The sequence below is a fragment of the Nothoprocta perdicaria genome, unplaced genomic scaffold (genome assembly GCF_003342845.1).
Source record: "Nothoprocta perdicaria isolate Ctin4 unplaced genomic scaffold, notPer1 scaffold_433, whole genome shotgun sequence".
NCBI lineage: Eukaryota > Metazoa > Chordata > Aves > Tinamiformes > Tinamidae > Nothoprocta > Nothoprocta perdicaria.
The window spans coordinates 172056-297407 of NW_020455681.1; the positions used below are offsets into that span (position 1 = coordinate 172056).

The 125352-nt window shown below is 40.1% G+C and overlaps 1 protein-coding gene across 1 annotated transcript; it reads right to left on the reverse strand.

Moving 5' to 3' along the window:
• Window positions 1-46271: 46271 nt before the first annotated feature.
• On the reverse strand, window positions 46272-119791 carry LOC112953303 (protein cordon-bleu-like). Its single transcript, XM_026046330.1, has 9 exons — window positions 119642-119791; window positions 117135-117329; window positions 95797-95935; window positions 70238-70547; window positions 59779-59876; window positions 56338-58385; window positions 55507-55626; window positions 52152-52400; window positions 46272-47004 (listed from the first exon to the last, which is right to left on the reverse strand). Exons 1-9 carry the CDS (start codon window positions 119789-119791, stop codon window positions 46987-46989), a joined length of 3327 nt encoding a protein of 1108 aa, XP_025902115.1. The 3' UTR covers window positions 46272-46986.
• Window positions 119792-125352: the final 5561 nt, after the last annotated feature.

Sequence of the window (125352 nt, forward strand, 5' to 3'; positions counted from 1 at the left end):
ATACGCCGCCCGGATCCCAATCAGTGTTAGCACTCCTAATTACTGCCCTGCACAACCGACTGCTGTGTTACAAGTGCTGGGGACTACCCTGGGAACACAGTCGTGTTTCAAGTAGTCATCTTGGTCTTTTTAAATCACCTTAACAAACTAAAGAGCAAGGCTTCAGTACTTCCTGATTCACCTTGCAATTTCCTCTATTAAGACAGACTATAGGTGTTGCAGAGATAATATCTAGTTCTTTAAAACAAGGCTATTACTTATTTCAACTGTCATATAATTTTAAAATGTTAGTACAGATTTGGACATTCATTTTAAAAAGTCGATGATGAAAACATAAAAAAAATCTATCAAGGTAATACTTTATACTAATGATACATTTAGAATTTCTTTTTTATATTGGGTTAAAAGAATACTGGCGTGATGTGATGGTTCTATAAATGATAGTGCTAGGTAGAATAAGTACATCATGAGAAGAGGTTTAAATGATCATGAACCATAAGTATAAGCAACATACTGACTTGCTGAACTTTGTAACATAATTTAATAAATCTTTATAAATAACAATAAAATACAATTTACATTAAAATACAATAATATTAAAATACAATTTATATTAGAAAAAAACTATGAGCAACTCAATCCCACTGACCACAATTTTAGATGAGCACCTGTGAATATGAGTACCCTTTAAGGAACACAAAAAGCCTGGTCTTCGTGAATATTCAGTTTCATAGTTTCATGTTCATTTTTTCAAGTGCTGAAACCCATTCACTGTGTCTCTCCCAGACAATTGCATATCTAATGGACACAAACCTCTGATCTTGGAGATAACTTGTACCATGTATTTCACATCTAATCCAAGCCCTTTTCATTGATGGGCTTCCATGGGGCTTACTCTTTGCTATAGTTCTGTAGTGAAAAATATCATTTTCTTTCTGATTTATTGTTCATCAAAAATCTAAGCAAATCCCTAAAGCACAAAAATTTACAACAAAGCTAAATTTGGGGTGGGGGTGAGGGTGGTGGGGGGGTGCCAATTCTGTTCACCTATTCACTTAGCAGTGAAGCAGTATTTTTGCTTTGTTGTCCCTATACAATCAGTTGTTACTTGCCAAATGAACTCTAGGTTTAAGTTGATGGCATGTATAAATGACAAATGTCTTCTGGGAAACAGAGAACAGACGAGCAGTAAATAGGAAGCCGCTGCTGAGTATTTTGCTGAGGTATGGTCTGCTCATGGGCAGAAAAGAGGAGATTACAAGAAATGCTCGTTTCACCTCATAGCGTAGATGATCCTTAGCATAATGCAGATACTTGATTTCAGTATGCAGTCACTGACTGGGTCCACTGAAAATCCAGTCTAGGGACAGACAGATATCTACCTTGCCTTCATTTAACTGCTTCTAACTTGGTAAAAACAAAACCAAACTCCAGAAGCTGGATGAAGGGCTGGAGTGCTCCCTCAGCAAGTTTGCTGATGATACCAAACTGGGTGGAGTAGCTGATAGCCCTGAGGGTTGCGCTGCCATCCAGAGGGACCTGGACAGACTGGACGACTGGGCGGTGAGAAATCTCATGAAGTTCAACAAGGGCAAGTGCAGGGTCCTGCACTTGGGGAGGAATAACCCCGGACAGCAGTACAGATTAGGGGTTGACCTGCTGGACAGACAACCCCTCAGAGAGGGACCTGGGTGTCGTGGTGGATGACAAGATGACCATGAGGCAGCAGGGTGCCCTGGAGGCCAAGAAGGCCAATGGGATCCTGGGGTGCATTAAGAAGAGCGTCTCCAGCAGCTCGAGAGAGGTGATTGTCCCCTTATACACAGCCCTGGTGAGGCCACATCTGGAGACTGTGTCCAGTTCTGGGCTCCCCAGTACAAGAGGGATGTGGAGCTGCTGGAGAGAGTCCAGCGCAGGGCTACGAGGATGATCAGGGGCCTGGAACATCTGCCCTATGAGCAAAGGCTGAGAGAGCTGGGCCTGTTCAGCCTGAAGAAGAGAAGGCTGAGGGGTGTCTATATAGATCAGTGTCTATAAATACCTCAAGGGAGGCAGTGAGGAGAAGGGGGCCGGCCTCTTTTCAGTGGTGGCCAGCGACAGCACCAGAGGAAACGGCCACAAGCTGAGGCACCAAAAGTTCCACAGGAACTTAAGGAAACACTTCTTGACAGTGAGGGTGACAGAGCCGTGGAACAGGTTGCCCAGAGAGGTTGTGGAGTCTCCTTCTTTGGAGATCTTTAAAACCTGCTTGGATGCAGCCCTGTGCCATGTGCTCTAGGTGACCCTGCGTGAGCAGGAGGGTTGGACGAGATGACCTCTAGAGGTCCCTTCCAACCTTAAGCATTCTATGATTCTATGAACAGACTGTCTGAAGTACAGGTACAAGTAAAGGTGACTTTTCTATGCTGCCCTTGTAGGAGCTTGGAAGAGTTCTCCTACTGGCTTTTTCCTTTCCCACATCTTTCATTGTCTTTTTCTCCCAAATTATTTCTGTGTCATGATTTAGCTCTGCTTCCTCACATCTAAGCTCTCATCCTAATAATTCCTGTAATGGGCAGAGCAGAAATAGTGCAGGAAAAAAAGAAACAGATGGGAAGTGACTGGGAAGTGACCCAAACCCCTGAAGTTGGGCAACTCTTCCCTCTTTTCTGAGACCCATTATTTTTTTCTGTCCGCTACTTTCATTGCCGTGGGGTTTAGGAATTTCAGTCATGGATTCCATAATAAGCTATGCCTGCAAATTCTTATATAAAGGCGGAAGAAAGAAGTGGTCCGTTCTTTAAGATCTTACCATGCAAGACAACAGACGTTGATGGACAGACAGAGGGGGAGTGCAGGAAAACAACAAGACAACTGTGAAACTAATTAAGACGGTAAAACTTAGGACAAGTCTGGTCAACATGGACATATTAGTAGTTTTGAAGGGATGTTATTTCAGCTTCACAGTCAGAATAAATTCACAATGTTTTATTTGTGTTTACTTTTGAGGGAGGAAATGTCATTAATACAGTTGAGAACCAAAGCCTAAAATTATTTTAATTCAAAAATTCCACTTCTCTGCACCGATTTCTTTCCCCCCAAGATATAGTCATGTTGCCATTCTACCTGTATGAGTCACATCTCAGAGATGACAGAATCAGCTGACAATTTCTTCATTATTTTTTATACCTTTGCCTATCTGGTCTTCAGACTTGTTCCTGCTTCTCATACTTGTTATGCTCTGCTTTCACCATCTAGAATTTATACTCCTTGCTGTCATCTTCGGCAGATATAATCCTCTTGACAGTTTTCTTTGCATTCCATGCACCACTTGTTTCAAGTTATTAGTCTATATAAAGTAATGTGGTTATTCTTTCTGATTTATCTCAGTAGGCCTTGGGAACTGTGCTAATCTCCAAGTCATGACTGTCTGTGTATCAGGCCAAAGAGCATGTGTGCAACAGTTGTCTAGGGAAAGAGGGAGTCCAAGAGGCAAGTGTCAGCTTTAACGATATTGTTAAAATAGTCTCCCATATTAAAATACTAGCATGTGTCTTCAATGCACTGAAAAAAAAAGTGCCTGCATATTTTACCTAGTAGGAAAAAAAAAAAAGCTTCAGCAACCCCAACTCCAGCTTGATTCCATAATTTCCAATACCATCACTGGTGTGCCAAAATAGCCATGAAGTGAAAATGTGCCTCTGATGTAAAACATTTCTAGGATATGTCCTGACAAGTGTATTTCCCTATAGATACTCCTCCTGTTTGGCTGATATCCTGTGTGTGGCAGAAAGCAAGTCGAGGTAAAACAGCTGTGAAAGCAAAGAAAACAGCACAAGTATAGCCTCCTTCCCTGCATGGAGGCAGAAAGAAGAAAAGAAAGAGAAAAGAGAGACAGACAGTCAATATAGTAATAAACTTGTCTGCATTGCTTATGGTTTACATCTTTGCAGACTTTTCCAAAGCCATTCAGGACTAGTTCTTTCCAATTTATTTTACTTTCTTTTACTTTATCCTTTTTGTTCCTTTTTGTTTTTATTAAAAAATAGTTAGAAAAAATATGGAATGTCATTAAAAAGTCTTACAAGGTTCATCAGGTACATCTGTATTTACAGTGGTATACTACATCAGAAATAGTTTGATCTATGAGTTTCAGGTATGTACATGTTGAAATGTCACTCTCTATTTTTCATATTACACACAGGCAGCGATTTATCTTGTGTATCTTTGGCCCCCTCAATACCATTGTCTAATCCTGAATAATTGTCTAAATTGCCTCTGTAGTCAACAGACCTTACAATGGGACGAACAACGTTACAGAGGCACTCATCTCCCTCCACTACATATACAGAGCACCCATACAACCACAGAGGACTAAATTTCTCACTTCTTTTATACAGCGTAACTTAGATTCAACTAATGTCTGCTAACGCACATGAATATGATGTGTAAAACTCTTTCAAAAGAATCCATATACTAATATAACCCTTTACATAGAATCCTAGTATTTTTATACAGGACCAGATATGTCAGAGCAGGTTAATATATAGAGCTGGTTAATACTGAACCTGGAACATCCTCACCAAATTAGAGGACCTATAAATAGGACAAGAAGCTAACTAGTATTCGGGTCCATAGCGTTCACACAGAGCAAGGGGTCATACAGAAACTTTATGTACATGTTCGGACTTACCAAATATATATGCTGTTCCTTGTGTCCTCTAGTTTAACAACACCTTCTTATAAAAACAGTTACTGGTCAACATGAGAATGTCTGGCAGAGCAAGTTTCAGATATCTTTGTTTTATGGCAGAGCTGTAAAGACCTTTCTTGAAGTGAAAAGATGTCCCGAAACATGCTTTGACTTATGGTCTGTCATTGTGGTAGAAAGGGAAAATGCTCAAGGAAGGGAGTCAGAGGCCTTTCATTGGACCCCAATATTAGCCCTTCAGTGGAGTAAAGAAGGTAGAAATTCATAGGCCCCCAATTCTATCAGTTCTAGGTACTTCAGAAGCCACTCAGTAATTCCATCAAAACAAGAAGACATAATAAACAGTGAAAACAAGTTTTAAAGGAAAATCATCTTTATGCCATTTTCTTCCATGTTCTCAATTTCCAGGTGAATGCTTCAGCTCAAGTTCATTTTGGTTTAGCTAGTTTTTTTTGCAAGCATGCCTCCTGCTCTTCTCCTGCTTGGTTTCAGCAGGGGTTTGATCCATTCGATCATGAGTGAGAGTACACAAATCCATGGCTTTTCTCCCACCTGCCTGTGGAAATGTATTATTGTGCAGTCAAAGAAGAGCAGAACAAAAAGTCTTTCACAACAGGGCTTATGGGAAGCTATGGGGAGCATAAACCCTTATTGTCTTTTAAATTAATTTTAGATACACCAGAGCATACAGTAAATAGAGGACTGTGTAATGATCCTTTTTTTTCTTTAATGGATATTTTTGTTATGTTTGTAACAGTCCATGTTTACAGAATCTGTAGCAATATTTCTGCAGATTATTTTCTCAATAGTTTTGCTAGGTAATTTTCCAGCCTTGCAGGTCCTTAGAGGGGAATTATTAAGGATGGCTAAAAGGAACTACCTTACATTTTTCTCCAATGGAGTTGGATTTTCCACTCCCTTTTTACAATATACCATTTTTATTGGCAATTACTTGCTTTAATGCTGCCTATAACACTAAGGATAGTGTATCCTATTGTATACAGAGCATTACCTCCTCGTTAATTATGCTAAGCAGTACAGCTTCTTTCCACTGACAAAATAGCTTGCTTGCCTGAGGGCATTGGCTCTCAGAATCAAAAACAGGCAGAAACAAAGTTTGACCTTTAATCTAGTCTAAAGTTTATATCCGCATGGGGTGTTGTTCAAGACACAGCTTTGATTCTGCTGACTCTGGCCTCTGCATGGATGAAATATTTCCTTCTTCCAAACTCTCTCTCTCTCTACATATGTATATATTTTTATACATACACACACACACATATATATATAACCAAACTATAATGTAGGTATATGTGACATAAGGAAGCAAGAATATAGTTTGAACATTAATGGCAGTTCTGGGGAAGATTGATAAGCTGTTCTCTTCTCAGTACCTCTTCCCAGTCATTTGAGGAATTCAAGAAGGGAATCTACATTTATCAATGATATGTTTGCCCTACTAAAAGAATTTTACCACAGACTGAAATAAGTTTTTTTTTTTTTTTTTTTTTTGAGAATGGTTAAGGAAATCTAAGAAAGCCACTGCTATTGATGTTATCTAGTGCTGCTCATTAATCGCAAAACAGTTATTTTTCAACCAGAGACTAACACTGGCACCTCTTGTTATACAGGGAATTTGTTCTATTCTTAATATCTCCTTTGGCCTCTACTGCCTGATAATTTCGAAGGATGTCAGTGTCTCATGGGGACGTTGTTAAGAGATTTCAAAGCTTTTGTGGATCCTTACTTTTCAGATGGGTTTCAATAAAATCCTGACAGAACTGGACACTACAGCTACAAGGACATTGCAAGCCAGTGGCAGCGTATGCTTTCCACATTTCCACGTGAGAAACCTGAGACATGGAGGAATTGTGTTATCTAAATTCACAACAAATGGAAACAACATGCCCTAACTTCTGCTTTTTGACTTCCCCGAGTGTGTTGCTAAGAAATATCCCAGTGGAAAATGGGAACGAGTCTTCTTTTCCCTGTACAACTTAAAAAAAAAAAAAAAAAAAAAAACTCGTGCTCATCATGACTAAACAGAAGCATCCCATCTCCTAGAAACAACTGCACTATTATTTTAGGGCTTTACTTTGTCATTGTCACTCATGAAGTCAGAACAACCTTTGACTGCTCCCCACATCAGCTACTACAGAAGCTAAATAAAGAGCCACAACTGATTTCTCAAACATCACAATGGTGCTTTTAAAAACAATTAAACCTCAGACACAATCTTCTATTGAAAATATTCACCACAGAGAAAGGCACTGTTGGGAGGAGACCATGTGGATGTATATGTGGTGTTAGAGGTCTTTAAGAAGAGTGAAAAAAGGAATCTTTCTGGGACTGTTCTTATATGCCTATAAGATGAAGGGGACAGTTTTCATTCTTGGCTTTCTGCCATTCCCTTAGCCAGGCTGCAGTGAGCTGTGTTTATAGTTCACATTGCTGGAGATAATCCTGACAATACATACAGTATAAGGAGCATACAGCTGGTGTGCTGAGAAAAAAAAAAAAACATTGGGAGATCAAAGAGCAGGAGAGACTGAGGTTTGGGAGCTCCAGGCTTTTTCCCTGTTCCATCAGAGTAATCAACAAAGTCACAAATTAATTATTTCAAGAAATCACCTAAGTAACTCAGAAGTCATTCTCATCTCAGCATTCTTATTCACAGAGACCACACTTGGCTCAAGAGGAATAAAACAAGTATGCGATGGGAATTATATTTGTATCAGCAGCTAGTCATTATTTGTGGTCTTTCCAGATAAGAATGCAGAACATATTACAGTACATATCACAAACATTATCTGCCATTAGACACAACTGAATTGGATTATTGCTTCTATTTTTATTTGTTTCTATTCTGCAGTAAACAGATCCAAAGGGCAGTTATGTAAAACTTGGGCCCATATTCTCCCTCCTTTTCTTTCTAACTCTACATAGATAAATTATTAAGCCTCAGCACTGTCAAAAATTAAAGAAGTTCTTTTTGATGTGTATGTGAAGTCTTTTTGGTGTTAAATATGACAGTGATCATTTGCAGAAATATGATTCTAAGCTGTCCATTCTCATATAATAAAAGTTTGATGCATGTTCTTGTTTAATCCAGAATTGAACTTTATGATCTCAGACAGTATAGTATCCATTAATGCTATGAATTCTTTAAGGTACACAAGGTGCTTGTTGGGTTCTCATTCTACCTTAAGGCCAAGTTCAATAAATAGGATATAAATACCATGCACAGGAATAAGTTACTATGAGCACTGAAGCCTGCATTATGTGACATTCTGCGACATTCCATCTTTTCTCTGTGTTGCACATCATTCATTAAATGTTTCCTGCTTTTGCCTCTAAGCATCATTTGTTGTAAAAATTTGCTAGCTAGTTTGAGTGAGTTGTACGCTGCAAGTCCTTTGCTCTGATTATTTTCTGGCTTTATCTTGCTGGGTTATATAGTGTATTGTGGCAGTCTGACAAGCTGACTGAAAAAGTTCATCAGTATAATGCTCAAGAGCAATTATCAACAAGAACAACACACACATACGCACACCAACCATCCCTTAAAATCTTTCATCATACAAATACTCCAAAAATACAAATATAGCTTCCAAACATCTTTAAGTTTATTTATTCTCAATATTTAAGGCTTCTCTTCATCATTCAGCTTACTCTTCTCTTGGGACAGCTGTAAAGAGCATGTATTGGGCACCTATGACTGGAAAAATCTGTGTGTGTCAGTCCTGGAACTTACTCTAACAAGCTGCTCATCAGCTCCAAGCATCCAATGTTGTTCCTGACCCCCTGCCCCAAGCACACAAAAATCTCTACAAAAGGTTTCCTGCCAGAACTGTGGCATTACTTGTTTCCCACGAGTTCCCACATGCTGTTTAGTTGGGGACTGTACACAGGTACAAAGTTTACCAAGGCAGGAAATAGAGACTAGACATTTTCTTTCTCATAGTCCTTCAGTTCAAGGAGTTTCATTGCATACGAAAAACGTACTGCAGGCAGTTTTTGATTTTCCAGAATTTACTCAGTCTAATTTTTCTTTTTTCCCTTAAGGTCTCTATAGCAGATACAGAGCAAGACAGAAGTCTGACTTGAAAATATTATAGGTTGAGTCATATGAGAAATACTATTAATAAAGCCTTCTTTGATTTATTTCTAAAATCAATGGCTTTTCTTTTAGGAAATTTTCTTTTAAGAAAAAATCAGTATATAGTGAGTATATGAAGGTACTGTGAAGATAAGATTGCATTGCCAATTATTTTCAGGTAATTGCTCACTTATCAATTTGTCATTTATTGTCTGACTTACGAACTTGCAAATTCCAATTAAAGTGGTCCAGTGACCCAGTGGTTCTCAGTTATACAAGTTCATTTTTTTTCCCATATCCCAGGCTGCACCATTTGTGTCTCACTGGAGTGACCAAAACACCTTAAGAACAGTTTTACCAGGCCCAGGATATCTCCCTCTACTGTACTATCATAGCTTTCCTTGTTGGAAGTCTTTGATAAATATGAAGAAATCCCCAAAACGATTCATCAGGGATTTTCTGTGTTGCATATCCATGGGATTATTTACTGATTTATGTCTAATAAAGTAACATAAATGATTTTCTAGAACAAATCACTGTATAACAGACTAAAATTGGGCAAAAATTGATAGCTTTTGAGTATGAAGAAAATGCACCTACACAGGAGTCCCAAGCTAGAAATGCACAGGAGCTGTAAAGGGAACAGAATGTGATCTCTTTTTCTTTCTTTTCTTCTTTTTCTTTTTTTTTTTTTTTTTTTAAGTTCCAGGAAAATCTTATTCATCCAACATCCCCAAACTGCTGCCCACACCTCTTTGTTTCAGTAAGGCTGGGAAACAGGAATAAAGGAACTGTCTGACAAAAGCTATTCTTATGGATTTCCCAGCTCCACTAAATCCAGGAAAGCCTGTGCAGCCCCCAAGAAGAAAGCCTGGACTCTCAAAACTCCCAGCCTGATCTGCAGGCTCCTGTAGCCTTATCCACAAGGACCAGAAATGTTGCAAGAAAAGCTGGCAAAGCTGCAAGAATAGCTTTTGTCCTGGTATTTCTGCACTGCCGCTTCCGGTCCCGCTCCCGGCTGAAAGAAGGAAGCAGAAAGTACAGGCGCTTGCTTTGCCACGGGATCTTCCAAAGGACAGTTTTGCCTGCTCTGCTGCGAAAGGTCAAGCAGCAGGCAGCGGCACTAATGAGATTGAGGGGGATATAAGTCACCAGTAGGTGCGATGCGGGGGCCCTAATATAGCAAGTGCACTTAAGTGGATAAAGCCCAGGCTGGGAACTAGCCATCGGGCTGCGAGCCCCATTCCCGCGCTGAAGCCACATGCCTCAGGTGCTGTCTGTACCTGGCCTCCTTCCATTCCACTTTGCAGAGGGCAAATACTTGGACATCTCCTGATAAGAAGATTCCTCAGATATGATAACAGTTGTGGTGTTGGTGTCATTAAAGGTCCTGCTACCTGTGCTGAAGGAAGCAGCTGTGTCTAAATCAAATCAGCCTCCAATTTTTCATAAAAAAAAGCATGTTTTCATTCTTTTTTTTTTTTCATTTGCTGACATCCACATCTCACAGTAATAAAATTTACCCAGCACATTACTATAATAAAACTGTTACCGTTGATTTCTGTGTAGCTGCTGTTAATATTTAATGGGCAATGAGACAGGTGTCCTGTTTTATGAGGCAATAATATGTTTCCTGACTGAAGTGACTATGAATGCTGAAGGGTTGAATAGTTGTGTTCCCACACGGGAACGAGATTATTGCTAAGGGAAATAGGACATCTATTGTATTGTTCAATGTTGTCCCAATTTAGGAAAGGACAAAACCTCCCAAGCTGCCTGCCAATCCAGTTTGCTGTGCTCAGCTCCCAGCTTGTGTCTCAAAATTCACCTCATGAGATTTTGGCTACCTAGAGCAGAAGCAAAGAGGGTCTCCCCTATCTGGAAGAAGAACAAAAAGTCACTATTTACTCTAGTCCTCTTCAAAATATATCCTACTTAAACCACAGCCAAAAGAATGAGCAAAATGAGATGCTTTGGTGTTATTAAACTACAGCCAAAAGAATGAGCAAAATGAGATGCTTTGGTGTTATTCAATTCAGAAGAGGCAGTAGGGCTGCAGGGTCAGGGCACCATCTAAGCTTGACACAAGTCAGTAGAGTCTGTGCTGGGATGTGATGGGTAAGAGATTGCCTAATTGCATGGTAGGCTCGGAGGCTCCTGAAATGAAGCCAAAATGGGCATCTGTGCTAGAAATTCATCCCCATGATCAGGGTGCTCTTTGTTCTGTCCATTGCAGAATCTGAGCTTTCATTTTAGATTTTTACTGAAAGGCTTTTATGTTTGTTCTAGGATGTTGTACGTTGTCAAACAGGAAAGGGCTGATCTTTGGATGCTTCTGAGCTGAATGTCCACATCATGCAAATGCAAAGGGTAAAGCCAGCGACCCTTGTTATCCTGTGTGCTCATTCCTACACCTATCAGAATTATAAATAAGAAAGTAATAATAATTTACAGTGCCTTTTTCTTTGTGTGCGTGTGTGGTCATCCTTTCTTTCACCAAATTGATTCCTATGTGCTTCCTGTTATGATGCTGGTCATGATGAGTCCAAGACTCTTGGCATTTTCCGAGAAAAATAAAGACGAGAAGGTAAGCCTTGGCAAGCTTGTGCGGTCCTAGCTATAACAAGGCCCACAGAAAGAGGCAAAACTAGGTAATGGGGACTGGCCTTGTCATATTAGCAAGGCGTTTTGTGGTTAAGCACAGAATAGCCCTTTTACTGGGGGATAATAAAATGGTAGGAGCTCCGCTGGAATTTTCATTCTTCATGTAATTATCTTATTATTTTGAGGGAATCATTGTGGGTGGTCTCGGCAGGAAAGAAGAGAGCCAGATCTCAGCACCTCGATGGGTGGCTGCTCTCCATGCAGAGGAATACAGGAAAGGCAGGAGCTAAGCAAATGAGACAGAAGGTAGACGGAGGGAATGCCAACAGGGAAGTCAGATCTCTTCCAAAGTACTGGCATGGCAGAAGCCCAGGGTGTTTTATTAGAGCCTTTTCTTTTGAAATTATTAAGTATTGCAACCTACCATTTACTTGAACCTATGCAATGACTGTCTATAATCATATCAGAACTTCTAGCAGGTAAACTGAGGTACAGAAAAGATAAACACAAATCTACTGACAATACCAACCATGAGACATACAAGATGTCATAGTCTATGAGCAGCAGGTTTTTTTTCCTAGAAAATGTCAGCCAAATAATTTATTTGCAGCACACCATGCTAACATAGTCTCTCACATCAGTGACTAAATAGGCAGATGTTGCTATTAAACTGAATGCCTTCATTTTTCCTGTTCTATATCTGTTTTGCAAAAATTAGAGACTCTATCCATGGCAGCAAGTGCCATAGCATTCTGAAACATATAATACTAGGACATAGGGCTTCCCACTTAAAAAAAAAATATACTTTTTTGTTGTGGTCAAAAGTCATGCTAGATTTAAACATACATACTGAAATTAAATTCTTCTCTTATGACCCTCAGCTATGCTCAAAGGTTTTTTATGCCGTCTGGAAATGGAAACCAGGTTTTGTTTCTCAGGAAATTTTTGTTGGATGCCAATTCTACAGTCTAGGTGTGGGGGAAAAAATCCCACTTGATGTGGTTAGACAAGGGGTCTAGGAGATGCCAGACAGTCGGGTACGTGTGAAAGGGGGCACCTCATCAAACACGGTCTTTTGATTTCACCCAGTTCATAAGCTGACTAATCATCCCTTTGATTATCTTTATCCAGCACATTTCAACCATAGCCTCTTTTTTTTTTTTTTTTTCTGAACAGCTAGTTACTGCCTGCATCAGCAATTTATAACCTGCCCTGTCACTTTATTTTATGGAGCGACAGCTGCCTGTGGTCTTGTCCAGGTAACTCTCATCCTAAGCTAGTGCCGAAAGGTGAAGACTAAGTTTAGAGGAGCTGCTACTTAATTTATTTTGTGATTGTGGGGAGGTGGGAAGTGGCCATGTAAGGTTTCCTCTTAAATTCCCTTCCTTCTGTTTCCACTCCAAATACATATCTCCCAACCCCTCCCCCTATCCACCCCCCCAAAAATTAAGAAGATCAACCACAAACCCTCAGCTCCTAGAATTACAATACTAGAGATAGGAAAATGCACTCTGAGCAACATCAGTTTGTAATTAAACTTTTTTTCATTAATAAAGGTGTCTGTGCTTTCTTCACTGGATTTTGTAAGCCAGATTCTGTGCAGATGTTGCTACAGATTTCCTTCCTATTATAGAACTAAGTATTTAAATACAGTAAACCCCAACAAATCTTTCTGTTTTGCTACCATTTTATCTGATGCATTCAAGACTATGGCAGCACCAATCTTCTTGTAAGTGAACAATATTGACAATGCAAATATTCCCCATAAACAGCCACTGGATCTGCCACTGCAAGATGCTGAGCAGCTTTACTCCTCAGAGGAGTGACAACCTGACAACCATCCCCTTTTCTTTTGCCTGGAATTTAAATGTCCTTCAAGATGCAAGGCAGTTCTTAACACAGGCATGATTTGAGCCTTGTCCATTTGACATCAGTTATTCATCAGGTTTTTATTTCCCCCAGTTCCAATGACTAGACAAACTGCCACAGACCATTCACCACATTAGACACGATGGGACACTCCAATGGACATGTTGAATTGTCTGGCATTTTGCCCCTGTATAGCAGGACGTTACTCTTTTATTTCTTCTCTCTGCTGCCATAGGGACTATGAGGTTATCACACAAACCTTCTTGGCCAACCTGACACAATGAGTCAGAGACTCAGGTAGTGTCACTCAGTGTAGGCCCATCAAAGCCACCAACCTAAGACGCAGATGAGGGGTTGGAGGTAGTTCAACGCATGACTGCTTTCTGCCCTTTGAAAGCACTTTATTCTGTCCACCTCAGCTCTTTCCCTGTCTTAACTCATTTCTATTGTCTCCCTGGCTTTACAGCCCACAAGATATGAAAAATATTTTCCCATATTCTCTTCACTTCTGTAGGCAGCATTTCCTAATTGTCCAAGTGCTTCAAATTGTCCACAGCTGGCCACTAGGACAGTTGCAGCCAAGGGTGCATGGACGGGTATTTAGACTGTAGTCGTGATTTATTTTAGGGTTACAGGAGTATGCCCACATTTTAGCAGCTGCGAATGTTGGCATGTGCTGGGGACAGAAAAGGTTTACATTGCCTAGATTCCAGTGGACTGATTTAGAGCAACTGATTTTGAGGCAGTTGGCCAGATAAAACCCGTGTTGGCTCCCTGAGGCAAACAACCATTTAAAAGCAATAGGGTTAGATCTTCAGAGTTTGGGCTGTGCTCTCAAATCTAACTTGCTCTGCATATCCTCTTTCTGTTGCACTCCCACTTTCTGGTGGGAAGTGGGCAAGTGCAGATGTCGTGGCTGCATATTTGTTGTCCTTCCCAACACAGAGGACTCCTTCAGTAATGCCAGTGGTGTCAGGCCCACTTCTGCAAGGACATGGGGAATCAGAGCAGTACAGCTCAGCAGTCTTGCACATGGACACAGAGATGATTCATAGTTTGTTTTCCTTAAGGTCAGTGTCCCCAGACCACAGCGAGACAGTAGATGATTAATTTCTGACCCTTTTTGGAATGGTGTTCAGCCCATAAAGCATTTTGCCAGTATCCCTAATGCAAACAGAGATATGACGCAATGATTAGGGGAACAATTAAAAGTCTGATCATCTTACTTAAGGACTGCAGTAATGACAGCCACAGCAGGGGAGCAGGGATCTCACCCTCTCCAAACATGCATTGCTCAGTGACATAATACACTGCAGGCTTTAAAGCACCCTTGTGACTGCAATAAATGAAACAATCCAATAAATTAAACATTACTCAAAGAGAAATAGCTGGTGAGTGCTGACTGACACTTGGTTTGGGCAGGAATGAAACCGAAAGCCTGAGGTTTCATGAAAAGTTCTGCTTTTCATGACATTTTATTGTGGTGCAGGTTGTGGTATCGTGACCTGATCATTCTGCCATCGGGGAAGCACCTTCACCTCCCCTGCTTTTCACTCCCCTCAACAGAAATGCTATCAGCACTGCTCAACAGAGACATGTCCTGAGATGATTGCACATTATGAAAAATCTGGACAGGACAACATACATTTTAAAAATGCACGATGAAAATAAATTGCTGAAAAAAATCCTTTTTGCATAATGGTTTAGTTAATGACTGACATTATAATATATATTTATATGCACTTCTTTATATGCATATATGTATATATGCACTATGCACTATTATGCACTTCTATTAGCCTGTGGTATGAAAGAGCATTTTAGGAGTGGACAAGGTCACTTGCCTCAGTAGGCAACTGGTTCTTAGTGATTTTTACATGACAGAATGCAAGAACTGGACAGAGGGGGCTTAATGGCAGCCTAAAATCCATATTTTTTCTTTCTTAATTTTTCACTGATTTGGATTATAACCAAAATCATCTTTGCCAAGTTCTTGTACCTTTTAGGAAAGAAACTCTGAGTGCCAGAGCAGATGAGACACACTGGAAAATAACCCTCATGTAAAATACATCTAAAGTCATGGGATCAGCTTACTAGCACTAAGTGAAATTTCTTTAAAAGGGTTCTGATCTTCAGCATTTTTAAAGGTTGTATCTTGAGCTTTTAAGCTGCGAGGGAATGGGTTGGGTGTCTATCTAGACTGTAAATAATTTGAGGCAAGAGTTGTGCTTATCACTGTGCTTCAAACATCACTCAGCATATTGCTGAAACCAATTATATAAATAAATTATATAATATGCCTTTGGGTAGCTCAAATATCATGCTGAACAGTCGGTAGTTGAATGATGTCTGAGCCAAATTTGAAAACAGGAGGTAAAACATTAGATAATTGAGTCATATTTATTCTAGTTTTTTATTTTGTTGCAGCAGGCTGGTAATATAGAAAGATACTTGTGTTAAAACATCACTGGTCTACAGAACAGATGTTATTATATTACTTTCTCTGTTATGTCATATATCATACTGCATGTCATTCTGCAGTCATAACACATTGTTTAAAAAGTTCTGCAGATACAACATTTACTTTTGATTAAACAAGCGTGCTGGGAGTTGATTATATCCCAGTCTAGTTAAATGTTATTATTTTGCTATTTTGGGGCAGTTACATGGATTGCACAATGGGCTACTTTAAGAAAATAGGAAGAATAACTTTGTTTCTGAAATTAAACATACTCACTTTTAAACAGCTTAATACCTTCGTCTCAATATTCCACACTGTTGATGTTCAAAGCAAACCATACCTCCCCATGTAAGCATAGTTTTTTGATAGTGGCCGAGTACAAGTTCCCAAAACACAATTCAAAAGTGAGGTCTGAGACAAGCAGAGTCTTTGCGCTGGATTCTGTCTTTGCATTATGTGCTAGGGCGTCCACTGATACATGTGGAGCTAGGTAAACTGAAGGCCAGCCTTTTTAGTCCTTTCCCACTCAAGGATTCTCTCCTAAGCATAAAACAGAAGGGAAATGCCCTCTACTATAAAACTATACGTACAAGGAAAAAACAAATAAAAGTATAACAGCAAGATCAGTTGGTTTTGAAGGAAAGACACTAGTGAGAAAGAGAGAGAGAGAAATGGCCATGAGATTATGGATAACAAAGGGAAGGAAGCAGCTGTCTAGACAGCTTCAGTTCATAAGTAGATGGGAAAAGCACCACTTCTTTCTTGCCATTAATTTTCAGAGAGATCTATGCAAATATCTCTAGGCGGAAGGGGTTAGGAAAATAAGTGCGGCATTTTAGCAGGGTATGACTATTGATGAGCTTCCTGCACATTCTGATTCTTGATATGCAGAAGGCATATGACTAAGTAGAGTGGTAGCTAATGACCTATATCCTACCTGAGTAACACCAAGGACAGGTACCAAGGGTGGAGAAAGACTTGCTTTAAGACTACTAGAACTGACACATGAATATATACATCTGTCTCACTCGTGATAAAAGGTTAGCTGTTTTTATTAGGGTTACCAGGTCATGGTGTCCTTGATGTGTGTTAACTTGAACATTAACTCCTTAGCCCCAAGTTTGAACTTTAATGTGTATCCTTCAAGTACATATCGTGTGCCTTCAGTGCAGACATGTGGCAGAGTTATTCCTTATCAGAATTAATAACATTACATTATGAATGTCTGCTTAAAAAAGATGCAGAAAAGATAAAAAGCATTGCCCTAATTAAGAAGCATCCCTCAAACAAAATTCACAGGTTCAAAGTGACTCTGCAATCCTCCCTCTTCAGCTCAGCAAGAGCATTGTTTGTCAAAGCTCAGTGAAGAGCAATTGAAAGACAAAGATCCTTTAAAAGACTGATACCTGGAACGGGAAGAGACAAATACCACTTTTTGAGGGTGACAATTTAAGAGCCTGAGCCCAAAGCCTAATTGGGTTCTCAAAAGAGCGGGAATATTTCAGTTATGTCTGCTGAGGCATTTGAGATGAATTCCATGTCTAGGTCATATGGTGCATGAATGGCAAGTGGCAAGTGGAAGATATGACCAGTAGACGGAAGTAAGGAGACCGTTAGCTCATAACCAAAAAAAGAAGTAAAGAGACCTACCTCTTGCTGGGAAAGGGTGCCCATGGGGAGCTGGAAGAGGTCTAAGGAGAGGGAAGAAGCGTGACAGATGCGGACGGGAAAACATGAACGGTGGGCCCAGCTCATTCAAAGAACATAAGGTCACATTTATAGTACATGCTGATGAATGGCTAGATTTTACTGCACATCCTAGCAGTCTATCCCTGTCCTATTAGAAATCATAAAGTAATTCAGTGCATGATAAGGGTGAAACCTGACACTCATCAAGTCTGCAATCTTGGTGTCTGCAAGAGCGTCACACCCTCCTGCCCAGACGAACCGGTGAATAACAAGAGCCTTTGGACCTGGCATTCCACGAAATGTGAAATGAAGGTTAAATGCCACCTCTGCCGAAAAAGACTGGTTCAGGCGAGGCCCTGGAGGGGGAGGGCACATCTCACATGGCGAGCTGCTTGCTCCTTGCTTCCTGAACTGACTTCAGGGGCTAGCAAGCTGATCGAAAGCTAAAAACACTTCTCAGCGTATGAACTTCTCCTGCTTTGCATCTCTCATTCAAAAACCTAGAATTACACTTCAAAATAGTTGACAACATGTAACCTTAGGAAACCACACTGCCAGTGTTCAAACATATTTTGGAGCTTTGCTAATATGATATTAAAGTGTATGAGACACACTGGCTACCATTTGGTCTGAAGGAAACAACAGATGCCAGGTAAAATAAGAATCCAGTGCTGCCAGTTGCAGGGCCTGGAGGAAATACCAGAGATGTCAATGGAGTAGAGGACAGTGATAATTCTAGGCTATGTCTAAGCAGCTTGTCAAGCAAAAATAGGGAATGTCTGGTGTGGCCCCTGGACCTCAATGTCTGCATTTGTGCCACCAACTCTACAATATTTCTGGGTCATGCTGTTGGTATCCGGATTGCATAAGAAATTCTGAGCTCAGGATGCCTGTAAATCATCTTTACTTTTTGGTCAAGCAGCACCAGGACCTATACAAGAAGGATTGCTTAGACATGATTTGTAACCACAAGGGCAGCTGGGATGGATGGTGGTTGCCAAGTCAGTTAAATTACATCCATCCCATCTGCATGATAGTCACAAAACACATGTTTTGCCTTCCCTCATCTGCCAGCCTGTATGTGTGCTCCAGCCTCCATCAGATTCACAACTGAGAAACAGACGTCAGAGGATTGCTGGTGACTTTGGTCTGGAGCACAAGCCAGAACCAGGCTTGATTAGTGGTATTAAATATACCTGTGGTAGTCCAAAAGTACTTTCAGGAGGTTCTTTTTGATGATGCTTTGTATAGACAGACTGACCTGGAGTCAGGTTTCTCCCTGGTCTTGGTGGTGAGGAAGTTCCAGTAATGTCCTTCATCGGCATGAGAGCAAACATGGAAAATACTGAATATCTCCCATTACCTCTAGGGTTTCATGGAATTACAGAATGGTTGAGGTTGGAAGGACCTCTAGAGAGCCAACCCCCCTGCTCAAGCAGGGACACCTAGAGCATGTGGCACAGGGTGGCATCTGGCAGGTTTTGAAGATCTCCAGAGAAGGATACTCCATAACTTCTCTGAACAGCCTGTTCCAGGGTTCTAGTATTCTCACAGTAAATAAGTTTTTCCTCATATGGAGATAGAACCTGCATTTCAATCTGGTGGCCTTGTTCTGTCACTGGCTACCACTGAGAACAGTTTGGGCCCATTCTCTTTCCATTCTCCCCTCAAGTGCTTACACATATTAATCAGATCTCCTCTTAATCTTCTCTTATCTAGGCTAAACAGACCCAGCTCGCTTAGTGTTTCCTCATATAATAGATAGCCCAGTCCTTTAATCATCATTGCCGCTCTGCACTGGACACTCTCTAGAAGCTCCACGTCCCTCTTGTACTGGGGAGCCCAGAACTGCACACAGTACTCCAGGTGCGGCCTCACCAGAGCTGAGTAGAGGGGCAGAATCACCTCTGTTGACCTGCTGCCAACACTCCTCCTGATACAGGCCAGGATCTCATTGACCTTCCTGGCCACGAGGGCACACTGCTGACTCATGGTTAACTTGGTGTCAACCAGGACTCCCAGGTTCTTCTCCGTGGAGGTGCTTTCCAGCAGGTCGACCCCTAATCTGTACTGGTGCCTGGGGTTATTCCTCCCCAAGTGCAGGACCCTGTACTTGTCCTTATTGAACCTCATGAGCTTCCTCTCTGCCCAACTCTCCAGCCTGTCCAGGTCCCTCTGAATGGCAGCACAGCCCTCCGGAGTGTCGGCCACTCCACCCAGTTGGTATGATCTGCAAGCTTGCTTAGGGTGCCCCCCGTGCCCTTGTCCAAGTCATGAAAAAGTTGATGAACAAGTTGATGAACAAGTTGAACAGCACTGGGCCCAGTACCGATCCCTGGGGGACACCACTGGCCACAGGCTCCAACTGGCCCCATTTATAACCACCCTCTGAGCTCTGCCGTCAGCCAGTTCTCAATCCACCTCACTGTCCACTCATCTAACCTGCACTTCCTGAGCTTTCCCTTGAGAATGTTATGGGAGACAGTGTTGAAAGTCTTGCTGAAGTCAAGGTAGACAACATCCACTGCTCTCCCATCATCCATCCAGCCAGTTATCCCATTGTAGAAGGCTATCAGGTTTATGAAACACGATTTCCCCTTGGCAAATCCATGCTAACTACTCCTGAACACCTTCTTGTCCTTCACATGCCTAGAGATGGTCTCTAGGATGAGCTGCTCCATCACCTTTTCAGGGATGGAGATGAGGCTCTGACCAGCCTGTAGCTTCCTATGTCCTCCTCTTGCCCTTTTTGAAGACTAGAGTGATGTTGGCTTTCTTCCAATCCTCCAGCACCCTTCTCCATGACCTCTAGAAGATGATGAAGAGCGGCTGAGCAATAACATCTGCCAGATTCCTCAGCACTCTTGGGTGCATCCCATCCAGGCTCATAGATTTATGGATGTCCAGTTTGCCTAAATAATCTTCCTCAACCATCAGAAAGTCTTCTTCTCTCCGTTTTTTTTCTCTTGTCTCCAGGTTCTGTAGTTCATGGGAGCTAGCCTTAGCAGTAAAGACTGAAGCAAAGAAGGCATTTAGTAACTCTGCCTTCTCTCTATCTTTCACCACCAAGGCACTCAGTCCATACAGCAGTGCGCCCACGTTTTCCCTAGTCCTCCTCCTCCTACTGATGGTTTCCTAGTAGACTGCACCTTTCAGTTAACTGACCTGTTGCTGAGCTTTTAAGTCTTAGCTTTTGGATTTCCCTCTATAATTTTCTTATAGTTTTAGTCTATAGTCTATAATTTTCTTATAGTCCTCTATAATTTTCTTGTATTTTATTTTCTTTCAGAAGAGGGCTTTCACTTCTTCCCCATGGCTTTCCCAATGCTGCTTCTGGGCATTCTTAATTTTGAGCTCTTTGAAGCATCTTTTGTCCTTTCCTGTACCTAAGTAAAGTTCAAATGCCCTCAGGTATCATCCCTTATTGCCTCTCTAGAGACAAGTGACACACAGACTCCTGAAGTCTGGTTTACTTAAATGCAAGATACGTGTGAGTACAAAAATTATGGACAAATCATTTCAGACATTGGAACAAAAAGGCTGTTCAGAACTCCTGCTTTATGGAATAAAGAGCCAGAACCAGAGTAACTATAGCAACGTGTGTATCACCACATATGAGGCAAATCTAGTCTTCATAATGGATAATCCAATATAGCAAACAAAACAGATACCTAAGTAAATCTAGTAATATTATTAAAATTAAGATTAGTATAATGATATAAAAATACTTTGCACATCATGCAATAGTTTTAACCCTTTGCACTCAGCAAGTAGTCAGGCTTTTTACAGTAGCTACAACAGTTGTCTGGTGTTAGAAACAAACTTTAATTATCAGTCTTGTACTGTACATGGACATGCTCACAAATATAATCCACACATCCTATATAGTACATATACACATTATACTCCTGTGTGTGTTCATAGTCTGTAACACTTTTAAAAAGTCATAGTTTTTCCTTTATCATAATTTTGCCACCAAAATCTTCTCAGACAACACTGGTGCAGAAGAGAGAGCTTTCTGCTCTAGGACTTATATCCTTATATCTGAACTCCTTATGTCTATTCCTTCATCGGTTTGCAGCACAGAGCTTCAGACTCATGCCTGCACAGTTTGATTCCACCGGATGCAAGGCAGTAGGAGGCACAGATACTAGCTTTTTCTTTCCCCATACAATATCGATCATCTTCCTATCAAACTCAAAAAATGCCATTCTCCAAGAACCAGAGGGAACCATTTCCCAATGGGCGGAGGAGAAACGATTTCTTTTGTCTGCGAAGTAGTGAACAATTCCTAAAAGCACAAATTTACTTTTTATGATTTTGGCCCTTTTTCCACAGTCTTTCTCATTCTTGGAACTACCTCCCTCTTTTATGATCCAAGCAACCACCCATTTTCATTTAAATCATTCCTTGAAACAGTTTCTCTGTGAAGCCTCCGGCTACAGATGACTGGATATGGCAGAAACAGTGTTTGAATTCAGAACAAGGGTTTTGTTAGAGCAAATTGTTTGGGGAATATCCACTTTTTATACCACACCTGATATTCAACAGAACATTAGCATGCAAACAAGGATTTATTATTCAAGAGTCATTATTTCATTATTCTCCTGTTTAAAAGAGATCAGTCAGCTAATCACAGTACCAAGGGAATAGAAACACATCACGTCATTTAGTGTATCAATTGCAAACCCTAAAAGAGGATGAGCAAATAGTCCTTGTGAACAGTTTACCTATTCTCTAGGGTAGAACTAGGCTCTATTCACAAACAACAACAACAACAACAAACAACAAAAACAACAACAAAGCTTTTTTGCTAATTTGCCTGCAAACAATAGCTGAACCAATTCCTTTTCCTCCTTAACTCTGTTAAGGAGACAAAATAGTTTTTAAAACCATATATTTTAATCTTATCATTTTTAGCCATTTTCTGAATTTGTGAGTGGTGTTTTGTGATTGTAAGACTACTGTATAGATCCATATGGATAGGGCTACTTTTCAGAGTGCTTATCAAGTGCTACAATCATCCTAATTCCAAACTAAGCTTCAATTAAGAGTGAAATTGTGATTTTTCTTGAACTATGATAAAATGCAGCAAAAGAAGACAGAATAGATTAAAGCAGGAGTTTGGACTAGATCCTCTGGATCCTCTGGAGCCTCCAAATACACAGTTTCTAATATACATATGCATCTACATACACACACACACACACACACATATACTTACACATGCGTGCACACCACAACTCTACATGTGCTATACCGAACTACACTAAGAGAAAGTTGAGAAACTTGGAAAAGCAGCCAGCCAGTAAAACTGCCACCACAAGCCTTTACTCTCCTGTGTGGAATTCCTTCCACAGAAAAATAGCACTGGATTTATGGAGTACATACAGCAGGCCAAATAATATAGTCTTGGGAGGAATGCCCAGTTGTCTGTGTGGGCGCAGAGTCTCATTGTCAAGTACTATAAATTCTTACTGTGATCCTCCGAAATTGCATAGATTTAATCCAAGACATCATTAACCTCAGTAATTGTATTGTCCCTTTGGTCTCAAGGCTCTATTATTTTTCATCTACTTTCTCACTATCTGGAGGCTCAGAAAAAAAGTCTGGGTCATGCTGATTTAACCACCCTGCCAAGGACTATGTGAATGGGAACAGCCGTGAGTCCCTGAGAAGAGCCCAGCTGAGTAAAGTTAACAGTGCTGTTTGACATCATTTGTGCCACAGTCATTAGGAAAAGGCTGATAAGTGTGCATATGGAGAGACAGAAATGTTATGTAAAACAAACCAAAGCCTCTTGCTTAACAGTTTGGACTGTAGTTAAGTCCTACATGGTCACATGCCTCCAGAGCCTGCCCATTCATAACTTAGCACCTGGAGGTGCTAGGATCCAAGGATATCCTATCTACTTTCATTACTAACTGAATCTAGAAACATAAAGCTCTTCACTTCCTTTTCCCCTTCTTAGAAGAATGCTGCTTCCCATTATGCACATGCAAGATAAGCGATAGACGTGCAATAGGGCATCGCCTTATTAGCACATCCTGCAAAATGATAACTGGTGTTGTAAAGCCCTTACCTAACATTTATAAGTATTTCCTCAGAAGAAACGCTAGGCACTCCCATGTATTTAATTTTAGGGAAGCAGCTGGTCCAAAACAGCGGGGACTGTATTATTAGTCTCTCTCTGGGGCAGGATTGATCATGCTCCTTTCCCTTGACAGAGCTGTCATAAATGGTTTAGGAATATCTTTGGTGTCAGGCAAGAAGGACTGGGGAATGGGTGCAGGATTTGTCCCTCTCTTAAGTGGAACAAACCTGCCGCTCTGTTGAAGCATCCCCAGGTATACAAATAGGTGAAGTGCTGCACATCAGGGAGGACAGAGAGGGAGTAAAATAATGCAAGTGCTGCTGCATCAATCTTTTCCTCAAAACATTATGAGGGCAATAATGAGCTATTACAGGAAAGACCCTGCTAATGCAAAGGAGTGCAGCCTGTGTATGCAGAAAGGCTAGAACAAAAGGAAACAACAACAACAAAAAAACCCACCACCACAACAACAAAAAAACATATCCCAGGGACAAGCCCTGCAGCACTAAGTAGCACCAGAATATTCCTTGTTGCAGTTCAACCCATTATACAGATAGATCTCGGCCACCTGGTTCTACTGTGGGCTCACATCCATTGTCACAGGTCACCTACACATCACACCTGAGCCTTATTTTGTTATCAGGTAAGGAGAGCACACATGGAAAACCTCGGCATGGGAAAGCAGCACAAAATGTTTTTGTAGAGCTCCAGAGCCAGGAAGGGTGCCCTGCATCCCACTAGGAAGCAAGCCAGGGAGGCATGGCAGAAAATGCTTTAGCGAGTGCAGGTCTGAAAGCCTTGATTGAATTTATACCCAGCTTGCTCCACGACTGTCTCTTAGCTCCTTCAAATTATTTTATTTTTGGCAGCCCAGAAATTAAATGTTAACTCAGAGAACTGTATTCGTCTCTATTAGCAATGAGCTGGAATCTAAATTGCTTAAACCTAGTCTTTCTTCTTTGTCAAACAAAGCATTGTGCATTTATCCCATCTATAAATCAGTTTGTGAGACACAAGCTATCAAAAGTAGGTGCCACACAAATGGAATAATCTGAGCACAGTGTTTAGCATGAAATTCTTTTATGACTTACTTAAGAATGCCTCAAACAAACAAATACAATTATGACAAAGATAAGATGAGGAACTGACCTAAGAAGATATTTAAATGTGACAATACGACAATAATCTAAAATTTATTATTTTAAAATATTTTTTAACATTACAGATCACAATACTTTCAGCTGTTACTGTAGTGTTTGTATAAGGGAAATTGCCTCTTAAAGTGTTCTTATCAAAGAGAAGAAGCCAAATTTCTTCAGTATAATGAACTGTGCATAGAAAATTTGTGATTGACTCCTAGCGCAACTAAATTCATTTTTCTTGTTCAGACAGTGGCCAACACCACACACTCAAAGCAAAAAACTACAAGAAAAGCCAAAATGAGCAATTACTAAGGAACTAGCCACTTGCAAAAGCTGCCTTCTAATCACTGGACGATTCATTGTTATTTATGATCTAAAGCATGATGATTTATATCCCTTGCAATTTGTTATCCTACTCAGTGCAACATTTGGTGTTTGTATTATTCATGGGCCTTTTAAAATCTTATTTCTTTGCAGACCTCAGTAATAGTAGCGGGGGCAGTGAGTTCCACAAGTTAATTATTGGCTAGGTGTAAATCACCCTTCTTGAAGAACTGCATTTTATTTACATTTACCACTTAATTTGTTAGAGTCTCTTTCGCTCTCATTCTGAGCATAGCTTCTTTTTCCATATAATTTATTATTATATTTTAAATACATCTTCCAGAATGGTTGCTTACTTGTTTCCTTTGAACTTGAGTATTTCTTTGTGCATAAGCAGAGACTTCCTAATCATTTGTACTGTGAGTACCTTCTTCATCATCCTTTTTCTGCCTTTTTTGTTTGTTTGTTTGCTTGTTTTTAGCAAAGGTCTCTTTATTACAGAATTACTTTGTCCTAGCAAGGTAATCATTAGAGTGAACACCAGGGTATTGATAAACACCAAAAACTAGGGAATTCTTTCTAAATTCTCTTCCTAATCAGAAGGCGAGCTCTGGAGCTCAGGACCAGCTATGCTTGCACTGTCTGCTGGAGCTGTCATGCTGGGGAAATATATTGTCCCCTCATGGATGCTGCCTGACAGCAGTGCCTGAAATAGTGCTTCCCTGCAGATTGCTTTCTCCTTCCCTCCCACACCAGCTGCATGAGCCCTCTCCTCCCTCCCGGCTTCCTCCTTTTCTGCCCACTTGTCCCACTGCAGGCCAGGGCAGCTCTGCTGCCCCTGAAGAAGTAAACTCACCTGAGAAGGATGCTTCCTGTCAGACCCAATGTCATAACCCCTCACCACAGCCCTGGTCTCTCCCAGGCTGGTGTTGCTCCACTCTTCTTTGGACTTTGCAGGGACTGAGTTTCCCATTTAAACTTGTGCAGGGATTTAATTTCTCATTTAACTATCCTGGAGATGGAAAATCTTCTTTCTACTTCTCTTCTGACTCTCAGTCAAACTCAGTAGGCCCAGTCTTGACCTGACCTGACTCAGAGATAGATCACCTCTCCCAGCACAGCACCCTTCTCCTGCACTACAATGGAGGAAATGCCAGTGGGGCAGAAGTGGAATTAAAACTAAGTCTTGCCTGCAAACAGGGCTATGAAGAGTAACTTTGGGTAGCTGAAGTACTGCAGACCCTGAAGAAAGAAGCTCTAGTGTGAACACTGTTCCTTGTCCCAACACACATCTTACGCCCACCATGAAGGCTCCCCCTCAATGCTTTGGCACTTCTTTCGCTTAGGTGCCTAAAGTAAGGCACTGAGGTTTGTGAAGATGCAATCAAAGGTGCAGGTAGTACCAGTGAAAGAGGAGGGGAATGAGAGCTCCTGACTACTGCCACACATCTTGGTGGCTTTCCTATTGAAAACCATATTCAACGAGGAGAATGGCTCCCTTCCCAACATATCACATGTCTGTCCGTAGTTACTGTTCTCTCTCCTTTGCTTCAGAAGCAATGATTAAACAACCCATAATTACATGCTTGTGGTGGTATGCAGTATGTTGAACATAAATTTGGGCTGGATGTGTCTGGTTTTCTAATTAGTTTGAAATATTTAAGACTGATAATTTAGGAGTGCATTGTGAACTTTGTATGCATTTCTTTTTATTTTCCTTTTTTTTTTTTTCTTTTCTCTCTTTTTTCACTGTATCTCTTGGATATAGTGACAACATTTGAACGCCAATTTTCATGTTAAAGTAGTTCTGAGTCTTCCTGACTACACAAAAAAGAGTTCAAAACTAGAAAACAGAGAACATAAAATACATCCTTTTAAAATCCCAGAGCTTTAAATTAAGCTCCCTAATCTGGGAGAATAACATATTCTTTTGTTACTTGAGCTGCTAAGATGAAGTGCAACTCTAAATCACGTTTCAGAATCTCAAGTATTTCCTCGACATGACTGAATCATGCAAGAAACAGCAGAGAGTCACTCTTCTGGTATTTATTCAGATTCACTGGAAATGCTGTTCCAAAAATCCAGAATCCAACATCTTTCCAACCATGCGCTCTTGCATGGGCAACACAGCTCCCTGGAGCAGGCCGAGCATCCTGCAGGACCCCAGCCTAGGCAGAAGTGAGAAGAGCAGGGCTCACAAGCCGCTTGTAGACTCAGGTTCCTCTTGTTGCCTCCCTTGCAGAAGCAGATTATTACATTGTGCTCATGATTGGATCTCCCTTTAAAGCAGGCAAGTGCTTTCCTGAGGATGTAGGTAGGCAGGGTGCCCCCATGGGAGCTGAGACTCTTTGGGTCTGCTCTCCAATTAAAATACATAGGCCATGAAACATTCTTAAGATGGAACTGGCTTTTAGGAGACATTTATGCCAGAAGCCTTGAGATGCGAGAGCAGCTTTTTGTTGACAAGGTAGAAAAACCTTCTCTTTTTGTCAGCCTCAAGTATTTGAAGTGTTTTTTTCCACTTAACAGCATGTTCTTTCGACTCGCTGCCCTTTGCAAAAACCACTCTTTCTATCACTTGCTCTTTCCTCCCACGTCCTAGCTCCTTGCTGAGGGGATCTCAGCTTGTTCTCTGAAAGGCTAGGAGGTAACTTTCCCCTGCAGAGAGAAAGCACCTTGAAATTACGTCTGTGTGGAGGCAGGGAGGGAGGGGACAGGGCACATCGGGAGATGTGATCCGAAAGTCAGGGCAGCCAAAGGTAGGAGGAATGCTGTGGGTGGACTGGAGAACATACTTCTGCAGCAAGTTTTGAGGTGCAGAGAGAATGACAAGGAGCAAGGAAAGGGGCACAGCACATGCCTTTGCATGTATATGGGCACATATGCGTGCCAGGAGTGGTGGATCTGCAAGCAACCATGTCCCTGGGTGTAAGAGGTCACACAACAGGAAGCGTTTTTTCAGGAATATAAATAGGAAAGAAAGCAGCAACAGCCCCTAGTATGGGATAAGCCTGCCTCTCATGACAGCTAAATGGCAGAAATTCCAGGAACACACCAGTGGGTTTTGTTGTGCTTCTTTATTTAAAGCGGTTTAATTGATGCACAGGGCAGGTTTGGCTGGTGGAGATGGACCTTGCCCAGGCTTAGAGGAGCAGTGGGTGTAGGAGCTAGGAGGAGGGCAAGGGAGTATTGTTGAAAGGAAGTGGGAGGAAGAGTCAGGAGACTCCAGATCAAGCAATGGCAGGGATATAAATAGTGATGTGGTAGCTGGAGGTAACACTGAGGAAAAGAAGGAGAAAAGGCACAGAGTGATCCAGTTCCTCTCTCACAGCATTAAATCTACTAGGCTCAATTTGTGATGGAAACTGGTGTCAGCTTGGGCAAGGGCATTCTGGACTATGTGGTCTTCCCAGAGCAATGGGATTGAAAGATCATCCCACAGTCCTGACCCAGGCTGGAAAGTGCAAAGCAAGGCACAAAAATCCTGGTAGCACTCACCTGCTAGCTTACCTTGTAGGCAGCATCAGCTGGCCTTCAGCTCTCTTGAACAAACACCTGGATGGGCACGGGAAGTACACCTGAACTGCTGTTGAGGTAGACACTGCAGTGCCTGGTATACATGAGTGGCCATCAATGATGTGTGAGACTGTGGGGTGCACAGGTGATGTCCATCCAAGCACAGCCATTGCATGTCCTGGGGATATGTTGATTGGAAACCCATGTTGCATGTCCTGTGTACAGCTGGGCATGCCACACTTCCCACATGCAGTGCTGCCAGCTGGGATGTCATAAATAGTGAGCCATGAAGGATGACTTTGGAGCTATAAAGTTTCAGGATTATTTCCTATGTGGTTTGACCAATATTACAACTTGCTCTCACAGATCTAGTCAAAGTCTAGTGGTCTAGACTTTGGGGTCAAAGTGCCTTTCCTCTTCTGGACCAGGATGTACTTCTCTCCAGAGCTGGGTATCTGCTGCTGAAAAGGTCCTTAAGGGCACATAGATGGAGTAGTAGTTCATGTCTCAGCCTGTTCTTCAAGCTCTCTTAATAATTCTGCTCTGCCTCTCCTGGACTTTCTAAACTTTGTAGACAACAGTAAATCACTGCACAGTGTTTCAGCAAGATCACTATGAATATTGAGAGTCCACAGGAGATGGCACCTCTCATTCAGAACTATTTCATGGAGTTGTGAGGTGTTGCTTTATGCAGGCAATTTGAGGGTGACACCAAGGTGTAGTGCCTTGGCTGGGTGTGCTGCAAGAGCTCATATTGCTGTCATCTAAAGTCTCATGCTGTAACCAGTGTGGCAGAGGATGGGCCATGCTGAAGATGCCTTAAAAGGAGATAATACTGTTTTCCTTATCCTGTTGCTTTTTTTTTTCTTCAGTGTTAGAAGGAAAGGAGACTAGTTATCATATGGCAACTTCCACCAAGAGATGGAGGTTAGCTCACCTTTTACCTCAGCTAATATATAAATATTATATAAAATAAGCAGTAGAAGTATACTAGAGAAAGAAGTTCAGGTCCTGCTGTTTTCAACCCAGGGTGGGAAGGCAAGGAATGCAACTAAACACTGGACCATGCTTATTCTAGATTTCTCTTCATCCACCAATTAAAATGTCAGCTCTGTTTCAAACAGCAGTCCCCCTTTGCCTTTACGAATGGACTTCTGTCATATTAACTGATACAACTACAGAAAGTTTCTCCAATGTTCAGTGTTAAAGAAAGACTGTACAGAATAGGGAGCACAATTTCCTGATCTAGGAGCATACCCAGAAATCTAAAATAAAATGCTGTACAATGCATGCAAGACCGATCTTTCTCTAGACCATAGCAACAGATTACCAGGCTAAGAAAAGAAAATGCAATTCTTCTGAGAAGCAAAGCAAGCTCTGGAAACTGAGTAATTTAAACTGAGTAAAAATTAACACCTCCAAACCTCTTTAAATCCCATCTAGAGGTTACAGTTTATATCATATCCAAAGGCTTATAACCTATACTAGGGCTACAAAAACCAGCACAAGACATTTTCTCAGATATAGATATATCTTCTCCCGTTCTGTCAGGATTTTTCTTCTTTTACTCAGATAAAACCCACTTATTTAATTCAATATGCATAGAAAAGAAAGAATATGAGATTGTGTGTTTTAATTGACTTCTTTGAGGCCTCAAAATAAAACTCAAAATCAAGTTTGACCATTTCTTTCAGCCCATAAAAATTAAGGAAAACTGTTCATATATTTTGTTTAACTTCTAGTTCAATAAATTCAGATTCTCTCTACTTTGTTTCTATTCCAGCTCAGACCTACAGACATGGTTCTTACTGGTTTAACTGATGTGAACACTGCATACTCCTGGAAACCCAGACACTGCACCAGTGCCCCACAGAAGAAAGGTCTATTAAATGCCACCAGCAAAGCATACAAGTAAATCCCATCTCACTCATCTCTTCGCTGATAAACATTGAACGGTGTTTGAGAGATAAGTTCTCCCCAAAATGTATGACCTTCCTTCTTCAGTGAATAGTGGAGAAAGCTCCCCATCAACTTCATGGGGAGCCCAGCAGGCTTCTACCATGAACAAAGCTACCATAAGGCTACCTTTCAGGTCAAAAATAAAAAAAGAACAAAAAACAAAACAAAACAAAACAAAAAAACCCTAAGCCTCTTAGGACTTCTTTACTCACCTTTAAAACAATAAGGGAGAAGAAAAAACATGCCTTGAACAATGCCTGTGTTTCTATCACAGAGACATCAAAGCTTATAAGCCTGGACTATTGTAATACAGGATGATCCTAAAAATTGCTCCAAAACACCAGCTTGTTAAGCAGGCAGGTACTTACCTGTAAGGATGAGTAGACTACTGAGCCCATTTATACCACAATAGCTACTGGCTATTCTGCTGCAGAAATGTGCTCTCCAGCTACATGACTGCAAGGGAGCTCAGATCTCCGAGAAAGAGAGAACTCCTTCCCAGTCCTCCTACAGCAGCTGCCTCTGATAGGGATAAGGTTTGTACTTGCAGTGGAAAGGCAGGGTCATACCTGGGGAGCTTGTGCTGGTTGAAGAGGAAATGAATGTCAATATCTTTCTTTTTCTTTTTCTTTTTCTTTTTCTTTTTCTTTTTCTTTTTCTTTTTCTTTTTCTTTTTCTTTTTCTTTTTCTTTTTCTTTTTCTTTTTCTNTTTCTTTTTCTTTTTCTTTTTCTTTTTCTTTTTCTTTTTCTTTTTCTTTTTCTTTTTCTTTTTCTTTTTCTTTTTCTTTTTCTTTTTCTTTTTCTCTTTCTCTTTCTCTTTCTCTTTCTCTTTCTCTTTCTCTTTCTCTTTCTCTTTCTTCTCTTTCTCTTTCTCTTTCTCTTTCTCTTTCTCTTTCTCTTTCTCTTTCTCTTTCTTTTTCTCTTTCTTTTTCTTTTTCTTTTTCTTTTTCTTTTTCTTTTTCTTTTTCTTTTTCTTTTTCTTTCCCAACTCTCTTTTTCAATTGCAGCACTTTTCCAACATTCTAGTGGTGGAAAAGACACAGACTGCCTATGAACACATGCTGACTGGACTTAAATGAGGGAAAAAAGATGAGAATAGCCTTTCAGCTACTGTAAGGCCCCAAACCTTAGAGTAGTTTATGTGCTAAACCTGTGAATGGGATAACAGTAAGCACTGCTTAGAGCAGCAGAGCCAAAAAGCTCTTTCTAGCTCCATATCCCCATGGGAATTTTTGCCTTAGGAAACTCATAAGCTAACGACAAACACACAGGCAAGACTTGACAGAAAGGTTTGACAGCTCATAAACCAGCTAGATACAGCAGGAGCAAAATGCAAGACATGTCACCGACAAACCTCTGTGTATGATCTAAGGGCAAGATTTGCACTCAAGGGCACTGCTTTGCAAGGCAAACCAGTCATGATGGGGTTTTAATTAATCAGCCTACATTAGGGTAGGAGAAGGGAATCTCTCAGTCACGGAGTGCTCTTGTGGCTGTTCTTTCACTAGCCCTTGGCTACTTGGACTGTGTTCAGCTGAGGAGAAGTAGGTCCAGGTCACTGCTATGCCCACTTGCACCCCAAGAAGCATTGCTACCTTGGCTTTCTAAAAAATGGCTCTCCTCCCCTGCTCTTTTTGTGACTTAGGCCAGAATCAAATTTACAGAAGGTAAAACTTACTTTTTAGCTAGAAAATTTGCTCTGACTGGGGGAAAAAAAAAGAAAGAAAAAAGAAGAATTTCTATTAGTTTTGCTCACTACCTGATGTACCAACCCCTTTCCTAAGAGGAATCATGTCATTGCTCCTCCTCCCCTTCTAAGGTTTGCTCGAGCATCAGAAAAATGTCCTCCATGAGGTCTGGAAGGATCTGCCATGTTTAAGAGAGAGAAAGTCAGGCTCACTCAGGTCCTTGTCATGAGGGGTCAAGGAAGCAAGGTTATCCTCACAGCTGATCCAGTCGCTTGCCAGAAAGAGTGGGGAAAATTGGGGAGTCTCTAAGGAAAACCTTAGTCTTTGGCTTAAAAGATGTGATGCGAGATCTAGAGATGAAGTCAGGTTGACATTCAAAATCTAGACAAGAATTTTTTTTTTGATGCTTGAGCAGTATTTGCTGAGAAGAGAGCCACAGGTTGTGGAGGGAGATGCTGGGAGGTGTGTGACAGAAAACACAGCTGCCAATGTTTTTTGATGCTGCTAATGATTCTGCACGAGCCTGTACTCAGGAGACAGCACGGTTTCAACGGACAAGGGGCTTTGTACTTGCTGAGAAGATTTTCTGATAATGTTTTAATAGGCCTGTCTTGCTTATCAGGGGCCTCTACAAGCTCAGGGTTCAGACAGGCACACAGGAGGATGCATATTTAAATGAGTGTGTAGATGACTGTTATTTCTTCATCCATCACTTACAGGTTTCCTTTCTGGCCTCCTCAGGAGGTGTGTCTCCTGTTTCCTCTCTCCTTTCTCCCTTTGGAAGGTGGGTGTGTATAACATCTTCCCCATCCTATCTAGGTTGTAACTAAATTTAGATACAAGAGACTCATTATAATTTATTCTACATATTTATTTCAATTTCTAGATATATCATCTAAGAAGGATCATTTCTGTCTCAGCCCATCTTCCCTCAGCAGCTTAGATAAGAGGAAAAAGTCAGGAAATAAATATAGTATTTTGAATAATCATGATTCTTTGCTATGTCCTCTGTGTTAAGATTGTATGTTTATCTTGTGCCCATGAACTTGAAAAGATATATTATTGAAGTTCCTTTGTTTCTTTTTTTTCTTTTTCTTTTCTTTTTTAAACTTGCAGCAATAAAGGATAATTGGAGGAGGAAAGAACACTTTTCCTCTCATGAACAGGCTTTGGTGTAGGCCAATGAAAACTCCGTGGCATGCCATATAGTGACCACTGTGGTCTAGCTGCGTTGTGCCTGAGGAGAAATGGCCCCTTCTCCAAACAGTGACTCCATGAGCTCCCTCGCAATGGTCAAGGGCTGCTCATCTTCAGCAACGACAGCATGAAACTGGACTGCCCATGAGATGGTGGGAGTGGAGCACACTGCTCCACGTCTTACCACTGTGCCAACTGGCTGCCTAAAATTGATTCCCTGAAGGTGTTGTGGTGCAAGAGAAAAACTGCTTCTTGAAAAGACCACAGCTAACCCAGGCTGCACTGTTGCTGAACCTGCTTGCATTAAAGTTATCCTTTCTTGCAGGCAGGAGAGCATCAGCATAGCCTCATTAGCGTCACATAAAGGTGAAGCTATTTGTGGTTTTCTCTCTTCTTCCTAAAAGGTCCTGTATAGGGCATCACAGAAGAACGAGAGCAACACTGGGGCACTGCAGAGGTTTTAATTAGCTGGGCAAAATCTTCTGTGGATGTAACTAAGCAGTAAGGCACGAAACTTCTGCTAGCGTTAGCAGTTCTGTATCCTTAATCCTGCACAGCTGTTCTTGTGCCAAAACTGTCACAGGAGTAGTCTCCCCAGTATTGCCCAGGATCCTCTAGGAAGACTGTGGCCGAAGATACCAAATCTCACTGTTAATTTCATATGAAGCCATGTGGGGTTTTGGCACTTTTTTTTTTTTTTTTTTTTTTTTTTTTTTGTAGAATAGACATTAATTGCCTAGGTCTATGTGGATTTATGGACAAACTTCTCTTTTGGCTAAACAATAGTATGAAGATGACACTAGAATGCATTGCACTTCTCCTAACATATTTTCCTTATTCCTTTTTGGAAACTGCTTGTGATTGAGGTGCTGCTCCTGCTTCTGCTAAAGTTAGTAAGAACTGTGCTATTCCTATCCTTGTGCTCAATACATTTATACAAGCACTTGCTAAGATCTCCTGTTAGAAACAAGTAACTTTTTACCTTTAATCTACAAAGTGCCTCACAAAAATTAACCACAACATATCTATGAGCCAGCAAACCACCATAAATATCTGTGGTTTCACTTCTACAGAAACTGACAGAGATGGGTTTAACGAATTGTCCTCTTACTATATACTGATATGTAATGAGCATCACAAACATTGACCAAAATCTGAGCCTCTCCCACATCGAACAAATCTGCAGCAGTTAAGACACCTTCTGATACTCACATAGCTTCCTCTCAAACTAGGCTAGACAACTGAGGATATGCAGTGCAAACTGGGGTACAAAAAAAAATTAAGCATGTCAGAAATGTAGCTCCGACTTGTTAGACCTCAGGACCACTCTCTGCTCCAAAGAATCACAACCAGACACTGAACCTCAGAAACCTGCACGTTTTAGCTCCCAGCACATAGGGAAATTGTGAAATTTTGCTTTCTTTGGGTGATTGTGCCAGTTTCTCAACAATTACCAGTGGGAGCCACCTCCACCTGGGAAGCCAAGCTGCCTCCCTTGAGCAAAACACATTGAAACCTCATAAAGAGCAAGCAGAGGAGCTGGGGACTTGTTACTGTGGGACACTGCAATGTAGCAGAGGTACATCTCACCCTGGTCCGAAAGTACTGATGTACAGCTCTCATGCAAATCTCTGGCAAGTCTTTACTCTCTACAGCTAACCTATTTCCTCCCTAACATGAATCAGTTACATTTGGTCTGCTGATAAATTCTTTATCTTTCTTTCTTTCTTTGACCATGGCGGCCACCCTGACCTTGCAAAGAAAAGAGATGAAATACCACAGTGGAACCTAATGATTAAAATATGAGACTGCACATTTCATCTTGAAATTCAGATGATCTTATTAAAGTATGGAAGGAAAGCAGACAGAAGTACAGCCTTTTGTGTTTGGTGGGGTCCATGTATTATTTATGATGTAGAATGAATGACTGATTGCCTTGAATTTTGATATGAGAAGCAAATGAAGAAATGTTGCCTCTTTGTATGCAATGCTGCAGGAAAGAGGATTCTTCAAGCCTCTGATGTGGGAAAAGCTGGATTACAGCACAGTGCATATGCTTAAGTTATAACTGAAAAGTAAATAAGCGGAGCTGATTTAACAAGGAGGATCTACAGTCCTCCTGTGGTGTGAACTCTATTATATTTAACAGTACAGCACTAAAGCTATATTTGTCTAGTATTTGCTGATTAAAACTGCATGTAATGCAAGGAGGTTACTGGCAGAGCAGTGACCTTCACCCTGCAAGTTGGCTTCAGGAGCCACAGAGCTTCGCAGCTGAATAATAGACTCATGTCTGCAGAAGACATAAAAATAAAGTTACTGCTCTGACTTTGTTATTCTCTCATAATGGCCATCAGGCAGTGGGTGAATTAATCTCTTTTTCACATTGCCAGAATGACCTCTAAATTATTAAAGGTGAAGAGAGGAAAACTGTGCATTTCTATATAGCAGGAAAGGAGCTGGGTCACCAGCATAGGTGCTCTATCAACAGGACCATAAATGATCACACTGTCACCAGGTATTTAAAAGTCATTTTGACCCTATTCTTCAAATTAAGTCTCCTTAACACCTAAATGGAGAGATTGATTCCATTTTTTTTTTTTTTTAGTACAACTAGAGGCTGTGGAGACAGTGTCCTTCCTTGCTCCACCATGGGTGCCGGCAGCAAAACTTTGAGGTTTCCCAGCCACTGCTGTGCACAGTTCACACGTTTTCCTGTTGCGTACCCCGACGCAGCGAGTGTCGGCTATCTTCCCTGTATGTTTATGCACAGCACATAATAAAGGACAGAACACCCGCCCAGATAGACCCACACATACATATTTGGGTGACACAAGTTGAAATATAACTAGGGAGATTAAAAGGCATTTTGAGGTGAAAAACTTTGCCTAACTGCTGAGTATCATTAAAAGTTTATTTTGTTTTCTTTTCTTTTCTCTCTCTTTTTTTTTTTTGCCTGGCGTACATTGCTTGCAAGTGATAACGTCAACTGAATAGAATGTCCTCCCAGGACACTGGCCTTCTGCAGCTACACAGTGCCGAGGAAAACGGGAGATAGCCATGGAAAACAAACGCGGGAGCAAGGGAAGGGCAATTGTTTGCAAAGCAGAAAGACACTCAATGACATCGTTCTACTACCAAAAGCTTTCTCTTCTTCTTCCATAAAATAAGCTTGTAATATTTTACAGAAATCAACCATATTTTATTTGTCTGTTGTCTCTAGATACCAGCAAAGCCTAGTGGTGGTATATGCCAGATACACAGCTTATTTTACTGGCAAATGGAAGTAAACAAAAGTACTCCTCCTCCTGCTGATTTTGACAGCCTGACTCCCATGGAATAATTAATATCTGAATAATCTCACTAAGTTGCTGTAGCTCCTTTGGCAGAGCAAAGCACCAGTGCTCATGAGGGCTTTTCTTCACAAGATTTTACCTCTGGGAAGGCTTGGCTTCACACAAAATTGTAACTAAACTGCTAGAGTAAAAACAGTATAAATATGCTTATTTATGCTGAAATAGTTCTATTTCCATACAAGAAGGTGAATAAGCTGTACAGTTATAAAGGACCTTTGTACCAGTCCAAAAGTGCCCTCAAATAGTGGTTATCCTGGTGTAGGTATTTCAGTAAAAAATATCACACCTCTAATGGAAATAGTAGTATCAGTACAAAACCTATGGCTGGACTGGACTAGAACAAAATTTTCAAAGAGAGGTCCTTTCCCCCCCTCCCAGTACTATAAAAATCACTGTAAACTGCCTGGAATTTTTGGAATACAAGGTTGGAATATCTGTCTGTGCTTGCTGGTAAATGTATGCAGTGCGACAGGCACAGAGGTATTTTGGCGCGATGGATGCGCTCTCTGGGGACACTGTGCACTCACAGTTCTTATTCTGGTTCTTTGTCCTCTTAAACAGCAATTACTATTCCAGATGGCAATATCAGCTTGTTGTGCTGACCTGGCTGGATGGACGCTGCTGAAGGAGCATTGAGCTTCTTCTGGACCTGCTTCTTCTGAGGTGAACTTGGGTGACCCTGGGCTTGCATGCCACTAGGAGGGGATCAAACAAGAAAGACCAACCTTAAAGCTTCCCTGATGGCTCGCAGATGGCACGTCATCTCTGTAGCACTAAGCACATGGACTTGCAGGCTGGGAGCTGCCTTCGGAGGTGGATCAAATCCTAGCGGTTCCTCACACTCAGCACCAGCTGAGCACTAGTCCTGCCTGGGGACAAGTCCCCTGCCTGCCCATCCTCTGGGAAATAAGGGCTAAAACCGGCCAAAGCAACCCAGTAGGACTGCCCAGGCATGGGCTGTGCACTCTGCTGTTCACAGGGCTCCAGGATCTGCTCCACCTGGCTCAATGGTGGAGAGAGGTCTCTGCCTGGCTTGGCCGAAAGTGCGTCACCAAAAGCTGGAGGACGAGGAGGGATCTGTGCTAATAGTCATACCTGTGCTCTACCTGCAGACAGAGGGGCTTCGGAAATCGGACAGACTATGGCACATACCACACAAGCCTTTTTCCTAAAAAAAAAAACCAGAAAGAATGCAACTCTTGTGGTGCTGCTGATGGGTCATGTGCTTCTGTGGGTCTGGCGCATGATTCTTGATCTCCGATAACATTGCCTCTCATGCTTAAAAATAAAACCCGTTCCTAGGCACAGGTTGTACTATGCGGATTTGGGGTGTTTTTTCTCACAAAACCAGGTTTCTGCATTTCATTTGCTCTTTCACCAGCAGATTCCATTGCTGGACTGCCTTGTTGCTGTGGGGAAAATTGTTTTTTGTTATTGGGATAAATCTTTTCTGAAAAAAATGCCTACTTTAAAATTAACTGAAAAGTTACTGCACTCAGCTTTGATTATGTGTGACAGTTTGCTATACTGGTCATGAAAGAGAAGTGTGCATTTTTCCCACTTTGGTAATGCTTGAAAACTTTCTTCTGTTAAAAAAAAAAAAAAAAAAAGAACCTAAGGAACACAGAGGGACATGGTTTGAATTACTTTTGAAATCTCATTCGTAGCAATGTAACATGAGATCAGCATCCTGCAGAAAACAAGAAATCCTCACCTTTTGTTCCCAGTTTTGGGAACATACAGCACGTAACTACCCTGGGTTGGGCTCTGTGAGATCTGCTAGCGCCAGTAAAAACATTCTCAAAGTGAGGTACCGCATCTTGCTGGAGACCACACAAACCTAAGAAAGGCTCTTCTGATTCAATGCAAAAAAAAAAAAAAAAGAAAAAAAAAAAAGAAAAAAAAAAGAAAAAAAAAAGAAAAAAAAAAGTACAGGCTGTCCCCAAGCCCTTTCATTGCTTGTGCAATTACTGTGCTCACCAAGTTTTGACTTGTTTTAGAATCAGGATTAAAATCCACGGTCTTTGCACTGTGAAAAGAACTGCAAGTTTGGAGCCCGTGCTGATGTAAGGCTTTTCCCTGAGAACAGGACTTCTCCTGTGCTGGCTCCACCGATGAGAATTTTACTAGCCTGGAACGGTCTCCGTTGCATCCCAAACACAGCATTTAACACAAGATGTGCTTTTCCAGAGACGGTGCTGGATGATTTAGAATGTGCAAATGATTTAAAATGACCCACGCTCCACCTGGAGCTGCCTGCCCCGGCTGCCTGTGCTGTGTTTATATAGGAGCTAATAGAAAGATCCTTGTTAAAGCTCTCAAATACTGTTGAAGCAGCAGTATCAAAACCTTTTCCTCTTAGGTTTTCCCTTAGGGATAACTGGGAGTAGAGCTACAGGTGGGCAGGAAGCCATAACGGAGATATATGTGATTTAATGATCAGGGAACTTCTATCATGCAGAAAATCTGTTTTAAATTTAGCAACTGTATTCCAGTTCCTTTTCTTATTATGTGTTGGTGGGAGACGTGTCTGGTTTAAACACAACTAGAAATATGCTTATATATTTTGTACTGTATGCATTTAGGAGAATTAAAAAAAAAGTACATTAAGATGTCTGGTGTGAGAACCAACTGAACATCTGCTTTCCCTGCATTTATGAAGGCAGAATGACACCATGGGCAACTAAGCTTTTTTTCCAATTTGGTCCAAACTTACTGTATTAAATATATAGTTCAGGAAGCTTCATGGCTTGGAGAAAAGGGCCAAAATATGACACAGGAGCCCCATGTGCCATTTTTAACTCTGCCATTACCACCTTGGGTAATCACAGGCAAGTCACCTTTTGGCTTCACTCCTATTCTTTGCACCTTTTTTTTCTCCCTGCCTTTTCTAGTTTGCAAAGGTCTTTGGGGCAGGGACAGTCCCTCACTTTGTGTTTGCACAGTACCAAACACAACAGGGCTCAGGAGTTCAATTAGGGCTTGTATTTACCAATATAAGTAAATAGTAATATAAATAGAAGACGCCATTCTGCCATCTCAGCATACTGCTGCTGCGAAGGATTAACCCATTCCAGAAGTCCAATGTCTTGTTGACCGCTTTGATGCCAGGACAATATGAATAAAACATGCTACTCATTACTTTAAGAAAGCATTTGCATAAAATATATTGCTATATTTTACTACATTTTCCTGTTATGCAAGCCCACCTTTATGTGGTAAGATTTATTGCAAGCTAAGATTTATTGACTTATTTCAGCATGGAAATGACTATTAAGATTGACCTGTCAGCAGTTTTTAATTTAATTGCTCTTTGATCCTTCAGCCTTGAACATATTTGCATTTTCAGCTTAGCATCTCTTGGCAACACTTGTAGCATACAGCAGGAGCAGTTGCTAGATGCAGAGTCCTAAGAAGACCTGTGAGTTTCTCCAGTTCTGGACATGTCTCAGGACTGAACTATAACAACACTTCAATCTCTCTTTATCCTTACCAGTGTGCTTTCTGGTGGGAATAATATTGCTATTCGTTTACATTCCCTAATCTTTTAATCCCACTCTAGGCATAGAAAACACAGTCTCAAAGGAACTATTTTCCACTTGGAATCAAAAACAAATATATCAGGTCTGTCCATATTCTGTGTTCCCTCCCAAATAAATGCACAGGATTGATCCATAAGGTGAAGGAATAAAACCTGCAACTTCATGGAAGGAATAAAACCTGCTCTTCATGGAAATGGCCTTTTAGCATGCTCCTTAATAAAAAGCAAGGTTCTGTGAGGATGCTTGATTTCCACTGGGAAAAAAAAAATCACACCACATCTCTGTGCACAAGACCAGTATGGATCAGCATATGCAACCTGGTGCAAAACTGGCCTTTTGGAGAACAGGACAATAAACGAGTGTGAGGCAGGAGAACTGCCCTGCCTTGGAATGAAAGAATGATTCTGCCTGAAGGTAGGTAATTTCTGTGCAGTCTCAGATGGGGAGAGGATAAATTGGCAAGCTTTACCCTGCACAACTGGGCTTCGAAGGGTACTTCATGTGAGCACTGGCGCTAGCAACCATAAAGCAGCAACTTTATATAACACTCAACTGCTGTTAAATTATTCACTGGCACACAAAAATATAACACTCTGCACTTCTGCAGCACTGCCTATCTGCAAATTGCCTTTGACAGCTCCTTCCAGAAGTTGGAAAGTTTGGAAGCACATCTGGGAGTAGTGAGGCGGGGAATAAGCGCTCAGCAGGCAGCTGTCACTGCTCTCTGCTCACTCTGGGCTTGTCAAGAGGAACCCAGATATATGTATGGACAGAGCTGACCAAAGGGCTGAAGACTGGAGCTGAAGGCTGAACTCACGAGAGCTGTAAGAGCACCATACCCCACGATACACACACAAACACACAGCCTACCTGTTTCTGGCAGCTGTGACACTCGAATTGTCCACATTATGCTTAAAAAAACCAAGTCAACGATCGAGTTCATAGCTCCAGCTGGGGCAACCTACAAGCATGGGCTGAAGTGTGGACAATTGAGCAAGTCCAGTCTTGATAATGATGCTAGTTTATGCAGACCATGCACTTCTTCATATTTAAAGAGGTACTTGCAATCTCAGGATTTGTTTGATGACTTCCAGGATCCAGAATTAAGAGTATTTTTGGTCAGCCTTCTGCTTAAAGAGATGCCTTCTATATGCTGTTGGTGCTGTCCCATGTTGCTGCAGCAGGGAGGGCTGGAGCTCATGGGTTGCATGTGTCTCACCCCCAGGTTTTGTCAGAGGGCTGACACATCCATGTCTCCCACCTTTTACCACTACCTCTGGTGTAAGATGGATGAGAAACAGTACAGACTACCAACCCACAGCATCTGCAACAGTTGAACTCCCTCCAACTAGACTGCCACATGCCCAAAAGGTGTTTGCTCATAGGCACAGTGCAAATGCTTGGCTTGCAGCTCCAAGAGCAGGCTACATCAACCCCATTTTTTTCTCATGCAAGGAGAAAAAAAACTGACACGCAGATGAGAGATACCAGCCGAACCAGAACCCTACAATTTTGACCAAATCCCAACACCAAAAAACAATGGGGAATAGACCCAAGCCCTTTAAAAAAACTGCTCTGTTGAGTACATGAAACCAGGTAAAGGAAACCCCATGCCCATTTTTACTGTGTTTTGGTAGACATGGGTTGCATTAACGATGGCAGGGATGTTCCAGTTTTGTTCCTTTGATAAGGTGGCCTTTTCCACTCCTCAGATACAAAGCGGACAGTGATATCTGTGGTATGAATAATACGCTCTTCCAATCTGATACCCAACTGTAGCAACATCATGCTTTGCTTGAGGGGAACCTCTTAGGACTTCAAGCACAGTATCAAAATACCTGTTTTTAAATGTCTATGGACAAAATAAAAGAAAAAAGGGCAATAAAACAAAAAAGTCCTCCCCCCAAAGAAAAAAAATGAAGACAGCCCTATTTGGATCTGTATTAGACACTGTTTCAAGCAGTTATTGTCTACAGATGTTTTACGCACATCAAAATGTAGTCCTACTTAACAGGATGCGAAAGCTATGGTTAAAAATGGAAAAGGATTCAGTAAGAGGTAAAGATCCTGGTATTAACTACTTGCAAACTTGCTGAAATTATTTCTTCTGAGGATAATCACACTCTGAGGATAATCACACTCACACTTGCAGACATTTAACTGAGTTCCTGTGTGTGTGTACATGCATGTAATATGTGTGCATGTGCACAGCATGGAGTAGGAGTGAGGGAAAGGAATGAACAGTGACAGTGAATTTGTTATTGAACTCCTCAAGTGTGAAAAAGATACAATTTTCATATTAAATACCTCTAATTTATTTCCCTTCATAAGGACTCTTTAATGACAAAAAATAACATGTAGAAAATTCCTCAAATTGCTGGACGAACACAGCAATGAGACTTTTGTACTTGTTGACTACCAGTCTGTCAGTCCTTAGACAAATTATATGCTTAACAAACACTTAATAACATTTACTTAACAGTAAAAAAAAAAAAAAAAAAAAACCTTTTTGCTCTTAGGAAGGTTCATCCATCTCGGTGCACTTTGATGAACACACCTGGGAATTCAAGTACATGGAAAGTTTTTCCAGCCAAACAAAGACATCAGCAATGAATCAAACTCCACATCCTACACAGCAAAAAAGAACCGAGCATTGGAACAATGTTGTACCAATTCCAGGTGGACATGGCTGAAAAAAAATAGTGTTTTTTTTTTCATTTTGTCTTTAGAAAATGAACTCTGACACTGCATGCATCATTCTCTGAAAGTGGGGAAATACAACTGTTACAGCAGCTACAGCTATAACATGTAGCGTAATATAATTTAGAGTGCATGTTCAACAGCAACAAAAATGGCATGAACAAACAGAATAAGAATAAAAAGAATCTTATAAATTTTAATAAAAGTCTCAGAGACAAAGCTTGTTGGGGCATACGAAGCATATGCAACTCAAAGGAGGGTTAGGGATGAGCAGAGAACACATACAAATATTCTGTGTAAGTAAAAATTCCTAAGGTACCATTGCATATGACTTATATTTCATATTGCCCTAGCAAGGATCCAAACTATGAACAATTAATTCAGATAAACTTTCACTCAAAAAAAAAAAAAATCTGTTCAGAGTTTTCACTCAAATTAAAACACATGCTTAATGCTAAACTGTACTAAACAACAGAGATGCTTCTTTCTTTTCTGGAAGAACTGGAGGGAAAACAACACAATCTATCTGTTGTGGTGGCATTTTCCACTGTTTCATAGCACATCTTTCTATCTCTTCCTTTTTCCTAGGGAGTGACAAAGTGAAAATTTTTGACACTTTTTTATGTAGCATAAACTGGGCAAATCACTTGTATGAGCTGAGGAGGTTGAATTCTGCCTCAGATGGCAGGAATCCTTCATCTACAGATTGATGTCTGTGTCAAAAGGTTTTTTGGTCCAATACTTTCCACAACCAGTATTAGCAATCTGTCTGCACAAGGGAAAAATAAAAGGTTATAATGAAGCTATAGTCCTATAAGTCAAATATTTCATGCAGGTAGCCAATGTTATTTAAAATTAAATATCTAATCAGAGAGATTTAATGTTGGTTTTATGGTTGAGTGCTACTACGAACTCAATGAAAAATGTTAGTAAAAAAATGTACAAAACGGTGGGGGGAGACCTACACATTTTATTAAAGACATTGAACTAGATTTTCCAAGCCCTGAATACAGATTTATATCTGTACACGGTATGACCATACTGAATCTAAATTCTCCACTCAATTCCCTGCTGACGGAATTTTTTCACCACATTTGAATATCTTTTCCCTAGATACATGGGGCTTTGAAGAACCTGATATGTTAGGGGCATATCGTATTCCCTCCTCTAGTGGAATTGAGGTGAGAGGATGTGGGGAAAACCTAGGCCAAGAGGCACACATGGAAAAGTGGGAGCTCTGTGTCCTTTTTCTCAGAGAGTCCTTCAGAGAAGAAACCAATTTGTAGATTCTCCACCTGCACGTATCATGATAGGATGTGTTGATGACCAACTTAGGTGGCATATATGCCTCTACAGACATGCTGCCTCTACATCAGCAACTAGTGTGGACCAGTAAGAGCAGATGCTCTTACAGCAGAGCTCTACGGATGAAAATATTTGAGGATATGACATCTTTTTCAGCTACATTTAGCCCCCATCTCCCCTTTGAACAAGCTCTAGTCCGGTTCCACAGACTGAATACCAATTTGTGTCAGAGCACATTTCCCAAATTCAGTTCATCCAACAGGAACCAAGTTTGTGAGTGCCAAGATGTGAAGCACAGTAAAAGTAAGAACTGTGTGAGGAGCGTGGAAACTGCTTGCTTGGTATCAACTAAAGCAATTTCTAAATGAAAACTACCATGCATTTTCATAGAGAAAGACGTTGTGGCAGAGGAGGCTCACACCTCTACCAGACATCAATAAAACTGGGTCCATTTTATTTTCATAAAAAGTGAAAATGCTCGTTCATTCAGGGCTCAATTAGACTGCTACTGGGAATTCAAGAGCTCCTGGCTTCTCAAGGGGTGACAACACAACAGCATACATGTCTCTTGTCAACAAGAGTTGCACACGAAGTCCAGCTTCCTGTTCATTCAGCTGAACTCCCTCCTCCTCCTTTTCTAGCTTCATCTCTGACTGAGCCAGCAGGATCTTTTGAAAGGTTTTTTTGCTGTCACAGTGAAGGTGACATCTCAGCTTGCAATTCTTAATCTTACAGCTCTTTAGCCATGGGAATTTGATAATCAGAAGTTTATCCAGGAATAACTCTTCCATAAACCTCAGTTCTATATAGTGCCAGCATCCAGGCAGAGAACCTGTGATTCTCCGGGGCTCAATTGGACTATTTTCTTATCTCAAAATCCAATTTGGGTTCTCTTGCATTGAAAAACACTTACATATGCAATTCATTGCATTAAAAGGGCATCAGTAAGGGAGGCAGAACCAGAGCCTTCCGACAGCACTAAGAAAAGCAGCAAGGGGGACTGCAGTGAATTCAGCACTTTATCAAGGAAGCTGTAATCACTGCTGGTGGGACTATCTGTACAGTGTTCAAGGTTATGAGTGAATCCTTTCCTCTGATGGCACTTTTAAAATGTTAATATTTCCTATGCAAAGCATACTGTGAAGATTTTAAGACTCAAAAGGGCTTGCCAGCCAACAAAGGTGATCTTATCCATCCCAAGGTATGAAACAGCATCTTAATCAGAATATATTAGATTTCCTGATGAAGGGATGGACTTTCAGCAATGCTGCATTAATATAAAAATGTGTATGGTATGGTAATGTGTTCAGGTATCTTGATTTAATTTTTCCATTTCTGCTGCATTCCTCGAGCATCAGTTAAGAGCCCTTTCTTGGCCTGAGACACTTTATATTAGACCTGAGATATTACACACAACACCCTGCTTTGCTCAAGTTCATCACTAGTTCCAATTTCTTTCTGTAAATGGAAAAAAGAAATGGCAAAAAGAGTCTCATGAGCCGTGTAACAGTTTTTGATTGTTTTTATTTGTGGCACTAACAGACATCAATATTTTACAATATATAATATACAGACATATTAAATGCAGATGGCTAAATATTCTCTTGCTTTCAACATTACATAGCTGTATGTTTTTAAATTTTAGCTTCAAAAAAAGAACCAACCTCCTCTCTGGTCTGCAATTATAAAAATGTAAATGTACAAACTTCCCCCTCTTCGGTTCCATTACAGGAAATGTGTAAAAGCATTCTGAGCTGTCCTTTTTAAGTTAATCCCTTCAATTCAACAAAATATTTTCAACGTATGTACAACCACAACTACCAAAGTAGTCAACCTTCTGTACAAGCAGCTGCTATGAACGCTTGCGAGGCAGCAGGCCGCGGCGGCGGAAGGGGAACGCGAGGGCGCGCGCGGGGCCTGGGCGGTGACCAAGTCCCGGCGGCGGCTGCAACCGCCACCCGCAGGAGGGAGCTCGGCTCTGGGGCCACCACACAGCCCCCTGCTTGAACCTCCGCGGCTGCAAGCGCGGATCCCTGAAGGAGTCTCGGCATCTTTCACGTGCCGTGGGCGCTACCCGGGTCAGTATATGCTACTCTATACATCATACCCCGTGAGTAACTTCTCAACAGACACGCGGTCTCACCTTCTCCATTGATCACCTGCTTTCTCAGAGCTGCAGATATATAAACTCCACCTAATCATGAAAGACAGTGACTGCAGCATATGGCAATTTAGGTCTTTCAGAATATACCATAAATTTGCTATTGTTATTGACTCCTATAGATCTTTATTCTGTTTCTTTTTTTCCCTCTTATTGCTTATAATTCTTCTCCAAATCAAGATGCAAGTAAATAGTCTGAAATAGTTACGTACTTTTAACAACTTGAAATGAATATTACTTTTCAGATAGCTAGCAAAAGTCTTTTAATTTTGCCCATAAACACAATTAAGTATTAACAGAAGACTGCACAGTGTTTACACTCTTATTAACCTGCCAACAAGAATAGTTTATTGGCAACCTTAAATATTCAGAGGCAAAACACAATTCCTTGGCACAGAAGCTTTACAGCAGAACAACATATTTTTCCCTTAGAACCATTATGCAGGAACACTGAAAATTAACTTATTTTGGCTTGTAGACAAGAGAATAAACTAAACTTCTTGATGTGTTTTTGCCACTTCAGACCTTGAATGATGATTATGGGTGCATATGGGGTTAGATTTTCCAATTACCTGTTCTTTATACACAATTCAAACGAGCAGAGGGACCTATAACAAAGAAAAGCACATGATCATTTGAGATATTTTTAAACCTTCAACTGCTGACATTGTTAACCAAGCATTCTCCTGCTGGGCTGTCTGCAAGCTTAGTCTCTTCATCAGTTCTTTGAGACTTAAAGCTTATCCTTTTTTTTTTCTTTTTTTTTTTTTTCCCCCAGGTATATTGTTCCAAGTGAAAGGTATCATCCTTCCCTAAAAATCCCACCCCTCATCCATCCTTAGGTCATTTTGGCTGCAGTAACATTATTACCAGAATGTAGGTTACATATTTTTCTGTGAAATTCCTTCATTTTGGGGACTGAACACAAACCCTGGCTGTGAGTATGAAAGACCCGACAGTCAAAATCTGTTCAGTATTGGTTAGCTGTTGCTGGTCATATAAATCAATTGATGAATACTTTGCTTTGTGATTGAATGAAAAAAAAATAAATTTAATAAAATAAAACTAAAATATTGGAACTTAATGCTTCTTCCTAGCCTTCATTTCATCAAAGCATATGCTTAACTGAACATGTACACGAGGGTGCTCTTCCCACTGTGCTTTGATTCTATCACAGAGATGCACACAGCATGGGCACCACAAAAGCTAAACAGCATCTACGTCTTTGAACAAGCTAAAACTTTTGGATTTTGACCTTGGTATCCACGGCAGAAGCTTTACTCTTAGTGAAAAATATGTCACTGTACAAAATAAATAGCAAGGTTAAGAGTTCAAATTAAATATTATCTTTCAATTCAAATAGAGTAGAAGCATGCAAATGACTGCATTTCACTGCATGGGAACCAAAATCCCTTTCTGGGCTTATTTGACTACCTGTATATCCAGCTTGAACAACTTTTTAGCGAGGCCTCTTTCCCCTATTTCTAGTATCAAGGGCTTAAAGACTCTCGGTCTTTAAGTTCTGTCATTGCACCTACAAACATTAATGGTAAGAAATAGTATTTCTTCATTCACAACTTTATATCCCTGATTATATTAGGAGAGTGGTCAGCTGCTTGACATAAAGGCACAGAACTTGGCCATGATCCCTAGGAGACACCGAACATGCCTTAATTCAGATCGATGAATCACTTGTTAGAGATCAACTTGGAATGATGCCAGCATATACCAGACATTCATTGCAATGGGCGCTGCAGTTATCTTACCTGGCTCCATTAGTTGCCAAGAGAATGATATATTGCACGTATCAAGAGTTCATACGACTGAACACTGAATACTGCAATGAATGTTTGTGGATTCTGTGATGGAGCCAAATTAATTCTAAGAGTTATAGCAAGTAAACATAAAAACGTCTACTTAGATGGGTACAGCTTTAATCTTAACTGGAAAACATGTGAAATCTGTAGAGTGTCTCTTCCATGTACCACAGTCAACAGAAATAGTTTTTCCATGAGCAAAAGTCTATTTTGGAGATAAGCACACTGCTTTCCCCACTTTGTATTGGCACATTTCCTTGCAGTATCTCTACCAAATACCCAGGTACAACTCTACCTAAGATGAGCAGACAGCATATAAGCAAAGGCAACTTTTATAGCTTCTCTTTGTTGGTAAGATTTTCAGTCCTGCATGGGCTTGTGCTGCAACTACACCTACAGCTAGACATTTAATGGGTTATTTGCATGTGTAGTTAGTTATGTTTAATTTTTTCACAGATAATGATGGTAAATCCCAAGGCAAGTTACACAGACACAAACATACACATGCAGTGATGTACACAGAATTTCAGAAATCTAGCTGGTTTCATTTGCATTTGCAAAGACAGAATCAAAAAGCTTAAGAACTAAGAGAAATGAGTATGTGAATTTGTGACAAAAGTTGCTCGATACAATCTAAATAAAACATTAGATCACTTTTAACATGAGAAGCTCAAATGACACAACTCTACGACATAAATTTGCTCAGTACAACGAAGAGCTGGTCTTGGATCAGCTCTTTTTTTCCTAGATCAAGTGATCTCCCTCCATACAGATGGTGCAGCTGGGAAGGAGACACCCTGTGAGCAAGAAGTGCTCATTTCTGAGGCCACTTAACCACCAATGCCATTAGAGCAACAGATCCTGGTGGCCTCATTGGATGCTATCTCTCAGACTTACTGTTATACTTTAGATGTGTTAAACATGTGCAAGGTTCCTCATCAGACCATTCTGAGAATTAACAAAGGTTATTTACTGCAACTTGTAAGATCTTTGCTAGCTCAGGAAGGCCACCACTCTGGAGACACAGCCTTATCTCCATTCCCTTTGGGTAGGATTCCTAACCAAACCACCTTCTGGCACATCCCAGAACTGCACTGCACTGTGGATGGACCACGTTACTGAGCAAGCTCTGCTGGACTTGGCACCCACAAGAATTCTCCTGCAGGAGTCTGTGGACAGCAAGAGTGTGCAATAAAACAGAAGTCTTTTCTTCAAAATCAAGTGTGATTTATTTGCCAAAATAGGCACAGCAGTCCAAGAAATGGATTAAAGAAAATCCAGGAGTGCTATACACATACTGTCTTACCTATACTTGGCCTTTCCCTCAAATGTGTATTTGTGTCCTGGTTTGTTTTGGGTGACCCAATTACAGCCTTCCTGGGGCAGACCTGGACCCTCGGCAAGGTTGGGTCAGCCTGCAGCTACTTCTCTCCTCCCTTCCTGCACAGTGGATCTTTTAACCTTAAAGTTCATGACTCTAGCAAACAGCTGTGTAATCAGAGGTAGAGTGGAGGAGTTGCCTTTTCACAGATATTAATAGAGCTCAAATGTTTGTTGGGATGCTCCTTATCTAGGCAATTGGTTGCTTTTCATGTTTGCTTCCCCTGACAGTCCCGTTTGATCTACTTCCATTGCAAATAATCCTTCATAAATAAGCGCAAACTGAGTCATACATAACTAAGCAATGCAGATCTTTCCCAGTTCTCCACAATATTAGCTAACTAAATTACTTCACCATCAGAAGCCCTTGTTCCAGAAAGCTTACAGAAGACAATGGAGGAGAAAAACATGCCACTAAAAGATTTAACTATGTAGACTGTTATCTGCTCATTGCAACTAAAACCTAACAGGCAGCCTAGTAAAAAAAAAAAATGGCTCTGGACTTACACCTCCACATGAAGACATCACAGATTTTAGACAGAGGATGCAAAATAAAGAAAAACATTTGCTTTTGCCCCGAAAAAAACCATACACCAGCCACTGTCTACCAAAAAGTCAGTACTCGTTGCAGTCATGTTCCACAGCTATAAAAGAAGAAAGCCCTGATATGATATCATATATTCTCTATAAAGTCAACTTTTGCTGCCATAAGCTGCCCAACTGCAGAAAAGATCAGAAATTGGCTCTTATTTAACACAATAATCTAGGAGAAATATTAATAGACACTGGATAGAAATTCTGGGAAATCTGACATTTTTACTTTTATAAATGATCAAGGGCATGGGATCTCAGATGTCAGAATGATATGATGCCTTTGGCATATACAAGACTTAGCTTGCATATCCAATATAATGAAGGACAGCACAATAACAAGAAAAACTTGCTCTGTCTTTGGACAAAATGCCTCTCATTTTTATAAAAGATACGCAAGAAAAGATGCACTCTTTTGTCATTTCAATGTCAGATGTACTGAAAATTACTCTGTTCTGAAAATGAAAGAAGACAGGCACAGTATTTAGCAGAATATATCAGTATATCAAGCTCACTTTTGTAGATTGCAATGACTATCTAACTGTTTCACAATGAATCCCCAAGGATGTGATAAAGACTTATTTTAATGAGTAGAGCTATGGCTTCCCCAGGGACTTCTGCAACAGTCATGCAGTTGGAAGAGCAAAGTTCACACTATTTGGAATTTGAAAAGATCTAGAAAACAAAGAACTGCATGTGGTATTCTTGAATGTACAAATTCACTTTTTCTTTTTCTTTCTCCTGTAAAATGGTGATATTGAGAAAGAAAACCTCCTTTGGAGTGTTATTTCTTGATAAGTTACAGTTTTCTACTGGTATTCAGACTTTTTTTTCACGTGCACAACAACTGAACATCCTGATTTCTGTTACTATGCTGATGGAAATTTATCTGAAAAGCTGATTTGTTTGTGCAATTGCTGGTGATACTGTGGAATTTCGGGCTTATCAGAAACAGGATTTTTTAGCCTTTTTTAATATTTGAAATTGGTAATATATTTTGAATTGTTTTAAAGAGGATAAGCAAGCAAGGTTAAAGTCTATTTGCACACTTACAGCTGGCATCAGCTAAATCACGTGTTGGGAAAACTCCATCTGTTCTTGTACATTACATGAAGTCTCTGGATCAAAGTCCACTCTTAGATACTGCAGTGTAATATTAGGATGATGCCACAGAGGCAAAATGCTTGCTTCTCTTTACTCAGAAATGAGGTGTAACACAAGGTTACAAAAAACAAACAAAAAAAACAAAAAACAAAAAAACCCCTCAATCATATAAATGAATTTTCTCAAAAAAAAAAAAATCAACACTAACATCTGAGCAAGAATGGCATTTAGCCATGTAGAAGTTGGTTTATCCATAGTTGACCACAAAAGAGAAACATGAATCATCCAATTGATAAAGTTCAGGTAGACATTAAAAGGATGTCACAGCTTTACTGACGGCTCTCAACACATGCCGTCTAAGCTCGTGTGTCTCAAAGTCTTCCACACACTGCTGAAATCAGGAGACAATTATGTCTAAATTTGTTTCAGGTTTGTGGAAGCAGGAAAAAAAATGGCTAGGGAAAGTCTGGGTTTCATATCTGACCTCTCCATGTCTAAAGGACATACAGCATGTCTCAGGTTCCTGAAAATGGCAAAGGGCACACACGTATACACAAAAGTTTTCTAAAATGAATGCTCTTAATGTTCTCTTTTATAAGAAATAGGTATTGGCATATTCATATGGTTGCACAGGCATGATTTGGCTTTCTAAAGAGGAGAAGTACTCTTTCAAAAATGTGTTTTAAGAGTTGTCCAAAGGCTTGATACTTGCTCCTTATCCTTGACTCAGCTAAATAAAACACAGTACGCACACCTTCTGATGGTGACAGAAAGAAATGTGTGGCTAAGCTTAAAAACAGCTCTCAGAGCAGCATGCTCAAATTATTTCCTCCAAAAGGCTAAAAATATAAAAGTACATTTACCTTTTTTAACTTTGCTGCTCCAGCACCAGAGCGAATGGCCTCCATTAGGGCTTGCCTTGCCTCAGCAGGGTCAGCTGCAGCAGGCACAGAGGATTTTGGAGCTGTTGCTGCTGATGGTGGTGCAGGAGGTGGTGGCTGTGTGGGAGGTGGTGGGATACAAAGCTGCTCTTCCTGATGGTCTTCTGCTTTTTGCAAGGACAGTTCTGCATTCCTAAAACTCTGCAGTTCTTCAGAGGCCACTGAGGAGATCTGTTCATAATGCAGTAGAAAGGCAGTGATTAATATCAAAGCAAGACCAAATCGTAATTATTTGATGCATTTAACTTTAGTATCCCAATTTAACTTTGCTTGAATGATAAAAAGCACGTAGAACTTTCGTTTGCTCATAGGGCTGAACATCTGTTACTACTCACTCACATCATTCAGCTAGGCTGATTACCAGCATCAAGGATTTGGCACTGACTCTGTCTCAGAAACTCAATCTCTATTTACTGTGAGCTTCAGCATCCTGTAACTCTTCTTGGCATGTAAGGTAACAGACGGGGAGCTGGACTTGGAAGCAACCACAAAGATTTTTGGAATTAGGAACATATATTAAAGCTGCAGTAGCCACCCAGAAATCTGGTTACTTTTAGCAGTAGGGGCTGCAGAAATAATTTGAGATGGGAGCGAGGCTCTTCAACAGCTATGCTTTTGGGACTTGGCTTCATTGAAAGAAAAAAAAAACACAGAAAAGACGGGGAAGAAAGGTATTAAATCTAAAATTTCTGGCCTTACTGAAAAAAAAAACAAAGAGAGAGAACTATGTGAAAGCATATAGCAAAGAAAACTATTGGTTGCTCTTGTAAGGGTTTCTGCAGAATTTCTGAACCTAAGAATTCCTACATGAAACTTATGTGGAAGTTTGTTTTTGTTTAAATGCATGCAGGTGGAGCAGGCAATCATTCAGACTAAGCCAGATTTTCCTCCAACTGCCTCAAGAAATACTTTTGTTCTTAATAATGTTACTACCAGTAATCATAATCAAGCTGTAGTCATTACCCTTGTGAGGGTGACAGAGCCCTGGCACAGGCTGCCAACAGAGGTTGTGGAGTCTCCTTCTCTGGAGGTCTCCCAAACCCATTACGGATGCCACCCTATGGCCTGTGCTCTGGGTGTCCCTGCTGGAGCAGGGGGTTTGGACTAGGTGATCTCTGGAGGTCCCTTCCAACCTCAACCATTCTGTGAATCTGTGAATTAAAATTATTTGAATCATGTGGAAAATGGGAAGTTTACCAGCAAATACGTTACCATTCCCTTTACCAGGAAAATGAGACACAATATCTCTCTAGTGAAAAAATGAAAACGGATTCATTTTCCCATCAAGCAACCCAAATTGAGAGAGCTCCTACATTCTGTCCCCTCACTGCATATACAAATACATGAGCATGGAGTCATGTCAGGTAGGATATGATCATCTCAGATGACATTGAAGGGATGGTCCTTCCATCACAGCATATCTGTACCCAAGCCCTGAACACATATAACCACGGTGCTTTAACTAGCACAGGTGATATGTTGTGTGTGGAGGAGGAAAAAAAAAAGTACAGTATCTAAGCAACTTCCTTTCAAATGATGCTGAAAGCTTCTCTGCTGGAGAAAAGTATTTCAAAAAGTCTCCGTGATAAAGTAACACCACTTCATTCTCAAATCTTCTTTCACACAAACTTGCATTTGTGCCAAATGAATGCAAAATGCAATTAAGCATGTGTGGAGATGGCTGTGACACATCCTTGATCAAGAGGTTGCCGATCCTTTACTGCCCCTAGCAGCATATTCCACTCTCAGGCTCACAGAAGGCTGTTCCCTATGGGCAGCACAGGCTGCAGACACTTGGAATCGCTTAGAGGGAAGGAGTAATGCCCTCACACAGAAAAGGACAATTCAATCTCATGCCAACTATCTGGGTGCGTTAATGGTCTGAGTCATTGCATGAGGGAAATGGGAGACTCCCTGCCAAAAACACATCTTCGGCTTGATTAGTGAACTGAGGAAAAACTGAGGCTAGAACAATGCAGGCTTTGGCTACTGGAAATAGGAGATGTTTTAATGGTTAGGTCAGACCTCAAGACAGAAGAAACCATCCTGCTACAGCGGAAAAGAATTTGAGATTTTCCATCAGCATCCATTGCTTAGAGTCACAGAGGTTGGAAGGGACCTTTAGAGATCATCTAGTCCAACCTCTCTGTACTGGCAGGGTCACACAGAGCATGTGGCACAGGGCTGCATCCAAGCAGGTCTTGAAGATCTCCAGAGAAGGAGACTCCACAACCTCCCTGAGCAGCCTGTTCCAGGACTCTGTCACCCTCACTGTCAAGAAATTTTTCCTTAAGTTCCTGTGGAACTTTTGGTGCCTCAGCTTGTGGCTGTTTCCTCTAGTCCTATCACTGGCCACCACTGAAAAGAGGCCGGCCCCCTCCTCCTCACTGCCTCCCTTGAGGTATTTATACACGCTGATCAGGTCCCCCCTCAGCCTTCTCTTCCTCAGGCTGAACAGGCCCAGCTCCCTCAGCCTTTGCTCACAGGGCAGATGTTCCAGGCCTCTGATCTAGGCCTCATAGCCCTGCGCTGCACTCTCTCCAGTCTCTCCAGCAGCTCCACGTCCCTCTTATCCTGGGGAGCCCAGAACTGGACACTGTCTCCAGATGTGGCCTCACCAGGGCTGTGTATAGGGGGACGATCACCTCTCTCGACCTGCTGGAGATGCTCTTCTTAATGCACCCCAGGATCCCATTGGCCTTCTTGGCCACCAGGGCACACGGCTGCCTCATGGTCAACTTGCTGTTCACCACGATGCCCAGGTCCCTCTCTGCAGAGCTGCTCTCCAGCATTTCAGTTCCCAGACTGTATTGATGCAAAACTTTATATGAACCTAACTCATGAAGCACGTGTGAAGTAATCATAATGTGTTTTAAGGTAACTGTGATAGGATGCATACAGTAGGCAATACAAATAACCACACACTCTTAAGGCGCAAAAAGCACCTAAATATCTGAAACCAATGATGATCTGGTGCCTTCACGTGCATTCTCTTTAATTCACTTGGATGTACACATGATTCTCTCTCAGTACTGGGCATAAAATTTCAAAGAGAGTAACTTCTGTAGCAGAGGACATAACCTGACCCACTATATTATTTGTGCAAGTCAGTTCTCTTTTTTATCATAATATTTGCCCCTACGCTTTTCTCCCTGCAAGACAACTTCATTTTGTGTAATTCCAAGATATATCCAAAAGTTTTGGATATAAACTGAAGGTTTATAAATTTTAAAACTATATAAGTGCAGACTGCAGTTACAAGACCACTGTTTCTTACCTTTTTCAGCTTCGAGGTGCCACTGTGGCCTCTGATGGCTGCCAGCAGGGCTGAGCGCTCGTTCTCTGGCTCAACATATGAGGGTTTCTTCTGACTTCCGTTTAACGCAGTGTCTGAAATCTAGAATATAAAAACAATAACCTTGCTAGGTATTTACTTAGAGACAAACACTCTTGAAAGTATTTTAGTGCATGCACCAAAAACCAAGCTATGGAGACTAATCAGTCTGTTTTCTTTCAGGGCTGCATTTAGTAGGCATGGTGGTGATGTGTTTACGGTTGGACTTGATCCTCAAGGTCTTTTCCAACCATAGTGATTCTATAATTCAATGAATCCTTATTCCCCCTAACTGATAAGGATATATGTAGATTCCAGTGAGTAATGCTGTGTGTGCAGATGTAGTCTCATATCTCCTGAGCTTTAGCAACAAATGAGTATCACCAAATTAACACAAAACGTAATTTTCTTTCCTTTACAGATATTTACAAGTTTTCACCAGACAGTTTTACAACAAACTTTTACAAGTTTTATTGCTTTTATATAACACAGAGAAATGTGAGCTGGGTTCCTGGGCTAATCTCAATTACCTCTCTGCTAAGCTGCATCTGTGCACCCTCTCAATCTCCTTGCTAGTGCAGAAGCACCAGCATTGCCTAATGCACAGGACACGCAGCATCACCAAGACTTTGGTCTGCATTTTGCCATTATACACTTTTTTTTTTCAAATGCCATGTGCCCTGCAGCTCACCAGCGTTTACAAACCAGCTGATGTCTGATGGTGCAAACTAAAACTTCTGCAGCTGCACAGGCTCAATGGAGCCTCCGTGTTACCTTTCTGAGTTTCTCCTTTCCCCCTGCTGTCTGGATTGCTTCCATCAGGGCACTGTGCAGGGACGTGTCTTTAGGGATGGGTTTCTGCACAACGGGCTTGAACTTCTTCTTTGGTCCGAAGATGTTGGTCTGAACGTTGACATCTGCCTCGGCGACAGCACCAGCAGCCAGACCGTCGTGCTTGTCCTCCCGCTCGGACTCCGCGTGGCTGCTGGCGGCCGCGCCGCTCGGCTCGGGCCAAGCTGCTTTGGAACAACCGGCCTGCAGGCTGCCGGTGGGAGGCCATTTACTGGCCCGCAGAGACGAGCTGGAAAAGGGTGGGACAGCCTGGAGATCAGGTGACTTCAGGGATGGGGCTGAATTAGTATGGTTCAAAGTCTCACATTTCTGGTCCAACAAAAGATGCATTTTTTTCTCTACTATATTTTGCTTGCTGCTTAAACTGTGATCATCTTCTGCAGCGTTGTTATCCTTTGAAGAGGATTTACTAAGTGGGACACTGCCATTCTTTTTATAGAAACTAGGAGTTGCTTGATTTGGTGCCCTGATGTTAACTGTTTTGTTCTCTACTCCAGAATTATCACCAGGTGTAAACCTGTGTGATACTTTTAGACTGGAAGCAAAAACATTTGAAGGTGGCTCTCTTGTTTCTGCTGAATCTGTTTCCACAGGGCTGTATTTGGCCACAATAATACATCTCTTTGGGAAAAGTTCTCCTTCAGTTTTAACCTCACCTGCCCCAGGCTTATTTTCTTCTTTCTCATGATATTCTGTGGAGTCAGACTTAAAGGTAGGTAGGTTGATGTGTTTTGCAATGGCAGAGGCAACATATTGACTTGAAGTCCTCCTATGCGGCTTTAGAAATGGAAGCTCCGCCTTGTCTTTATTAATGGCTGGGGCCACTAATGGTTTTACTTGAGACTGTGTGGCTGGAAGAGGTGGTTTGGTCTTTTCATTTTCAAACTGTCTTTCACCTACCTGGGAAGTAACAGTTTGTGGTGCTGCAGGTTTTGGAGCTACAAGACAGACAGGTTTGTGTTCATGTTTTAGAGTAAAGGATGTTTTAGAGTTTGTGGTGACTGCTGACTTTTTAAGAAGATGCTCTGCAGAGTCATCACTTTGCTTTTCCATAGAATTTGACCTCCAGAACTCCTTCACTTTCCCAAGAGGAATTTCCTCACTTTCATCAATAGTGAGACTAGTAGTACCTGATGTGCTCTTATTGCTACCAGCATTTGGGGTTATGAGATTGCCCAGTTCATCAATTTTAATGGCACCTGTGGAGAGGGAGACTCCTCTATCAAAATGCTTTACTTCAGGTTTTGGAGGAACAACTTTAAAGGTTGTCAAACCCATTTTCGGTTCATAACTTGTTCCTGTATGCTGGACACGATGACACCATGTGGGTGTTGAAGGGATTTCTTCTACCTTCTCTTCATTTCTTTTTGTTGGTAATTGTTTGATTTCTAATTCTGATTTACTTTTTTTCAGAGGTCTTTCCCTTTTGCTACAATCCTTAAATGGATTTTTTTTCTCTTTTGCTGTACTGATTTCAGTTGTGGCCTTGGAGTAAGATGGAATCGGCTTAGATTTATATTCCTCGGACTTTGCATTAGGTTTAGGCGGGGGCTCCAGTTTTAAGTTCTTTTCACTTTTTTTTTCAAAGGAAGAGGTGAGTGATTCAAACATATCTCTCCTCTGCTCCACAGGCAAGTTATCAAATTCATTTTCAGAAGGTTGTTGATGATGCTGATCCAAGTCCTTGGAAACACATATAGATCCACCACTTATATGTCCCTTATCAAAGGAACCTGCATTGTTGTTTTTATTGTTAAAGTTCCCAGCATTAACTGAGTCAGCTGAAATATTTTCTGAACTCCTCATCTCTTGATTTCCAGCAGATCTAGGGATGTTAACTTCTGCATCTTCATCTATGATTGTTACTGGAACAGAAACCGTAATATCTTGAGCAGCCTCAACTGTCCTAGCATGTGGGCTCAATGCCTCAGTAACATACTCGAAGTCAGAGTTGCTTATGTTCTCCACAGCTGCAAAATAAACACGAAAGAAGTACACGCAGGTAATATTTAGGCAATATCACATTAGATTACACAAACAGCTAATACAAACTAATCCAATTTGAGTTCCAGTAAAATTAATAGGAAAAAAAAATGTATATGTGTATGTATGTATATATACATACACACATATGCATGTATGTGCATATATATTGTGTCTATATACGCATACATATGTATATACATATATGTGCATGTCTGTACTACAAAAAAAGAAAAAAAAAAGAGAGAAAGAGAAAAGAATCTTTTTCCTTTTGCTGTCTGGTTACTGATTAGGATCAGGCAAATATTCCTGCAGTCCTCCCTCTTCAGCCAGTGGGAAAAATACAAATACAGCTGAAAGCAGAATTTAATCTATTGTTCATACCTTATCTTTGACTAACTTCTCCCAGTGATAAACATTTCACCACATGACACTGAAGGAGAAACATTTCTGAGAAACAGCAAGCAACTCCAAATTATGTTTCCCAGACCTGGTTAGTAATAACAGCCCAGCTGAAGGATTTCCTTGAGCAAGCAAACAAAGAGGCAGCACTCGTATTTTTAACTCTGTTCTTCTCACCCTTCGTTACCAGCGACCCAAGAAGCTTCATTGTGCAAGAAGCTTAACTCATTTCTCAAATTTGCTGGCATAAATCAAGGGTTACAACAGAGAAGTTAAAGGAATTTCAGTGTTAGACTACTCAGAGAAATTAAATCATAATCAAATTCACTGCAAAAGTACTAAAATAAAGACTTTTTTTAAAAAAGCATTCACTACCAGTTGGTGACAACTGTTAACAGTGAAGTATTGTCATTAGCAGCAGGTAAAAGAGAGGATCGATACTGACTTGTGATAGCATTTGATCTCTTTCCACTGTTTCTGGTCAGTATTTTCTATTTTTAGCTTTAAAGCACTTTAGAGTACACGACTGCTAATGCAGGGGAAGCATGAGGTACAAAAATCCCCTCTTCTCCACTTCATTTTGACGAAGTACAAGAAGAGGCACTATTCATGAAACACAGAACCAAGTTTATTACTGGTTCAGCTTCACCAAAGTGAACTAAGTTGTACCAAATTTGACCCATAAAACGTGCCCATGAATTGCTTTGCATTTCCTTCTGGCAGCAAACACTGACATGCAGTGACAGCCTGATGCAGCAGCCCCAAAACACTCATAGCTTGTATGTGCAGGGTGACCTGTCCCAGAGACAACCTCAAAGCGGTCCCTTGGATGGCACCACCTTCTGCCCCTGCACCGCGAGCTGCTCCCCAGCACCTCGTTGAGAAACGTGTGGGCCTCTCAGAGCAGCGTTTGCCTCGGCACCTCCTGCCTGCACTCAGCTCCATCGTACTTCTGAGGCGACCCTCTCCCGTACCTACCTTCCAGGTCTTCGTCCAGGTCAGCCAGCGTCTGCTGGAGCTGAGCAGCGAGGAGCGAGTCCTCGCCGTCACGCGAGCTGGGAGCACTCTCCTCATCTCTATGGCAAGGGACAAAAAGGCAAGGTTAGGTCTAGTTTTGCAGTGCGGCTCTGTTCTGAAATAGGAGGGTCTCGGTGGTGCCCAGCACGCTGGGTGTGACAGTCACTAGGACATTAGGGTTAGAGTTTAGGGTTTGGTTTACTGCCAAAAAGCTGGTACTGTAATGAAATGAAGTAATAAAGATTTCACATTGGGAGGCCAACTTTTCCCCGTTACCTGTGCCTCACTTGCAGTCAAAACATTTTCATGTGTGACTCTACATCTAAATTTTGCCCTTGTGATTAGGCTATTGACAATATAATTTTCCATTCGAACCACACCTCAACCAACTCTGATCTGGCAAAGCAACTTTGCCCTTTTCAAGATCAAGCCCTTCACCTGCGAGATGTTATGAAATGCTCTTTTGCTGCTGTCCTTTGAGATCCAAACTAAATTTCAGGGACATTTCCTGTCACTGATTTAAAATAACCCCTGGAGCTTCCTCTTTTTTGGAGTCTTTTTTTTTTTTTTTTTTTTCCCCTGGTCACAGGAGTAGATGAAACCACATATTGACCTATATACATATGTGTATATGTATATATATATATATATATATATTTCTTTTTTCCCCGTTGCACTGCATCCACTTCTCCTTTCCATATTCCTTTTACACTTAAATAAGCGAACACACTCTTAGAGCCTGCCTCTTCTTCTACTTGCAGTTACCTCCCTTTAACTTAAAAAGGTGAGTTCATGCATGCTGGGTCAGTAAAAATAGTAAACCACACCTGCAAGGAAATCTTCCAAAACTGAAAAGGCAAAATCAGCCAAAGTCTCCAAAGGAGGTAACAAGCACTGGAGGACTCTAATCCTACTGTACTCTAATGTATACATACACACCCCATCAATGAGATCACTCATCTGAGCAACCTGTCAAGAAGATCTAAGCTTAATGCAGTGCTGGGACTGGCACAGAAGTTTGGCAAACAAATCTCTCAAACTGAAGGGGTCAGAAAAGAACCAATCCAACTTTGTAGTGGTTCTGCAGTTAAAACTTTTACAAAATTAATAAAAAATATTTGTTTTCCTACAAGTGAATTTAAAAATAATTATTCGCAAACTTGAAAAATGTTTTTTTGGGGGAGAAGAAAATCATCCTGCTTGGATAGCAGCTAAGCACAGCTATCGAGTGTGGAGGGCAAATACTGCTTTGCAGTGGTGGCTTTGCCTCCAGCTTGTCCACAGCTGGAAGCAAAGTACGGACTATGCACCAAAACTCTCTCTCTAAGCTGTTATGCAGAAGCTGCTTGCGGTTACAGTGCTCGCATGACACTTGAGAAAATCTTGGAAGCAAAGCATGTAAGCCTGCACCTACCAGCGAATGAGGCTGAAATTCATGAAGGTTCTGACAGATCACCATCTTTTTGGTACCTCATTACAGGCTTTTGTCCTTTGCACCAGCACTCTAAAATACGGCCAAAGCCCACAGTACTGGACTGGCCAGGATAGGGCTTTCTTCTGGAGGTAATGAAACCTATGTACTTGAGAATTTCATGGGCAATTTATCTAGGAACAGGGATTCCTGGGTCCAAAGAGGCAGTATGGGTTCATTGAGCTAACTGACTCCTTCCTCCCTTAAATCAATGGAAATCTTTCAATGATTCTTTTAGGCAAAATTAACTTTTTGATGGGTGCAACAGGCAACAGCGGTTTCTTTTATTATCCTCTGTGAAGCTATGCAGCCACTACACATAACCTGCTTCTCAATCTTGGCTTCAATCTCCTTATCTAGACAACTAGGATAATAACACCCAATTCACATAAGTTTTCGGAGGGAGAGAACAATGCAGTGAAAATGCAGGAATTTTTGTTTTTCTCTTACGCATGGAGCATCAGAAAAAGCAGACCTTTTCTTCTGCATTGCCAAGTCCTTGAAAGAGCTATTGCTCAATACAGCTCCACATTCACCTAAAAAGTAACTAAGTCAGCATGTACACATTAGCCATAGAGCTCTTCTTGAAATCCTTAAAACCAAGTTAAGATATACAGAGTGATACGTGCTTTGTGGGGTGAAAGTCTGGTTGTTTCCAGTAGCTCCCAGGGTATATAAATACACCTAAAAAGATTGTCTCACACAAAAGTATTTGGAAATGGAAAACAAAAGGACCTCTAATTTCTTTTCAAAGCTTTCTTTCCTTCTGACCCGATACACTTTCCTTTTGTTGACTGCTCTGTTTTGGCTGGAATCCAAGAAAAATACAAGACTTATTCTGATACCGCATTTTACATTCTGGGTAAACATTACCAGTGGCGTTTTCTCACACATACTTTTTTGGACTCAGGGAAGAACTTGATAACCTTTAGGCTGCTTTTCTCGTAAAATCCAAGGCGCTAAAAATAAAGCCCTGGGGAGCGTTTGGCGTAGGCTCTGGGAGCCTGCTCGCTCCCCTCATGGAGATCAGCAGGGATCCCTGCAAGAGCACAGGCGGGAGCAGAGCTACTCCATCTCCTGCCTTCACAGTCCCCTCGCCAACCCGGCCTGCTCAGGCTGCCACACTGCAGTCACTCACTCGGTTGGAGACCACATGAAATTTGCAATCTGAGAAGTTGCCTTTTTGTTATACTTTTTTGTTATACTTCAAGCACTTTTGCTTGATAAATGATAAAAATGACAAAATCGACCCAAGTCTCTTTGGAAGGAAGCTCTTTTTTACAAGAGTTCTGGCAAGCCCCAGGTGCAGTGCTCATACTTCCAGCACAACTAAGAAAAGACAGTGCAGAGCTATGTAAACTGCAGCGGAGAGACTAAGGAGGAGATTCAGTCATTAAACTCAAGCACTCAGGGCCATTTAAAATACTGCACAGTGTTCAAGACACCCATACGGGGCTGGCAGAGGTACTGCGGAACACAGGGGACATCCAAGTGCTGCAGGTGAGATGAAGTGATAGCAGACACCTCTTAAGTTACCCAAATACTGCCCTAGAGTGTCACATTCACTACATCTGAAGACTGGGTGTATTTAAATTGAAGGAAGTACGTCTGAAAGTTCAGCCTTCTGCAATACAGTTTTCTGTTCAGCCAGGTCACAAAGGTGACATCAAGTGATCTCAAAGAGTTTACAGACTTTTTTCTTTTGGTTGATTGATGGACGTAGGAAAGTGCCCTTCAAAAGTGGAAGTAATTACTTTTCACAATAGTTAATATTGCACAAACCCTTAAGGACCATTTTTCCAAGATCTCCTTTTTTCAGGTTGGGTGACTTTTCCCCTTCCCTCTCTCCTCTCCTCCTATTTCCTCTCTTTTCTTTTTCCTTTGCTCTGTTCTCTATTCTGTTTTTTTGTTCGTTTGTTTTTCCATATTTTCTGTTTTCTTCTGTTTTCTATAATGGCTGCAGAACAGCAGCTAGTGTAACTGGCCAACAAGATCCTCCTCTTCTGCTGTCTACCTGTGAACTTAGGCATAAAACTTTAAGGTTCTAGCTTCACATGACCAAAGCCCATTAGAATGCCATATTGCAGGCTGGTAATATACTGGAGAGAATATCTCACTTAGGACTGGTTTAGATAACAGTCTTGTCTTTGAAGCAAGATTTCTGACAGTGGTAAGTACGAAAAGGGGGAAAAAATGCAGACATTCTGTTTGAAAGCCATATAACCTTGTTTTTTTATGTCCTTGAACGAGCGACAAAAGAAAAAGCTGCACATTTTTGAGAGCAAGGTACAGATATCATTACCATACCAAGCTTTTCAGCTTATGTTCTATTTTGAGTTCTGCTAGATAGCATCATACTTACAATGGTCTTTAGACTGCACTTAGCCTGTGATGATTTTTATTCATCACAGACATGAATTAATCTATTTTCCAGTCTTGGAATACATAGGTCCAGTACCGCCTTCAGATATAATACCACCTGATTAAAATACAAACTTGCACAAATAGATGAGGAGGAAAATGAAACAGTAATTCAACAGTGGCTAAGTTTATGGTCCTTTTATATATCTCCTCTAGGGCTACTGGTCAAAAACCTAAACGGAAAGCAAATGAAAATGCTTTTGCATATTTATAGCATTGCTTTGTGTTTTTGAGAGCCTTAATGCTAGAAATCTCTAAGCATGTTACATAGCAGGGTGATCTAAGCTTTTAGAGCTCCCAGACATATGTCAGTCCCAGGGTCCTCTCTTCGCTCTGTAAGCTGCAGCTTACAATTCCCATCGGGCAGGAAAATGCCCCCACTCTTCTCCCTCCACACGTGGGGCTCTCACAGCAGCTTCCCAACAAGTTCCCGGGGACAGCAGCAACCAATAAACCGGACTAACATGGAGTGGCTTGTTACTCAGCAATATCACCTATGCAAAACAACACTGCCTGTTTAAAAATGCCACAGTGCAGTCAAATAATTTCTCTTGGTTTTAATAAGATATGAAAAAGAGCAAGGACAAGAACCTTCATCTCCTGGATGCTGACATTACACCTTTAGCAAGTGAATCTTTGCCCCAGTATGCAAAATATTCTATAGTTTCAAAGCATAAGGCATTTTTCCTGGTATGAATTTAACAGAGATGCTAATCTGGGCTCTTGCTCTGTGAATATCTTTACTTAACCATAATATCATCAGTTATCTTCCCTCCACGAACATCTGCCAGAAAAAATAGTGCATGAAAATGTCCAGACTGTAAAGAGTTTTCTGGGACAAAGGGAAAGGGAAAGCTAGAGATAAGGAAGGAAATTAGAAAAACTGTGTAAGAAACTAAGGCTTGCAGATCTGTCAGACATCTGAGTCCTAATTAAGTGATTTTTCCATCCCTGAAGTTCTTCTTAGTACTTAAGCATAAATCTTTCCCATCTTTTTCAAAGATTGTTGTGAGGGGGTTATTATATAGAACATGTTTGTGCATACACAGCCATGTATACATATATATAAAATACATTTGCTGTTTTCCTTTAGAGTTTTTCTCTTCCTTTCTGTCTTCTCCATGAAATATTTTATTTTTCTTCCTGCTACCATTTTCATCGTTAAATTCCTTCAACTACCAACTTCTTTCCTCCCTTTCTTTCCTTAGTGGAATACACAACTCTAACATTTGAATTTCAATGGACTCAAAATTAAGTAGAACTAATTCATCCACCTCTGCCCTTTCAATAGCTTCTGTTTTAAACTCAATCATCAAAAAAACTAGAAGCTTTGTAACCAACAGCCAGTATTTCCCAGGTTGCTAACAAGATTCTTTCCTTTCTCCTCGCAATAGCTCTGGCTACCAGAATCAGAGCCAAATTTAACAAATTCTGACAAGAAAAAGAGAGAAAATGAGATTCTCTGTATCTATATCAAGAGCATTAACTGAGTGAAGCAGGGTTGCTCTGACCATGTCCTTAACTAACTTTACTTGAAAAAAAAAATCTTATTTATGGCTACTAAAAGAGTAAATTACGTGAGTAAACCAAGACCTCAGAAAGGTATTTATTTTTTTTCCCAGTCAAGTTACAATCTCTAATGCTGTATTTATTTCCCTTTATAACCGGCACATTTCTTTTACACATTTTAAAAAATAATTTCTTTAATTTATTAAAATATATTTTATTATTTTTATGCTTTAAGATGTTTGTATTGCACTGTGTGAAGCCAACACAACCACCCACTATTAAGGCTTCCTTTAAAACTTTATATTTGGTTGCTTATATCATTGGGAAATTATATCTTTTCCCTAAGGGGCAGTCCAGGCATGACAATTTTTATCACAATCCTCATTATTCTGTTATTTTTTATTAAGCCCACAGGGTCAAATGAATCCCAAGAACAGAGCTTGGAGGGAATGGAGAAGTTCTCCATTCTGAACACGAAGGGCCCAGCCCTCTGCAGGAATGGATCCTGCAGGGCCTACCTGGTCACAAGGTCTTGATTCTCTGTGCCTCAACTCTGAAATAGGACCCTGACCTATTTTAATCCCACATGAATGCTGTGAGGAGAAATTAGTCTGTATGGCACGTGGATAGTGTGAGGAGTAAGCTGCAAAGACTTGGAAGAAATTAAATATCCCTGTCTTCAGAAAAGAGTTGAACTGAGAGCAAACTGTGATATACCTGCTCCATTAACTGAGTTCTGAAACCTAGAGAGACAGCAAAACAAAACAGAACGTGATCACATAACTACCGACTTTATCATACTGCACCAAGCGGGGGGAAATTAAGGTTACACTGGTAGCTTTAATATTAATGTTACCCAAGTTCAAGCGTGTGACCTAGCATCTCTAATAATATTATTTTAACATAATTTTTAATGTGTAATTACTTATACAGCTCCAGACAGTAGGTGTGCATGATGCTTTACAAGCATATAAAACTGACTGATCCCTGCCCCAAGGAGCCTGCGTGATGACACCACACGCGGGATGGGAAAGGAGGGGGTATGGGAGGACAGGAGTTGCAACAGTGTGAGATCATGAGATGTGTTTACTGCTACGTAAGCAACATTTCAGCTTCTCTGTGGTTTTCTTGTTACTCATTTAACACTATATATTAAAATTTGTTGAACAGATACATAGCACACTGAAATCAGCTGTAAGGAAGGATATGAAGAAGGAGAACCATGCGGAGCACCGGTCAGTTTGCAGTTAATATTAAAACGTTCACTGTCAGGCACTGTGTGCAGTCAGCTATTCACATGGTGGCAGCCCTCTGCATCTCCAGCTGCTCTACCAGGCACTGCACAGAAGCACCACGAGAGAGGACAGCTCTGTGCACACTTTCACTTGGGAAGCAGTAAGTGGCTGCAGGGGACACAGACAGACAGAGCTGGTGCAACAGGTTAGAGGAGGCAGAGCCAAGAGCAGACCTACACACAGTCTTTTGACATTCAATTTGATGCTCTACATGCTACCTATCTAATATGCATATTTGGATTATAGTTATTCAAACAAAATATCCCCAAAGAAGAAAATAAAATAGCCCAAAAGAAGAGTGTACCTGCAAGTTGCTTCATGGACTAGAAAATAATACCCTAGTGGAAACCCCTAGTACTGGGACATTTTTAGGTAAACCTGTTTTGGTTTTGTACTTCGGGAACTTCAAGATACTTCAGGAACTGTGTTGCCACTGTGAAGCCAGTGATAGGGACAATTCTGATCTGGCCAGATATTACACACTGCTGTGAAGAGACAAACCCACGGCACGATGAAGAGTGCTCCCCCAAAAGCTCAGAGCTTTCCTTGGCTTCAGCAGCACAGGAGCGAGGTGCAGACACGGGGCAAAACTCTCTGCTATGATTTTCTAGGGCTGCCAGGCATTCCTGCTACACAGAGACCACCCAGACCTATGTGATTCCTGAAACTCAACAAAAAACGAATTAAAAGTAAAAATGCAATCAACTACAGAAAATACTGTGGCAAAATATTCTTGATGGTTCATTGATGGACAGAGTAAGCCTTTGTATTAAACCTACATAAGACCTTTAGATTTGATCCTTCTTTTCACTGATTCTTCACAACACACCTGCAAAATAGCACTTGCTCTTTCTTTAAAGCCTCATCCCCTTCTAAATATTATTTGATTCTACTTTAAGAGCACTTTTCATTACTCACACAGTATAATATGGTTTTAATATAAAGAATTATAAAAGCCTATGAATTACTTATTCCACAGGACAGTGCTAAGCCAAGATTTCGGTCAGCTTACCATTTACAGTGATAAGCTAAATATCTGTTATTTATTAGCTTTTTTTCCAAAGGCTGGTCCAAATTAGTCCCTAAACGAAATTTCTGGCTTCAGTGGAGCTCAGACTTAAGGAGGACGCTTGATTCACTGCTGCTAACTACTGTTACTCTCAGCTGTGACATGTTCTCCAAATATCTTTATTTTCCTTTTATAATTGAGTTTGATCATAGTACATTGACTGACAGAATATAATAGTAATTGTTAAACTCCATGTATAATTTTCCTCTAAGTTTTGTAGCTTATGAAATGTACTTAAAACTCTGTATATCATGGTATCAGTTACTGACATGAACAACGCATTTTACCTTGAGCAGCGATTCATGAGGCTGGTTTGGCCACAAAAATAGTCCTTGATCATCAGAAGAATCATATACAGTCTTAGAACTCCCAAGAGATTTTACCAGTGGGATGGGGAGGGCTAAGAACTCGGTAACTGATGTTCTCCAGATTTAGCTATACTCAAAATTCTACTCAGAACCGATTCCAGTTCCCTTAAAACAAGGTTTTCATGGGTTTTGAATAGCTCTAAAAATATATAGGCTGCTACCACTTCTTTTAATCAAAAACAAATATCTTCAAAAAAAAATCCCTGCATTTTTTCCTCTGCACTAAGGAAGCAGATTTTGGAAACTTAGCAATTTGACCTCAAAAAGAGCTAATAATGCACAATTTCCAAACCTGGCTTGTTTACAAACATAAGTTAAGGGGGCAGGATTAACAGGATTTAGTTTCAAACACTGCAAGAGCATTCAGCTCAAACGCTTGAAAGACAACACTATCAGCATCTCCGCTGTGGCAGTCCAGAGACCGCCAGAAGACTAAAATCAGTCACAAATGTCCAATGCCCTGAAGTTGATCTGTAATAATTTTACTGCCCCAAAGCCTGAAGAATACTGCATGTCCCAAGCAGGAGAACCATCCATTCCTCCAGCCTGGCTGGATCCCTCTGCCCACCAGCCTGCGACGCTTCCCCCAAATGAGCGTCACGTGCAAAGCGGCTGAGGGCGCGCTGCCTCTCACTGTCCCTTTGTCTCCCTTATTGCAAAGTCTGCACATTTGTTAGCAAATCTGAATCTCAGTCCAATGGAAAAATGTCTACCTTTCACTGATGTGAAAAATACGGAAAACACTAACTTTCAAGCGCTAGCATATTATTTGGTTATAATGGCCTCTTTTATTGAACTAAAATACAGGACAAGTCCCAAATATTTTCCACTGATCAAGATTGCTCTTCAAGGCCATTTCTTTGATGCCTTTATTGAACATTATGGTAACTTCTATTATTTTTCCTGGATGTGCATGTGTTTTTTCCAGTTTGGATCCTGCAGTTTGGAGGAAAGTTGGGATTGCTTAATTATCTTACAAGGCCTGATCTATGTCTACAGAAATTAATAGGTTGCTTTTTTTGGATCAGGTCTGGAATGTTAATTGCAGCTACTATATTAGTCTAGCCTATATAAGCCTCCATATAGACACTGCACAAGGATCTAAGAAATTTTAAAAGGCCAAACCACAGGGAAGAATGCATTGTTAAGCAAGTATCTAAATGAGACTTGACCTTGTCCCTGTTGACACTGATGGGAAAAGAAAAGCCCAAAGATCATTCCATTAGGGTAAATACTGACTTTGGCCTAATTTGTCCCCTATTGCATGATCCAAAATGAAGTTCTCCTTCAGAAATGTGTGGAAGGAAATAACTAGGTCATGATACATACGCTTATGAAGGGCCTACAGATTAGCAGCTGAATGGAGAGAGACCAGAAAGCACAGACTTTGTGTCAACTGAGAATTCAGAGGAATTTCTGGCCCCTATCCCATGACTCTGCAGCATCACACAGACTGGATCCCTGTGAGTACCACCAGGCCACCCTCCTTGCTTCAGGCACAACTTCCTATTTGGCAATTTTTTTATTTGCAAAGTCCTATAAATTCTGGGTTGCCTTTGCAGCCCTGCCACCAGCTATGTGAATTTTGGCAAACAAACACTGTCAGAGTCACTTGTGCTTGCAGGCAGTTTCTAGTTAAATATCAGGTTCTTGCACTTTCTTGCAAAAACTTCAGGAAATAGTTTATTTATTTATTAAAAAAAAAAGGTGGAATATGCTGAAAAGAACACCACAGGTATAACAGCAATGGATGTTAGCAGCAGTAGAGCATATATGCATACCCACAAACCAAATCCTAAATTTCACTGGATACAATCCTTCCTTCCCTACCTAGCTTTAAGTGGCTTTATTCTTTCCATCTTATGCTTGCATCTAAATCTGACCTGCAAGTATTTTTTCCAGTTCCACATACAATAAAATTTTAAGTATCTCATGTGTTGATAGCACAACATGATGAGATACTTAAAAACTTGAAACCAAACTCGAGCAAAACCATTTCACACTTTTCGTTAAGAAATAACTCTGGAGGGCAGTGGCCTTGTGGCAAGAAATGGAACTACAAGTTCAAACACAAAAGTGACCTTTTTTGTAGCCTCTTGCTACAAGCATGCCACCGGAGGGGATGTGGCACTGACCTTTTGCACTGGGAGGAGTTGCTTAGCATTGGTACTGGTTTATGAAAGTGCAGAAGACAGTAAAAGAAGTTGATTTTGTGATGTAAGTGACTCCCCCTGCAAGGGGGACATGCCAGGTATTCCCAAAGGGTCATCCGTGAACGGATTCTCACCTCTCTGGGGTGCTGTCGGATGCCACGTTGTCGGAGCAGGCAGCCCCAGCAGGGCACAGCTCTCTGCCACACGCTGGGTCTGCCTCAGCGGAGTCCGGGCAGCCATTGACCCACTTGTCTCTCAACTTGACACTGCCGTTCTGTGAATCCAAAGACACGATGTCTGACGGGGAGCTCACGACACCAGAGTCCTCGGTGGTGTCCTCAGATGCAAAACAGCTGCTTTCTGATGCTGTTTCTTCTACCTCTGACAGCTCCAGAACCACGTCATCGACTGCATAAACATTATCATGTGCAGGCTGCAGGCTCTCTGAATGAAATACAGCAGAACAAACAAAAAACCCCACAGAGTTAGTTGAAACTCACTAGTAAATAAATCAAACCTCCCAGAGTGAGATCCTGAAACCACTGAACTCAATGGGTGTTTTGCCACTGACTTCATCAGTTCCAGACCTCTACAACATTCATTACTTTGTATTTGGATAAAAATTCATTAATTGCATAATTATGGAATTAATATGGATGGATGGAGCTCAGTATTTGTATAAATGATAAAGATGATTTGCAAAATAATAAAATTTTGCTCTCAGGTTTTAGAAATATGGCTTGACTTACTTGTCCTGTAAAATTTAGGTTTTATAACATTCATATCAAATCTGTTACCTTGTTCTCTCACGAACTAACTCTCCAGAGACAGTTTCTTGGAGGACTGGAGAAATAGGAGCTTTCAGCTTCCTCAAATTAAAGGGCAGAAAAATAAATTTAACTGAAAAGGTAGGAATGACATAAACAAAAACCAGTAATAAAAAAAGGCAGAAAAAAATCAACTTCAACAATAAACCAAAGTTCAAATGCTGCACTCAAAAAAAAAAAAAAAATCACTCTTACCACTTCTGATGAGCCAATCTTATTATCTTATTACATGGTAGCAAATATATCATGACATTTTTGATAAGAAGTCTGTAACAGGTAAAAATAGGGGACCATATCTCAATTAGGATACTAAATTGGTAAATTGGATCTATTGCTAGTTCACTGAGTGAACTGCTACTTCACCACTGTTTAATTTCTTCTGTTGTTAAGCGGGGAAAACAACTGCCATCTCATATCTCTGTATGCACCAGTAAAGCACACAAAATCAACTAAAACATGTTACAGAAAATTAGACACTATTATGCTGAAAACAAAGGGAACCTTTTCCATTTTAAAGTTGTTTGTAAGGAAGAAGATGAAGAGATGTGAACTTTGCATGTTTAGCTGTGTTAAAGTTGCAAGTGACGAGACCTGCTCAGACACTGCACGAATTTTTTACGCTGCGCTTTAATTTGATGCCTACTGGCTTTTTTTGTTGTGAAAAATGTAATTTTGCTATTTCCCTTGGCAAATGTACAAATACAGACTCCATGCTGCAATTATGCCGGTAAAGGGGAACTCTCAATAATATCAATAATTTCAGAAAAAAAAAAAAGAATACAATCTCAAGCCCAGAGATGCTTTTTTGATCAAAAGGAATCAATAAAGATGAATAAATGCACGTTTAATTTGAAATTATGAATGTACTCCATTTTCTTCTGCAAACTCAGTAAGCAAAAGAAAGCTTAAACAACATATGTTATGGTCTGATCCTGCAAACTCTTGTGGTGGATGTTAATTACAGGAGAAGTCTCAGGTCTCTAAGCATGATTATGAGTAAGCCTCCACTTAACTGCTTGCAGGATCACAACGTGCAAGTTTTTCAAGTATATATGAATCGACAAGCCAGTAGAAATAGCAAAGAGAAAAAAATCTATTACGCTGCATATATAGAAGTATTTTCTTTAAAGTCAGAGGAAAAATATGTATCATAGAAATTATTTTAAGATGCACTTCAGCAGGGAAGCTTTGTGTAAAATTAAAATAAAAATGAAACTAACATTCTCCTTGACTGAGGTTACAAATGCCATTAAGTGCTGAAATTGATTTCTGACAGCAGAAGCAATAAAATTCACAGGGTTACAAATCACAATTGAAGTTGTAAATGCTGTCAAGCATCAATATTAATGATGGAAGATGATACAAAGACTCTATTGTGACTTTGGAAGAAACGTTACTTGATTTCTTTGACCTTAATTTCTACAACATTAGCTCTAGGTTCCAGATTTAAACCAAGCAATCATTCCAACTAAAAATATCAATTAAAAGAACAAAGTATATGCCACTGAATGCATTATGGCATACTTATGACAGAACGGCTGTTAGGAAAACAACTCAGTATCAAGAAAAAGTAAGAATTATTTGACATTAATCATAGCCACAAAAATATACAGTAAACAGACAACAGTGTACAGTCATTGGTTAGTAAAAGCTATAATATGTTAAAAATAGAATAAAGTGAGATATGGTATAGCAAAGAAAGCAATTTAGAGAATAGGAATCCTTGGAAAGTTTTGAAGTAATGCACAATGCAGTGTACCTTGATGCAGAGACCTCTACATAGTAAAGGCCACCATTAATTAGCCCCACACATGGCTGGGGCAACAGTTTGTATCACATTACCCACCTCCAGACCCAGACAGGGATGCCAGGTTTTCCCTCCTGAGCTGTCTCTCTCATCTCCTGATCCTCTTCTCCCTCGCCTAGAAGTATTTTTTGATGTAGAAGAATTTGCCTTTTCCCATTCAGGGATTTAATACCTTTTAGTCACACAACCCTACTAGCCTACTTGGTTAAAACAACTCTCTTATTGATGTTATCCAGCAAGTTCAACTACAGGACGCCTGCCCATCCCTTCTTTCCATATAGCAAAAACAACAACAGGAGAAAACAGAGTCTCATAACATCAGGGTCTAGAACCGATCTATCAGCATTAAATCTCTCTAGCTGCACCATTCAGTCCAATGGCAGATCTTCCTTATTCAACGTCTTAAACTGCAATTCTATTCTGAAGCACAGCAATGGAGAGAGGAATCTTTATATTAAAAAGTTTGCACAAAACCAAAACAATTTTCGTTCTTCAAGTCTACCAGTTTGCCAGGGCAGTGCACTATACACTTGTGATAGCAGTACAGTGAATTAATTTCCATACTACTCATCCAAACAGGAGAGAGCACACACAAAACACGAACCTATGTCATGTTAACAACCATGTTTCAAATAACAGCAGCAAGAAAATACCCCTATTTTAAAGTGGAGACATCCTCAGGTAGATGAACTAAGATTGTTCTTCCTTCCATTCGCTAAGTTTCCACGAGTGTGAACAGAAGATGATGGGCTGCACGAGCGCTCAGCTTGCTAACTAATGACACACAACATGAAAAAACCCTAGCTGAGTGGTCCTGACTTTGGGAGTCAAAAAATATCTTCCATAGCTTCCCGATTTGTGCATAGAAACAATGTATAGTAGTGGATGAGATTTTGCCTTGCAAGTTTTGCAAAATTTTCTCCAGAAGGAAAAGCAGAAGACCACACACTGAGCACAGTGTGATCCCCACAATGCCAGCTGACTGATGTTATTTGTTTTTAAAAGAATCCCAGCATTTGTGTCTCTCTTCTCTGCCATTACATTAAGATTTTAGATATGGTCTCTGATCTCTGAGATCTTATGCAGGCAAAAAATACCCATCTGACAGACAATACTAAACAAGCAGTTCAGGACTGGGCAAATGGACACACGACTAATGATTGCCACAGATATATTAAAGCTGTAATATTACTGCTGAAACAACGCTGTGCCTCAGAAGATTACTTCTAAACACATAAAAATACCAAGCTCTTCTTCCAGCAAGCTGTAACCAAGTCCATTGGCTTCAAGTGGGCTCCTATGCTGTAAGGGGAATGCAATTTGATTTGTAGTTCTCTCAAATTTCTGTGTCGTCTCATTCCTGTCTGCGATGAGACAGTGCCCAGCAGCGTCCTGCATGCATTCCCACTTACCTACACCACACAGGAGGTTGCAGAACTGGCAAAGCTCAAATTAGTTTCATCCCCCGGATCCCCTTGCTTAGCTGTAAGAGCAGTGCGGCTGCACAATTAGGTCAACCACAAGTTACAAAGGCTTTCTTCTGGGGGGCCGAGGGGGTTGTTTTTAGGAAGTTGCCTGTGATCACCAGGAGGGAAAGAGGAGCACAGCTCATCAGCAAAGAATGCGAGCTTCTTGTTTAACACAAAAGCCATCTTGTCACTTTAATCTCAATATGCTGTAAGTAATTAAGACGCCGCTGAACTCGGTGCTGAGAAGAATCCTATCTGTGTTGAGGCAGTTTGATACCGCGTGGACGTACACACCGCTCAGCGCGAATGCCCAGGATGGGCACGGAGACAATTCGCACCTGGTTTAAGTGCTAAACGCTGTCAGAAATGAAGGTCAGGCTACACGCTGTATGGGAAGACTACTGCAAGTAAAATCCTTGCTTTAATTACGAAGAAAATAACCACCATGGACTTTGAATGAGATCAAAAGGTGACTTAATGTGCTCTAAAGATATATATCCCACCCAGACTTATGAATTCTAAATCAAAGTCCTTGTTACTAAAGCCTAAGCCAGCATTCTCCCTGAATCCAGTGGGCACAAGGCACAATTCCTTCCTTTCCAAGTTACAACTGTTTGCTAAGTTCTGTGACATTCTGTTTTTAGTTTAAATATTCTGTTTTTCTTTGATGCCACATTCAGTAATCACAGAAATTGCAAATCTAAACACATTTTTAGAGGAAGAATAGTCTATTTAACCCCTGCATAGTGAATAACTGGGACTTTCTAACAATTTGAGACATAGAATTTCTGTAATTCCTTTCAGCTCTTGTTCGGAGGTTAGCAACTATTCTCAGGTTTCATCACCTGTTGCACTTTTTTCTCCATGTAGCAAAGTTGTTTTGCGGTAGTTTAAATGGCCTATTACAGTTACACTGTAAAAAATATTAAAAACATCATTATGTTAAACAAAATTAATTTTTATGACCTCAATATTACAACATAATTATTTTACTGACAGTATTTGAGAGAGAGAGAATGAAATACTGCTGTAGTTATTGGCATCTGCTGTAAAAGTTGGACCATTACTAAAGTAGTAAAAGAAAAGCAATTTTTTTCAGACATTTGGAAAATGTCTGCTGGGAGAAATGGAGAAAGAAAACATTTATTCTGTCAATAATTAACAGAAATAATGAAAATGGTAGGCAACATCAATGCCTGAGCTTTTACAAAGGTACAATCTATTCTGGATATTTTACTCATTTTGCTCATCAAACCAAAAACTCGTAGCAATGGCTACGAATTCAAAGCATTCAGGTAGCATTTTAAACACAAGACTGAATGATCTGGCTGCTTTCTACTCTGGGCAGTTTAGTTCAGCATGCTTAGCATAGCTAAGCCAGAGCTGTGGCATTTTTTTTTAAATTGAAAGAGAAAAAAAAAAGGTAACTGCTATCCCCACCATCAACAATAATGGTGAGGTGAGGGGGGCTTGAGCTCAAACATTATTTTTTTCTCAATTTCTGTAACTGTTGTAGAAACTGGAGGCTTCTGGGAAAATCCAAGATGAGGAATCATTTTTTCTTTTCTCAGTTCAGGTAGTTTTTAGAATCACACAAAGCTTAAATTTGTAAAGAACCTCTGTAGATCATTTAGTTCAACCACGTCCCCAAAGCAGGACTAACTAATGACTTAGATGGGCTTGCTGAAGACCTTGAGCAGATAAGTTATACATCTAATTAATATCTCCAAGCATGGACATTCCACAAGCTCACCAGGAAATCATGACCTGATTCCTGACCCTGAGTGATGTTTAATGTTTCTCTCCAGAAATAATTTCTTCTTAAGCCAAGATAATTTTTTTTTACCTGCAACTTGTGGTTGTTGCCTCTTATCTTTTTGCTGAGCATCTCTGAGAAGAATTCAGCTCTGTCTTCCATTTCCTTTAAATGTCAGACAGCATTTAACTCATCCTTACCCTCCTCTTCTGCAGCCTGAGCAAGTCCTGCTGCCCCAGCCCCTTTGTGTGCACGTCCCTCCAGCCACCTTGGGCTCATCTGCCTTTGCTCTGTTTCAACAACATCCTGTTTCCCTCTGAACAGCCTGAACGAGGATGTTTCTTGGCCACATCTGAACCTACTTTTGGGCAAGAGACGTAGACGTGGCCTCATGGCAGCTCTCACTTGTGCAGTCCAGTTCGTGGTTGGAGCTCCACCACCGTCAGGGCGCGTTGCTGACTCATGCAGTCATGCAGCTGGCTCTCATCTCGCACATAACGAGATATTTTCAGTCTCCTTCCTTGCCTTATGCTGCGCATTCATGTTTTTCAGCCAACTAGTTCTTTAATTGCTCATCCATGCTACACAAAACCCAAAACCAAGAGCATGCCCCTTCCTTTGGCACTGGCAAACAGCAAAAAGACTCACAAAGGACCTATCTTATTAGACATATCATCAGAGGTGCATATGGAATACATACCACCAGTACACCTTGCAAGTCTTCGACATTTCCTTAGAGAAGCTCAAGCCTACCACAGATTTCCCAGCTCCATCAACTCTCCTCTGGAAGAAAAATAAATGCAGATTGCAACCGATTTAACCTCCTTTACCCATTTGAGCTAATTAAGCATTTCTCTTGAGGTTAAGCCTGTCTGCTGTTGGTTGATACAAACGTATTACCATAATTGTTGCAAGAGCGTTTTCTAGCCATAAAGTTCCCTACGTTAAACACAATAGAAGATGGGGTGAAACTAAAAGTAGGAACTGAAGACTATTCCAGTTCCTCCCACCATTTTTTTTTTCAAATACAGAATACTGAAGTGCTGTGCATTTCCCTTTCAAACATATGCTGAAAATGGTTACAAAGACTCAGAGCTGCACCAGATAAGTCTGTCTACTGGTTCTTCAAAGACTCCTACAGGAAACTAAAAGTTCAACTAGGTGGCTGCTGTCCTCTCCCATTCCAGCCCTCTATTTTTCCCAGCTGCCACAAAGCCAAACAAACAAGAATTTCCACACCAACGGAAAGCAGATTTTCCCAACAGAGGAAAATTAACATATTGGATTTTATTATGCCTTCCCCCCACCCCTCTCGCTCTCTCTTCAATGGCTACAAAACTCTTTTTGACCTCTGCAAAGCACCTACGTTCTAGAATTTTCCTCCTGGCACTCTCTCGAACCTTGTTCTTCCCTGGTTTTGTGCTTGTTTCGAAGTGTTCTTTGGAGGGTCACAACCCCTCTGCATTGCAGCCAGTTACAAGCTTCCCTTCCGGGGAAGGAGACTTATGACGGATTCCAGTTCTCCAAAAAGGAACACAAACTGCAAGATGCTCTTTGATGGGAAAATGACCAACTGTGAAAGCAGGTCATTTGATTAAATAATACTGTCACTTGTAGATTGTGACAAGAAGACAGATTTTTTTAAAAACAGGCCAGTTCCTTTCACACACAATAAAGTTTTATGGAGAAATTTTCATGGCAGTCCCTGGTATTTGCTATCTGGGGTTGACAGGAGCCTAAAAGCAGCTGCCAGGTACCTGATCTTGATTCTTTATTAACCTATGAGGAGAGGGACACAATCAACGCTGTTCAAAACATGACGAACAAACCATTAGCCTTTTAGCAGAGCAGGAGAACATGGAAATGTATTTAGGAGTATGTAATAGAGGGCTTCAGACTTGCACTTTATAAACCATCATGTGAAACATTAGTAACTTTCAGTGATTGATAATGGGGCCCTTTGCGAGCCCATGTGGGACAGGAAAGCCTAGATCTGAAACCAGCCTGCCTTATGTAATAAACCTAGCAGAGAAATAAACCACTCTCCGCATTTTGCTGGTGATTATTAGTCTTAAGTTACAGATTTTGGCAAACCGCATCCTTTATGGAGGTTGTTGGCTTGGAGTCAAGCGCATTGCCGAACTTAAACAAATGGGCTGTGAAGGTGATTTCCATTTTCTTGAGCCGCCTTTGAGAACAGGCTACAGACTTGATAAAATAGCTTGAAAAATATATGCAATGCAATGATTAATATCAAAAGTGATTAGTGCACCTATGTAATAAGCCAATGTTTTATTAGGTGTTTTTTAAGACCACAGGAAAAAAAAAAAGGAAAGGCCATTTGCTGAACTTCTTAAGCTTCACCATCTTTCTCCCATGCATTCTGCTTTAGTCAATTCATCTTCCTTAGTGTTTTTCTCTCCTGTTGCCAATTTCATAAAATTTCTAACAGAGTTTCATATTTCTAGAACAATCTAGAGGAAAAAAATAACATAAAACACATTTGCATTGTAATTATACTTTCCTTCTCCAGAGACTATCTGTCAGCAAATTCAGCAAACAGGAGACAAAAACTCCTCCTACAACCAAATACACACACACACTTTGGGGAGGAGGGAAATGATTCTGCTTCAAAAAGGCATAATTCTACTCACCGCGGTGTATTTACTTCTCATTAAAACTGATCTAAAAGTGGAGGAGAGTAGAAGAGAATCAGGTCACTCTCCAATTTACTACCTATTACTGAAGTCATTAGGAATTATATGCATATAAGTAGAAATTTTCATCAGCTATTTTCTATTTATGGGGACAAAACAGTTTAGAGCATTCTTACCAGTGTGGGTGATTAGGTGCTAATAGCAAGGAACACTGTTCCTGCTACCCAGAGGTAACAGTGAAATCCCGAATGGAGTGCACCCAAGTTACTAACAAAGCAGGAATTTATCATTTTAGTTTTTTTCCCCTGCCATTTGCACCATCTATAACTGTGATATTACTCTTCAGCTCCTCCATCAGTTCACCCATCATTTCATCTTACATCACCTTCTATCTTTGCATAGAATAGTATCTATAGTATCATCCAAAGTCAGAGCCCTAAGAAAATCGTTTCAGGCACAAACCACCTGTCTAACTTACAGTTAGGGTGACACAAAATAACTCAATTCAATTGCCCAAAACATGCTTCAGCCAAACCACCCAATAACATAAACACTTTCACAAAAGATTTTCAGCAACTAGCTCCAAATTTAGATATGGAGACATCTTCATACTTCTCTGTACTCGAAAGACATGAAACTTTTGATTTACATTAACCGTCTCTTTCCCTCCAGGATCTGCTGATTAATAGAACACCTGCTTTCCCGTCAAAAGCTACAACAGGCTTTTCAGACATGCTTTGGCTAATGGTTTACTTTGGCAGTTATATTTACAGGAATATTTTAACTTAGAAAAGCACATTTCTGTTCTGAGTGTACATTTAATTATTTTACATTTTGCTGCACATTCAGACTACATTGCTCTGGTATCATATTGCTCAGCGGCTGCAAGATTTTCAGTGACGCAAATGGAAGTATCTATCTGCCCAGATGCTGCTCGAGCACCTCAACACCTCTCATCACTAACACATTTTATCTTTTCAAGCTGCCTAGTGAAGAAAAAAAAGTATTCCTTGCAGCTGTGAGATCAAAACTGAGTCCATGGTACACCAAGTAACTCTCTGAACATCTCTTCCGACCTCAACTCATTTGGGTAACAGAGGCACAACCAAGAAGTCATTGTACAGAATAGGAATTAAACGAAGGGTATCATGAGCATCAAATTGGGCTCTACTACTTCTTGTAGTGCATCCTGAATCACTCTAGATGTCGGTTGCTTGAGGTAATGAAATGTTAGTTAATGGCATTGCCATCTCTGAACAGTACTCACACACAAGAGAAGCTCCTTGGAATCAGGTCCTCGCCTCAACACCCACTAGGAATAAGTTCTCTTAGTTTTCTCTTTTCATATTTCACTCTGTCAGCATCAGATCCTGCTTCCCCTGAATCAGCTGGGCACCTCTAGGGGAGCAGGATGGGACCGTTCACTGATTAAAATGCGAGGCTGCAGCTATCTCCTGCATGGGAGGAATCCCCAGAGGGAAAGTTTGTCTGCATTTTAATTCAAGTGAAGCATTTTAAGGCTCTCATTTACACAGTTCGTTCAATAATAATGTGCATGCCATATAATGGGGTATCTGATTTAGCATGCTTAAGTGCTTTGCTGGAGCAGGGCCATGTCTAGAATTTGAAGGTTTAGTATGAACGTATCCTGAAAACAGGCAAGTTTGTTTGGGAACCTTTTACCTACGTTAATGGGCTTAATTCTGAATAGGATCAGTTCAAAAGGTCATTTTTCCAGTGGGAAAAATGTTGATGTCTTTGAGTTTCTTTCTTTGTAGTCTCAGTTCCTAAGGAAAATAAGTTTCAAAGGTCATACTTCTGAGTAACTTTATGAGTCTGTCTATGAAGCTCTGGAGAGCAACTTTTAAACCTGTTGACCATTTTCTACTTAATTAGTTCGGAAGGAAAACAGTCTTAAAGTTCAGTTCCAAAAGTTTCATGAGGAGGTAGAAGGACAGAGTAAGGACACTTCATTTATATGTCTGCTGTCAGAATATCTCACCCTTTATAATCTATCGGAGGTACCCCACAGAGATGCTATGGACTGTAGGAAAGCTTCAACTAGAGTATGGTGTTTTTCAGACAGCAGAGAAGGGAGACATTAAGGCAGAAGTTCAAAAGAAATGCTTAAAGAATTGCTTGAAAGGGGCAGGGAAAAGAGAAGAAGAAAGCAAGAAGTTAAAAAAAAAAAAAAAAGAAAAAAGGAAAAATCTCCAAACTCTAACATCCTTTCCTTTTTACCTTTGAAAAGTAGGAAGACAAAGATTCTCTTTTCTGTTGTTCTGTTTCATTTTGTTTATCTTTTCTCTGTATCCTTTTCTAATTAAAAAGAACTCACATACAAAAACATAAAGAAAAACACTCTGAGTACTTCCAGAAATCTTTAAAGAAACCCAAAGAATAGATTAAAAATTTTCTGAAAAAAACTCCACACAACAAAAAAACACAGAAAGATTGTGAAAGTGAAAAAGTGAAAAAAAAACTGAGTGGATTTGTCTGGCCACTCTATCTTAGAAAACATTATCTTCATTTCCTGATTGCTCTTGTAATTTCAGCATGAGAGAATAAAACTGTCCTGTCACCTTAAGGTGGTCCCTATCAGACACGGACTGAATGAAGCTGGCAGTTTCTTATTACTGTACATATTACACCTAGTAAGTTTAAGGGCTTCTGTTTCACTGGTTTTGGTTTGCTAACTTTCTTACAGGTACTAATTTAACTTTGTGGAAAAAACGCAAGGAGTTTCCTCGTGCAAGGATTTTCTTGTGCAAAAACATCCAATTGATACATTGCCAAAACCATATACTAGGAAAAGTAATGTATATTGTCTGTATTTTTTTTTTTTTTTTTTTTACAACCTATGTCATTTGTTAAGAGGAGGCGAAGACGAGTGGCTTCATTTCAAGAACATCTCTATACACTGATTAGCTCGATGAGCGCAGAGCAGGAAAGCTGCCATGTACAGAGGAAGCTGGGCATGCCCACAAGGGAGTGGAGCAAATAAGCAAATTACGGTATAACTTGTCCTTTTTTTTTGTATCTTCTTTTTTTTCTGTTAAACCAAACATTTTCATTTGGAAAGCCTGGGCACTTTAAATTCTATGTTTCTCGACTGATCTGTTAATCAGCTTATTGTTTTAATTTGCAGAAGGCAAACAGAAAGTGGTTTTCAAATGATATGTATTTTTGAATAAGAAATTGGTAATACTAAACGTTCACATGTTTAAAGTAAGATTTCTTTGGAAAAAAAAGGAAAAAAATGGGGAGGAGAAAGAGTGTACGTTTTACCTGATAAATGAGAATTGTGACATTTTTGGTTGTTGCTGTACAGAGACCGTCTACTCAAAAAGGGTTTCAGAACAAACACAACATATCATGCATTCTTGCAATAGTCCTTGCAAAAATCTTCAGCTTCTACTTCTAATATCACACGGAAGTGATTTAGGTTGGCCCTTGTAGAGTATGCAGCAGCCCACTCTGAGGCTTTCTGCATATCAAATCAAGTTTACAAGTTTGTTCAGCTTCCAAAATGCTCTTTTATGAGCAAAATCCAAGGAAAGAAAATTCTTGCATTGCTAGTAGAATTTCTTAGATTCTTTACATGAAGTCTTGATTGTTATGCCTATACACACACATTATAAATAGAGATGGATGCTTTTTCATTTAATTAAGAAAAAGTGTTGAAAGTATTTCCTACTTAACTTCCATGTTTTTACAAACTGAAAAAAAATATTTTCCTTGTTTTAACTTCTTGTCAACTGAAAAAAAATGAGAAAAGGAGCAGGAAACGGAGAAAAACGAAGCAAAGTGTCAACCTACACACTTCTAAAATTTGATATTGATAATTTTCACTGATGTAAACAATTGGGTTTTTCTGTTTGCTTGCTTTAGCGCGAGTGGCCTTTCCCTTACCAGTCCTTCCCTATTTGTGAGAAACTACCATATTGTTAGCAACTTTATTTTACCTTTTCATCACAATAGCCTTACAAGAAGACACATTTGTCAGCCATAGCTGTCCTTTCTCATCCTTTCCTTTGTCTTCTTTTGTCGTAGGTCTTTGTCCTCCCTTACACCCCATCTTTGCTCATGGAACTCTAGGGTGGAAAGTAATTCTTTGCGCCATGCCAAGAACCAATTATGGGATCCACAAAAGGAGCTGACAAAAGAGGCTCTGTCTCTGCTCTCAGCCTTTTGCTCCCTCAGGCCCTAAAACCCAGAAGTGACTGTGCATGGCCAGAATTCTCAATTCCTTAGAAGAAAGCAGGCAGTCATTTTAGTGAGTGTTTATGGGCTTAGAAGTGGTAATAGGAAAAGCTGAGTACGAGCATCTCTAAGGACGGACTAGCACTTTGGTATGGGTATTATCACCTACCTGGAAGTCAGAACACCAAAATTTTCATCCATTTGCTTTCTATAGCGGTCTGTGTAAATGACTGCTTTGATTCAGTATGACCTTGCCCAACAAATTCCCATGCCATTTGAAATACCAACCTTCAAGTTTGGTTTGGCCCATTATGTGTAAATCCAGCAGAACTCGGTTTAAATAACCCCATTTAAAGCTCCAAAAGGTCCGTACACAGAAACCACATGTGCACACGTGGCTGGAGACTGACATTCAGGCCAGCTTGTGACTGATAAAGCCCAAGTTCCTTCGCTCGCATGAGCGCAAGGTTTTATCCAAATCCCACTGCTTCAAGGGCCTGCTTACCCTGCCTGCCATGTCTTACAGGAAAGGCTCGCAGAGTTAAGCTTCTTTTGTTTTGACTGAGGAAGGGGAAAACTGAGAATTCAGTTTCACTTGGAATAAACATTTGCAATTTATCCACAGACCACTTGGCTTGCAGAACCAAGCTGCAAGGAAATCAAGAGAGAAATGTCTCTGCCTTTAGGGCAGGGGAATGCAGGATGGAGAATGTGACGCTAAGGTTTATTCCATACTTTATGAAGTAGGTAAACTACTGGTCAAGAGTTAAATATCAGGAACATGAGATTAAGAGGAACATTTGCTTTCCTGAAGTCCAGCTCCATGAGCAGGGTAAACATAAAATATTTTGTTATAGTCAAAGGAATTGTCCTCCATTATACTAGGGCTGATCTGTGCCTCAAAGTCTACAAAGCTCCAGATAGTACTCACAATACTTTAGCAGGCAGCAGAGTGGGATATAAAATATCCCTTTTCAAGTGGTCTTACCTTTACCCAGGACTGGCTCTCTCTCTAGGTCTTTCTTCAGGAATGAGGAAATGAAACAGACTGGAAAACCTAAGATTAACTTATCAGAACTGATTTGCAATATTTCATGTACAAATTACCTTTAAGACATATAAAAGAGCCAGTACCAACTCTGTATTTTTTCAAGTTTTAAAATACTTACCTCTTGTTGCTGAGTTGGAGCCCCTCAATGGTTATTTACCACTCAAGATCAGAGCATCATAAAATAATATGCACAGAGAGGTAATAAGGCAGATAATTCTTCCACAGAAGAATGCAAGCGCATCTACCCCTTTCTCTACCACAGCAAAAAGAGCAGAGTTTATTCTGCATAGACTATATGGGACAAGCAGGAAATTGTAAATTGTCATTTTTTCTTCTGTCACCTTCTGATGAATGTTAGCGACAGCTATCTAGTCACATGGGTGCTACACAGGAGCCTTTTCACATCCTATACATGACATATCTGAACAAAAAGTGTGCAAACAGTGACTGCAAGTTTGTCTCACTGTCCTTGAGGGGGGAGTTCATAGTTTTGCAGTGACATTAGAAAAAAACATGGCTGTAATTTTGGAGGGATGGAATAAGTTACATGCTGTCTTCTAAAATAACATGTATTTTAGTTTGGAAAGTTAAATGGTGCCTACTGCATGTACTAAATATATAGTGAGAGTCATAGTAATGATTTGAAGCCAAGTTAAAAGGACAGAATTGCTGTCTTACACACATACATGAGGTCTGATTCTCACACTGAGGTGTTTTATACTCAGAGGGTACTACAGGACCACCTTAAAGTATCTGTGAAAGTAACGGGTATATAAATGTCATGGCCACAGAATTTATGGTACATTTACAGAGTATAGGGACAGATGATAGGCACCCAATAGATTCTCTGGCCATATATTTAATAAAAAAATGCATCATATTTAATACATAAATGCATCACAGGCTTTTGCAATTTATCACATCACTGACTGGATCATCTATCATCCCTCTCCCCTGGCACTTATTTGAGCACTCTAAACCCCATGGCCAGCTCCAGTTCAAAAGGAGCAAAGAGAGAAAGATTTCTTCCTGCTATTTTCACCCTCTCAGTAAAAAAAACATTCATTTCAATGCTCAGAGATCATTCCTAAAAAAAAAAAAAAAATATGAAATGAAGTCATGATATGTAGAAAAGACATGTAAGGATGTTTGGAAAAAACCCTCCGTCCTCAGTTTTATCATCTGAATGACAGATCTGCTGGTAATGAAGACAGCTGTCAGTATAAGAGGATGGATACTCAAATAATCTGCATATGCTTTTAAAGTGCTGAAACTCAGGCTGATAAACCTTGCTAGCAGAACAACTCTTTGTGCACTGACACTAACCCAGACCTGCTCCTATTGAACGCAGATGTAGGCTTGATTTCCTAGCTGCTGCACCCGGGACACAGCTCTCATACACACTCAGGCCATGTGAACGCAGTCAGAGAGGACCCACATGCCACCATCCTCTGCAAGAATGGCCTCGGCCCAAATTCGAGCCTAAATGTGCACACTCTCATCAAAATAGCATAACAGGTAGACACGATTTATCTTGGTTTGTCTATCTGTGATCAAATTGGCAAAAAGCTAGAAAAATGTATATATTTATTTTATTGGCTGGGGAGAACAAAGCAGTAACCATGCCTAATTTTATGAAATTCTTACAGATTGAAAATCCTTGCATAAATGGAATATGTATCAACTTAAAATTAACTTTTAGTAACGTTCCTACTTGCTGCCTATTCCAACTACATGGCAATGTCGGCTCCCTCTGGTGGTCAAAATAACAGGAAAAACTTTTCTGCAGACACTAAGTAAAATCTGTGCATCCTGAAGCTTAATCTAATTTAATTTCATTTGGATTTGTAAGGGTTGAGGACATTTAAAATGTATCAGAATAGGATTCACCCGAAGTTGTATGTTCTTTTTTCCTAAGGACTCTGATTTTCACAGGCCATGGAGTTGTAATACTTGAACTGCTTTGATTTCTAAGCTACATATGCCTTTGTATGTCTCCCTTGTAAAGGGATTGATAATATTTTCCAGTATTCCAACAGTTTTCCTTTCACTTTCTTCACGTGAAATACCTTGCTTGAAGAAGAACATTGAAAGTCAGTAGCACAAAAATGGGCTGAGTAAATTAAATGCATTTCTTACTAACCCCAGTAATAACATTTAGGTGGAAAACTCTACTATAAATGCATTTGCTTTTAACTTTTCCATGTCATTCTCATCACATTCCTGTTGCATTCATCGATAAAATCAAACCTCTGTACATTTACATTATTGCTAACTTAAAACTCTATCCTAATACCTCAGCTGTCATTTCCTTTGCTCATTGAAAATGACAGATTTTCTTTTTATCCATTTCCCAGAGCAGAATGTCAAGGCCTTTTCCAAAAACCTGGGCTGATGCCTAGAGTAAGGAGGGCTTCCGTAAGAGCATTTTGCCACTAAGCTGGTGCTCATGAACTGAAGTTCCCATTGATTTACCTTCCCATGTTTGTATTTTGCTTAAGCATTTTCCCCCTTTGCACACACATTATTAATGTATTAAGAGCCTATCTATGCAATTCTGTTGAGTAGATTTGGATTTAATAAGTATCACTGAAAGCTATTTCCCACACTGTATAAAGTAATGCGAGGTTTTAAGCAACATACTGCTCTTATGGCATAAGTAATAATTCTTTATAATTAAGATTTCTTACAAAGATACAGCAATTTTAACTTAGCTCTTTTTTATTGTTGTTGTTATTTCTGTTTAATACTACATTTGTGCTGGTACTGATGAAATTGTTAAACAAAGAACAGAGCTAGTTTATCTCCTTTTACTTTTTTCTTCCTTTTTTAAATCAGAAAGATAGAGCTTTCTAGCTATGTAGCTGAAGTGAGTCAAGGAGTATTCAATATGGAAGTTCCACAGAAAATGTAATTCATTTTTAGGGACAAATTTTGCATTTTTGGACAGAAAGCTAATTATGGGTGTTCAATGATTTTTTTTTAACCTTTATGTAGGGCATTTACGGTTAGAGCCGACCACCTGGAAGCAGACACCTTTGAATGGAAAACTTCTCAGCTATGTGAGAGGGTCATAGTTGCGCTCTTTCAAAGCAAGGAAGCCTTTGCCTCAAAATTATAGTTAATTTGAAAATTCAACCTTCCATTGAGTTAAACTGGTGTCAACGGTGCATTTTCCATGAACTGCTTTCACAGGATACCTGACTTGAATATTCTATTAAATACAAAAACCTTTGTTTCACCACTTCATTATTCCATTTTTATACCAGTGCTAACTCCACAGGGCATGTAACTTCATGAAGTTACAAACAGGATGTAAATAGAGTAATGAAAATGGGTAAATTAGGTTTTTAATCTTCACATTGTGAACACCTACCTTTTTTTTTTCTTTTTAAAGACAGGAGAATTACAATGAAACCATTGTCTCGCCTTAAGAAGTTATTACGGAGTTCAATTCTACTCCACTTTTATTAGAAGACCCTTAGGGTATTAAGTATACTTTCCAAGGCATCACTTAAAACTTATTAATTGCATGTCATATTTGTATTAAAAAACGTCAAAACTTCTTTTAGTTATGTTTCATATTGTCTGTAGGAATGCTTTGCTTTCTTACTCTCCATTTTGCCTACCTGGAAAAGATTCAAGATGTACATGATTATTTGCTTGAGGGTAAAACAATAATTTTTCATGACTTAAATTAGAGTGATGTATTGCAACTCGCTCATTTAAATAACAGAGATGTCTTAAATCATGGTACATGTGAGGTCAGAATAGACCTGGGTGTGTTCACCACTGCAACTCATAAAACCTATGTTTATAATTCAAAATGATTAAAAATACATGCCTTATGGGTCATTCACATGAAGAACTTTCTTTAGTGAAAAAAAGCTTTAGTTAAGTAAAATCTTACAGCAGATATATTTTAATTATAACTCACTGAATATTTCTATTACAACTGAAAAAGTAGACCTGTGGAACAAGATTTACCTTGAGCGAACAGTGTTTGCATCTTTTGTTACAGAAACAGAACACACACTTTGATTTCCATAGGATGTCTCCAGCATCAAGATAAAATTAATCATAGTAAGCATCTGTATGAAAGCAGAAGTAAAGCTGATGAATCGATACACGTTGTACTGATTCTCAGTATACCTTTAGGCCCCTCATAAATCTGATAGATCGTTAGGGTTTTTTTTTCTCTTGGTACCTTGATCGATAGCCAAGGTATAGAAAGAATCTTGCACTTCAGGTTCACTTCGCCATGCTCAGTGCTGGCTCTGTTCCAGTGGAACAAAACAAATGCGATGAGGGAAAAAAACAGAACACATCTGAGAATGCAAAAGAGTATATCAGGACTGACAGAGAAGAGAAAAATGCTTTTAAGAAGGTTTTCACAAAATCCTTAGTACTGAAGGAAACAACCTTCCCCCATGCACACACTCTTTGAAGCACCAAATCAAATTAAACAGCAACTCAAAATAAAGAGAACTGTTTGAAAAAGAACAGACAAATGTATGGATAATTATTTGGAGGCTGATATATAGATTTTATAACAGAGCATTCAGTTCTGGGCAACATCTCTCTCAAATGAACATGAGCCACAGCCAAAATTAATCAATAGTAATTCAAAGAAAATGTGCAAGGTCCAAAAGAAAGGAAGCCAAAAACTCAGTCAGAGGAAAAGAAAAAAAAAATAAAGGTTCTTTTTCAGCAGGGAAGGAAGAAAGAATCAGGACAGCAGAGGCAACAGGAGGTGCAGAGGTATGAAGGTCATAGGAAGAGGCAAGGTCTGTCAGACGCGCTTGGTGTATGTAGGGAATGATGCACAACAATAAACTGTGGGGGGAAAAAAAAGAAGAGTGAAATGATAGAATTATAAATACCGTGTAGATAAAATAGCAGAATGGCTAACATGCTCAGTAGCCTTAAAGAATGTGATTCCCAAAAGGAGGTGCATTCACATGCTCTGAAAATTGGAGGCATTGTGCAATCCCATAGCTCCCCCTCTCACTATGAGACTGACCTGATATTCAATATGTCTATGAATTTGGCTCTACTTGCACCAAATATCAGTACTCTATGAGGTAACGTGTCAGATGATGTTGGAGGTTGAACTTTACCTTCTGGCTTCAGGAAGAAGGGATATGGTGGTGGCGTGAGCCTGCACAGCCCCACCTGGCAAGTTTTCACACTCTGAAGTCCATAGCTAAGAAAGAAAAGGCTGTGTTGCTGACAGCTGCCTTCTGCAGCACTGCCTGATGATAGGTGGGCAAAATGCTCCACTCAGCAGCATGAAGTCCTCAATTAATTTGAAACCACATCTAAGAACATGTGGTTTCCTCTCTGAGTTTCTCTACCTGTTTTTGTTTCAAGTTAGACTGTTCGTAACAAATGTGCAAAACTAGGTACATGGACAGAGTCTGAAGAAACATTAGCAAGTTGTCTGTGAAACTGTCAAGTCTTTTGTAACATGGGCTGTACTACCCATTATTATCAATGGTATCATGTAAAATATTAAAAATTGGATATGGGCACAAGGCTCCTTTCTATTCTTCCTGTGCCTTAAAATGAACCTTGCATTCCCCATCAGATAGAAGTACAAATGTCATCTGTGCAAAGTAAATTGGAAAATGCTTACACACACTCCTTCTCAAATTTTCCTTCAAATTTTCTAGCTAAGTGATGTTTGTTTTGATTTACAATTGAAACAAGGATAGATTGAAATCATGATTTCATTTTTTTCCTTAATATCAGAACACTTTCAGAAATTTAAAAATCAATTCATCATCTAACCTTTACACAATGCCAACTGACTTCACTAGTACTTTATCCAGGCTAAGAAGGAGTGGATTTAGAGGGTTTAACCTCAGAATCTCACTCTATAAGAAGGTGAATTACTCTTTTTCAAACAGCTTTTAAATTTCATACAGCTCATAGGAGGAATAGATCTGTTCTACTGATGCACTTGCAAACATTTCAAGACAGAACATTTAGTCGCTCTGCTAGGTAATACAAACCTTCAACACGTGTGTTCCTTTCCTACTGTTAGCAGAGAGTTAACTGACCACTCATTTATTGACATCTTTACCATGTATGTGATATAAGTAAACTCCATGCAACAGAGGTCATATTTCTGTACCACAAGGTGCAATTTATCTTTAAAAATCACAGGCCCTGAACAATCTAATTAGTAAGATGAGAAAGGATCCCATAAATCCCATGCACACACCATGCAGCTAGAAGTCTATCAGATGAAAAATTAACAGGAAAACTCAATGAGAATAAAAAGATTAAAGAGAGAAAAAAAAAAANAAAAAAAAAAAAAAAAAGACAACAACTGCACTCTTCTTTGGGAGAACAACTCCTACCATTGCATCCATGAAAGCTCACATATTCAAGTAAGTGACCTATTCACGAATGACTCGGGTTCTACATATATGTTAGGAAAACTCCATGAAGAGCAATTACCACATGGTCTATGAAATGGGGATTCCTCAACAGGAATGTCTCAGACCACAATGGGACAACTGTGTCCTCACTGGGAAGGGGTGAGAGGTGGCGCATGGAGCCTCACCAAGAACAGCAGATCACACAGGCCAGGAATTCAAACCCCACACCATCATAGAAATTATGAAGTTATGATCACAGAAGCTTAACTTCTGAATGGGAATGGCAATCTTGGGAAAGCCAAAACTGGTGCTGACCTTCACCCTCTCAGCAAAAGGCAACCACAATCCTCAGCAGGGAAAGCGTTTTTTAGAGTGATTTCAGGGCAAATATGCCTTTCATCAATATCTGGCATCAGCAACTTATTCTTGTTCCCACCTTGTTCTATGAGAAAACAGTTACTGTGGTTAGAATTAGAAGGTCTGGAAACTCTATTGCTCTTTGAATCTACCCCCAAGTCCTGTTTGCAGTGCTAGGGGCATTCTCAGGCAATAAAACACCTCATTGCAGAACTCTGTTCTTATACCAGTCAATCGCGACGGTATCTAAGCACCTTTCAGAATGGCATTAGGCAATATAATTAGCATGTCACATGTGCTGCTTTCGCTCATGGGTAAATCTATACACACATACACCAAACATCATATAACTTGGTAAGGCAGCAGGTAGTTCAGAAAGTTTTTGTGTCGTTTTTTCAACACTAAGTCTCTAAAACGCTCTCCATGCTTTACGTCTCTAAAATATCCACTATGCATTATCCCTTAGTTCTCAGTAAGCTGAGGATAATAAAAGCTCATGTAATGTTGCCATGTACAAGCTTAATCAAATCATTTTGGCTAGGATATTGTGTTTGTTTAAGAGTAAATGATCTGGCTGATAAAATCAGAGCTGCACTGGCTGAAGTGTATTTGATCACCACGGTAAATCAGGAAAGCATCTCTAAACACTGCAATGGTAGATATTCAGATGAAAACGAAATGGAAACGCAAAGAAGGCCACAACAGATGTTTAATAAAGAAAATAGTGTAGGCAAGCTGATGGTAAAAGGAAAACAAAAAAGAAAATATTTCAACCATGATGTTTTCTGTGCATTGGCTGGTAAGAATGAGCTAGTTAATCCTCAATAAGACTTAGGTTTTCTGCTAGCATCCATCTCAATTTCCTTCTCTCTTCAGCACGAAACTTGTCAGCCTGCATTTGCTTTGGATTTAGCTGATATTCAAACGCACTAACATCATTTTATGAGAGACCAAGAGGTACCTGCAGAATAATCTTTGTAAAGAAAGCAGCCTGGAAAAGACCTTTGCCAAATGAGGAAACGTTTGTGGTGATGCTTCACTCTCCTATGGCCAGGAAAAATCCCTCTAGGATTTTTTCTAGGACAAAACCTTCTCTTCTACCTTCAGAGCAGTGTGCCCACTGGATGCGGTGCTGCGCAGAGCTTCCCTGCCTCACAAGAGCTGCCTGTGTGTGCAGGGCAAGCCCACAAGGAGCATCTGACAGGGTCAAAGGCCTGGAGATTTAAAGGCAGTCAATGGATACGCAGTATGGAAATATGTTTTTTGCAAATACCCAGGTTTTGGGGTTTTTTTTTTGTCTCATAACAGTTGCATCCCAAGGGGGAGAGCACACAAAGGACTATTCAGTGATGACATGGAAGATGTACCCATTAAGACAGGAAAACCTGTAGCAATATGCAGCTGGTGGCATTTTCCTGCCACCATAAAATGGTGGCATTTTCCTCAAGGGAGGCACCTAGCAACTTCCAACCTAGACCCATAGATCTATTGGCTCTCATAAGAATTTCTCAGGAGAGAAAGAAGAATCAATACGTGACAACCAAGCCTTGCTTCCAACTGCACAAAGTCACATGGTTTAATGGTGGTTTTTAAATGTTTCTACAGAATGGCCAGGCATCATCAAAAAAAAAAAAGAAAAAAAAGAAAATCTCCAAACACGTGCTTCATTTATGTTACAGTAATTAGTTACACTGCATTGGGCATTTCAAAAGAGGACAGTCTGGAAAAGGGGGGAAGACAGGAATGCCTAAAGAGCAGAGAGGAAAGTCTGGAAAAATGACGCCCGAGAGCGCCAGTCAAGCGAGAGGAGAGGCAGACAGATGTATTCCGCAACGTACGTTCGGGTCCCAGCTCTGTGGGTGCTGCAACCTCTGCTCCTCTGCCAGGGGCTGCTGGATCCGTCCCGGCTGTGGCGGGCGGAGGGCAGGGCGGGGGCGGGGGGGTCGCTACGGGCGGCGGGCCCCGAGCGCCGCCTCTAGGGGGCTTGGCGGGCGCCCGCCGGCCTGCACCTACGGGGAGCAACGGACGCCGAGTTACGTCACCGCCGGGGTAACGGCTGCGCTGTGTGCCGTTACATCCCGCACGTACACGGACTGCTCCCTCTCCCGTGCCCCAAGCCCCTCCGGGACCAATCCTCCTCCTATTTACCACAATATAGACATCGGAAGAGAAACTAGATCCCTCGCAAGGTGGTGGCCATGGGTTCGGAATCGGGCCCAGCACATACATCAGAACAAACCTTCACCGGTCTCTTGGCAGATACAAGCAAGGAGGGGAAAAAAAAAAACGGGGAAAAAAGTGTGTGAGAAAAAAATAGGTAGAGCACATGAGAACATGTGAAAAAAAAGTGCTTTATTTTCATCTCCTCAAGTGGCAAACTGCCTCAATTTTTTGACCTCTAGAATCGCTATGTGACTACTTCCCTGGCTCCTTGAGAGAAAAATAAAATGTGTCAGATTAGTACCTTTAGAAAGGCATCTTGATTTTTTTTTTTTCCTTTTTCTGAGAAGTTGTTTTATTATTTTGACATTGTGAAGAAACATCTGATTAATCTGCTCTTTGCCACACAGTGTTTTAAGCTACCTATGGAAATGCTTAGAACTTTAGCTGGGGATTTATTTCAGCACTGTGCAAAATAAGCTAAAAAAAATCACGCACCTTTGCACTCACTATATTGCATTAACCATCTGCAATGTCAAAAACGGCTGCCAGTTTGTCACACATGAAGCTAGAGCTAGCTGACGCGAGCTGAAGCTGAAGCTGCATCTCCTCCCTTTTTAGCTTTGAGCAAAGACACATGCAATGACTCACAGATCTAAATCTGAAAACACATTCGCTATTGTCATACTTGGCTATTTGTGGCATTCCCTACAAATTCAGAGGACTCCTGTAGCTTCTCATTGTGTTTCCATCCTTCTTTTGGACTTATTTAAAGCTCCAGTTCTGACTTTCACATGCATACAAGTGAGCATTTGCATCAACCAGTGTTCCAGACTTGACTTGGGCATTTTGAGATGGATTGATCCTTAGATTATTATCTCCATAAATGCTGATCCTGCATTTCAGAAAGTCCTCAGAAGCTGGGCAGAGCCTGCTGAGGAAACATGACTGCCTGCTCATTCTGTTCTTACAGCTTTCCTTAGGCATCTTCTCGCAGTCGTTGCTGAGGGGAGATGCTGGTCTGAGCTATTATGACCATTCCTATGCTCTTAGGCACCGGTGCGGCCAAAAAAAGATAAAGCAGCAAGGAGAGAATTGATTAAACTCACTGAGATGTTCTTAAGAATCACTAGCTTCTAGAGATTCAAGATACAATTTAAAGGATCTATCCGTTTGCAGGCAATCTGATTGCTTTGAGAAAACTGGGCACAGTCCTTCAGAGTCACAATAGGCAATTCAGTGTTGAATACTGCAAGACCTCTGTCTGCCCAATTGAGAATGTTTTCGTTAGGCTCCTCTGCCTTGATTCACCTGGCTAGGCTGGGAGATATGCAGGTATCTTTAATCCTTTCTCCATCACATTGTTATTTCCTGCAGCACTTTCTCTCCCCTTCACTACTGTCTTGCTTTGTTCACAGCTTTTCCCTCTTGTGTTCTGAGCCATCTGTGCTTTCTCATCGCTTTCTTGCGAAGGCCCCAAAGAGAGGCTGTTTCACCAACCTTCCCTTGCTGTAATTTTCTCTTGTTAATGAAGGCATTCATTCAAGAAAGCAGGAGAAAATGAAAAGCACTGAGGCCGGGGCTACTGTGGGACAAGTTCTTTGTCGGTGTAAACCAGCAAAGCTCCATTAAAGTAAATGATACTAGGACACCTTACATCAACAGAGGCTGGCCAAGAAGCCCTTATGTATACAGCACTCAGCCGATAGAAGTGGTCTGTTCTGTTTCATCCGTGCCATTCCTAGCACTGTCATGAAATAAAATTAACACTTACAGAAAGTTAAAGAACCAAATGCCGTGACCAAGTGACTTGCTGTAATAGGGGAAGGCATCTGGGATGACAGGCTGTGACATCAGCAATGGTTAACAGAAAGCCAATTTTCCAAAAACTCTGGTGTTATATGGCACGGTGATAACATTCTCCTTAGAGGGCTTATTTAAGAGATGTCAATGGAGTCGAACATGTCACAAGATAATGGACTCCTGCTGCTACATAAATGCTGAGGCATTAAATGTGAAGCATTTACTGAAAATAAATGTTGGAACAAAGCCAAGAGGTTTCTTTCTAAACTGTGAGGCACTCATAATGTAAGCAATTATGTACGACAGGATGTCATATCTGTATGTCTTAGGCACTTTATGAAACATGAGGTCAAAGGCATGAACTGGAGTGCACTGAGTGCGTAATGGCACTTGAAGAATGATTCCCTTAATGTACTGAAAAACAAGTTCCAATATGTGGGGTTATCATCTCATAGCTCTACTTGTGGAAAAATCACTTTGCTTGCTAAAAGCCTAATCTTGGTGTCCTCTCCCAGGCAACGCTCCCATTGATGTGAATAAGCTAGCGTTCCGATAACGACAGAAATCTGGGAGAACATTTGTCAGTCCTCCTGTATCAAAGTAAATGTGGTGTCATGTACAGCTGATGACTACAGTTTCTTTATTGTCTCCAACTATGTGTGGAATTTCTTCCAGAGCAACACCAATTCTTTTCTTCAACTGATTAACTAAAGACTCACGGGATATTAATTTGAAACAGGACTAAACACTAAATTAAAAAGATAAACTTCATTAAATACAATCAGTCGATAAACAAAAATCTTCAGATTATAAAATAAAATATATTCAGAAACATGAGGTGAGCCTGAGCTAGCTCTGGCTCAATTCAGTTTGTTTCAGGGAAACCCCATGGCTTCGTAAACATTCACTTTCCATTTACTGATCAAACTAGCGTGACTTTGAAGTCACAGATCAGGGCAGACACCTGTGCTTTTGAATACCCAAGGCATACAGAACATTCATCTACCTTTTACTACCCTGTGGTAGCCAGAAAGTGCTGGCAAGGTAACATGGGCACAGATTTCCAGACTTTCATTCTGCAGAATATAGGGGATTTTTTTTCCCCCCAAGTTACAAAGGCCCCAACTCACAGCATAACCGAGTTAAGGAACTGCTGAACAACAAGTGTCCAAAGCACATGCAGGAGAAGACGTGGAGACAAGAGCCTCACTCACCCATTGTGCTCTTCCGCTTGTCCTCCCTTCCTTCCGTCCTGTTTGGCATGGCAGGAGTGGGGGGAGCAGACGGGCTTGGCGGAAGAGGGGCACGTCTCTTCTTTTTCTGTAGATCGTTCAGGGATGCTCCATGGGAAATCTAGGAAATTAGAAAAAATGCCAGCAGTAAGGGAGGAGTTCTTTAGATTTTCTAAGTTATCAGCAGTGAAAAAACCCATCTAGTTATCACATGTCCTACTTTCTTCAGCACACAGCATCACCAAAATGTCTGAGTACTTATAGTGACAACAGGAGATTAAAAAGAGTAATCAGAAGAGGTGTAGCAATGTTGTGCTCAGAGAAGGAAAGGGGAAGAATCTGCATGTTGATGTTACAGCAAAACTGTCAGTCTACTATACATTTGATGCTTTTGTTATCTAGTAATTACAGAGGCCAGGACTAGACTATGGACTGTAGGACACACCATTTGAGGTACGGCCTGAAAACACGTTCTGTTTTTCCACTGCTTTCCTCAGAACTTAAAATATGGCTAGATTCTCCAATCTGCATGTTTAAGGACTAAGGAGTTGCAAGAGGAAAAAAGCGCATTAAACGCCTTACTGCCTGACACCAAAAGACCATACGGTACTTTATTTATGACTGCTGGACATTCTAGACAAATTTTGAAACTCTGGCTATGTAATAGCATCACTTCCAGTAATTGCAACACGTTAGATGGCCAGCCAAAACTTCATTCCTGTTTAGACTCCTTCTTAAAATAGGAATAACTTTAGTTTGAAGTGCGTCTGGTATCACTGGGTTGTACTGTATTTCCTGTAGATTGCTAGAATTTAGCTCAATTTCCCTTTATAGGGGAAAAAAAAACAAGAAAAAAAAAGACCAAAAACCAAAAAACACACACATAGGAAAATTACTTGAGTTTCTATGCCCAAAAGGTAGTGACAACACCAGAAAGAACTAGGTTTAAGGCCGAGGGCAATGCAACCTGTCCACATGCAATGCTTGGGTTGGCACTCCTCAGGCTTCACTTGCATCCCTTCCCTGCTCTGTCCTTCAAAGCTGAAGATAACTAATATACAGAATTGCCTGGTGGTTTCCTAATATTGCATAGGCCTTGGCAATAATAATAAACTCTCCTTTAATCTAGAGGATTAATGAACACTTAAAACCTATTTTCTGGGGAAAATTTCATTAAAAAATAGTAGCTTCACACTGTTCAAAGCTATTTCTGGAGTTCAGAGGTGCTCATTTACATAGGACAGTATCTTTTCTTAGGTTCAGCAAAAATTCCAAGGATAAGTTAATTTTATCAGCCTACATTTTTAATAGCATTCAAAAGGGCTTGGTTTATAAAGGCAGACAGTGGTCAGGGCACTCATTCAGGAACCAAGATGCCAAAATTTAGTTCTCATCCTCTGGGAGAATGTTCCAACCATGACACTATGCAGCTTTTTCCTGGGAAAAGCAATGCCCCTCTGCTTGCCGCCCTGGAATGGAGCATGTTAGTCAGACTGAGATGCAGCTTTCTGGCAAACTGATTCTGCAAGGCAAGGGCAGGAAGGCGCCCTGCATTTGGTACTGCGCTTGTTTCTGTATGTTACATTAAATATATATTGGATATGACATACTACTAAAGCCAGTGAGACCAATCTAGGTAAAGTTAGGTATAATAGTCACATTCAAGAATACTAATTGCAACTAGCGATTTTGCAAACTTTAATACTGGGCACCCAACTGCAAGGAAGAGCATAAAACCAAACACTCAGGAATGAGTACAGTAAAATTTTAGAGCTACTTCGGCCCAAACAAGGAAGTTAGGCCATGGTAACCTGGGGCAGGTAGGAAAATACTGTGATTGACTGAGATCCCTGCCCTAGATCCATAAAGTCCATGGGAAACACTTCTCAATGACTCATCAAGCTTTGGTTTTGCAAAGGAGCAATTACGTGGAAGTCAACTGGCTCATGCAGCATTCTTCTCCATGCCTATTTGGAGTCATTTGAAAATAGGCACTTGTTTAAATAGAAAAACAATCACATTCTGCACTGTATTTTCAGTGGCTAAAGATACAGCAGAAAGTAATACTGTATCTTGAGTGTTCAGGACAGTAACTTACAAAATAATAATAAAAAAGCATCAGTTGACATGGGGATGAGACTAAATATTTAAATTTGAGTACAGAGTATCTAAAATTGAGTAGCTGCAGAGAACTTGAACCATTGGGGAGACAGGCAGCACCCAAACTTTCTCAGCATTTGGTAAGGATAAATCATGACTTCTGTGGTTGTTTAATGGCATTTTGTAGCTCTCACATTCACTCCTGTCTCTCCAGGCAGAAAGGCCATTGCTCTCAAGAAGGACAAAGACTAGTGATTTAAATGACAAGCCTAGAAAGTCTGGGGAATGAAGCAAGGAAGTAAGAAAATGCATTTTTTCCACTTGGAATGATAACGATCAGTAGTCACTCTTCGCCAAGTACCAGATGAGAGAAGCATATTAGTTTGGTATAGTCAAATTCCTCAAAGATACATCATTGTTTTACTAAGAAGAAAGAATTCCTGACAGAAGCCTTCTGAGGAAGATTAGATACATGGATGAACAGACTGCTACTCCTAAAAAAAAAAAGAAAAAAAAATCCTAGAAAACAGCTGTGTACTTTGTGGCCAAATACAAAAAAAAATGTTTTCACTATACTGTCAGCTAAGCATACTAACTTACAAACACCATAAAAAAGATGAAAAGCTTGTTTAAAGCTAGCCACACTACAATGTATATAAGAAGCGTCTAGTTCAAGAATAGGTCATAAAATTTGTTAAAAGTACTTCTTGAACGTCAACCTTAGTAAACGTGTGAGGCTAAACATAAATGGCAAAATACACAAAGAACATTCTATTTCTTTCTTGCAGTTGTATATACCAAAACAATACCACTTGACAATAATTTGTTATGGCTGGCTGCTTCTTTTATAAAGAAATTAAGCCTTAACAATATTATCTGAAGTAATTTCCCGTCCAAACTTTGTTATAGTAGCCCCTCACTGAGCGTGACAGAATATCTGCTGTTCTTAGCACTTCTGCTTCACCTATGTAGCACTTCTGAGAAAGTGCTCATTTAGACACCACGAGGTAAGCTTCTGGCTGTGCAAAAAATAAAGAACTTTCAAAGATGTAAGCATTTTGTGACTATAATTAATGACATCAACTGAACTTCAAATGAATGAAGTTGGCCACAGTGACCTAAATCTGACAGTGACATTTCTGTTCTCATATTGATGAGGCCACGTATGATGCAAAAAGGCAATTTTCTATAGATCCGTGTCATGGCCAATATGCTGCCTGGAAAATATTTCCAGTATTGCAAACTGAGTATTTTAAGAGCGTGGTGAATATGTTTTACTTCAGCGAAAGCTCAAAATCTTAACATTTCTGGGCTTCAGATAAGATTTTAGATCTTCACATCTTCTTATCTTCAATATTTTAAGAATTGTGCAGAAAGGAATCCTACAGGATTATGTTTGAAAGTTCCAATTGCTAGCATTTCAGTCATCCTGCTTGCAGAGGCACTGCAGATACTGCACCAGGGAATATTTAACTTAAACTTGAATAATTTCATGGGCAAAAGTCCAGTATTTATTTTGGGTCTAGCTCCAAAGTATATGTAATTGTGAAAAATATTAACAGAGGTTCAAGGAAACAAAAGCCACCATCACCAAAAAAGCATCAAGCATTCAAACATTAGAAGATTCTCAAACTTCTAGCATAAGCTCTCCCCACTCCTTTTCCTATCCTCTACTTAGAGGGTCAGGCAACATTTTTCCATTTATCAACTCTTCACTATTAATTTCTCTAATGGGTATGTTCATCTGCGTAAGTACTTGTACTCTTCTTTCATTCACACACCAAATTGGTCCTTACTTCACCCCAGGTCTAACATTTCCAAAACCAAGTTCCCTTCTGCAAGCCAGGAGCTGTATCAACCCTTTGTGCTTTGCTGTCCCCTCCTGCATCAACCACCTTTGCAATCCACTCTGTTAATGAAATAACCCTTTTTTTCTTTTAATTGCTATGGGGACCATGAAGGAAATTGTGCTGCACTATTTTTATCTCCAAAGACAGATGAAAGACTCAGTAATAGCTTGGGCTCGGACAGTCACCCATCTCCACATCTACTGCATTACGAATAGTCCATACACTCTTGCACTAGATGGTATAGAGTAAGTAACCAGACTTAATGCAACCTTGAAAAGGCACCTAGTGCATCCTTATTCAGTAACAGAAGACAGCCACGTTGTATGTATGTATGTATGCATGCATGTGGTTGCTAACAAGGTGTTTTAAAATGATGAAACAATTAGCCCAGCTGCCTATTTTGGATTTGAAGGGAGACATCAGGAAGCTTTCAGACTGCACGTAGATGACCGCTTTGGAGGTTTCTCAGAACTGCTTATTGCCTTTCTTCAAATCTTTTCTCCAATTATTGAATACATAAGGGAGATTTGGTAATGCTCAAGAATCAGTATGTGGAGACATAGAGATCAGGAGAATAAGTTCATTTTCTTTTCTTCCCTTCTCACAAGATTGATTTTCGGGGGAAAAAAAAAGACATGGGAAGAAAGAAAAATATATCAGAAGGAAGAAAAATACCAAAATACTTTCTGGAGGACTAAGAATAAACTTGGGAAAAAAGCTGAATAACCTCATCTCAGAAACAACTAATCACATAAGCAGGGTAGACCAACTTAAAAATTGTCACTCTTTGGAAACACTCTTTGGACTTGTGGATTACAATGAAGTAACCCATTATCTTCCTGAGCTACATGGAATAGGTTGTTTTCTGAGTATCTATAGGTGTTTGTGTGGCAGTGTCCAGAGCTCCTGGAGGACTCTACTCCACAACTACTGATAGATGGACATAACCAAGTGTAACTGTGCCTAACAGAAAACACCTCAGGGGACCTTGACAAAAAGTAAATATGTAAAAATGTCCTTCAGAAACTGAACTACTCTTGAATATTTTCATAAACACAAAAAGAAATTTATCTTATAGCAATAGATTTTTCTTTTTACTCTCACTTTTCTCATTTTGCCATACAAAACAATGGAAACTAGAGAACCTAACAATCTTTCACTTTTGTAAATCAAAATTATCCTTAATACAAATTTACTTCTGCTGAAACATCAAAGCTGCAGGTGAAAGACATATTCTTTCAGCAATGGGATCATGTCTGAATTAAATATTGCTTTTAAGGGAAATCCCATGTTGGTTATGGATCAAAAACTGTATTAGGGAAGCTCATAAGTTCTCCTACTGCTTTCTTCTTTTTACTTAACACTACATATGAGGTTCTTTCATTGTTTTATACAATGCTTGTATTGTTGTGTGTACAGTTTGGTGGAATTGGTATATAGAATGCATTTGTATTCTACATACAAATATTTGTATATGGAATGCCTTGTGAGAGGAAACACAGAGTGGTTATTTATAGAAATTATTTTTACAAGCAAATAAAAAGATGTTGAAAAAAGATTATACATGGATTGAAAACTGTTTTCTGTCAACCAGCACAGAGAAGACGTGCACTCCGATCGAAGGAAACCAGATTTCGATACACCTGCTGCTGGTGACACTGGATGGCGTCAGCATGATTATCAAATTACTGCAGAGTTTATAAACAACCCCCCAGAAATTTTCAGGGTTAAGTTATAACTGAACTACTGCACAAACCAAAATTATGAGCAAGACCAGCCCTTTTTCCTCTCACAAGCAAATTTAAGAAATCTCAAAATAAGTAGAAGCAATTTTACAAGAAGCACTAATGGAAAACGCCTCTTTTAACTAAAGAGTTTTCAACTGCTGCACTGATGATTCTGCAGCAGTGTATGAAAGACAAGTGGCAGTGGCTGGCATGGAGGAAGATATATGGCTTAAGAGTTTAAAAAATATTTTTGCTATGATTTTGTAGATAATTTAAAGCAGTTGCGAAGAAAATATTTTGATCTAAGAGGAACTGTTCAAGGAAATCGGAGAGATAAATCATTTAAGCTGCAGAAAGGAGACATAAATCTGTTCACTAAACTTGATGATATAAAAGCTACTCCAATCCAGCTGATTCTGCACTTTCACAGGACACCACAGGCTTCGCCATGCCTAGCACTAGAAACCACAAAAACTTCCAATTGAACATTAATGCATCTTAAACAACATTCACTCATGTCTAATATTGCCTGGACAGGTCATATATTTTTATGCTTTTCACTGGCATATTCTGACAAAGAAAAATTCAGGGAGCTCTCACAGAAACAGAGCTTATGAGCAATTCATGAAACTGATAATTTTCAGTTACATTGCATTATAGTATCTGTTTCAGCACTGAAATTCCCTATCTTGTTTCCTTGTTGGGTAGTGCTCCATTTCAGATGATTAAATATTAAAATTTTAATCTGTGAGTGTATTAGAAATGGGATTCCAAGTCAGCAGGCTGATATTTCCCAAAAGGAGGTCTTTATGCTGCAGAACACATTTCAGTGATATTTTAAATGATGCCATACTACAATGCCATGCAATATGACAACATATTGCAACAACATATATAGAGATTTTTAAAAATGTGGCACGTGGAAGCAATTTTAAAGATATGCTTTGAAGAAGCTATTTTGGTAAGTTGTTTAGAAATAACTACACTTTAGAAACTGGTGAGTTGTTTCTCTGCAGCAATCTTTTGAGTTCTGCACATCTTAATTTTTCAGTGCTGGATCACACAACCACATCAGTGAAATTAATATTAATAGGCTAAGAGGGAGATATGAGACTTACAAAGCTACGAAGCAACTGCCAAAATGAGTTAAAATCCACAGCTGTGCTCGGCTATCAAAAAGACAGTCAAGGCAAACTAAGACACATACACACATATACCCCTAAGCCATACTCACTGTCACTGCTGGTGAACACTGATTTTCTGCTAAGGTTCAGATGCTGTGTTAAATGGGAAGTCTGGTTGTGACAAGGGAGCAAACCATATGGATCTTCTGAAAAATCTCCTTCCCATTACTTCTGTTAGATGCCCCCAAACCTTGTAAATTTTGGCTACTTTTATGCTATTCAGTCTCAAATTAAATTTGGTTCACTATAAAATTCCAGTATCAAACAGGATTTTGTAATGAAATTTAATATTCTCTACTAAAAATAATGCTGTGACTATGAAAACATCTCAGCCTTAGTAACAGGTAAAAAGCTTTGTGTTACTTGAATTTTGCTGAAATGGCTATACTATTGTGCTGATTTATTCATAAAATGACTAAGACAAAAGCCAAGGGTGCCCTAGAATATTCATTTGATTGGTGACAGAAAATGAAATCCATTGTCATAAGAAAGCTGCTATAAGGTGAAGGGGCAAGCTCATTTTTCCATCTGTTTTTTTACTGAACACACCCTTTGCAAAATGTCATGGTCAAGGGCAGTTAAAAATTAATGTCATTCTAATCTTCTTTAAACACTTTTTCAGCTAAATGTGTCAGACAGGAAACGATCCATAAACAGGTTTGAGATGATAAATTACTAAGATAGCTGTGATTTCCTCCTTTGGCAAAATCTCATTCCTAGCTGCAATATTATTTCCACCCAAGGAAGTCACTCTACAACACCAAATATTTTCACATGCATTGAAACATGTAGACTACACAAGTCTGCGGATGTTTGTTTTGGCAGTCTTAAACTTCCTCTGTTTCTCTGAATACAATGTAATCCTCCTCATTTATGTCTTCATTTAGAAAAAAATAGCCACTCTCAGACACTTACAAATCACATCTTAAAACCACCACAAACTGATTTGCTTCTAAGATTTATTTCTCTCCTATAAATAGGCTGTGAAAGAAAGCAAACAAAATAAAGGGGGCTAAAAGCCCTTCAAGATTTCATCTTATATTTAGGATTATCTGTTTAGTTAGAAAAATGAATTTGAATAGAACAATACTGTATTACTAAGAGTTTACACATTGGGACTGCAGCTTGGTATTTCTCTTGACAACTCTCTGAAGAAGCTGGTGGGGATGAATGGCAGCTCATTAGGTCAGACCTTGCTTAGATCAGAGGTGCAGCACTATCAGACAGGTCTTGCACTCACCTTTTAGGAAAGGCACTGGAACAAGGACTATACGTCACTTCTTTTCTTCCCTCAGACTCTTCTTCACAACTACAGGCTTGTCAACTAGCTGGTCTGCTTGTCTGTCCTTAAAAATCTGGATACTGTTATGAGTCAAGTGCGGATCTATCTGCAAAGTTTATTTTGCATCTCTATCCAATATTCTATCAGAAGGAGGAATATAGGCTAAAATTTGTTAAGGATAAACACTGGGATATGATCATACAAACTTTTGACTAAAAATATAGAAAAACATGTTCTTCTGACTGCCACAACTCCCTAGAGCTTGGGTTTTCCTCTACACTTACAGTTTTCTTCTGTTAAAAAAAAAAAAAAAAAAAAAAAAAAAGTCAAGGTGGATTCTATTGCCTAGAAAAGAATGAAGCTCTAAGCAATCTCTTCAAAAGTCTTCTCGATTTAGGGGAAGGCACGCTTGCCTTTTTAGATTTCTGGTATTGGCTCCTCTTATATGGCCCTACTCAATCTGTAGATACATTAGAGCACCTGGGAAATGTGGCTTGTGCCAAGCTCAGTGACAGCTTCACACCATCCCCTTCTACTGCTCCCTACACATTTCCAGTCAGTCTAGCTCCTCTCAGGAGAAAGACAGGGCAGCCAGAAGCCCTTATTCATGTGATCTTCAGAAATCAAGAAAAAGTTGGAATAACAAAGTGATACTTTGTTATATAAAGTGATTTGCAGTGATACACTGCAAATATGTATATATAGACTATATATCACAGATAGATATCTAGATATACAGACTATATATCACAACATTGCCTTTAGGCTATAGCACAGTATGGGTCTACATTACCATTCTCACACAAATATAAGAATTTCACCACCCAAAATGACAAATGCATCTTGTCATGATATGGAAATCAATATAGTATTTGGCTTCCTATACATGTTTATAAAGCGACAGCAACATGCTCTTGTGCCGGACTCAGTGTTTCTCTGTTGACCTCTGATGTTCCCAATAAAATAAAACACCCTGTGAATAAAGACACTTATTTCTCCCTATGACCCACACCATCCACTCTCTAAACAGCAGGAAGACTGAAGTGGTATACAGTTAGAGAAATGGTGGTGAAGTGGTATACAGTTAGAGTGATCCAGGTTTCCTTCCCTCTGCTTATAGTGGATTTAAGTTATAACTCAATTACCTCAAGAAAAGTAAAATAAAAATAAATAAATAAATAAAGTCTTTAACCAGCGAAGAATATCTTTTAGTAGACTACACATATTGCTGATATTTTTGCTACTCTCTTTCTTATTTGGCTAATGATGGCCAAAATACAACACTGTTAAGCTATTAAATTAAATCTTGTTTACAGAGCCTGCATCTGCATCTACTTTTTTGGTATAGATATATGTTTTTTTTAAACTTAAGAGCTAAGAAGGGTGAAACTACAAGGGAAATCTGAAAAACGACACCAGCTTCTAAATTAAGCAAGGGACTATGGCCATTTTTCATTGCTTACTGAATGCCAGTTCTTCAGAAGCCTTGTTGTCTACTAACTTTCCCTAAATACCATGCCCAACAAAGCCTAATAATTACATGACACATCCTTTCTCTTTAATGAGATGACATCAGCCTGTCCTACTTGCCTGTGTGACTTGAGAGCCAGATGAAATCTACTTACTAAATGCTGCAACCCTGCCAAAACTCAGGGCTGCACAGAACAGTATGTTCGGGCCCTGATGTCTTGCCAGCTTTCAATGAAGTGCTTGACAGGGACCACATGTGGAGGTCAAGTGATAGTATCATGATCTCACCAGATGGTAAGTTGTGGTATTATTCCCAAGGCAGGTAGCATAGTCTGCTCAGAAACAGTTGGCAGGTGATCCACGAACTCACGGCCAGAAGCAACTGGATGATTGCAAAAAGATTAGGAATGTTATTGATGTCGGGGAAAAGACGTTTCCAAGAATTCCTCTTCTGCGTGGTTTGAATAGTGAACTCTCAAGCTGCATATTTTCTTCCACAGAAATAAAAGTGTCTATTTCAATAAATATTATTTTAAATCTTCCCATCAAACAAGTCTTGCAGTCTTACATTATTGTTACTTAATTTAATGTTAAATGGTAAAATAAAGATACTACAAATCCAGTTTGCTTGGATTCTGGTAAGATATTAATAATCATCAGGTCATTTTGATGTGAATTCAGAAACTCTATCAAGGAAGGTTGTACAGGACTTGTCTACTTCACAGAGAACAAAGACATATATTAATGGAACTTGAACTTCATCTGAGTAAGGAGAGATTATCAAGGAGTCAGTATAAGGGTAGCATTGCTTCCCCTTGCACTTCCGAAAGGCTGCACCTCCCGGCTAACATCAAAACCCGCACTGAAATTCTGCACTAACATCCTCGTTCACACTGTCCAAACTACAGAAAAGGAGAGGTAGAAAAAAACCAGTAAAAGTAAAAATCACTGGCCCTTAACTTCCTCAGTCACTAAGTGAATAAGATGCCTTTTAATTAATTCATCACACTGGGACATCTTGCTGTACTTAAAACTACAGCACAAGTAAAACTGAAAATAGCTATTTAATTACAAGCCATAAAAAAAAATCTGGGATACAAGAGTTACTGGGAAATAAGTTGCTTGTCTTAAAAAAATCTACAGTTATGAAACATTTTCTGCAATTCCGCTGTTAAAATAAGACATATTCTGCTCATTCGTTAATGTATAACAGAGTTGAGAACAGTAAGATGTCTAGAAATGATGGGTGGCAATTTGGACCGAAACTGCAATTTGCTTAGATGTACTGAGAAAACATTAAAATATAACATATCCTGAAATTACACTCTTTGAAGATATTGAGAAAATAGTCTCTAGCCTATTTTCAGCTACAGCTAAATCCTCTAGCTGTAACATTTGTTAATTATTTTAGAAGAACTGGATTTGTCTAAGTGTGCATATATGAAGGCACAAAATAGATTTGTTTAGAGATATTTTTTCACTTAGAGAGAGTTATAAATTACTCACTTTCGCTAGCAGCTTTTTGTGAGTCTTTGATATATTTCCTAAATTTGATCATGCACATGACAGCAAGATAAGCCTTGAGCCATCCCTGCATTTTTCTCTCTCTCACTTTAATTTGGGCCTTCATCATTAGCCAAACTAGAGTGTACTTGTCTGGCTAAATTACACCCCAAGCCTGCACTGCAAACCCTATCTGATGCACTAGCGGCTGCCATCACGCTTGCCATCTGAGCGCCGTTTTCGCAGACATGCAAAGCAAAACCTGGATCCTTCTTGCTCAGCTAACCGAAGGGCACGTTTAAAGCTCTTCAAGGAGAAAGGAACAAATCACTTTCAAATGAGAAGTTAATTATCCTGTGTTTTAGTTTCATAGTAATTTACTTCACTATAGGGCATTTTTAAGCATCCCAGACCTCTTTTCCTTCACCTTATTGTTTCTACTAAGTGGTTCAGGTAGATCTTGATCCTGGACTCTGTGATAGGATAGCAGCAGCTAGCTTCAAGCTCAGTAGAAACACAGTCTACATAACTGAATCCAGTGTCTTTTTGCTAATAAGAGTATCTCATGCCCTTAGTTAGGAAGGGTAACAGTTCATATTTAGCTATTTAGTTTTTTTTAATTATTATTATTATTTTTTAACACCAGGCAAATAAATGAAAACCCTTTTTAAAAACTCCATTCCTATATACCCTTCTTAAACCATTAAGTATTGCCCAATGTTCTGGGTAGAACTGGTTAAATCCAGGGAAGCAGAACACCATGAGGGGTCAGCCTGACTAAATAACTTCTGACATTCTGACTTCAGTAACCCCATCACTGCACAAGGCACAAGTGTCCCACCACATCACTCCTCAAGTGATTTGTCTTAAGTCAATGCAAATATTTGACACTGACCTAGACCCGATACGGACTTCTGCCTGGAACAGCCTTTCCTGCTGCTGCTTATTTTTTCAGTGAAAGGTACATGTCAGTGGAACACACTTGCCATCAAACCCACACCTCCAGGCTACTGTAATGTGAGCTGGGGACCCTCCACTGAAAATACCACCCTGAGGGCTCTCACGCTGCAGTTGCAGCTACTTCACTTCAAGTTGTATGTATCACTCAAGTTGTAATACATACATCAGGCAAGCTGCTTTAGGGGAAAATTCTTATTGCCCCAACCATTCACCTGCAAAACCTAAGGCCTTGTTGTACCGTGTGCATAGCCTGGCATGCATGAGCACTGAAGACAGCAATGCTTGGGAAGAGGAATCAGACTTCCGGTCTTTAATGAGAGACATTGCCTGGTCATCGAAAAACTAGCAATAAGATGATGCAGTGATCAGAGAGAAGGTTGCCTGTGACTTTCCTGATGTGGTATCAGGCTGTATGGGACAAATACTTCGGTAAAAAATCCTCTTCTACTTTATCCATAAACAGCTGTACTGTTTTAGATCAGAGGTTATTCTATGCAGGCTTCATAGTCAGATGGTGGCCAGCACGTAGGGAGAGTACAGTGAAAGAACAGGTATATTCAGGACTTCTTTCCCCTACAATACTTTTGCAACAATCAACCACTTTCACGTCAGCAATTTCCTCGAGCGCCTTCTGTTTAATAATTCCCAATGGATGTCCATGAGTCCATGTAAACTTTTAGCACTCACGTCAATCCTTGGCAAGAGATTTCACAGGCCAATACATTTTTTTGGTTTTGTTTGAGTTTGTTTCCTACCAGTTTCAAAGGATATACATGAATTCTCCTAAGGGCCAGTTAGGCAGCTGGACCCTATCCATGGTCTTTATGCCACTCTTTCTAGCAGAAGGATAACAATTCTAGCTGAAGAATCACAGTTCCTTGCATCAAGCTCTTCCATACGTCTGATCACCTCTACTGCCCTTCACTATTTGTAAACTTTGAGTTGACTTTTTAACAAATCTTTGTATTACGATCTTAAAATCTTCTTGACTGTGGAGTTTTAGCTGATATACTAGCATTTTACATGACACCAGGAAAAGTCCATACTGCTTGTTCTTGTATGTCTCTGTTTCTCTTACACATATCAGACTCACTGGTACATTTCCCCATCAGAAATTCCCCGCAGAGTGTACGTCACGGTTTTTTTTTTTTGGTTCGATTTTTAATCAGTTATTTAAGAATGAGATGACCTTCCCCCTTATAGCACAGACATTTGGTTTCTTCTCAGTGGAAGCCTTCTGGAAAGCCAAGCAGACTGTAACAACCAGATCATCCATATCTATCTGCTTGCTGAATCCATCCATCTAAGAGATTTGTAAGGCAGGATTTTTCCTTATTAAAGCTATATTTTTTTTCTACTTTTTGCATTATCTTCATATAGATACCAACTAATTAAATTCCCTATGATTGTTCTGGTAATTATTTCAGTACATGCACCTCACTAATAAGCTTGCAGTTTTCTTGATCTCCTTCAGTTCTTTGCAAACATTACTCTACTTCCATTTTTTTTTCTCTGAATTGTCTTATAAAAATCCAGGGTGCAGGATTGGTAGCACTTGGGAATAGCATTCACCATTTTCCGTAGGTCTTTGTTACTTGTGTCTACAGTAGAAAGAGTAAAGACTGTATTTTTACAGACGCAATCATTTCAATCCCAGATAGCGCTGCCATTCTCCAGTGCATCACCTTGGGAATACTTTGCACAGCTACTGCTCAAACAAAGGAACTAAATGGCATTCTGTATCTATGCTGCTGGACAAGTTTGATGTGATGTTTACTATCTGGCTATGTCGGTGACCAAAGTGGAATGGTTTTAACAGGCTAAGAGAATAGCAGGTATTTCTCTGGCCAAAGAGAATAGAAACATTTATGTCAGTGAGGAAAAAAAAATGTATGAGCAAAGTAAAGAGATCCCATTATATCCATACTTTCTGAACATCTACAGGTACACATAAACGAAGTAAATAAGCTTCTAGTTAAGTTTCAAACAGGATGACTGGAAATAGAAGCCCCAAGCTAGATACTAAAAGTCTAAAGGAAAAGTTCAAAATTAATGTTCAAAAGTACATACAGACTCAGCTACTTTTTGACCTCATCAAAATACCACCTCACACCAACTACATAAGAAATCTAACACAAATCTAATCTAATGCAAAAACTAGGTAGAGAACAGGGCCATGTATGATTTGACGTGCTTTCTGAGCAGCTGTACCACACCGTGCAGTCTCAGTAACTCTGAAGAGGAGTTTGTTCTTTAAACAAAGACATCTCAAACATCCTCAAGTGTCTGCTGAATTCTCAACAGCAACAAAGGAAACAGCCATGAACACCAAACACACAAAAAAGAGAGTTTCTTCTTCGTTGTTTGATAATTACGTAACTTGGGCAACTAAGCAATATTTCAGAGAAAGGACATCTTTAATGTCTCTTCTAATGTTCTTTAAGATATAATACAATTGTTCCTCCTCATTAAAACACTGTTGAGAGATACATAGAAGAGTTCAAAGAAGTTAGTCACCAAAACCAGGGAAGATTATAGCTACACTCATGATTTTCTTTAGCTAATAAACAAAGGCAGTGGACCTTCAAAAACAGCATTCACCATCTATATTACAGGCCTTTTCAATACATGCAAATAAAAACAAACCAAATGAAAAAGGGATACAAACCAAATCATTAGGTACTCTTTATCAATCAAAAAAAGAAGAAAAAAGTAAAACGTTCTCCCTCCTTCTCTGAACAAAACCTGCCTTCCTATCCTCAGCTAACTTATGAAACAGTGAAATTAATCTAGAAGATGAAAAACAGCTTTTTCATACAGCAGAAATTGATTCACTGCATCCTTCCTCAGAACACACACAAAAAAGTGTCTGCAGTTCTCAAAGGAGATTTCTGGATGTTTCACAGAGGGAGGAGAAGAAAAAAAAAAAGAAAAAACTACACATTCTCAGAACCCTTAAAGGAGAAAGGAAATGTGTCATAAGAAAAAGGTTGAGAAGACCTCACCCAGAAGACCTCTGAGTCAAAAGAAACCTCCCTTCCTCTCCAAAAAATGATAAAAAAAACATGTACTTGCATTTCATTGTCTTCTAGAATATAATTCTGACCTAGGTATAACCTAGGAAAGGGAGATAACTAATCTGAGTCCATCCACCCTTTTACTGAATTAAAAGTTCCTTGCTTACAAAGAGGAGAAAGGCCAAATGTTCTCCACAGGGAGCTGCTCACAACTTTTCAACTCACACAGAAATACAGAAAAAAGTGTAAGGTAAACACTAAAACAATACTTCTCACAGTCTCCCCCCCAAAAAAACTGTGAGAAAAAAGCTGTCAACCTCACAAAGCTTTTCCGATAAGCACCTTCTGCTTCTCAGAAGTGGGGATGACAGCAGGAGTTGTGTTTTTATAGCAGGGTCATACAAAGTAGCCAGGGACAAAGGAGCCTCAAGACAGTTGTGAAGACGCGTAGATGGAGAGCTCTGCTCACAGCACATTTACTGACCCAGCTGCACATACTAAGAACCCACCTTGCTCCATCCTACTCTACAGGACTCACAGTCATTGCATTAGGGTCTGCACTGCAGCCACATGAAAATACCCCATTTTGAAATCCTGAGGGGAACAGCACGTGCAATATGGTTTCAGATCAAAGAAGATTGTCTTTGTTGGGCTTTACAGACTGATACGTGGCACAGAATTTCGAAAAAGCAAGGTGGAAGAGAGACTATCACTTAAAGGAAACGTACAAGACGGGTATCTGTTGCCAAAAATGGATGCGCTGGGGAACATTAGTGGGAGAAATGGTTGCTCTGCCAGGATTGTTTATTCAGTTTAATTCAATATCTCAATTTAAATTGCTATTGCAACAGAAGGTGGAAAAACAAAGAATAATGCAGTATTAAAGATCACAATGGCCAGATTTTGAGAGTTGCTGAGCAACCAGAAGTACCTTCTGGTATCTTGGAAGTTCAGAAAACCTAAGCTACAAACTCAGCTTCCTAATTACGGGCAAGCTAACATTTCTAAAAATCTTAGCTATTTCCTTAGAATATGTTTTACTTCTAACTCTAAGGAAGACAATGGATAACTCTATCAATTGCCTTCCAAGTTGATGCCCCTAGTATACATACATATACATGGGATATTTAAGAACTGCAAAGTGAGAGGCTGGTTCTGAAAACTTAGGTCAATGTATGGTTTAATAAGGACTTGAGTAATGTTCTATCTGTCAGTTATTATTTCAGCATTTTTATTCATATATTTCTTTCACTGTCTGCACTTTATGTTTACTACTTTAATTTCAATCTGTTACTCGTGCTAGCAGAACCAGTTCCAGGTAGGTTATTACTATACATTGCTCACACTCAGTGTGACTTAGGGCATTTCAGGGTTGCCTACAGAAAGGCACAAAAATCAACAGCCTTCAAAAGCATTTTTTTCTCACACTATCTCCTCCTACTGACACTTTCATTATGCTCAATTAACCAGACAGGACCTAAATGGTTGTTTTCCATCACTGATTTATTATTTATAGACTAATAGAGATTTATAGATGAATACCACCATGATAGAGATGCCTTGAGAAAGGCATCCCTAAAAGGTAGGAAAGAGCAACTAAATGCCTGGGGTTGCTTTTCTGAAGGGACTGCTAGCTCAGCAGCACTCCTATTACAGACCACTGATGGAACTACAACTCTTGCATGGGGAATACACTCTGGAACATGCAGATCTAAAAGCTATTGGCTTCAACAAGAGGGCAGAAATCAACTACCAAGATGGGGGGAAAAAATCTCTTCATTTCTATAAAAAATCTCTTCATTTCTATAAAAGATATAGACAAATAGTGAAAGTTTCTTATCTAGATAACCAAAAAATTTGGCATCTTTTTAATGTTAGTTATATTATTTTCTCCAAGAAAGATATGGCTGTCTCATTTATGTTAAAAAGCATTACCTTAAACATTTTCATTTAGGCATAAAAAATGATCAAAAATATTCTCGCTTCAAAGCAATGTTCTGCCAGCAGTATTTCGAGTAAAATTTTGCTTCCCTTTGGCAATGACACTCATTTTTAATCATGCAAGTAAAGATCTTCAATAAATGAAGTACTCTTAGTAAGGAATAAACTATAGTATATATTTATATATGTATACTATATATAGTCTATATACTATATATAATGTGTGTATATAGATAGTCTATATACTATACAAGCATAAACCAGCACCTTTTTCATGGCTTTCTTTCTATAATGGGTAATTTGTGCAAGTGCGAGGCCAGATCCTCCCTTGCATTAGAATCAGCAATACAAATTCTGTTAGCCTGCTGAAACTCTGTCTTATCATATTGCAAATGAAATTAAAGTCTATGCAACAAATGCTGGAATATTCATATCTGTTATACTGCCTCATTCCTCTTAGTACACAGATTTGACTGGCTAGTAACAAATCCCAGATGCCTTCCTTGATATCTCCATATTACCAGCAGGAGCTTCTGCTTTGAAAACCACCGCAACTCCGAGAGCCGGCGCATCCCTTACTTCCCACCACTCACAAGCTGCATTTGTGGCTTCTGGAGTTGACATTAGAGCCATTATGCAGATGAAGGCACTGATCATCAAGTCCAATTCTGATGTTGTCTCCTAAAAGCCTCATGATTTTATTTTGAATAAAGCTCTTCCATCTCACAGAAAAGGCTCTTACAGAAAGTCCCTGGGGCCGCCTTTATCATCTCCCCTCACTCCAATTTCTGTACTTTCTCAAATACACACACACGCACACAAAAAGGAATTATTTCTATAAACTGATTTGCCACTGAACAATACTCTTGGCTTCCCAAAGATTCAAACACTTATATTTACAATTCTCCCAGGAAATTAATCAAATCACACCATTTTTTCAGGAGTTACTGAATAAGCTCCTTGGGAGATATGTTTAATTCTGTCAGACTTCACATGCAGCTTTAGGCAACCACCTCCTCCCACTGTGCTCTGCAACCAAATATTTATACAGTTTTTCTGTTATGTGTTTTGTCTGTAGAGGCTGCATCCTTTTTTGGGGTGAAGACTCAGTTTATACCATGCCTACCATAAGGCTGCCCCAAGTTTTGCTAGCACAAACATAACACTGAATGCCCAAGAGACGAACTGGTTATATATGTATACACACCTTCCTGCACCATTTGAAATACCCAAAATTCTCCCCTGCCATTAGTCATACAGAATATCCTGGAGTTCACTGAGAGCAAACAGGGATTGCAATGGAGTTTCATTTTTGCCCGCTCTGATCCATGCTGCAGGTCTGAGAGGTGCAGCAAGAGGCTCCGCATTGCGGGTTGTAAGGGAGTAGATCGTCTTGCTTCTACAGCAGGTCTTCAAACATCTGCATTTCATATCAGAACTGTTATTTTACCCTGATCTTTTGAAGACTATTTTTTCAAGTCTCTTCTCATTATTCTAAATTGCATCATATGGTAAACATTAAAAAAACAGATAAGAAAACAAACAAAAAGACTTCTCCGTTGGGTTTTGCTCTCTTTTGTAACTTGTTCAGTACACTGAAACACGGCTTGCTTGTAACAGAAAAGAACATTTTCTAGAGGGAATCTAACACAATTTCATAGAGGAAAAGCTACCTGCAAACAGGCAAGAGAAACTAGTGTTTGTCAAGGTCTTCTAGACCTTGACTTCTAGACCTTGACCTTCTAAGATAGGTGCAGTGGTCCACCTATCTAGAAAAATGGGGGGGGGGGAAGAGGGGGAAATGTAAAGCATAACTAAAATATCCTGATTGTAATCACTAGGCAGGTAGATGATAAATATACTCCTAAAGGACCAAGTACACTGTAAAGAAAATGGAATGCCCTGGAGTTTGACAATGGGTTAAAAATAACTGGTCTGTTGGGTTGGAAGTTCAAGCTACATGCATTCATAACAGCTACAGTATTTGCTTTTCTACATAACTTTACAGAACTAGTTAAAAGGAAATATCCTTCTAAAAGCTCAGATCACTAACATTTTCATTCTCTGTTAACGTGCTAGCTTCACTGGAAACAAACATGTTGCCCTTTTGCAGGGTCTTCCTGTTAGTAACAGTTGCACATAAATAAAGTTTTCTAAACAAACATCTTATCTTTTTATGGAAGGAAGTCCATTAATAAGGAATTGACGTCCTTCCCTGAAAAAAAAAGCCAATTCTTTCCCATAAACTAAAGAAATAAACTTACACCCTGAGCTTTCTTACTCTATTTTCACAGCAAAATGGATAGTCTGCACGTAGATAAAATGGAACTGTTTGGGTTTTGATGTAAACAGTATTCCTGTTGCTACCTTGTCACATAATACTAAAGCATTAACCTTTTCCCTTCGTTTCTGATTGCTTCATGACACTCGTGCTTCAATCCAAGCATACGCCTCACACGTCTGGTTGGAACTGCACAGCGCGTGAGCGACTTCCAGACGGGGAGCCTGGGAGGCACCTAACAGCGGATTAATATTTTGAACTGTGTAACTGTTTGCTCAAGATGCTCTTTACCCAACAAAAGCCGGATAAAAGAAGAGTCAGATGAACTCCAGCCACTGTGCTTTTATTTTACAACACTTCATTGACTTGGCTGGTTACGCAAGAGGCTCTTTTTGCCTCAAACAAACTTAATTATGGAAAACAGTGACGCCATCTCATCTGTTTTCCTTCTTCAAATTAGCTTTTCCTTGAGACTAAGAGAATAAATTCAAAGTTTACATGGCACTGTAGGCTACCTGTGACAAACAACATGAAAAAACCCAGCACTTTTGTCCATCTGAAACAATGCTGAAAATAGGAATGGCAGCAAATTTAGCAACTGTTTAGCTTTTCAATGTTTTCATACAACACTATTTAAAATGCCAGTGCCATACTATATGAAGATAAGCCCAAGAGCAGAACAGCACAAGAGAGTCTGAAACTACTACACTTATATAAACTTAAAAAGCCCTGTTCTTACAGAAACATCTATTTATCTTAAGTACATTTAATGTTTAGCTCTAGGGGACACCAGAAACTGTATTAAAATATTTCCAGTCAGAAATTCAAGAGTATTAAAAAAAAAACCCAAACATTGCAAAGTAAAAAACTAATTTCTCTTGCACTGCATCTATGAGTAATAAATTCAGAAGGCAACTATGCAGACTCAGAAAGATAACTAAATGCCCTTATATCCCAGCAACTGCACTATTAGCTACCTTAAGAATGGGAAAATAAGATTCCAGAACCTGAGTCCAGGCTGAGATGATATGAATTGCTCATATTTGAGAGACATGAATTTAAAAATATCCGAAGTTGCACATTAACATTGCTTACACAATACCCCACTATTAGATTACGCACTCTATAGGCCAAAGAAAAAAGGACAGGGAGTCAGATGGAGTGCCAGGCTTCTCTTCACCCGTAACACTGAAATCAAAGACTACTCCCTGGTTCTTTTTTGTACAAATAGTGTTTTCTGCTTTCTCCAAGACAAACCTGCATAGAAGTGACAAGTCCTAAGCAGTGCATGCTCAGCCATATCCCATTGCCTCAAAGTTTGGAACTAACTGCTGTCCCTTGTATTTAGCATCTACATGAAGCTTTATATACTGATCTGGAAAATTTTCAGCAGTGTTTACAGTATAATACATTTGCTGATAGAACCAAGCCATGATGTGTTATGCATACATGTAATAACATACGTTTGACACTGTAAAAAAACCAATGCCTTCTTTTTCCCAGAAAATCCTCCTTTCAGAACGTGAGGTCCCCATTTTCCATCCTTTTAAAAATCTAATTCTGGTTGAATGTGTTAAGAAACAGTGACTTTTTTAAAGAGGCAAAATAAAGTATTACTTTATAACAGATCACCTGGCCCAGCTCAAAAAGCTGGGCAGACCGACTGTCCCACTGCAGCACTGAAAAGAGGGTTTGAGGAACATCCTGACAAGTATCTGGGCAAAACGATGTACTGAGGATATATATCAGTTATTGGAAGAGTCACCTATTTTCCAGGGCTGTCGTGGCCAATAGAGATATTTAGTAACTTACATAATTCTCAGCTTGAATGTGAGGAAAGCTTGAGGCAATACTGAACAGGCTCAATCAATATGTTGAAAACTCCAGGACTTTTGGTAATTTATTTTCTAAAATGGAAAGTTTCAGTGTGCTAGAGGTAATGGCTAGCCCTGACTTGCAGCAGGTCCGTTTAGCCAGGAAACACCCCGCGTGGTGACACCGCTACCTGTGCTCTTGTCTTCTCCTGGCCTCTCGTCTCCACGTGCTGCAAGGGCGGCGTCGCCACGGGCGGCGGAGGAGCTCTGCGCTTCTTCCCTTCGGGGTTTGCTGTCATTCCCGAGATGTTACCAAGGGACAGGGATGGGCCCAAGGTATTGGAACGTGAATTCACCGAAGGGGAATTTGGTGCTGTGGAAAAACCCTGTAAATGGATGAACATCTTGGATTAGCATCACTTTTTAAAAACAATGGAAAAGAAAGAAGAAAAACAAGACACATCTGGTTACCGTTTAAACAATGATATGAATAATCATGTACGTTCCTCTGCCAAACTCGCTGCATTGCAAACTGTAACTTTTAGATACTTTTAAAGGTCAACTGGAACAAAGACTACAGGCAATATTACTAAGTAAGAAGGCAGCAGGAGAACCTACTTGGTTCTACAGCACCAGTGATGGGAACAATACCCCTGCTTGCTGTTTAAAGTATATCCTTCATCTAGAGCCTTCATTAAGGTCTTTTTTTTTTTTTTTTAATTACAAGAACTATATTTCTGAAAGTGAGGCTTAGATCAGTATATTAACCATAGCCTGTATCCCAGGTGTTAATTTTACTATCAAACTATCTCATTTACCTGATTCTGCTCTGCAGATTTATGTAAGAGAAATTGGCTAAAAAGAACAACTGAATCTGGCCTAAGACATATCTACGGCTGATACCACTCTGGATTTAAACATGTCCCTATAAAAGGAGAAGCAACAGATAATTCCTTAAGGTTAAAATAACTTTTCAGTTCTTATTCAAAACTTAACAAAAATCAATGAAAAGATTTTTACAGATTTCACTAGTTTGAGATCAGAGCCTTAATATATTTTTATGTTGGTATACAAGTAAATACAATATGTACTTAAAGCCCACAAACCGGAAACACTAGGAAACAAGATTTCCTGAAATTGTGCACTTTTATTTCAGTTGGAGGCTAATTCAGTTCCATTACAGTTTTGCATCTGCTTTTGGAGAGCTAGCAAATACTCAGCCCTCAAAAACTGTTGATCATAGCCCTTATTTTTCAGTAAAAGAAGTTTCATAGAATTTCTTTTTTACCTAAGTTGTCATTCTACACAGTTTTGTGACATCAAACAATTCTGGGCTGAAGGAGGATATACCATTGCACTTTTAAAGCTCATCTGTGCAGGATATAATGCTTTCAGGTGGAATTCTGTCATCCAGTACATACTTCCAGGAATTAGAGGCCCCCCACAAAGCTCCTCTCTTTCCAAATGGAGATTTCCTTGACTTTAAACTCTCCAGATTGAGAAACCTGCACATACGTATTTAACTTTCAGAATATCCTATTTAAAGAAGTTGTTATACACTCAAAAAGCATGCATGTACTATTTTCACTAGCTCAGGGAAGGAAATGAATGATACGTGCAAAGGCAGCCACACAACTTAATGCCCAGCAGGAGAGCATCCAATATGACCGAGATAAGGAACAGATTCACTGCAAGTTGCTGTAACCCCTCACCTCACAGAGGCTACATCAGTTTTGGACATCTGTTGGTAGCCCAGGCGGTTACCAAGGCCTGGGATGGGAAGACAGAGCGGATTTATTCCCCACAGGAAGGGTTATCTCCACCTCAGGACTCCGAATCGCATTTGTGAATCGGGCAGATTCCAAATGCTGCGTATGTTTTTCCTATTTGTGAGAGGAGAAGCATGTTTTTCATGGCTGCCGGCCCGGTGCTTTGCACCGGCGCTGGTTTTACACTTCAAGCAAGAGTTCTGATAGTAATTAGCACATCTTGACCAACAGCACACACAAAAAGAATTCATACAGGCATTAAGAGCAGAAGAGCAGAACGCAGGGGATACAAAGCACAGGCACAGCAATAGCATCGTGCCTGGAAAACACTCCGTCTCTGTGGTACGGTTCCTTCATTATTGTGGTGGATGTGGGAAATCATGGAACAACACGGTTAATTCCTCTCTGCTACAGACAAGAAAAGTCTTAGGTAAAAAACAATGGGGCAGCAGGCCTAAAAAGTCAATTCACTTAATATTAGGATCGTTGCAAAAGCACTAATGAGGTGTAAACAGCTTGAAAAAAATATAGCAAGGCAAAAAGCTGTTCATCAAACAGGCAAAGTTCAACGGCACGGTGGGTATCAGCAAAAGCAACCGAAAATGCTAGACGTGGATGGCAATGGGCTCGTGGCTTGTCCCGCCTCTTACCACACGTATGGTGTTAACACTGCCTTAAAGCAGGAGTTTCATGGAAGAAAAACAGGGGGACAGGGACAGGGGGAGTTTTATGGAAGAAAAACAGGGGACTTCTTGACAGTGAGTATGACAGAGCCCTGGCACAGGCTGCCCAGGGAGGCTGTGGAGTCTCCTTCTCCGGAGGTCTTCAAAACCCGTCTGGATGCCGCCCTGTGCCCCGTGCTCTGGGTGTCCCTGCTGGAGCTGTCCCTGCTGGGTTGGACGAGGTGATCTCTAGAGGTCCCTTCCAACCTTGAATATTCGGTGATTCTGAAAACTGGACTCTTCTGCCAGCTTTTCTGCTGCATCCTGTAACAGGGAATCTAGCACAAACAGGGCCGAGCACCAGCCCTGTGCAGCGACACTGAAGCCTGAGAGCAGGATTTGCCACATTTCCTTCATCACGAATTTCTCTGAACTGAATAGCACTGGTAGTTTCTTTGCCTGTCTAGCAGATGAATACAAAATCCCTTGAACTGGGTGGTGGGGTTTGAGTCTTGAGGAGAAATATGCTCTTTTCTTGTTTCTCTTGTGGACAGTTAAAAAAAAAATCTATAACCCTCAATTCTCAGGTCCATCTTGCTGTGCACCACTCCTGGTTCTATTAAATAAACTGCAATTACTCATAAAGAAATTACAGCATTCAGTGGGTGAAATATAAAAAGGAATCTGCTTTTTTCACAAACACATAGAAGGACCAAATAAAGTAATTCTGAAGTGCATTTTACAGGCTATCCTTCTGTGACTGTTTAATTGCTTGATTTTCTTTACTGTGCAAAAAGTTGAGAAGTTCTGTTACTAGATTTAAGGATTACTACTGTTACTACTAAACTCTAAATCTTCATTCTCAGGACTACAAATACAAGGAACAGAGACAGGAACAGAGAACGAATCCAATTTTAGATAGCTATCCCATTCAATCCCACCGGAGGGTCTTGGGCTGAATTGCTATCAGAAGCCTTTTTCAGGCAGTAGGTCACTGAAAGAACACACTGGCGACCAACTAAACATTTTATTTATTTATTTATTTTTACGATTGGATTTCACAGAAGGTGGCACAGAAAAAAAAAGGTAACACTACATGAAAGATTAAGGAGTCTATAATATAAAGACTCTTGAAGAGAAAAAAATAAGAGCCTTGGATATTTATCAAAGTTTTATTTTCCAAGTCGATCTTTCATATAAAGCTCATTACTGCTTGAGTGAGCTTTTAAAAAAGCTCCTGTTAAGACTCTTTCTTGACATAAAATCTCACTTGTAGGGGAATGGCACCGGGACACCACTAAAAAGACTGCATTACTCAGCAATGGCAGCTTTAACTAACTACATGCAGACCTTTGCATTCTCCCATGTGCGCAGTCCTTTTTAGCGGCTCTGAGGGAAAAATTCTCTTGGACATGAAGCACTGACACGGGTGCTTTGGCAGGACCTGTGCCTTGAACTAGAGGGACAGCCCCCACCCAGGTTTTGTGTTTCTTAAATTGCATTAAATGCAGTACAACCTCCCTCTAAACCACCGGATTGAGGGGGGCTGCTTTCCAGACAGGTCAGCCAGGCGACTACTAAGAGCACACAACACGCACTACACAAGGATCCTGCAGGGATCTGGTCTGCACACAGCTTCTGCCCAAGCCATCTCTGGTTTCTCCTTGTTTTAATGTGTTATTGATCTCAGCGGCCTTATGCAAATTATAGCGGCATAAGCCAGGGGGGAAATAAATAAATAAAATCAAGCCCAAGTCCTGCAGCCACTACAGCTTTCTGAAAAAGCTGGCTCTCATCCCTCGTTTCGTTTGTTAATAACTGGTTAGGATGAATGTTCTGTGTGCAGCCAAATTTCTTCCTACCACTTTGACGTGTTTGTGACTGCACCACACCGTAGAAGTCAATGAACTGCAGAAAGAACATTTGAAAATTTTTAAACTGTAGCCTTTGCTAGAGCACTGCTGTCCCAGCACTTGGCTGGCAATTCAAACCACAATTAAACAATGCAAGTAAGCAAGAAAGAGGAAGCAGTTTCCTACTTTTTCCTAAGTTCAGCACCAAACAGAAGCAACTCCAGAGAAGGACTTGATGCTGCACAGATCAGAAGGGAAGTTAGACTCTTGCTGGGCAAGAGTCATGAGCGTGTCCTGAATCACGTACAACTAGAGCCCCTTTCAGCTCTGGGGAGGATAGGCTGGAAGGCAAACATGAACCAGCTGCAGTATCTACTCCATGGTTACATCAGGTTTCAGGGATCCAGTGTGAGATTTAGCTTGCCATCCTGCTTTTTCCCTCCCCTTAAGCTTAGGAGGTGTAAAGGGCATTTTTTTCTTCTTTTTCTTTTTCCTTCCTAATGCAAAAGGTTCTTTGGGGATATTCTTTGGGGATAAGCAGATTTTTTTCCCCTTCTTTTTCTTCTGAGATCTAGTTTTCATGGACTTTTTTTGCCTACTCCCAAGGACGTTGGAGTTATCTAGCAACTTAGGAAGACCAGTCCCATTTTCAAAAGGCACTTAGAATTCTACTTTTGCAAGACAAGCAAAGAACAGAGCCCACGGAACTCACTGGAAGTGAGTTTGTGAGTCTAGGACAGAGACTAGTCTCTACGCTCCAAGGTCATCAGCTTAGAAGTCAATTCTAAAACGTCGTCTATAAATTATGTGAACAGAACTTACTATGGACAATTTCAAAATTCTTAATAATAAAACAATGTTAGGTTTTCCTACCAAAACTGTAACTGTGCTGTCGTGAAAAGCCCAGTTTGTAAGAATAGATGTGAATAAAGGCAGAAGTTAGCTATGTTTTCAGGAGATATCCCTCACACGCAACTCTCTTTCCTAAAGCCCTGTTATTAGCATTTCCTTGACTTTCTGGTGACACTAAGTGGCATTTAAAGGTCAGCAAGGAAGAGACTGCAGCTTGCCTGTGAGAGCGATCCGACTTCCCGTTCCCTGTCCACCCTGGTCAATAAAAATTTTTCAAAATGTCAAGTTCTTTCCTTGTGAGGTTGCTACAGCCAGGCCCTTCTTCCGCAGCTCTTTGCCAAAACCCACATATTTGAGCTCTCTGTCTTGTTATGCAATTTCCTTCTGAGAAGTTTTTAAATCAAAGGTAATCAGTTGAGTTGTTTTTAAGCACTTGAAGTACCAGATGTATCAGCAAAAAAAGCAGGCTTTTTCTTTTTTCTAAAATGGAGAGGAAAAAAAAAACCCTCTATCTGAAGAGGATTATTATGTTTCTGAATGCACCATGAATAAATAGGAAAGGTACGACCTGCAGTGGGCAGGCAAATCCGTCTACCCAGTGACAGCAGGATAATTTATGTTTGTTGGAAATGTAAGCACCATTAATGCAAACTCTTATTGACTGACTGCATAATAGCATAACTGATGACAACTGGCCATTTAAAATGCTATGCCAGAAAGGCTGTCAGAGCTACTGCACAAATTCTCTCTCTCTCGTGATACCGAAATCCCTTGTCCTAGTATTAAATCTGACAACATCGAAATTGAATTAATTTAAGCAAACCAAAACCAAAGCATAACACTGTAGTTAGGAGATCACTTGGAGACAGAGATTTTTTCTTTTAAAAAAACCCTCAAAATGTGACTACTCAGATTTTCCTTTTTGACTGGCCACATTGAATGCAATTTGGTTTCGGGAACTCTTGGAGCACTTGGCGCTGACATTACAGCGCTTGTGTTCAGTTTACAGAGTGCAAGAAAAAATGAAAAGTTATTTTGTTTCTCCTCTGTAGATGTGGGGAGGACAGAAGGAAGGAGTTTAGCGTTTACACCTTAACTTTAGATTAATTTATTCTCTCACTTCCTTTTGATACTGGAAAAAAAAAAGATCACCCGACAGTATTAAAAGAAATTAATTTCTGCCATAGTAACTCATACAGTCAATAACACGTTGATTTTATGTCTGACCAAGTAGGGTTTCAAAGTTTTACAGTAAAAGTTTTGCGTTATGTTTTGAAATGTACACAACTACAACCCTATCCTTGCATAAGTCTATTTTTGTAGCTAACTAGCAATTTCCAATCTGCGGTCAGGGCTCACTTGGTGAACACCAGAACATACCTAGCTAAAATAAGAAATGCCTGAAAATGTTCTCTCCTTTGTGTGTCTGTGTGATTCCTCCCTCACCCTGACCATATTCCTTTCATTTTAGCACTGACTTTGCTGACTGTGGAAGTCCTCGCAGTGCCAGGTACCAGGCAGGTCACCTCCTTTTTGAGCTCTCTCTGTTACCTCCCTGCACTGAAGCAGCATTCAGGGACCTTTCCCTGCAGAGGTTGCTAAAGGCCTCCTACCAAACAGGTCCTCCCCACCCACAATCATCCCCTTCGATTGCTTAACAGTCCTTATCATCAGAAAATTGTTCCCTGTGCCTTAAGTATAATCTCCCTTCCTAGAAGTTTATCTGATTACTTCTTGTCCTAACCTTGGCTGAAACACATCTAAAGTGTCTTTGTATCTAGGAGCTCAACCCTGGTTTCCAACTCGTTCCTGCTCATTTTACACCGCCTGTGTGGCTCACTGTCTTTTACAGCATAAAAAACTGCAAGAACAACTATGCTAAGAGGAAGAACTAGAAAAGATCATCTCCAACAGAAAAGCCTTCCAAGTGGATCAGACTGAGGGAGAATGAGATGGAGGGCCTCAAGAGCTGCCTGTGAATTTCTTCATCATGAAGTAGGGTGGGTTTTAACCTAAGCCCCATGCACTGCACAGAAGGCAAAGAGCCTCTCCAACCACAGGGCACTTGCAGGAATTTGGGTTTGCTTCACTTCTTCCGTACAAAGCAATCCTCTAAATTCCTTTTCTATTTACAAATTGAATAGGCATTGAATGACTATCACAAATACCTTTTTTTTTAATGTAGCAAGCCAATCCTCAATTTTGATGTTTAGGAACACTGCACTCTATTCATTAGCAGACTAAGAGATATGTATTGGAAATACATGCACTGCACCTAAACATGCCCATGTTTGTCAATTCATACATATATAAAGGATCAGATATAGTAAAAATGAAGCCCACCTACTAATATTAGTATAGCCTCCTAGTGCCACCTCTGTGTAGGTCACCTGCTGAAGTCAGGTTGAAACAGAAATGTCTGGCATTAATAAATTTAAAAATCCTAACCACTTCGTCTTCCATTTAAAAACTGCACTTAAAAACATCTGATGACTTAAAAGTTCAATATATTTATTCTAAATAGCTTCTATCTCTACATTTCCCTCTTCAGGATTTTTCCCCAAGTCACAGTACACATTGTGCTTAAAAAAAATTCTGTCCATTGTGGCTACCCAGAGTTGTTCTTTTGCCAAGAATAGCAAGACTTGGCCTGCGGAAACCAGCCTGGCACAATGAAGAGTTCAGTCACAGCACCAAGGGAAAGGGACTCGGTGGTATTTTTTCCATCGCAGCAATACACATGGACAAGGAAAGCACAGCTTACTTGATGCTCATCTCTCTGCACTTTTATCATCTCTTCTTCCTAAAGGACTGTATGTTGCTAATAAATTCACAGATGCTTTCCAGAATGAAGTATCCCGACGGAAGGCAAGAGCAGTCTTTCTTGACAGCAGAGGGTAGACACCAGGCTTCATGAGCAGCGGGGGAGAGGGAGAGGAGCCTGAGCCACCTTTCTGCTGAACCTCAGAGGGTGGGAGCCTGCACTAGGCTGGCTCGCGCTAGTGGGAAAACTAGGGTCCTTCCAGGACTTCATTTCCCTTCTCATTCCCTGATAATCAGTGCTTGGCAAGTGCACGTAACACATGAAAGTCTTCTACTACCAACAAGGACACTTCAGTCACTGAAGCAGCCTGCAAGCACAAACCCTGCGCACCCCGGGAGCAGAGCTGAGGAACCTGCTCAAAGGCAAAGGAACGGGGCTTGTTTCATTCATACCTATTGGCACTAACAAGTCAATCCCAACACACTTGCTACAGATCTCTCTCAAGCATA

What these genes read in the sequence shown, in the direction of transcription:
- LOC112953303 (XM_026046330.1), bottom strand. Translation starts at nt 119,791, where the DNA reads ATGAAGGAAATGTGGCAAATCCTGCTCTCAGGCTTCAGTGTCGCTGCA. An exon ending in AGGAGAAGACAAGAGCACAG is followed by an intron (nt 95,936 to 117,134) that starts GTAGCGGTGTCA and finishes CTAATTTCCTAG; the next exon opens with ATTTCCCATGGAGCATCCCT. An exon ending in GAAAGGAGAAACTCAGAAAG is followed by an intron (nt 55,627 to 56,337) that starts GTAACACGGAGG and finishes TTTATATTCTAG; the next exon opens with ATTTCAGACACTGCGTTAAA.